Source organism: Rhinoderma darwinii, chromosome 13 (assembly GCF_050947455.1).
Source record: "Rhinoderma darwinii isolate aRhiDar2 chromosome 13, aRhiDar2.hap1, whole genome shotgun sequence".
In the NCBI taxonomy this organism is placed as follows: domain Eukaryota; kingdom Metazoa; phylum Chordata; class Amphibia; order Anura; family Rhinodermatidae; genus Rhinoderma; species Rhinoderma darwinii.
This window is the reverse complement of record NC_134699.1, coordinates 18,277,148-18,421,326: the sequence shown is the minus strand read 5'-3', so window position 1 is coordinate 18,421,326 and position 144,179 is coordinate 18,277,148. Positions and strand designations below refer to the sequence as shown.

The 144,179-nt window shown below is 43.7% G+C and overlaps 4 protein-coding genes across 12 annotated transcripts in view; 2 read left to right on the top strand and 2 right to left on the bottom strand.

The window, feature by feature from the left end:
• Positions 1–11,077, bottom strand: part of KAT7 (lysine acetyltransferase 7) — a 17,432-nt gene extending 6,355 nt beyond the window's left edge. The window contains exons 1-12 of one of the 6 annotated variants that reach the window (XM_075845964.1): positions 10,922–11,077; positions 9,009–9,156; positions 5,477–5,656; positions 5,062–5,301; positions 3,876–3,958; positions 3,635–3,742; positions 3,135–3,233; positions 1,976–2,086; positions 1,593–1,766; positions 993–1,082; positions 725–865; positions 1–21 (exon numbers count right to left, since the gene is read on the bottom strand). The exon at positions 1–21 is cut by the window's left edge and continues 73 nt beyond it. In XM_075845964.1, the coding sequence (XP_075702079.1) occupies positions 1–21; positions 725–865; positions 993–1,082; positions 1,593–1,766; positions 1,976–2,086; positions 3,135–3,233; positions 3,635–3,742; positions 3,876–3,958; positions 5,062–5,301; positions 5,477–5,656; positions 9,009–9,156; positions 10,922–10,936 (1,410 nt within the window). In that variant the 5' untranslated portion in view covers positions 10,937–11,077. Of the gene's footprint in view, positions 22–724; positions 866–992; positions 1,083–1,592; positions 1,785–1,975; positions 2,087–3,134; positions 3,234–3,634; positions 3,743–3,875; positions 3,959–5,061; positions 5,302–5,476; positions 5,657–9,008; positions 9,169–10,921 lie in introns of all 6 variants that reach the window. The other 5 variants (XM_075845963.1, XM_075845965.1, XM_075845962.1 and 2 more) reach the window with 5 other exon arrangements.
• Positions 11,078–22,184: 11,107 nt separating this feature from the next.
• Positions 22,185–43,009, top strand: SLC35B1 (solute carrier family 35 member B1). 3 transcript variants are annotated; one of them, XM_075846577.1, is made up of 10 exons: positions 22,185–22,266; positions 28,301–28,517; positions 29,622–29,725; positions 31,012–31,145; positions 32,168–32,198; positions 33,674–33,834; positions 36,211–36,337; positions 37,629–37,735; positions 38,611–38,764; positions 42,812–43,009. In XM_075846577.1, exons 1-10 carry the CDS (start codon positions 22,206–22,208, stop codon positions 42,862–42,864), a joined length of 1,149 nt encoding a protein of 382 aa, XP_075702692.1. In that variant the 5' UTR covers positions 22,185–22,205; the 3' UTR covers positions 42,865–43,009. The 3 variants fall into 3 exon arrangements, with proteins under 3 accessions (XP_075702692.1, XP_075702693.1, XP_075702691.1); XM_075846578.1 differs by having other exon boundaries at positions 22,191–22,261; positions 28,296–28,517; XM_075846576.1 differs by lacking the exon at positions 22,185–22,266 and adding an exon at positions 27,994–28,190 and having other exon boundaries at positions 28,296–28,517.
• A 35,486-nt stretch (positions 43,010–78,495) lies between these two features.
• On the top strand, positions 78,496–114,864 carry SPOP (speckle type BTB/POZ protein). 2 transcript variants are annotated; one of them, XM_075846897.1, is made up of 11 exons: positions 78,496–78,648; positions 79,786–79,868; positions 80,869–80,999; positions 81,096–81,217; positions 81,997–82,148; positions 82,239–82,366; positions 83,511–83,688; positions 100,218–100,273; positions 103,427–103,549; positions 112,282–112,424; positions 112,589–114,864. In XM_075846897.1, exons 3-11 carry the CDS (start codon positions 80,922–80,924, stop codon positions 112,731–112,733), a joined length of 1,125 nt encoding a protein of 374 aa, XP_075703012.1. In that variant the 5' UTR covers positions 78,496–78,648; positions 79,786–79,868; positions 80,869–80,921; the 3' UTR covers positions 112,734–114,864. The 2 variants fall into 2 exon arrangements, with proteins under 2 accessions (XP_075703012.1, XP_075703011.1); XM_075846896.1 differs by lacking the exon at positions 78,496–78,648 and adding an exon at positions 78,848–79,160.
• A 19,576-nt stretch (positions 114,865–134,440) lies between these two features.
• NXPH3 (neurexophilin 3) lies at positions 134,441–142,790 on the bottom strand. The gene is made up of 2 exons (XM_075845381.1): positions 142,207–142,790; positions 134,441–137,532 (listed from the first exon to the last, which is right to left on the bottom strand). Exons 1-2 carry the CDS (start codon positions 142,258–142,260, stop codon positions 136,783–136,785), a joined length of 804 nt encoding a protein of 267 aa, XP_075701496.1. The 5' UTR covers positions 142,261–142,790; the 3' UTR covers positions 134,441–136,782.
• Between the last annotated feature and the right edge of the window lie 1,389 nt (positions 142,791–144,179).

Sequence of the window (144,179 nt, the reverse complement as noted above, 5' to 3'; positions counted from 1 at the left end):
GTTCAGGAAAGAGTTCTTCTCCTGCAAAACAAGAGGGGAAATTGGATCGTTGACAGACAGACAGATTATATTATTAGCCCTGGGAACTGCAATACCAGATACAGCCCATCAACAAGAGTGGCGCTGTTTCGGGGGGGGGGGGCACTTCTTCCAAATCCCAGATAACCCCTTGAGACGTCACATCCATGTGATCACAAGACATTTGATCTTCTCGTTCATGGGTTCTTGCTCAACATATCCGCATAACCACAGCACTGGCACTTTCAGTAAGTCCCATTTGCATTAATGCAGCCAGGAATAAAACGGGCTTGTTCTTGAAAAGGGTAGAAGAGCCCCTAGTGTTTAAGGAGATTCTTGTCCATGATCGATTGATAGGATACGACCTCATCCCGTTCAAAAAGAAGGTCTGCAGCAACTGAGGTATTATGTTTTTCAGCAGCTGCGGCACAGTAGTTTAATACACTGCAACTGCTGAAGAGAGGGGGGCACTACATGTCAACCAGTGGTTGGCACAGGAACCTCCTACTAAAGTGAACAGTGACAATGTTTCTACAGAAGAGATAAGCAGCATCTATGAAGCGCCGCTCATCTCGGTCTGCCGATTTTTATACAAATATTTTTACATGCATGTCATTGGAAAACTTATGTATAATATAATAGACATGAACAGAAGAACAACCAAGTAAATGGTATGGAATTGACAACTTCCAAAGGAACATGCTACCTTTGAGAAATAGCCTATGAGATGGCAGCCGGTGTTGTCCGCCTCTGTCATGACATAAAACAGAAAAGGTTCGACATCGTAATAAAGGGTTTTGTGGTCTAAGAAAAGCTTGGCGAGGAGGCACAGGTTCTGGCAGTAAATCTGGAAGCAGAAATGTTACAGTAAGATCTTTACTGACGCGGCAGGAATGAGACTTTAGTAATACAGTCCTTAGTGACAGCGAACGTGAGGTCTTAATGATACAAAGCCGTCAAGCTTTAATGCCAACCTTGTTCTTCTTGCCGTCTACTTCAAAAACAGAGATTGATCCCTTGCGGTAGATCTCGTCTCCAGGAGGATGCTTCCACACGCATTTCGCCTGCAGAGAAAAGGAAGAGATGGAAGACTGGACTAAGAAACCCTTTTTTTCATATAAAGTTTAACTAAACTTTTAAAAATCTTGACTTTTGTTCAGTGACGTGTCAGACTTTTTGATCAGTGAGGGTCCAAGCACGGAGACCCCCACCGATCACTAAAATTAAGCAGCAGAAGTGCTTTGCCGCTTCGTTTCTGATCGGCTTTCCTTGGAAAGCTGTGCGAGCAATGTAAGGGTTCAATAGGGAGTTGGACGACCACCACCGATCAAAACTTCAGATATGTCACTATGACATGTTTCTTAAAAGTTTAGTTATCTTTTAATCAAAATGTCCCAAGCCCTTTTAATATACATACTTTACATTCAGACAGGCGATTGACCCAACAGCTACTGCTGAGAAACAGTGAATATGATTGGTCAAAGCCCTCCCTGAAGCATAATCATTCAGGGACAACCAAACTCCTGAAATACACAGGTAACGTATGATGTACAAAAGGCAGGATTGCCGCTCACCATGTGCCTGCGCAGGATCGTTTGACTCTTCATGTACTTGAGACAGAACTCGCACATATACAGCCGCCCTAGCCGGGCATACTCCTCAGGGTACGGAGAGTGATACCAGGTGTCCAGCTCGTATCGGCCAAAAATTATTGTCTTTATCATGTTGCTTCCTTCTGTGATCTGACCCTGTAACCGAAGTTTCTCCTATAAAAACATTAATGGAATACACGGAATCCATAAGAAAAAAAAAAAAAAAAAACAGTACGGGCCCATAAAAGTCTATGGCCGACGCATTAGGGATCCGGAACATGTCCATGAGTCCAGAGATTTCCTATGACAAAACGTAGGACTCCGTTTCACTGCACTTATATTTCTAAAACATGCAAGTTCCTTACCAAGTCCTCAGAAGCTCTGGCTTGGGCCCTTCGGAAAAGCTCAAGGTCATACTCGCTAGTAAGGTTCTCCAAGAGCGGTTCCCTGGTATTGTCATATGTCTGCCTGTGTTCCTGTAAAAAGAGGCACCTTGTTTGGACTGAGATAGATAGATAGATAGATAGATAGATAGATAGATAGATAGATAGATAGATAGATAGATAGATAGATAGATAGATAGATAGATAGATAGATAGATAGATAGATAGATAGATAGATAGATAGATAGATAGAGAGATATGAGAGAGAGAGAGATATGAGAGAGAGATATGAGAGAGAGAGATATGAGAGAGAGAGAGATATGAGAGAGAGAGAGATATGAGAGAGAGAGATATGAGAGAGAGATATGAGAGAGAGAGAGATATGAGAGAGATATGAGAGAGATATGAGAGAGAGATATGAGAGAGAGATATGAGAGAGAGATATGAGAGAGAGAGATATGAGAGAGATATGAGAGAGAGAGATATGAGAGAGATATGAGAGAGAGAGATATGAGAGAGATATGAGAGAGATAGATATGAGAGAGATATGAGAGAGATAGATAGATATGAGAGATAGATAGATATGAGAGATAGATAGATATGAGAGATAGATAGATATGAGAGATAGATAGATATGAGAGATAGATAGATATGAGAGATAGATAGATATGAGAGATAGATAGATATGAGAGATAGATAGATATGAGAGATAGATAGATATGAGAGATAGATAGATATGAGAGATAGATAGATATGAGAGATAGATAGATAGATAGATAGATAGATATGAGATAGATAGATAGATATGAGATAGATAGATAGATAGATAGATATGAGATAGATAGATAGATAGATAGATAGATATGAGATAGATAGATAGATAGATAGATAGATATGAGATAGATAGATAGATAGATAGATAGATAGATAGATAGATATGAGATAGATAGATAGATATGAGATAGATGATAGATAGATATGAGATAGATGATAGATAGATAGATAGATAGATAGATAGATAGATAGATAGATAGATAGATAGATAGATAGATAGATAGATAGATAGATAGATAGATAGATAGATAGATAGATAGATAGATAGATAGATATGAGAGAGATTTTTTGTATCTACTATTATTACCATGTACTTTTCCTTTTGTTCTTTGGTTAAGCCAGAGTTGCGTTTCTTTCTCATTTCGGTGACTTTCTCTTTATACCGCAGCTGCCGTTCCGTGGGAGCCTATAAAGACCAGCAAGTATAAACTTTACATCCATTAATTCTTGTACAATTCTAACAATCACACAGGATAGTTAAGGATTTGAGAAGAATCTCCAGGGAAGGATTGTAAGAAGGACTGGATAAGACTACAGGTGATCCAAATCAATGTTTAAGGAGAAGACCTATGAAGGTTAAGGGGCACAATACATCTCTCAATATGGCATGGTGCCTCAGGCGAGCACTTGCGGGCCAAATTGAATTAGGGACTAGTGACTCTGCGATCAGACGTGGAAAGCTCCGGGCTGTATGTAATGCACAAAAAAAGCACTTCGCTCACTATTATCTCCAGAAAGGATTTGAAAGTTTTATAAAGTGATTTATAAAAGACAAAAATAAATAAGTGTCAGGAATGAAGGTCTCACCTGGTGCCGCGTGGCATGCCGGTTATTCTCATCCTGCCTGTGGGACAGCATTCGATCTTCCACCTGTTTGTCGCGACTCTGCGCTCTTACCTGCAATTCATCACAATTCTGTAAACGTAAGCAATCATGGATGGGTCAGGTCAAGTTCTTCAGGAACACACACACAGAATAAAACCACGAACCCCTTCACGTCGCACGCAGCGCTGTGAGTAGTGGGTTGCTGTATTAAATAGAGGGTTACCTTGCATTCGTCCACAGAGAGATTGTGGTATAGCGGGCAGCCGGAAATTGAAAAGTGTCTTTCATGTTTCCCAGTGAGATGTCCTAAAATAGAAAAATCAGACAGAAATCACTTCTCTGTGAATAAAGATGAATCCATCGTTCTGCGACTTTCTAATCTACTTTGCGTTTCCATTCCACAAGACCTCTGCGCACGGTCAGTGAATTGGACCATTTACCCTCGGAAAAGGCCCTTCAGACCTAAAAATTGTTCTCTTCACAAATTACAAAATACAGCTTTCATTTCTTACTGTGCTCTGAAAAGAAAATGAAAGCTTAATTGTGATTGGTTGCTATAGGCAACCCGGACCGTTTTTCTGTTTGACATTAGGCCCATTGTATATTAGAACCCGGAAGGACTATTGATTATACAATAATTAAATGGGTTCTCCACTGTAGATCTAGTGATCTCTACTGGTTTTAAGGGTCCCTTGACAATAAGATCAGATGAATCCCAGCGATCAGCTGTAATGTCAGGAAACCTGGCAGCAAGTGTTCAATATCCCTGCAGTGCCATCACAGGCAACATGAAGTATTACACAGTGCCTATTTAAATCAAAAGGTTGCCTCTGTAATGCAGGACGGCGAAAGAGCCATAGATGTGTGATCGATGCGGATCCCACATCTATCTCCTAAACGGGGGTCCCATCAGTGCACAGGACGGATTTTTGGGGAACAGCCGAGCCCGCTGTGCTATGCAGTTTCTAAAATTCCCATTCACTTCTATAGGAGTCACAGAAAAGGAGTAGCTTGGCTTTTTCCGGAAACCAGTTCTGCTGTGCACTGCTGCTCTGCCTCGATGCAGCCGCCAGAGACCACCTCACCAGGCGGGACGGGATCAACATACCCCTGTTAGGGAGATAGGTGCGGGTCCCAGAGGGGAGACTCGTATCGATCAGATATTTATGGTATATCCTCTGCACGTGCCACATAACAACCCCTTTATAGCTTTTATTGACATTACACTGAAGAACCTTTTAAAACTGATTTCAGAGGGTCATAATACAGTCGCATTTTAGCATCTCTATTATGTTCGCAATAAACCCGACCCCCCCCCCCCCTACGTTAAAATACGGCAGCGATACGGACGTCTGACGCGGTCTTACAAATGGAATTAGTTTCATTGCTTCGTAAAAACAGAACATTACCTAGAGAGTTGCAGCCGGGGGTGGGGCATTTCATGTTGAAGTTGTAGCTTTCATGGAACCGTCTTCGTTTGGGTCTGTGCGACAGGTCACTCCCAGAGTCCTTCATGGACATGTCCTTTGCAATGCTCTCATCATGAGATACGTTGGGGCTTGAAATGTCTATATCAGATTCTGAGGACGGTGCGTTGCCGGTAGGAGTGCGAGGAGGGGACTCGTCATGATCCCCAGCATTTTTAGCATCTACGGCAGATGGAAGAAATGGTTTAGCACCCGTCAACAATTGCCTTTGGCAGAAAACACACAAAGAAGAGTCTACTCTACAGGGTCACAGCTAAACAGACAGCCAGCGTGCATCTACTAGGACATGAGAGAGAGCGCGTCCGGCAGTAGTTTAAGCTCGGCTGCACCCCCGTACCTCTGTCACAAAAGTCCACCGCCTGCTCGGTTTCTGATCCCGATGAGCGGGTCTGTCGGAGCGGGTATTTTTTCGGAGTCACGGGGGTGGGCTGCTGCTGCTGGCTGCGGGTCACCCTCCGAGTAGAGTAGGCCGGCTCCTCTGCACCAAACGATTGCAGATTGCCAACCGGACTGGAATCTGGTTTAATACAAACCACAATTTCACTCGCCGACACGGTCAACCTTTTTAGTGACCTGCCCTGTGATATCGGCTTCCTAACCATGGCTACATGGCAAAAGGAAACAAATCCACCTGCCCCAAGTCAAGCAAAAGAATGAGGGGCTTCGTCCAGGGATAGGCAACTTCTGGCTACAAGTCTCCAAACTAAGGCACAAGTTTATGAAGTAGCAGCAGAATGTTGCCCATGCCTGGCCCATACAAGGAGAATCACTACCAATGCTGCTGACAGCGAATACTAGCAGATCTATCTGTAGGATGGACACAGGACCAGCGACACTTCACATACAAGGTGATGCCACTAAACAGGTGTCAAAACGCATGCAAAGGAAAAGTAACTCACAGCAACCAATCAGATTTCAGCTCATTGTTAGAGGTGTTATAAAACATGAAAGATCCAATCTGATTGGTTCCTAAGAGCAAATCTCCAGTTTTGAGGAATCGCCTCCATTGTGTATCGAAAAAGCGAGGGCTAAATGAGGACTTCCATCAGATCATAAAGAGCGGCATTAAATCACCCAAACTTTAAAGTAAAAGCTGCGCAACAAGTCATCGCCCAGCCCAAGCCCCGATACCATAACAATCATTGTCTCACATACTAAAAATGGATCCCAGACACGTAAAAAGTCGTTCATAGTGAGGACATGTCACGTGACTGCGGCACCCAATCGCCAACTCTATGGTAACCATAGAGATGTCATATCACACCTATATGTGCGGCACAACTGGCAACTTCACTCACAAGCGCCTGCGCAATGTAATGGGGTGACCTGAAGCGGAGTGCTCCCGTGCCATACCAATCAGCCATATTTACATTCATGGCATTTCCTCAGGATATGTATTTGATGGCACCCCCTCATAATCAGACCCCAGTCTTCAAATCCCATTACCGGTAAATGACCCAGCGACCTGCGTGACATTTATTCTCTGTGTGTTTAGCAGCGTCACCTTTTATAGAGACAGAGGTCATCACCATTTCATTAATGAAACCATGTTGGATCTGGTCTGTATGCAGCCCCTACCTCTAACTAATACACTGACCCCAGAATACAGACCTGCACCATGTAACAGTAACAGTGAAAGCCAGAAGTGAAAAGCGCAGCTAGTAGAGCAACTGAACCAAAAGATGGCGACATGCAGTGTAGAGTAAGAACGGGAGTTCAATATCAGGGAGAGGTCAGATGTGTTACCATCCCAAGAGACTGATCGGATATAGACCGAGCAATGAGGACCATCGTATCATTCACCACAGCTTACAGCCAACTGGACGTCCATAGAAACAGCTGGACATATACAGTGCCATATTTCCACCCAAAGTGATATGATCGGGCAGAGAATGGCACCGGGCATGGGGAGCCATCATATTGTATTACAATTACAAGCCTTCCATTTTCAAGGCGGAAGGAAGGATACGTTACGCTGGTCACAATTGTCTGCGAGACATCTCACCGTGGATAGACACAATGTATAATCCTATAGTATGAGGCCCCCTCCACACGGCCGTAGCTGTAATCCCGGTCCGTGATTATGGCTACGCCCAGCCGCACCGTCATCCGCATTTGCGGGCTGTGCTCCGTATATAGGAAGGTGTGCGTCGGCCATAGAAATTAATGGGTCCGTAATTACGGATGAAATCTACGATCGTCTGCATGGGGCCTAAGTCTTCGTTGCAACAAGACAGATCTATACTGTAATCCTAGAATGAGGATTGAGGACAGATCACCTAAAAAGTCTCTGGAGCCGGTGGTAATCGTTTCATTCACCGTTATAGGGGGTTGTCCAGCGAGTACAACCCTCCTGGCATTCAGCGGTTATTGCCTACACATTTCACGTGAACGGGGGACAGGAGAGACTCCGATCTATTGTATTTTAAAAGATCATATGGATAGTGATTGTACCGAGCAGCTAGTGGAAGAGATGCCAAAAGGAGCCAATCAGGTCGCTGCTTTCATTTCTCAGAAGGGCTCTGAAAAATGAGAGGTGGCATCTGTTTGGTTGCTATTGGCAACATTCTAATTTTTCCCCTTGTACTAGTTTTAATATCACCGGTCACCACCAGGAAGCTTCACAATCTGTATACTACAATATATACTCGTCTGAACACAAGATCACAAGCCAAAAACTTCACCCTGGTCACCAAGAACCCATCTCCCAGCAAAATTCTGGCCTAGTCCATTCCCGTAAACGCCGCTAATAGCTCTTCAAGCAAAGTCCACCCCACCAGTACTTCCCATACAAGATGCTGCTTGATCTAAAGGCTCCAAACTGTCAAATCAAACCAGACCCAACGAATGACTGTCTGATATTGTGATCACATGATCCATTCACCTATGGAGATCATCTCAGGCGTTTTGATCTGAGGACATACAAGATGAATAGTCCGGTCTAAGCATTAGGCCTGACTACATTATTACCGACTAGTAATCTGACGCTACTTTCTGTTAGCTGGTAGGATTCAGTCTAAACTGCACCAGCTCCATCCCGCAGGGAGTAACTGGGGGGCTAGAAAGGAGACGCACACATCTGACGAGGGGTATTTAGGGGTGCAGTTCTCAGGGAGTGTCGTGTCATGCAAATCATGTGTGTGTATTCTACATCTACATATGGATGGGTCATCAGTATGAAAAACCGCCCCATGCACGGACAACCCCTTTAAATGGCAGGAGACAAGTTGTGTGACCGCGGCCTCCTTGCTCCCAGCAAACACATGCCCAAGAATAAGCAGAAGAAGCGAAAGGCACACAAAACAAAGCGTAAGAAGCGAGAAAGTGTACAAGAAGCTCCGGCTAAATCCTCCTCGTCTAAGAGGACGATACAGGAGGAGGCAAAGCCGAGAATTAAAAATCGATGGTGCAGATAGAACCGCTCAGCGCATCTACTCATGGACGTCGGTAATACCCTGGCTGCATCTATTCTGCAGGGTCACGACCAAGAAGAAATAGCACAAAGAATGAAATACCCTCTAACTAATTCTGGAGTTGGGCTGTGTAAGCAGCCGGGCACCTCTGCTCTGTAACTAAGGTTAAAAAAAAAAAAAAAAAAAAGAAGGTTAGCAACGCAATGTGATCAATCGGATCCTGGCAGAGCAATTATAAGGCTAGAATATACACAACATCCTACAAATACCATATAGGATATCCCTAAAGTAGTGGTCAACTCAATAAGCGAGCGTCACGGCTGCCTGCGGGATATAGACCGCGGGATTCCATTCATCCGGAATTTATTACAGCCTAGATTAAAGGGATTGTAGTGGATCGGATATCCCTGCTAGGGAGCGCGCACAACATTCAGACGTACGTGAGCGGCTGCGTACCTTGTGAGCTCTGGCTGAGCCGTGCCGTGGAGCGCGTGATGCGTGCAGGACCTCGGGAGTTTGCGTCACTTTCAGAACTGTCTGTGTGCTCCATGTCTGTAGAGAAATCGGAATCTTCTGTCCCGTCCGGACTGCTTCCAGCATTCCTCTATGGAACAGGCTGTGATTAGGATTGTCAGTCGTACCGCTCATACTGAAGTGAACGGCCCATACAATGTATATACAGCAGAAGGACACATCAAGGTCTCCCCCGTCACCTTCCAATGAAGGCCGGAGCGGGGGACATTCCCATCTTATAAGGGGTGGCATGTTGGTAGGTTATGCCCTTACTTTATGATCGGCAGGGGGTCCGACCTCTGGGATTTCAACCCATTCTTCGTCGGCTTCTAAGTGTTCCCTGCACAGCGGCACCTTGGCGACTGTGCAGGATACTGAAGCCGGCCCCGGTCACGTAAATAGGGCTGTGTTGCAGTTTCCCGCACAGCCAAGTAGCGGCGGATAACAGTAAAGGTGCCCTCAGTGGCTGGAGGCCCACCAATCATTAAAGTGTAACTAAAAACTTTTGACATGCCATAGTGATATGTCACAAGTTTTGATCGGTGGGGGGTCCGAGAACGGAGACCCCCGCTGATTGCTAAAACAAAGCTGCAGAAATGCCCGGGTGAGCGCTGAGCCGCTTAATTTCTGATCGACTTTCCTCGGAGCGGTGTACGGGCTCAATAGAAAGTCTATGGCTCTGTATACTGCTCACAAGGAGAGCTGATCAGAAACAAAATCGGCTCAGCGCTCAGTCGTTTCATTTGATCAATCGGTGGGGGTCTCAGTGCTCGGACCCCCACCGATCAAAACTTCTGACATGTCACTATGGCCTGTCATTTATTTTTTTTGGTTTAACGTTTAGTTACCCTTTAAGCGTTTGCGGATTCTAGCAATACGCCATCACTTTATAAGATGAGAATACCCCTTTAATGTCAATGAAAGAAAGAAAACCCCATCTGAGACGCCCGCCTAACAGGAGTCCTGTGACCCCCGATATACAGTCAAAACAACAAAGAAACAGAGGCCAGTGCACTCTAACAGAGGAAGCAGACAGAACCGGTGACCCTGATAAAGGGACATCCGACATTTATGAATACCCCATAAACGTTCCTTGCACTGTGGCGCTGAGTCCCAGCATCCGGACCCCAACCAAACAAGCGATGGACCATTACTTTAAGATATGGTAATACCCCTTTAAGACATGTAATATAGAATTGTGTACTGTGTTCTGATTGGTCACTTTATTTTTTATACAATTGTTGAATTTATAAATACAGCTCTCTCTCTCTCTCTCAACCGAGCATGTGACGTTCTGATATTGTCACGACCACGGTTTGTTATGACCACGCCTACGGCAGTCGCTACTGGCTAAGAGATAACCGAGGGCGGGGACAGGCCAATCATGATACAAGAGGGTGTGCCAGACAATTGACAGACAGCAAGACCAACCTATGACAGAGTGAGGACTAACACACCAACCAATCAGACCGCAGAAGATACGTGATTGGCGCTACAGCGTTTCAATGAGCTCAAAACCACACGCAAGGCGCCAGCAGTGACTGACAACGTCGCCATCCAATCTCCAATCGAGTCATTAGAACATCAACCAATCAACATGCTTTTTCGCTGCCCTACACCCAATTAGCACAGATCATGAGAAAAACCGACCCAGGCCTTGTTTTGACTGCATTTCTCACGCTTTGAGTCCCCGCACCCTAAACCGAGGTTGCCCTCATTCGAGTCTGACTACCAGAAACCCACGTACAGCGTCTCCGCACAGAGACATGCGCCTGGCGGCCATGGGGATCACAGCCCTTCTCGTATTCTCAATGCTGACGCCTACAAGCCTATGTCTTATGTCACCTATCTCTTACCTTCCTCTGGGGCATCGCTCGGCCCTCCCGTTAGACGCGACGCTGGGCTCCCGTTTACGCGGTTAACCTCAGTACTGGAATCCGTTCGGTGCCGTCTCCGGGTAACGGGAGAATGGGGCGCATGCGCGTCCACGCCCACCTATTCGCACAAAACCCCGCCCATGACAAATCAGTATTTCGAGAGCGGCAACTGCGACTCCGCCCTAGGCTAGATCAGGAAGAGCGCCCTCTAGAGGCCAGGAATGAACAGACATCTAATATACATTGGAGAGGGATTAACGCTTTCATAGCTGGTTGCGAGTAAAATGTCACTTTTTTTTCAATGCTGAAATTCGATTTTTATTTATTTCTCGGTCTACCCAACAATTTGTTTGGATTTGTCTTATTTATTGAAAAATGTCAACAGTAAAAAAAAAAAAAAAAAAGTAGGACCCCCCCCCAGTCGTAGCTTGAGAATCCTAGAAAAGGTCTACCCAGAATGCAATGGGCCCTTCAACCCCTGTGGTACTGATGCCAGCCCTGTATGAAGGACAGTACGCGGCCGGCCTTATGTTGGGGGTTGCCCTGTGCGGTACCTGTGCCGCCCTTCCCTCATGTATTACAGATCCGTATTATTAATTAATTTCGTTTCATTTTCATTGAAAAGACGTTGCCAATACAATTCAAGATTTTTGTCACATTTACGTTTTTCTATGCACCTGCGTTTTTTTTTCAATACACCGCGTATTCCGACAGATCCATATCGGTACCGGTTTTATCCCATTAAAACTTAACGGGTTGAATTTAAAAACGCGTGTTACGTTTTTGCTTACATCTACGTATTCGTTCCGTTTTTTAATATCCGTACTTCTCCAACATGACACAACCTTACAAAAACAGCAAAAAATATCGTTAAAGGGGCTTTACCACGATCAATATTTCTCACCTATCCACAGGAAATTTGATAAATATCTGATCGGCGGGGGTCCGACCACCGATCCCGAGAACGGGCTCACCGCGCCGTCCCTATGAGCCCCATATGAGTGGAGCGGTACTGCGCATGCTCGGCCGCTCCATTCTTTTCTATGAGGCTGCCGAAGATAGCGGATGACACAACTCACCGTACGGAACCAAAATGTATACAACGCAGAAACAAAAACGGAACAAATTATAAACCAAAAAAAATCTGCATTACACATCCGTATTTTCATACGCAAGTGTGAATGCGCCCTAATGTGTGGAGGGCGTTCAGGTACGTCATACTTCTTACCTCATCGCCTTTTCCCTAATATTATCTGGCGTCGTACGATGGCGGAGAGCGAGTTTCTGCATCTGGTCTGTTTCCTAATTAGCTGGCAGGTTCCAGGAATCCCCCGGGACGTCTGCTGTGCACTGAGGCCACTCTTTTGAATACAGAATGACTTTGCCGTGTACATAGAGGCCTCTGGGAGCAAAAAAAATTCAATTGAAACAGTAATACAAGCTCATGATCTGTGTCTAGCTCAGCGTCCCAGAGAAATACTGCCGTGATACCCACAATGTCGCGGCTGACGCATATTAACTGTTACCAGCATGGATCTCCGTAGTTAATGTTATTTCTCATTAGTCGGCCATGATCTTTGCGCTCTTCAATGTGACCAAATTGATTTTACTAAAGCAGGGGTTACCCGACGGCATGTGGTTGTGTGCGAATCGCGAAGGTACTACAACGGAATCTCAATGTTTCCCTACAGGAGAACATTTACGTCGCATTTCGTTAATCTCGCGACCAAAAGTTACGGTATAGGCCCTTCATAATAAAAAAAATTAGATTATTTTAAATTACTGTCAAGCTGGCCATAGTCCATGTGATAAAGAGATGAGCCTATCATGTATATGGATGTCATGGAGGGGGGTTTCCGCACTCGGGACCTCCCTCTACAGTCTAGAGCAGAGAACCACTCGCGCCAATTATTTGAAATTGGCGTCACGTAATATTACGTTATCCCTGCAGCATACGCCACTTCCTTCGGTGAGTTAAACTGATGGCCGGTGGTTTTAGAAGCCAGATCTATTTTTATGACAACCCCTTTAAAGTGTATGTCCTTCATTTTACAATTTACATATGATAATAATAACGATTATAGCGCCAACATATTCCACAGCGCTTTAAATATATAAAATGGCAAGTGAAAAGCACAAGTAAATATCAAGAAACGATAAAACAAATGGTGGGAGGTCCCTGCCCGTAAGAGCTTGTAACCTAAAGGATATATATACACTACCGTTCAAAAGTTTGGGGTCACCCAGACAATTTTGTGTTTTCCATGAAAACTCACACTTATATTTATCAAATGAGTTGCAAGACATTGACAAGGTTAGAAATAATGATTTTTATTTGAAATAATAATTTTCTCCTTCAGACTTTGCTTTAGTCTTGGAATGCTCCATTTGCAGCAATTCCAGCATTGCAGACCTTTGGCATTCTAGCTGTTAATTTGCTGAGGTAATCGGGAGAAATTTCCCCCCATGCTTCCAGAAGCCCCTCCCACAAGTTGGATTGGCTTGATGGGCACTTCTTGCGTACCATACGGTCAAGCTGCTCCCACAACAGCTCTATGGGGTTGAGATCTGGTGACTGCGCTGGCCACTCCATTACAGATAGAATACCAGCTGCCTGCTTCTTCCCTAAATAGTTCTTGAATAGTTTGGAGGTGTGCTTTGGGTCATTGTCCTGTTGTAGGATGAAATTGGCTCCAATCAAGCGCTGTCCACAGGGTATGGCATGGCGTTGCAAAATGGAGTGATAGCCTTCCTTATTCAAAATCCCTTTTACCTTGTACAAATCTCCCACTTTACCAGCACCAAAGCAACCCCAGACCATCACATTACCTCCACCATGCTTGACAGATGGCGTCAGGCACTCTTCCAGCATCTCTTCAGTTGTTCTGCGTCTCACAAATGTTCTTCTGTGTGATCCAAACACCTCAAACTTCGATTCGTCTGTCCATAACACTTTTTTCCAATCTTCCTCTGTCCAATGTCTGTGTGCTTTTGCCCATATTAATCTTTTCCTTTTATTAGCCAGTCTCAGATATGGCTTTTTCTTTGCCACTCTGCCCTGAAGGCCAGCATCCCGGAGTCGCCTCTTCACTGTAGACATTGACACTGGCGTTTTGCGGGTACTATTTAATGAAGCTGCCAGTTGAGAACCTGTGAGGCATCTATTTCTCAAACCAGAGACCCTAATGTACTTGTCTTGTTCAGTGGCGTAACTACCGCGGTAGCAGCAGTAGCGGCTGCTACGGGGCCCGGGGCTTGAGGGGGCCCGGTGGCGCCGCTAGCAGCCGTTATGGCTACTACAGCGGTAGCGTCGCTACTGTGGGGCCCGCGACGCCGAGCCTTACACAGGCCATCTCATGCCTGTAGGTGTCGCTAGCACCGGAGGGGGCCCCAGTGCTAGCGGCAGCCAAATACATGAATGGCCGGGCATGTTCCGTGCCTGACCATCCAGTGCCTTACAATGACACTGATTGGCTAGCGGCGCGATGACATCATCGCGCCGCTTCCATGCTTGGAAGGTGCTGATTGGCGGGGCAAGTCATTCTGCCCCGCCAATCAGCGTCATTGGAGGACGCTCGTTCAACTCCTGCAGACATGCTCAGAAGAGAGCATGTCTGCATCGCCAGTGAACAGCGTGGGAACCGGAGAATGTGAGTATGTCAAGTTTTTGTTTTTTTTCCCCTCATAAAAATGTGAATGCCATTATCTATGGGGGGGGGGTCATCTTTATGTGGGCTATTATATATAGGGGGTCTATATGTGGGGCAGTAGCTACAGGGGGGGTCTATATGTGGGGGTGTGGGCCATTATATACAGGGGGCTCTATATGTGGGCCATTATATACAGGGGGGTCTATATGTGGGGGTGTGGGCCACTATATACAGGGGGCTCTATATGTGGGCCATTATATACAGGGGGCTCTATATGTGGGCCACTATATACAGGGGGGGTCCATATGTGGGCCACTATATACAGGGGGGTCTATATGTGGGCCACTATATACAGGGGGGTCTATATGTGAGACACTATATACAGAGGTGGGCTATACGTGGAGCACTAACTATAGGGGAAGCTATATGTAGGGCAGCACGGTGGCTCAGTGGTTAGCACTATTGCCTTGCAGCTCTGGAGTCCATATGTGGGCACTATCTACAGGGGCTTCTATGTAGGTCACTATCTACAGGGGACATGTTGTGTGTTTGTGACAGTTATATTTAGATGTGTTGAGAATTTTAACTTCGTTTTATAGGTGCAGAAATGTTTTAAAAGTGAGAAGCTGAAGACATCTAAACGGAAAACTGCAGAAATGGGTCATGGCCGGGAGAAATCCATCATAGATGTCTGAACCGGAGGGAGAAGAAAAGAACTAGAATCTGAGACGTCACCGGTGAGTCACTTAATGTAAATGTTTATTCTGCCTCTAATCAGTATTGTAGTCACTGTATGATCTGCAGCGAGATGATGGTGATAGGATTTTTTTTGTGAAACCGCATCTCCCAGCATATCCTTACCATTGTTCCGGCCATGCTGGGAGCTGTAGTTTTACGCCGTACAAACTTATACGCAGTGGCGTAACTACCGCTATAGCAGCCGTAGTGACTTCTACAGGGCCTGCAGCATGAGGGGGCCCGTGCCACCCGCCGGCACGGCCCCCTCCCATGGCCGCAGGCTCCGCTAGCAGCCGCTATGGCTGCTACAGCGCGACGCCACTGAAGGGGTTGTTCCTACATAAGACATGTATCCCCTATCCACAGGATAGGGGATACATGTGTGATCGCTGGCAGCGATGAGGAGAACGGGGGACCGAAAGTCCCCCCTAAGTTCTCCATGACAAACCTCGGACTTCCGGGGTCTGTGTCGGCAGCTCCGTAGAAATGAATGGAGCGCCGGTCGCGCTTGTGCGCATGCGTGACCAGCGCTCCTTTCATTTTTATTGAACTGCGCAGACGCCGGAAGTCCGAGGTTAGTCATGGAGAACTTCGGGGGACTTTCGGTCCCCCGTTCTCCTTATCGCTGCCAGTGATCACACATGTATCCCCTATCCTGTGGATAGGGGATGCATGTCTTTTGTAGGACAAACTATAGGACGTTTTTTTTTGGGGGGGGGGCTATATAGCGTTATCTACAGGGGGGGCTGTATGGCGTTATCTACAGGGGGGCTGTATGGCGTTATCTACAGGGGGGCTGTATGGCGTTATCTACAGAGGGAGTCTGTATGGCGTTATCTACAGGGGGGCTGTATGGCGTTATCTGCAGGGGCTGTGTATGGTGCTATCTATAGGGGGGCGCTGTGTGGTGGAATCTATAGGGAGGCACTATCTACAAGGGGGGGGGGGGGGGGTTGTGTGATACCCAGCAGAGGGGGGGCCCCAGTCAAAAGTTTGCTATGGGGCCCAGTCTTTCCTAGTTACGCCCCTGGTCTTGTTGCTCAGCTGTGCAGCGGGGCCTCCCACTTCTCTTTCTACTCTGGTTAGAGCCTGTGTGTGCTGTCCTCTGAAGGGAGTAGTACACACCGTTGTAGGAAATCTTCAGTTTCTTGGCAATTTCTCACATGGAATAGCCTTCATTTCTAAGAACAAGAATAGACTGTCGAGTTTCACATGAAAGCTCTCTTTTTCTAGCCATTTGGAGAGTTTAATCGAACCCACAAATGTAATGCTCCAGATTCTCAACTAGCTCAAAGGAAGGTCAGTTTTATAGCTCCTCTAAACAGCAAAACTGTTTAGACCGGTGCTAACATAACTGCACAAGGGTTTTCAAGTGTTTTCTAATCATCCATTAGCCTTCTAACACAGTTAGCAAACACAATGTACCATTAGAACACTGGAGTGATGGTTGCTGGAAATGGGCCTCTATACACCTATGTAGATATTGCATTAAAAACCAGAGGTTTGCATCTAGAATAGTCATTTAGCACATTAACAATGTATAGAGTGTATTTCTGATTAATTTAATGTTATCTTCATTGAAAAAAACTGCTTTTCTTTCAAAAATAAGGAAATTTCTAAGTGACCCTAAACTTTTGAACGGTAGTGTATATATATCGACATAGGCCTCATTTATAAAAACTATCTAACAGAAAACTGTTTGTTGCCCATAACAACCAATCAGAGCTCAGCTTTCATTTTTCCAGAGCAATTTATGAAATGAAAGCTGTGCTCTGATTGGTTGCCATGCATAAGGACAGTTCTACTGTTAGACAGTTTTGATCAATGAAGCCCACAATCTACATAAAAAGTGGTCACCGTACATACATTACATTACTTATCCTGTATTATACTCCAGAGCTGCACTCACTATTCTGCTGGTGAATTCACTTTGTACATATATTACATTACTTATCCTGTACTGATCCTGAGTTACATCCTGTATTATATTCCAGAGCTGCACTCACTATTCTGCTGGTGGAGTCACTGTGTACATACATTACATTACTTATCCTGTACTGATCCTGAGTTACATCCTGTATTATATTCCAGAGCTGCACTCACTATTCTGCTGGTGGAGTCACTGTGTACATACATTACATTACTTATCCTGTACCGATCCTGAGTTACATCCTGTATTATATTCCAGAGCTGCACTCACTATTCTGCTGGTGAATTCACTTTGTACATATATTACATTACTTATCCTGTACTGATCCTGAGTTACATCCTGTATTATATTCCAGAGCTGCACTCACTATTCTGCTGGTGGAGTCACTGTGTACATACATTACATTACTTATCCTGTACCGATCCTGAGTTACATCCTGTATTATATTCCAGAGCTGTACTCACTATTATGCAGGTTTCTCCCAGTGTTCCCTGCTTGTTCAGTGTCAGATTTTTCTTTGGTGATTTGCTTTCTACGAAGTGTCCTCATTACATCCGTTACTGTACAGTAATCTAATGTAGTAAACACTAACTGCCCCCCTCCCAGCATGAGCTTAGCTGAGAGCGGTGTGTCCGTCGACAAGCATGTTGACTGTTTCCAATAGCAACCAGCAAAGTCGAGAATTCAGCTCTGTAGTATAATACAGGATCAGTAGAAGAAGTATTATAGTGTGTATTTATGTAGATTCATTCTACTTGTAAACTTTTTCAGTGTGCAGCTACCCGAGGCTGTATGTAGGGAACACGACCGCAATGATGTGACATCACATCCAGTAGTCACATGATCACATCCTCTAATGGCAATAGCTCTGGCTCTAGATACAGTCACGTGACTGCGCGGTAATGCATCAATGTGAATAACACGTCACTGCGGTTGTTTTGTTGAAATACGGATAAGGAACCTGGGCAACATTTTGGCACCTGGAGAAACCCTGGTATACAAAAAAAATCCAGTAAATATCAGGAATGGACCTGATAAAAGCAGTCAAGATAAATTTGTCCTTTATCAGTGGGGTCAGGTTGACCCCTGTGTGTGGGGGGGAGGGCACACGGGGGGACACTGAGCAGCTCCTGGAATATTGTCTGTGAACTGAAACATTGTAACGTCGCTGCAAATCCAGCGAGTATAGAACGAAGACACTCCCTGTGATATACTGCTCAGGTAAGGCAGGAGGGAGATTTCACAGGGGGACAACACGGTTATTATAGGCAGGAGTAAGGCCTCATGCACACAACCGTAGCCGTCCGCAATTCCGCAATCAAAGTCTATGGGTGAGTCTGTGCCGCAAATGCGGACAGGAATAGGACATGTTATATATTTTGCGGATCATTTCTACACACATCCGTGGCCAATAGAAAAGAATGGGTCCGCAATTGCATCTGTAATTACAAATGAAAACTACGGTCGTGTATCCCATACAGACGCTTGCAATATTTATTCCGTCAAAAAAACGGAAACCTGCCGAAATGGTGACAAACGGAAACCATTAGCAATGTTTCCGTCACCATTGATAACAATGGTGATGCAAACGGAAGCTAAGGTTTCCGTTTGCCTTTCCGTTGAAGGGTTAACCCGACGGAAACCTCCGATGGAACCGCTCAACGGAAAGCCAACGCTGATGTGAACAGGCCGTAAGCGACGTTGATTTAAAGGGGCACAGCATCCAATGTCCTGCAGCTTTTATATGTATCTGGGTATTCTCAGAAGGTGGGATCAGGGGGGCAGATATCTTTCTAGAATTCCTCTCCAGCTTAATATGACTGATAACAGGGAGCAATAGACTATAGTATTCAACTGCACAAAAAATGTAGATAAGCTAGACTTTAGGTTCTATGTCCTTAGGGTCCATAGGGTCCTAAATATTCGGCCATGCACATTGATGGCCGAAAGTTGTTTCGACTTATTAATTTCCGTAGGAGAGACGGGTGTTACTGGCTGAAGTATCTAAAGACCCTCCCCCAACGTCTACTATTGGGGGAACGAAGATTGGGCAAGTTGGATTCTAACAGGCCTGACTAATCCTTTGTTCCGCTAGGAGATAAGCAGTGTTAGACCTGTATGCTCGGCCGATCCAATTGTGTATTTTTTTTATGGGAGTTGCGTACGGTCAGCTTTTGGATGGGAACTTTTTTTTAGGCAAGATTAATGTCAATTTCTTCTCCAGTTATGTCTAAAGCTAAACCCTTCTGGTTTCCTGTTACCAGAGAACAGTGCATTGTGGGTGTACAAATGACAGTTACACATCACACAGTAAGAGTTTTGCTGTTAGGTCACATGACTGGCAGCAGAGTGGAGATAAACTGTTGTCTGTTACCGAGGGCAACCAGCAGAAAGGAAAAAAAACAACAGCTATAGATATTAATAGAGAAGAAAAAAGTTGGAAAAGTTGTTAAAGCAGAAGTGTGACAGTCACCTCAGATATATCAGGGCTGAAAATAGATATTTTTTTTTCCCCTTAGGTTTGCGCTAGCCACTGTTATCCGCTACAGAAATATTTTTCATAGTCATGCCTTCATATGTTACTATGACTTTCAGGCTACCGCTTCCCTCCAGTGTAATATGGGGGCAAGCGGTAGGCTATGAATTAGTCTGTAATAAATGTCTATGTGAATGAAACGGGCGGGCACAGCTGGTGACGTCATTCACCTAGTAAAAACAGTGGCATAGTGGGCAATGAAAAGAGCAAAAATAACTGCTGTGGGCACCATTTTCCAAAAATGCATGGAAATGAATGAATGGGTGGGTTTTCTGCCCAGACTAGGCTTGAATCCTGCACATGGTCCAAACAAGAACCATGGTGCCCTATTTATACCAGTCTGCTTATTGTATCCATATACAGTGAAGGAAATAAGTATTTGATCCCTTGCTGATTTTGTAAGTTTGCCCACTGTCAAAGTCATGAACAGTCTAGAATTTTTAGGCTAGGTTAATTTTACCAGTGAGAGATAGATTATATAAAAAAAAAACAGAAAAACACATAGTCAAAATTACATATATTTATTTGCATTGTGCACAGAGAAATAAGTATTTGATCCCTTTGGCAAACAAGACAATACTTGGTGGCAAAACCCTTGTTGGCAAACACAGCAGTCAGACGTTTTTTGTAGTTGATGATGAGGTTTGCACACATGTTAGATGGAATTTTGGCCCACTCCTCTTTGCAGATCATCTGTAAATCATTAAGATTTCGTGGTTGTCGCTTGGCAACTCGGATCTTCAGCTCCCTCCATAAGTTTTCGATGGGATTAAGGTCTGGAGACTGGCTAGACCACTCCATGACCTTAATGTGCTTCTTTTTGAGCCACTCCTTTGTTACCTTGGCTGTATGTTTCGGGTCATTGTCGTGCTGGAAGACCCAGCCACGAGCCATTTTTAATGTCCTGGTGGAGGGAAGGAGGTTGTCCCTCAGGATTTGACGGTACATGGCTCCATCCATTCTCCCATTGATGCGGTGATGTAGTCCTGTGCCCTTAGCAGAGAAACACCCCCAAAACATAATGTTTCCATCTCCATGCTTGACAGTGGGGACGGTGTTCTTTGGGTCATAGGCAGCATTTCTCTTCCTCCAAACACGGCGAGTTGAGTTAATGCCAAAGAGCTCAATTTTAGTCTCATCTGACCACAGCACCTTCTCCCAATCACTCTCAGAATCATCCAGATGTTCATTTGCAAACTTCAGATGGGCCTGTACATGTGCCTTCTTGAGCAGGGGGACCTTGCGGGCACTGCAGGATTTTAATCCATTACGGCGTAATGTGTTACCAATGGTTTTCTTGGTGACTGTGGTCCCAGCTGCCTTGAGATCATTAACAAGTTCCTCCCGTGTAGTTTTCGGCTGAGCTCTCACCTTCCTCAGGATCAAGGATACCCCACGAGGTGAGATTTTGCATGGAGCCCCAGATCGATGTCGATTGACAGTCATTTTGTATGTCTTCCATTTTCTTACTATTGCACCAACAGTTGTCTCCTTCTCACCCAGCGTCTTACTTATGGTTTTGTAGCCCATTCCAGCCTTGTGCAGGTCTATGATCTTGTCCCTGACATCCTTAGAAAGCTCTTTGGTCTTGCCCATGTTGTAGAGGTTAGAGTCAGACTGATTGAGTCTGTGGACAGGAGTCTTTTATACAGGTGACCATGTAAGAGCTGTCTATAATGCAGGCACCAAGTTGATTTGGAGCGTGTAACTGGTCTGGAGGAGGCTGAACTCTTAATGGTTGGTAGGGGATCAGATACTTATTTCTCTGTGCACAATGCAAATAAATATATATAATTTTGACTATGTTATTTTTTTATTTTTTTTTTATATAATCTATCTCTCACTGGTAAAATTAACCTAGCCTAAAAATTCTAGACTGTTCATGACTTTGACAGTGGGCAAACTTACAAAATCAGCAAGGGATCAAATACTTATTTCCTTCACTGTATGAGGTTTTCTTAGGGTGGATTCGCCAGTTCATGGTTCACTTTACGTCTCCATTGCTCAGTGCAGTGACACAGACGTCTTTAGTGCCAGTTTGTGTGTACATAGACTTCCAATTTATCCCCGCAGCTTGCTGTTTGCTATTATCTGGTTGGCAGGATCTTCTCGAACCCTCTGTAAACAGGAACGACACTTGCCAAAGAATGTTACTCAAGAGTTCCGCTGTGGATTCCGCACTATATTCAGTTATATAAAGGTTGGATTACTAACAGAAGCCAAACGTGCGCCCCCACCCAAGGACACGGTTTATTTATCTATGACTTTGCGCAAACTTTGCTGGCAAGCAACTAGTTAATTGGAGAGTGTATAGAATCCCTGTAATTATGATATATAGCGAATGACGGTCTATTCTCAGGCAGCGGTTGTGGACTTCCTGTTCAACGCGGCAGACACATTTTGGAAGGAATGGATGGCAAAGATGTCGATTTGGAAGTCTTGGATCTAACTATTGGTGATGAGCGGTCAGGTGGGTGAGCGGTTTTACAGCATGCTGGAAAATGCTGTTGCTTGTTGTCCACACTTATGACTCCGCCCTACTTGAAATGCTGAGTAGCTTGGTAAATACTTTGCTTGCACTTATATTGATTTACATAATGTTTTCTGCTCCAGTCATATTTAAAGCTAAATACAGAATTCTACTGGTTTGCGGTTACCAGAGAGAAGTGCATTGTGGGAGCTTGGCTAAGGATTACACATGCAATCAATAATGATCTTCTAAAATGTCATAAATACATGGGAGAAGATTACATTAATAAAGTCTGTGATCTTGGACCACCACTGATTTCCAGAATGATAGGGCTCTATTGAGGGCTGGACTTCCCCTTTAAGCCAGATTTTGGGCTCCTCTGACAAAATCATGTCTATGGTGACGGGGTTGCCACCAAGATGAGCAGCACCATAGGTGTCTGACCGATTAGCCCTACCCCCACCATAGAATTGCACGCCTGTTTTGCTGACCTGAAAAGACATGCTTATGGTGGCCGATACATCTCGATAGCGCTGTTCCGTTATTCCCATAGAATTTGAATGGCGACCACAGCTCCATTCAATGTTTTCCTCACTCTGGACTCGGCTGTATACGTCAGTCCCATAGACTTGGCATAGAGCAGCACTGCACATGCTCAACCACCGCTCCATTTGAGCTCCTCACTGCGGTTGGCAGTGAGTAACGGGGTTCGGAACCCCCATTATCTCTATCGATAGGGGTCCCAGCGGTAGGACCTCTAGCGATCAGAAAAGGATCGCCTATCCTGTACATAGGTGATACTTTTTTATTCTAATACAACCCCTTTAATTGTTTAGGATTAGGAAAACATGGCTGCTGTCTTCCAAAAACAGTGCCATACCTGTGTATGGGTTGGCTGTGTTATTGCAGCTCTGCTCCAATGAAGTGAATGGGTCTGAGCTGCAACACCACATGTAACCTGTGGACAGGTGTGGTGCTGTTTTTAGAAATCAGCCCTGTTTTTCTAAACCTGGACAACCCCTTTAAGCTGTTAGGTTACATGCCTGACAGCAAAGTCATGCTTATCCGCTGTCTATTTTCTTTGGCAACCAGCATAATTTTTAGGGCAACTGTATACATGAATGGAGCGAAAGACATAAAATAACTCTGTAACTGTAAAGCAAAGTATTTAAAAAGTACTTGAACTTTTTATGTAGGTTTAAAGAGGGATTTTACATTGATGGCCTCTCGTGGTGGTGCCATCCCTGGGACCCCTTCCAATATGCTGAATGAAGGGGCAGCGGTGCTTGCTGGAGTACCAACACAGTTCACTTGAATGGACTGAGATGTATTATCAGACAACCGTATCTGCATGGACATCGATGTGTCAGATACTGCTGATCAGTTGGGGTCCCTGGGGGTTGGACCCCCGCCAATCACACATTGATGGCCTATCCTGCGGCAGTTAATGTAAAATCCTAGAAAACCCTTTTAAACTGAGAAATGTTGTTTAAAGAGGGAGCTCCCCACTTGGACCATATTGTCAACTCCTTTTGGGCCTGGTGGACCAGAATCTGATAGTAAAAGTCTCAGTCTCTGGATTCGGGACGGTCCATACGATTGATTCCCATAATAACATTATATTTAGGCTGGATTCACACGAACATGGCGTTTTTGCGGACGCAAAAACGCTGCGTTTTGCGCGCGCAAAAACCACTTGACAGCTCCGTGTGTCATCAGTGTATGATGCGCGGCTGTGTGATTTTCGCGCAGCCACCATCATAGAGATGAGGCTAGTCGACGTCAGTCACTGTCCAGGGTGCTGAAAGAGTTAACTGATCGGCAGTAACTCTTTCAGCACCCTCGACAGTGAATGCCGATCACAATATCGAGCAACCTGTTAAAAAAAAAAAACGTTTGTACTTACCGAGAACTTCCGTCCCGGCCGTTGCCTTGGTGACGCGTCCTTTGTGACGCGCCTCTCTTGACATCTGGCCCCACCTCCCTGGATGACGCGGCAGTCCATGTGACCGCTGCAGCCTGTGCTTGGCCTGTGATTGGCTGGAGCTGTCACTTGGACTGAATTGTCATCCCGGGAGGTCAGACTGGAGGAAGAAGCCGGGAGTTATCGGTAAGTCAGAACTTCTTTTGTTTTTACAGGTTCATGTATATTGGGATCGGAAGTCACTGTCCAGGGTGCTGAAACAGTTTAACTCTTTCAGCACCCTGGACAGTGACTATCTCCTGACGTCGCGTACCGTAAAATTTTTTGCCTGGTTCGGTCAAAACGAGTTCGGCCGAACCCGGTGAAGTTCGGTTCGGTTGTCCGGGTTCGCTCATCTCAAAGACACTCCGTTTGGATGTTTTTAAACAGAAAAGCACGTGGTGCTTTTCTGTTTTCATTCATCCTTTTGACAGCTCTTGCGCGAATCACGCAGTTCGCACGGAAGTGCTTCCGTGCAGCAGGCGTGGTTTTCACGCACCCATTGACTTCAATGGGTGCGTGATGCGCGAAAAACGCCGAAAGAACGGACATGTCGTGACTTTTTTTCAGCGGACTCACGCTGAGTAAAAATCGCGCACATGTCCGCACGGCCCCATAGACTAATATAGGTCCGTGCAACGCGCGTGCAAATCACGCGCGTTGCACGGACGTTTTTCCCGTTCGTCTGAATAAAGCCTAAGGAATCACTAGTTATACAATTACCTAATATAATATTTAACGGGGCTCCAAGGTGGAGTTCCCTCTTATCTTCCTTATATGGGCACCATCTTCTAATCTAGGATATAAGCAATGAATTATTCTACTACGACATTACATCCAGCCATTATTTCACACTGCCTTTCATCTCGTCTCATCCTCCTTCCTTTTGTTTATGATAATGGTCGCTGTTCTCCATCCACCTCTTATCTATGTCATCGGATACTATTTTTTCCCTTTTAATTATATTTAATTATATCCATTCACCTTGCCATCACAACGCGCCCTGCCCACCGTACCCTTGCCAGCCCCGTGTCTCGTCTCTACCTGAGGTGCCTGATTTATCCATGCAACCCACAAAGACGCAAATCAATTCTCCGGTCTGTGAAATTATATCTGCGTGATCCCGCTTTCTTAGGATTTGTATTACAGTTTCAATTAGATGGCTCCATAATTGTTCCTCCCATGAAATCTCCTGGTTTATCCGCAGGCGGCACAGCGCTGGCTGTTTAAATACAATGGACTGAAAATTGGTTGAGGTGACGAAACTAGAATCCTTTCGGATTAAAATCTTATTATTTTATTCCAGCGGTGTAGCTGTAGGCAGAAGTTGCAGTCACACCTAGTGACCAATAGGGGGCACATCTGCCACATAAGATAACAGGTGTGATGGCATATCATGAACATTGCAACATAATGTTACAAAGAGCCATCTTTACCATAAATACTCCAGTTTCATAATCTACATAGATCTTTGTGTTCACATCAGTGTTGTCTTTCCGTTGAGGGGTTTCGTCAGACATTTCCGGCGGGGGAACCCCTCAACGGAAGGGCAAACGGAAACCATTAGCAAAGTATCCGTCACCATTGAGATCAATGGTGATGCAAACGGAAGATACGGTTTCGGTTTGCCTTTCCATTTAGGGGTTCCCCCGCCGAAAATTTCTGACGGAACCCCTCAACGGAAAGATAACGCTGATGTGAAAAGGCCCTTACTCAAATCAATAGGTATTACAGTAAGAAGATCTCAGAGGTAAAAGTTGCAGGAGGGCGGTGTATGGATTCTATGGGGTCCCAGCTCAGAAACCTCCACCGTGGAATGTCAAAAGATTTCTAAAGATGTAAGAGAAATGAGAGCTGCAATTTGATTGGTTGCTATGAACAACTACTCCAATTTTCTCTTGTACTACTCTCTCATTATTGGGATTTTAGACAAAAAAGAAAAAAAAAAATCCCCAAAATGAGAAAACAATAAAATTCTCAATATACCGTACTCACCTCCAGAATTCTTTGCTGTTGCTTTGGGTCCCATCACTGCATCTGTTTGCAATCTTGCGTGATAACGTGTCACATAAAAAGGCTCGCCAATCACGGCCCACCAAAGTAATGTATCCACCATAGTGGCATCTGTACTGTGGGTCATGACTTGCTAGCTAGTCACATGACGTACATCTATGGACATCGCGTCATCACTCAGGCGTGTAAGCAGAAATGAGGCAAAGGGCTTGAAAATCAGTTGCGAGGAGACGGTGAATTTGGTGGCGATTTTTTTCTATTGTAAGACATGTCTATTTTCTGCTGTTTTTTATGTCCTAACGAGAAACCTTATGGGGAAAAGAGGAAAAAAATATACCTAGAGCATGCTGTGTTTTGAAAAAAAACGCCACTGACCCAAAAAGCGCACCAAAAAAAAAAGAAAACGGCACAAAACAAAAAAAATATTGGAATGCGCTTCATATTTCACTATTGACTTTCAGCTAATAGCTGGCTGCAGAGTTGTGGCCCTCAAAACACGTAAGACATAATGCCAAGAGAGACGCCACATGTGATGTGTTTTTCCTACGTATGAAACCGGTTGAAGTGACACTCAAGAAGAATGATCACGGTCGGAGAGGCACCGGGACAGACCTGTTGCTAAGACAACCGGACGGTGCCCAAAGCCGCTCCAGCATAGGGCAGAGCGGTTGCCTCAGCAACTGTACCACGCCTGAAGTTGCTCCTGCAGAGCGCTGTGATGTGTCGTACTATGATGCCCTATGTAAGGGTGGCATAGTATGGGGGCAGGTCCGCTAACTGAACCTAATAAAGAATACTCATAGTTAGGAGTTCATTGTATTCATGAGGAGAAAACTCCCCTCACCATCCTCGCCCCTCTCACCAGTGACTGACATCCACGGTGCATCTCTATGTATAGCGCGTCAATCACTGGTGAGGAGAGCGGGAGTAGCACACCTGTGGTCACATGCAATCATTCACATTGTTTAAGCTGTCTATACACATTAGATGAACATAGGGCAAACCTTGTGTGGCCGACTAGTGTGTATGGGGGTCTCCCAACTATTCCGACAGTAGATTAATCAAAAAGAAGTTTTCAACATATTGGATTTCAACAAGCCTGATCCTTTGCTCCCGCGGGAGATAAGCCAGTGCTACCAGCAACAGAAATGTGTACGGCCAGGATTATATATAGGGGTGCAATGTGCTGCGTTATGTATGTAATTTTTAAAGAAACTTTATCCAACCTAACTTAAACGATTTTTCTTTGAAAACCATTCTATAAAAATATGCAGTACGATTCAACATTTGCAATCACTTTATGAGAAATGACCAGCCAGCAAAAATAAAAATGGTAATGAGTGTGTGATAACTTTACTGATTTCTACAGGGTGTACATGCTAATTTTGTTAGATAATTTAAAAAAAACCTCATAGGCAGCAGAGAATAGGGTAAAAAAAAAAGCCAATAAATATCTACTACAAAATGGCTCCTGCAAAAGAGACAGAAAAGAAAGCACTTCGGCCTCTAGTGAATGATTTCTATTCTCCGTTCACTTAGGAGCTGCTGGGGCAGTTGGGGTTTTACACGTGTAACCAGCAGCCAATAAGAGCTCTCCACATGGGCCTACGTCACTACACGTCTCCACAGTAGCGTCATGGGGCCTAATGGAAGGTGTCGATACATATGCCTGATTACAATATACCGGACTGTATCCAAATTATTGTCTGTATGCAAATTCAACTCAATTACACAGAACAGTCACGTATTATCATTAAGCTAATACTAATTTAATGATTACATAAAAGCTGGTTCACCATATTAGGGTTTGTGGCGTATACATTATGTACTTTTGCCTAAACTTCTCAACTGCTGAGAGTAGCAACATAGCTGTCAAAAGCTTCATCAGGGTAGTTTTGTTACTGGAGTCCCAACATGGCTGCCATGATCTGCTTGCTCTTTTCCTGAGGTAATGATTTACCTGCCATTGTCACGTGTAATTAGTAAGAGTGGTATTATGTGAACTGGACTTTCTCTCATTGATGTCATCTTCGCGTGTGTACTTATCCGGCAGTGCAGCGGGCAGCCCTAGCCTGGGGCCTTCCGTGGTCTGGGCACGCTGTGGGTGTATGAGGTCTCCGGCGGCAGAAAGAGATGTGCGGCTGGAGGTGCCGGTGACAGCTGGAGGAGACATGGACGGAGGGGGAGTACTTGGCCATGGGGGGCTGAGGCTCCTGGCCTGTTTCTTGGGGGTGTTTGTCTGTTACTTCTACTACGGGATCCTGCAGGAGACAATGTAAGTGATTGAGTGTAATATGTAATAACTGTGCAGGGTCCTGATTACATTACTTATCTTGTACTGGTCCTGAGTTATACTGCAGAGCTGCATTCACAATTCTGCATGCTTCAGAGCTGAAATCTCTCAACATTGCCTGCTGGCTCTATATCTGCATAAAGCTTGCTCTACAATAGCGTTTCCCAGAGGTTTTCTGTGCAGCTTTTAGTCTTTCTCTAAACCGCGATACAGATTGGCGCAATGTTGCCATCACGCCAGTCTATATCCGGAGCACCACGCAGAAGGCCTTCAATACGAATCCACAATGAATGGCGGCAGAGAGGCGTAGACCAGTGTTTATCCGGCAGATCCAGACGCTGGATGTTTAAGTTCCCATGCCGCCTATTGTACCAGGTGCACCCGCAAAGCTCAGCTAAGTCATTAAATGGGGGCACCCGGGCACTCAACAGAATTAAAGGGGTAATATTTCAGTGCCCATTTGATGTTTATTGCATTTCTAGTGCCTTTCTGTGACAGAAGGGTGCTAAAAGCGCAATCCATGGCAAATGGGCATGAAGAAGGCACTGAATTCTGTGCCCATTTGCCATTTAGTGCCCTACCGTTTAGTGCCTAGTTTCCGCTCAAGTGAAATTGAATGCCTCTTTAGTGCCCTTCTGTGAACGAAGCGTGAAAAATGGGCACTAAAGGGAAAATGGAAGCATTAACCCTTGAAGAGCAGTTATTTTCTGCACAAAAAAAAAAAGTGGTGGAAAACTTTTGTAAGTCAGCCATGCCCACAAAAAATGATTTGATTATTAGTAGGGGTTCCTCCGGAATTGTTTTCCAGGGGTTGCCTAAAGCTAAAGAGGTTTGTGAATCGCTGCAGTGCAGTCATCTGATGTAAGAAAAACTAACAGCCCCCCCATAGGTTATAGGAGCTCAGCTAAGTTGTTATGAATCTGTCTGCCAACAAACTTGTTGACTGTTTCCAGTTGAAAACAGCAGAATTGTGAATACAGCTCTGGGGTATAATACAGGCTGTAATTCTGGATCGGTAATGTCATGTACAGTGTTCTTCTAGATTAAATTGATGAATGGTGAACATGCGCCTTAAACTTTTTGCAGAACACGAGGGACGTACGGTGAAGGGGACAACAAGGAAACGTTTCGTTATGCGCTGTCGCTGGTTTTTGTTCAGTGTGTGGTTAATGCCATGTTCGCTAAGTTATGTGAGTATCATTCGCTGCCTGATAACGGGCTCGTCTATGCCCACCACCATTTGCTTTAGTGTATAGACTGACGATTTATTACAGTCCGGGGGTGGGGGGGGACCTGTGACTATGAGGTATTATGCTGCATGGTGATTGTGGTACTACATAGACTGGGTATGTATGAGATTAGAAAAAAGAAAAATAATCTTTTTCTTCCCCACAGTAACAGCGCCACCGTTACCCGTGGGCTGTGTCTGGTACTGCAGCACTTGCGTTCACCTGAACTGACACGACATTTGTTATTCCCTAGGAGACGTTAAGTGACGTATGAAGTGTGAATTAGTAAATCTTTGTATTCACCATAAAATAAAAAATATTTTCTTAGAACTGCATATTGCTGTTCCTCTGTTATTCCTCCTGGAAATGAATAAATTAACTGGGTGTACCTGCAGTCTCCTATTGTCCAAACAAGACTGACCGTGTCCGTGTGTAGGGACACACCATATGGACAAGGAGACTGTTAACACCCAGTTCTCAATTTAGTCATACGTTTTCAGGAGGAATAACAGAGGAATGGCACAATTTTGTGAGGAATACAAGTATTTACTAAAACGGTCATGATTGGAAATGTTCCTCTGTAAGGAAAAATAGCAGTTGTGTTGTGATTGCAACTTTTAGCTGGCGTGTAGCCCCCCCCCCCCCCCGCCTTAGGATTGTCACTCTCTGACATGGGCGTCTGTGGAGAAGCAGAGCTGCTAGCTGAGGTACTAAACGGGTTGTCCAGTATTAGGAAAACACGGCTGCTTTCTTACAAAAACAGCGCCACACCTGTCCATGGGTTGTGTCTGGTATTGCAGTTCATCTCTGAAGTGAATGGGACTGATCTGCAATACCACACACAACCTGTAGACAGGTGTGGCGCTGTGTTTTACAACACTTTCAGCATTTAATGCTGCGCTGAGTTATCGCTTTGTAATAGGGCTTGAATTTAGCATTTTGGGGTTAGTTCTGTGCTAAGGGGGGGCCTCCGACTATTGCTCAGTAGTCATGTCTGCACGTAGCTGATAGCGTAAGACTGGCCATACATATTAGAGGTCATCAGAATGCTGGTTGGACTGACCGCTATTCCCCCCCCCCCCCCATACACCTTCATTCTTGGCCCGATCCTTCTCTCCCCGGATGACTCTGTGCAGATCGGGCTGGGATCATTTGAATGTGTATGGTCCCCTTTAGGTCCCTGTCATTCAGACGCTACACATGGAATCTGTGTCCTGTACATTGACCTCCATTGTTCTTCTTTGCAGTGATCCAGTTCTTTGACTCTAAGGCTAAGCCTGACCGCACGCAGAGCTGGCTCTATGCGGCCTGTTCCCTGTCCTACTTGGGGGCCATGGTGTCCAGTAATTCAGCACTCCAGTATGTGAACTACCCCACACAGGTCAGTCAGGACATGTTCTATCCTTCATGCCTTAAAGGGATTGTCCTATAGTAACAACCCCTCTTATGAAACCTGCCCTGGCCGTCATACCGGGTCCCGGCTACAGGTCTCCAGAGGAAACTGCGGGTGGTCACACATTGTCACTGGTGGCGCTGCAGGAGAACTGTAGTCCTACGTGGCCCAGTGTAAATGAATGGGCGACCTATGATTAGTACAGAGTAAGAGACAGTCTTTCCAGTGGCTCTCTGCTCAGGCTAATAGAGGGTGTCAAGCATGGGGACCCCGCTATAACATTATTGTTCTATTAAAGGGGTAGGTGATAAATGTCTGATCGCTGGGTGTCCCACGATCACTAGAATGGGGTTCCCGAGCCCCCCGTTTCTTGCCGCTGCAGTGAGGAGGAGCTTAAATGGAGCAGTTGAGCATACGTAGCTCTGCTCCATAGTCTTGTAATGGAACAGCACTACGCATGCTCGACGGCCACTCTAGTTAAGGTCCTCCTCACTGCGGGGGGTGCAGCGGCAAGAAACGGGGGGCTCAAGAGCCCCATTCTAGTGATTGTGGGAACCCCAGCGATCAGACGTTTATCCCCTATCTTGTGGACGGGTGGTGAATGGTGGTCTTGGGGTATCCCCTCTAAGCAGCGATGGGCGTATCTGCTCTTATGGGTATGTATTCCGTTTTTAGTGTGTGGCAAGATTTGCCGGGGAGGACGACGATCTGGAAGAAAACCCCCATTTCTAGAAGGCTATTGATCATCTTAAAGGGGTTGTCTTATGAAGATAAACCCAATAGAGGCCATATTGCTTGTCACCCAGCTTCCCAGGAGTTGTGCAGAGGCCACTCTCTAATCCCCATAATAAAGGACATCTCTCTAGGACCACTGGTAGTCTCCTATGGACCCCATACGATGGATACATCACGCTTTGGACAATCCCTTTAAATGATGAAGAATTTATATTTATTGATGTTTTTTTTTTTATATATATATAATTGTTTTAAATCTCTGCTTGGTTTTGTAGGTGTTGGGGAAATCCTGTAAGCCTATCCCAGGTAAGATGATCTGCTGTGCAGGATAACCTTCAGTCTGCGGAGCCGCGGTGCTGACGAGCTGCCCTTTTGGGGATATACATGGTGTAACCCAACACCCGCTTCTTTCCTGTCATGTTAAAGTCAATACATTCGCTTTGACCTTTGCTGGCACAAGTGTCTCTACCAAATTAAGCCTCCCTTGTACGTGAGCCCGCTGCTATAAACTGCTCCCGGTTATATATGCGGCTGTCTCAATATTATATACAGACGCGGCATTCCTGCGATGGTACGCGGCCAATGATTTTGTTACAGCGGTTTGTACATTACTAATTCCTAAAGAGGACCTGGCGCCTCTCCTGACATGTCTATTTTATTAAATAATTGTATTCCTAAAGAAATAACAATTCTGCAACATGTTTTCTTGTGCCGTTCCCCTGTTATTCCTCCTAGAAATGTATGAATGAATTGACTACTAGGTGTTACCATTGCCCTTGTCAAGGGGGCGTGTCCCTAAATAGTCTAAGTGAGCACTGATTGGACATTATCAGTCTGGGTAGGGACACAGCCCCTACTGGTAATGCCCTATGCGTACGTTTCTAGGAGGAAAAACGGAGGAACGGCACAATGTAGAGTTGTAATAAAAGCTGCTGCAGAATTGTTCTACTAGTCACACTTTTATTGTAGGTTTGTTGGGATCACAAGCTCTTTTGAAAGATCTGGTTTATTCATTCCCCATAAAATAACAATTCTGGGTCATTCTTAGAGTTCTGGATTGTGCCGTTCCTCTGTTATTCCTCCTGGAAATGTATGGTTTAATAGACAATTGGATGTTACTATCCCCCTTGTCAATCAGGTGTGTGTTAGGGCACGTTCACGTGGGAAAATACGACGTGTGAATGTGTCAAATACGCTTGCGGTTTTTAAAATGTAGGCGTTTTTGACACGATCTTTTTGACTATGGGTACATTTGGCGCACTTTACTTGCTAAAGAATTGACCTGACTTTTTTTTTTTTTTTTTTGTTGTATGCGCTGCGTTTTCGTAAATACGCTTGTGTAAAAAAAAAAAAACGTATGTACTAACCGCGCACTTTCTCAATGAATGGAAAGGTTAATCGTGCGGTTTTTCTACGTGTATTTCGGCATGTAAAACAAGCCAAAATGTACGTCAAATACACTCTTTACACTGTCCGCACTGCTTGGTCATTGTGTAGACACACTACATTGACATCAGTAACGGTAATGCCCATTTGTCAATGTATTCATACTTTACCAGGAGGCGTAACAGAGGAACGGCACAATGCAGAATTTTTAAAAGATGCTCCAGAATGGTTATTATATGGGGAATGACAAAAACAGATATATCAGGAGAGCTGATGCTATATTCAGATCAATAAGGCCCCCCCCCCCCCCCCCACCCCTCTGATTTCAAGAGCTTTGTTAGAGAAGGGGCATATGAATCCTAAGCTTTTTATAACGGCGATGTGTCTTCCTCCAGTAATGCTCTTAGGAGTCACCGTCCTCCGGAAGAAGTATCCGCTGACCAAGTACTTGTGTGTGCTGCTCATAGTGCTGGGAGTAGCCATGTTCATGTATAAGCCCAATAAAAGCGGCCCCAGCGGTGATGAGCGGTTGTTCGGCTATGGAGAACTACTGCTGGTACGTGTCTGATTTATGGAGATTTTGGGGCATTGACCTAGAAGAATATGGGATGTGACTGTGACCCGGCTTCTGGATGTGGTTCAGTCACTGGTCTTGGGTAAAGTGGTCTTGTCACGTTCGGCCCATCTTCTCAATTATGTGCTGTTGGGGATGTCACTCTATAAGTTTGAGTATTCGGCATCATGCACATGGCAGTGTGACCGTCATCCAGTGTACCTCCATATGCTGCTGAAATCATACACCGACATACGGAGGTTTTACGGCATGTTGATGGCATACATTTCTTCTAGGAGAGAATAACCCCGTATTACACCACCGTACATCCTCCTGCCGTGGATCCATCGCTTTAGTGTCCCCTCAATGTTGTCCCAACATGGCTGCAGCGCTTCTTAGATCACGAGGCTGAGACACTCCCCACATGAGCAGTTCTGGCCAATCCGAGAACAATGGGATTGTCTTAGACTCAGTCTGTGAAGTGCTGTGGCTATTTTGGGACAACACAAAGGGGCTGTACTTGCCAAATGTGAGGTTAGGCCCCCTGCACACGAACGTGCCCGTAATCACAGTCCGTGATTACGGCACGACCGGCCACTGACGGCCGCGGACAGTGACCCGCATTTGTGAGCCGTGCTCCCATATAAAGTATGGGCGCACGGTCCGTAAAAAGCAAAATATAGGACATGTCCTATCTTTTACGGAGCCTTTCTACGGCCCGGACACCTTCCTATAAATATACGGGAAGGCGTCCGTTGGACATAGAAACAAAATCTACAGCCTTACTCTCTCTCGTCACTCTGGGCGGTGTAATGTTTTCTGTATGTCACTGTCCAATCCGCTCATACGGTTCTCCTCTTCACAGCCCAGCAACACAGCCTGATCATATAGTACACAGCTTCCATTCCTGACAGTGTTTTCAACTGGTGATGCCTTCAGTTGTTTCCAGGGGCGTAACTAAAGGCTCATGGGCCCGGGTGCAAGAATTCAGCTTGAGCCCCCCTAACTCTCCCAAACACCACCATCATCAAACCCCTGCGCGCGCCCAGATGCCTTGCCCAACAGCCCCCATAGTATAATGCCCCATAACTTATAATGCTCCCCATATCGGCCCCCACAGTATAATACCCCACATAGCTGCCCCCCATACATTAGTGTCCCCATACAGTATAATGCCCCCATATCAGCCCCCCATATGTGCATAATGGAAAAATAGCATACTTACTTACCTAACCCCGTTCCCACGCCGGGTGCAGGATCCTTCGCCTCCTCCGGTCTGTGCTATGAGGGACTCGGCGCAGACAGGCGTGATGATGTCGCTACGTCCCGCCTACCTGCCTCGAGCCGCTCAGGGCACAGTGAATGCTGGATCAAGGAGACGTCCGCTCCTTGCTCCAGCATTGAATGGAATCGGGACCTCGGTGAGTGACTCGCGACACCCCCCCCCCCCCCCTGAAGTCTTCACACGAATCCCCAGGGGGACGAGACCCAGTGTGTAATGTATTGTGCAGTTTGCGGTGGAGAGAGGAGGGGGGGTGTAATTTAACGCCCCCCCCCCCCCTCTACACCGCAAACGGCACAATACAATACATTATAAGGTACCACAATACATTACAATACAGACTCTGCAGCTCACCTGGAGTCCTCCGCACCGGCTCTTCCACTGCACTGGCTGGAAGACGTCACATGACAACACGGGCACATGGTACACTAAGTGTACCATGTGACCGTAACCAGGAAGTGCCGGCTTCATGGCACAGAAGATTTATTTAACAAGCATGTGGTATGGCAACGGGGGCCTGTGGGCCCCCCAGGCTTAGGGGCCCGGTCGTAACTGCGACCCCTATAGCTACGCCACTGGTTGTTTCACACTAGAATTAGAATCTCCCCTTTCATATGCCACCAGAACCGCTGTTCTAGGTGGTCCACAGCCAGAGATATGGCTATTTGAAGTGATCCCCCTTCCCTCCAGCCTCGGTCTCTCACACTGTGTGAAGCAGCTTCATGCTGATAGGACAGCGTCAGAGGCTGTGAGGAGGCTCCACCTCCGGAGAATCGCTGCTGTTACCACCCACTTTTCTAGTATAGCCTCATTTACATATTTAGAAAAAAGCTCATAACTTTAAAAATAATAAACCTTTTGGGGAACAATTTTCACTGGCATTATCAGTGTGGCAGCGCCTATTAGATTAGCCAGGAGATAGGGCATTCCTAAACTAGTGGCAGATCCATGCATATCTACCTCAAGGTTTGGGGGAATGGGAAATAATTGGGCTTGGTCATCATAGCAAACCCTATTGCACCCCCTCCCCTTATACGAATAGTTCCTGGTTATATCCTAAAGTTCTTCTTTTCTTCCTATACCTCTTTTTTTCTTAGTTGCTCTCTCTAACGTTGGACGGACTGACGGGCGTGTCTCAGGATCACATGCGGGCGCATTACCAGACTGGATCCAACCAAATGATGCTTCATATCAACCTCTGGTCTAGCTGTATTCTAGGAGCAGGTAACTGAGTGCATCACCCTAAAATCAATGGGGCAGGGCTGGAGGTGGCCCATCACGCCTACAAATGTGCTTCTGGCTCCTCATTTTTTCAGCTCGTCTTGCGCTACCACCTGCGGGAGTCACGGAAAGAGCTGAACAAGCCGCACTCTACTCTTTCCTGATCTCAATGGTAAAGCGGCCGTCACTTTGAAAAGGCAAACCGTGGTGACAGGAACCCCCCCCCCCCCCCTGTTCTCCTGAGGTGTCAGTATTACCTCTGGGACCCTCACTGATGAGGCATTTATGGCGTGTTCTCTGCGCAATTACAATTATTTGCAGATCTTCATAGTTGTTGGGTTATCGCTCAACGAGAATCCGATAGAAAGTGCCCTGCGGGTTCATCCCCATTTTAGTCTGTATTCTTCATCAGGCTGCACTTCATTGCGTTTCTTCTAGCTGGCAGGTGCCCACATAGATGGAAGTCTGGGTCCAAGAGCAGGTGACTGAGCACAAGCAGGTAAATTGAGGCTAAGCTGCAGTACCTCAAACAGCCTAAGGTCAAGAGTGGCGCTGATCTTTGAAGACGTCAGCCATGTTTTTCTAGTCTGCTATAACGTCATTAAAACATATAGGCATCTTCAATGTACAAGTCCTTCTGCATCGCCGTGCTGGCTGATGTAACATTTTATTCTAATCATGCTTTTGTGGTTATTTAATCTACATGACCGTTATGTAGAAGCTTCACGTCATGAACTCGCTTACATCAGCGTAAATAAAATGTATTCTTGGACATTCCAGGTATACAAAAACAAAATAGCTTGCTGTAAATCTATGCAGCCAGAAGGTGGCGCTAGCACACACACTTTTTGTTTTGGCGATTCTACTTTTTGAAAACCCACGAAGAACATTGTACTTTTACAATGAATTTACCGATGGAAAATCGGTAATAGGTTCAGAGAAATACTTTATTATATTCTTGGACTCGGCTTCCAAATCACTTGATTTGTCAGCAGGATATAAAACGTCCATGTGACGACCTGTTGCCTGCTGATAAATAGTCGGAGCAGAAAATGTGAAATTCCCCTATCTCTTATCCCAAGTGTCCCCAACCTATGGCTCTCCAGCTGTGCGGACTCCCAGGACTTGTAGTTTTGCAACAGGTTTGGGCTCAGTTTAGCAGATGAGATCAGTAAATAAAAAGTGTGTGTGTGTGTATATATATATATATATATATATATATATATATATATATATATACACACTGTGCAGCTACATATTAGCAGATGCTGTAATGGGTGTTTCTCCGCCGCAGGTATTGTGTTCACTGGAGAAGTCTGGGAGTTCATTAGCTTCACTGAACGATATCCAAGTATCATCTACAACATTCTGCTCTTCAGTTTGACCAGCGCCTTAGGACAGGTAAGTGCATTCTGCGTATGCCATACAAGTGTGGGAACTCTTCCAGGGGTTCAAAGTCTTTCTTGGCACCCGCCTGACCACCACAAAAAGGGAGGGTGGTCTCGTATGCCAGGGACGGCAGCCGTCTTCCCAAGTGAGCTGCTTACGGTGAAAGTGCCAGCATTTCTGAAAACGGCGCCACTCTTGTCCATGGGCGTTGTCTAGTATTGCAGCTCAGCCCCAATTACCTTAATGAGTATGAGCTGCCATACCAGACACATCCTTGGAATCGGAGTGGCGCTGCTTTTGGGAAGAAAAGCCGACCTATTTTGCTACCACCCTTTACCACTGCACCAGAGGGCATTTTTATTAACATTATCAACATTGAAGCATAAAGGTGACCTATGACCTCATACTTGTTGTGGTCGTGACCCCAGATCCATCCATTAACGTGCACGTTCGACATAACTGCGCGTTATTTCTATGACGAAAGTAGGGGAGAGCCATAGATTTCCCATACCATATAGGATGGGTTATCAAAATAACGGCCTGTCCTACTGAAAATGCCAGGCCCCATGCACACGGCCGTAATTTTGATCCTGAATTACGGGCCGTAACTGCGGATCAAAGTACGGACACATTCATTTCTATCGCCCACGGACAATATCCCGTATATATACGGGAAGGTGTCCGGGCCGTAGAAAGGCTCTGCAGAAAATAGGACATGTCCTATTTTTTTTATTTACGGACCCTGCTCCCATACTTTATAATGGGAGCACGGCCCGCAAATGCGGGGGACTGTCTGTAGCCGTAATCACGGACCAGGATTACGGGCACGGCTGTGTGCAGGGGGCCTGAGTACTAAAAGATAACATGAACTTTGCTCCCTTCTCTAGACCTTCATCTTCATGACCGTGGTCTACTTTGGTCCTCTCACCTGCTCCATCATCACCACCACCCGGAAGTTCTTCACCATCTTGGCCTCTGTAATTCTCTTCGCTAATGTAATCAGCGGCTTGCAGTGGGCCGGAACCCTCTTAGTATTTTTAGGTAAGTACCTGAGATCTGACCAGTGGACTGGCTGTATAACGCAGGGTCAAGTCTTCCACACTGTTCAGTGCCGGGACTAGAATATTCATTATATCCATAGCTCCAACTGAACTACATCTGGTTAGAGATCACAAACTTATGTTAGATCTCATGATCTGTAATTCTCTAAGTCGACACTAGTTGGCAGACAAGAGCAGAGGATCTGTCAAGAAAGCCAGGTCCGTAGCCCGTGGTCCATGGTTTTATTGATGGGCTCCGAGGGAAACCCAAAAATAAGTTTTCACTCTCCTGCTTCAGCTCATGGATATATCAGAGATTCAGATAACGCTCTTCACCATTTGATATCTAGAATTAATATAACTTTGTCAATCTATTACATTACATGTCTTGTAATGTCCCTGGATAACGGCCTGTATTATATTCCAGAGCTGTAATCTAGGGTTATCACAATACCATCATTTGGGCTTCGATACCGATACTTTGTGCAGTATTGCGATTCTCTATACCAAAACAATACTTAACCCCTTCCTCCTGCTTGCATTCTGCGCCCTAATGACCAAGCCATTTTCAAAATTTTTCCATTGTCACATTCGAAGATCTATAACTTTTTTTATTTTTGCGTCGGCATAGCTGTATAAGGTCTTGTTTTTTGCGGGACGACTTGTCGTTTTTATTGGTACCATTTGAGAGTAGATGCGACTTTTTGATCACTGTTAATCCGGACTGTGATAAAAAGTGAACAGCAATTCTTCCATAGTTTTTTATTTTATTTTTTACGGCGTTCACGATGCGGGTTAAATAATGTAATAGATTTATAGTCGGGGTTGTTACGGACGCGGCGATACCAAATATGTGCAACTTATTTGCTTTATTGTGTTGTTTTTTTTTTAATAGTAAAGCATTTTGTAAGGGGAAAAAGTGGGTTTTTCATTTTATTAATTTTTTTCACATTTTTTTTTAAATTAACTTTATTCAACTTTTTTTTACCTTTATGCTAGTCCCACTAGGGGACTTCACTATGCGATCCTCCGATCGCTATTATAATACACTGCAATACTTTTGTATTTCAGTGTATTACTGCCTGTCCGTTTTAAAACGGACAGGCGTCTGTTAAGCCATGCCTCCGGCATGATCTAGCAGGCATTTGCTCCAGGCAGACCTGGGGGCCTTTATTAGGCCCCCGGCTGCCATCGGAGACACACACTCAGCGATCTTATCGCCGGGTGTCGGTGGGGGAGAGAGGGAGCTCCCTCCCTCTCTCCAAAACCACTCAGATGCGGCGCACGCTATTGAGCACCGCATCTGAGCGGTTAAACGGGTGAGATTGATACTAATATTGATCTCACCCGGCAGAGCAGGGACGCCCCCAGCCCTCAGCTACCTCTGGCAGCTTAGAGCAGGGAGATTTCACGGCTCCCTGCTCTGTTTACTTATTCTAATGCAGCACCGTAGAATGGCGGCACTGTAGAATAAAGCCCATTAATGACCGCCGTGAAAAGGCTTATCGGCGGTCATTAAGGGATTAAGGACAGAATACTTTTTTTTTTTTTTTCCTCGACGTAGCTCTATGAGACTTGTTTTTTTTTTGCGGGAGGAGTTGTACTTTATGTAGGTGTCGTTTTCTGGTACTGATAATACACAGGCAGTTGTTAGGGCACACCTAAGTATTCCCCAAGAGGAAATATGGTGAGACAGCCCTAGGGTCCTTCAATGGACCATGGGTTGTCTGTCCATGTAAGGTATGTCCCTCGATGCGATCAAAGGAGGGTTCCCCTTTCTTATTTTCCATCTTGAACGCTGCGGTCCGCTTTGATCGTGGCATTCAAGGGAGTAGCGGCGGTGATCAGACTTTTCTCTGATCTCCACCATTAGAGCAGGGCTGCAGCTGTGTATTACAGCCATTGCCCCACTCCTGACAACAAGCGTGTGCGGGCGGTCATCATGACGTGATGTGTGCACGTCCTCGGTCTTCAGGGCCGGCGCTGATGCTCATTGGTGTGGCGCTGGCACATCACATCATGCCAGTGACTACATTCATGTATTACAATAGTAAGCTCTGTGCCCGCGCAGCTTGGTATCAAAATACATGAATTCACGGTATTGCACGGTATCGAAATATTTGCATGTGTCGTGCAACCCTACTGCAATCACAATTCTGCCTGTAGTTTTTGGAAACTGTCAACCAGCATGTCATCAGATACATGTCTTAACGGTTTTGCTGAACCCCTATAATGTAGCCGGACAGTCGTTTTGCCCCACATCAGACGACGATACAGTGCCTAATGTGAAGACGATACTACCCAGGATGCAAATCACCAGACAAGCATCCAGAACACTGAAATTCCTGTAATCCAGAATCTGATAACACAGACATTTTGACAATCCATCATTTGTTTCTAGTACAGAATTGATAACGAACACTTTTAATATTACCAGTTTGGAACCAGAAGGCTCAGGGCCTGTCCACATCGCCGCTGCCCTTCTGTTGAGGTGTTCCGTCAGGTTAACCCCTCAGCGGAAAGGCAAACTGAAACCTCCGCTTCCGTTTCCCTCACCATTGAACTCAATGGTGACGGAAACCTAGCTAATGGTTTCCGTCTGTCACCGTTGTGACAGAGCTCCGTCGTTTTGACAGAATCAATAGCTGTCGACTGCGCTATCGATCCCGTCCGATATGTCGGAACCCTGTCACAATAGTTTCGTCCGCATTTGATTATGATCGGTCTTACACACGGTTCTCTATCCTTAAAGGGGGGGGGGGGTTACAGCAAATACACCTTTTAGACTCCTTTTAATATGTAAATTAGCATTACCTAAATATAGAGGGACCTCCCTCGCTCATTCACGTGATCCTGTACGTTCTTTCTTTACGGGGCCAATGAAATGGGCTGGTCATGTAAGTCGCACTCCACCCGAAACCTCCCTCTCCTCCTCCTCCTCCTCCACCTCCTCCTCCATCTCCATCATGCCACCTAAACCCTTCCCTCTGCTCCTGTGATGAGGCGGCGGGATACAACTTCAATTCACTGCGGAGGCAAAGGAGGAGGACAGTGCGCGGCTGGATAGATTTTGATTACATATCTGGATGAGGCGCCGACCACTTGGCGCATATTTAGGTGCGGCGGCAGTCGTGGTCGTTACCGCTGAAAACCAATAAGGAGGTGTGGCAGACGTTATCACGTGACTGCCGGCGGAACGGTTTATCTGACCCCAGAAGCGACCCTCTATATGGAAGTAACACTAATTTAGATATTAAACAAGCTAAAAAGTGGTATTTGCCCGGAAAACCCTTTTTTTTTATTTTTTTTGTGTGTGTTTGATATACTCTTCTATCAATGTCTGATAATCCAGAATATTTGATGATCTGGCATCCTTCAGGTCTCGTTAAAGGGTTTGTATGTAACTTTCTTCCAGAAACTGCGCCACTATTAAAAAAAGGTTGTAAGAGTTAAAAGAAAAACACCCGATTGCCATCTTCCATAAACTGCGCCACTCTTGTCCATAGGCTGTGTCTGGTATTACAGCTCAATCAGCTGCAATACCAGACACTGCCTATGGACAAGAGTGGCGCTGTTTATGGAAGATGGCAATCGGGTGGTTGTTTTTCTAACTCTTACAACCTTTTTTTTTAAATCCCGGATTAAAGGAATTTTACTGTTTATGAATCACATGGGAAGTGTGCAGCCTTTGTTCTATGGAATAGGTTAGAATTTTTTTTTTCCCATCATGATCTGTAGCAAGCTGCAATTCTACGGCAGCTGGTGAGCGATGCCATGCCAAGGCCCGAATTGACCTAATCCCACTGAGGTTACGGGTCACTTAACAAGGCAGCAGGACCGTCCATGTGCATTCATCATAGCATTGCTGCTTAGTAATACGGAGGGTGGAGAGGGGGGGGGGGGGTTAGGAATGTGTTGCCAGCCGGACTTGGCACACGCTGTCCTACAATGAGCCACAGGCACATACTCATGCTATATGACAGTATAGCTCACGCTCTGTGCCCACTCGCTTCCTGCCACACTCACCGCTCTGTTTTGTTTTCCACAGGTTTAGGACTGGATGCGAAATTTGGTAAAGGATCCAAAAAGCCGTCCCACTGATACCCTTGAAATGACGTATTCAGACCTCACTCACTCTTCGACTATATAATTATATATGTTTTTGTTACATGTAACTATTTTATTAATGACGGAAAGGCTGGAATTTTAAGCTGAGAGTGGGAGTATTAAATGCGGGAAGATGGAACGCGTCTCGTTGCCTTTACTTTTGCTACATTTAACTATTGTGAGGCAGATCCCATGCCCAAACATTGCCCAGCTATAGTCTCCAATCTGGGACCATAGCCCCTTTTAATAAAAGATCTAATAAATATTACAATACAGAGATGCCGAGCTCGCAGGCCTCAGCTTGGCTCTGAATTGTACCATTTGCATAAAGTTGGAGAATCGGACCCTCCATAGACTTCTCCCATTACACATAAAAGCAGGGGCAGCAGCTGTGTATAGTTTCCCATCTGGTGCCAACAGCCTTCCTCCATATCCCAGCCCCTGGATCTCATTAATACCCAGGATTGGCACAACTAGGCCGGGGACCAATCTGGATGGTGGCGGTGGAACGCGACCAAGGACAAGAGAGAATTAGAAGAAACAAGAGAGGAATAATAATAATAGACTGGTGGGTGGAGCGGGTACGTTCATTGCATTGGGCTGCATTAATTAAAACTGTCTTAACAGTAAAACTGGCCTGGTTGCCCATAGCAACCAATCCGAGCTCAGCTTTCATTTTTCCTGAGCAGTTTGGAAATTGAAAGCTGAGCTCCGATTGGTCATTATGGGCAACAAGGCCAGTTTTACGGATAGCCAGTTTTGATTAATGACTTTGTTGGCGTGAATGATGGGCATGTAAGGATTAAGATGCGGACTTGTAGGCGAGTTCTCATAGTATTATATAGATACAGCACACTATTGGCTGTGGTCCTGCAGCTGTAGCATGGCGTTACCGCCTTGTATTTGCACTGAAAATGGGCGTAATAGACGGTACAAGTGACAGGCGATATGAGTTTAAAAAAAACTGGGGACGTTGAAGGCGGGTGGATAAACTGGTTTATATAATTTATGGACTGGCAACATTTCTTGGCGCAAAATACTACTGTATACGTACAACAGCCACGTGGTGGCATAAGTGTGCCCTGAGTTGTGCCAAATGTGTTATTCTATGTACACCATTTGTATAGATGGGCACAATAAGACTGAGGATGTGTTATCAAAACTGGTGCAAAATACAAATGGAGCAGTTGCCCATAGCAACCAATCCGGATCCAATTATTATTTATTAGAGGCCTGTTTGAAAATGAAAGCTGCAATCTGGTTGCTATGGGCAATTGCTCTATTTTTCTTTTGCACTAGTTTTAATCAATCTCCCTCCAGGCACCTAAACGGAACTGGGTGAAAACGAGCCCTCCCCCCATAATGTAGTGCCACCTGCTCTGTTTAGATGACCGAAACCATATACTGTATCCCAATGGAAGGTTTTGTCAGATGACGGTGACCTGATTTAATGTCGTCTATGAAGGGCTACCCTTATGGGAGAAAAACATTTATACAACCCCACAGGGTCTTCAGACTTGCAGCCGACTGAATGAGACCCAAGAACCCGAACCCACCACGGAAATAATTGATATTAATACAACTGACGATAAATTAACTCATACTTTATAATAAAACATGGAGCAGTAACGTTGTTCTCTTGTGTATAATTTCTTTAGCATGTTTGAGTGGTCCAGCACCATGTATAAACTTAGTCATAAGACCCGGGGAACAAGTGTCCAAACTCTCCTACCGCACGGTGAAAGTCTGCTGAGCAACAATGAAATGATACCCCCCAAAAATGACTGAGTCTTGTGTCTGAAGTCCTAAAAATATTCAAAAATGTACAGTGTGCATCAGGCCTACGGAGGAGCTCATGAATTGGCCTTCACACATCTAGTGCAAGGTACTTTTGAGCAATATCTTGCCTTTCTTCCCCAAGCCTTGATTCCATATGTCTTGAGGCCTTCTTTTCATCCATCCGTAGATGTAGCACCTTCTTCTGTGTTGCCCCACAGATATTGAAAATTGTCATACAGTACTTTCTCCATACGACAACCCATCTAAGTCCTGCTTCTAGGAAGTTCTTCTTCTAAGTCTTTCTTGGTTCTCATATGACTTATTAGACTGGGTTGAAGATCTTGCACCCCATCTTCCTCCACATTTATTGTCCATTCTTCTGTACCATATGTACCTAGTGGATTTTTATCATGGTGACGGACACCCCCTTGTGGTAATTCCCTGCTCTCATCCATGCATTGATTTCAGGGGTTGTCTAGTTTTTATCAACTGTTGGAGATACCAGAACTGGTTGATCCATTGAGATGTTCCTCCTGGCCTGGGTCTAGCTGCCTGATGTCCTCTTCTCTACGTCCTCTTATCTTGCGTAGTGGTCAAATCGATGTCCTATCGGTTGGCATGCTCCTTCCACTTCTAATTTAAATAGATTTTGTCTCCGTAAACCAAATAGATAAAATATCTGCAGAAGAAGAGAGATCCACCACTATTTGTTTTTACATTATCTTTTTTGAGACCCATTAAAGAGACGACCGCAGATTTGGTTTACAAAACCCATTTTAAGAAAGCCGATTTGTGGTTTCTTAGTAAATTGGGAGGAGTGACTAATCTGGGACCTCCACCAAATAGCTAAAGTGGATAGTGGCTACAAAAGAGCGTCTCACTCTCTGGAGGACCCAACATGTTTGTGAATTACTCAGACAGGCCATTGATTTTAATGGGCACCATGTAATGCTTTATCTCCCCTGTTGTGGCACTGCAGGGAAATTGAACACTTGCTGCCAGCTTTCTCTATATATTACAGCTAAGTGCTGGAGGTCTCAGCAGCGGGAAACGCTGTGATCGGCCTATTTTAAGGAGTTCCTTAGAGCAAATAGGGATTGACCAAATCAGACAACCCTTTTAAATGTCTCGTTCAATATCTACGGGTGTGTTTGTAATGGAAAACTACTTTCCTGTATCTTCGAGGTAATGTGCCAGTCTGTTGCCACAGTTTTTATTTAAGGGTTAGGATCTCCTGCAGATGGTGTTTCCGTCTTTCTGCTTATGCTAATGAAACGCACCTTGTTCTACACTAGATTTCAGTACGACTGTTACAGACCTCTGCAAGGCAAGCACCTCTGTGCACACAGCCCTCCCGAGGAGCCGCCTTTCCAAAACAGATGCTGAGATGGTATATGCTGAGGAGCGAGGGAGTATTAATAATTGCCAGTACGCAGGTGCTGCCTGTGGGCATCCCTTACATGGCTCATAAGTGCTGATCTAATATGGATTTGATTTATAGGCAATCATGGGCAGAGGTGGCAGACCTATCCTGCTCAGGGAAACCTTTCGAATGCATGTGGAAGCGGGGGGTATTAATACTCATTAGAAGCTGCCAACAAGACCCCGATCCGCCATGTGATGTTACTTCTCATTAGTTTTCCAATTGCAGTAACCTGGGTTGAACTAATTAATTGATGCTGAAGGTAACCCATGTTCATTAACCAGCCGAAGGTTATTGGGATTAGGAAAATCAATTTGGGGAGGGGGATGCAGTAGGAGTATCGGAAGGCTGAAAACGGTTGTTTGTAGCTTTTTGTTACTAGGTACCTTCTCCCAGGGAGAAATATTTGTGCAACATTCCTGCATTAGGCTGGGTTCACACGACCTATTTTCAGGCGTAAACGAGGCGTATTATGCCTCGTTTTACGCCTGAAAATAGGGCTACAATACGTCGGCAAACATCTGCCCATTCATTTGAATGGGTTTGCCGACGTACTGTGCCGACGACCTGTCATTTACTCGTCGTCGTTTGACAGCTGTCAAACGACGACGCGTAAATGGACTGCCTCGCCAAAGAAGTGCAGGGCACTTCTTTGCCACGTAATTTGAGCTGTTCTTCATTGAACTCAATGAAGCACAGCTCAAGATTTACGAGCATCTCAGAGCGTCTCAGACGCCTCGTAAATTACGAGGAGGAGCATTAACGTGTGAAACGAGGCAGCTGTAAACAGTCTGTCTTTTCACACGTAAATGCCTCTCATCGTGTGAACATACCCTTATAGTTTTTGGTGGCCCCAAAGTACTTGCCAGCCATAGATGCCCCCATAGCTCATCCACAGGGGTGCATCAGCCACAAGCATACCCATTTCATTGCCTACCCTACGTGCCCCTCCCAACAGCCCCAATTGAGTGCTTAGATGTCAGCTGGGAGAGCTGCCATTGGACAGCTGGACGGGCATAAACTCTGCTTCCGTCATGTGACCCCAGTCTTATAAATAGAGGTCACATGACAGGTTGTCTATGCAGTCTGTTGATGCTACCATGGCAACCTCAGGGCAAGCGGTAATGTAAAGAATTTTTACTTAACTGTAGCAGTAAGAAAATCAGAAAAAAGGAAAGAAAAAGCATGACGTATGTTCGAAGTTGTCATTTTTTCAATGCAAACACTTTTCTATGCTTTTTCTAGGACTTATTCCAGATTATCTGCTTTAGAAACGACTTATTTTTGTTAGAAAGATCCTGGTGTCCTGCTTCTGGAACCTCTAGTGATCAGCTGTGATCTGTGGAGGAACCCTTCAGCAAGTGTTCATTTCCCTGCAGCGCCGTCACAGGTGAAGTGAAGCATTACATGGTGCCCATTGAAATCAATCCATTGTCCGTGTAACACAGGGTCCTCCGGAGAGAGAGAGACGCTCTTTGTAGCCACTCCGGCTAGTAGGTGAGCTACAGTATTAGAAATTGCTTTTCTAAACCAGACAAGATATAGAAATTTAGGACCAGCCAATAAATGATAGAATTATAAAAGTCACTGTATAACTATTTCCCAAAAAGGAAAACCTGATTTATGAAGCAGCACCGAGATCCCGTTGATCCAGGAACATATGACCTTCATTACAGCAAATGGACCCAGTTCTTCATTGACTTCGAGCCCCCACCCGTAAAATAAGCGTGACCCAGTGGGCAATGAACTCTCTTGCCCCTGTAAACCTCATAGAGATAGAATAGACTGAATAATAAATCTATTATCCTATAGAATTGTATCCAGGAGTCCTTGATCATCGCCGTGATATATAATATTTACATCATGCTTTCACTCCATCATCTCTCACTTGCTGTCTGCCCCTCCCCCACTCCTCCCTGCCCCAGTCTCAGCCGTCTGTGCTGCTGTTTAATATCTTTTCCTCTGGAGTCAGCGGCTGCTGATCGGATTTCTGTTCCCTTGTAAAGGTCGTGTGATTAATAGCCGCCGCCGGCGCTGCCCCTGTATCAGCTCCTTCTTAGATTGCTGAGTGTTAATCTGCCAAACCGGCAGCTGCCTCCCAAGAGGGGACACAGGGGAAGACGGGCAGATCTGTGCACCTTGTAACCCGTAATATGTCGTACAGGGTCTCCGCTGACCTGACACGTCGCCAGTAGGCCGATTCGTATCTGCCCCGGGGTGACCGGCGCTTACGTATTACATATCTTGTCTCGTTGACCCTCGGAAAAAAATCAATTACTATAAGGATTGAACTTGAGCATTTTATTTATGTAGCGCCAACATTCGGACGCGCCGTACAGAGATGGTCATCACTCACATCGGTCACTGTCCCCATTGTGGCTCACAGTCTAAACTCACACGGGGTAATTTGGAGACTGTATAAAAACAATGCATAGTAACCATCCAAAACGCGCATTTTTTTTCTCTAACCGAACACGTGTATTTGACGCGTTTTTAGAGCCATTATTTGCCGCTCTTTAAATTTGAAGTGATACACGACGTGTAAAACGTGCCAAGAATCGACATGACACTTATTTTTTTGCACCACACGTGCTGGATATACAGAGATGCAAAAATAAAAATGCACTGTATGCACGAACGATGCAAATTCCCGCTTAATCCATGCGGTTTTCATATATATCGCGGTGGGTAAAACGCGTCAAGTGTACGCCGTGTGAACAAGGCCTAAATTTCTAATTAACCATGAAATCAACACAAACACTGGGACAACATGCAAACTCTAGATGGGTCAATTGAGACTGGTTGCTATGGATACACTGCCTAACAACGACAACATTTTATATGGTATTGACACGTGTCCATAGCAACCAGTCTCTCGTATTCTCCACTAAGCTGAGGGTACGGATGAGGCAAGAATGCTGAGCAACACTCAAACCTCCACCTCTTCGTGCCGGATTAATAGCGACAGAACTTAGTGACTCTAATGGGTTCTGTCGGGTTTTCGTCAGGGTGTAGGTGGTTTTTCTGATACAGAGCTCCAAATCCTCTGCAGAGGCAATTTGAATACTAATACTAGATCACGTAGATTTCACTATGTGCCTCAGGGACAACCGGCATTCGCCTCTTCATAAATTTTTCGGATTTTATTCCAGCAGGCTTCATTCTAAGACTAGTGTATGAAACGCCAGTCGTAATAAAATCCCCCTATATCTACGGAGAGTGACGACCGCTATAAAGATATATTATCTGCACAGAATGTCCGACATGATGATAAAAGGTGGACATGAACTTTAAGGCTGGGTTCACACAGTGCAGATTTGCTGCAGATTTTGCAAGCCAAAACCAGAATTGGATCCAGGAGAACAGACCTAGAACACTTTTCCTTTATATATTTCTTCTATTTAGGTTCCGTTCCTGGTTTTGACTTAAAAAACGCATGCAAAATCTGCAGCAAATCTGCACTGTGTGAACCCAGCCTACAGGAGACTTCTCCACTCTCCTGACATGTCTGTTTTAGCAAATAGGTGTATTCCCCCTAGAAATGACAACTGGGCGTTACATTTCTCCTTGTCAATTGGGCGTGTCGCTACACTTACAGCACTGATTGGTCGGTGTCGGGACACACACATTGACGACCGTAATGTTAAGGGTATGTTCACACGCGTTTTACGCCTCGAATTACGCCTGAAATAACGGCTCCATTACGCCTACAAACATCTGCCCATTGCCTGCAATGGGCTTTACGATGTTCTGTTCCCACGAGCCTTTATTTTAAGCGTCGATGTCAAAATACGGCGCGTAAAATGACGGCTCGTCAAAAGAAGTGCAGGACACTTCTTGGGACGTTTTTGGAGGCGTTTTTCATTGACTCCATTGAAAAACAGCTCCAAAAACGGCCGTAAAAAAACGCTGCGAAAAACGCAAGTTGCTACAAAAACGTCTGAAAATCAGGAGCTGTTTTCGCCTGAAAACAGTTCCGAATTTTCAGACGTTTTTGGTCACAGCGTGTGAACATACCCTTACACTCCTGTCATGGTGCTCCAATTGGTTGTCAACCAGCTTTCCTAGAAACAGATCAAGCAACAACAAAAAAAAAGGGCTAAATAGAATTTTTTCTTTTTGATATCCAAGGTCTGGACACCTTTTTTGCATTGTGATGGACCCCTAGGTATAAACTAATGTTACGTGAATGTTATCGCTGATTAAATACTCTGTCCGTTACAGTGACGTTAAAGATTAGATGAATGAAGTTTGAAACTTTTTTTTTTAAGAAACAGCGCCACACTTCTCTATAGGCTGTGTCTGGTAGTGCAGCTCATCCCTATTCAAATGGATAGGGAAGAACTGCAATACCAGACACAGCTTATAGACAAGAGCGGTGCTTTTTCTTGGGGGGGGAGGGGGAGTTGACTCTTTTTTTTCTATTACTGTGACTGGTGGGTAGTTAGCACGTGGCAGATATATTATTTTGAAAAAGTGGTGCGACTAAGAAGAGTTGTGACATGGTGCAAATGTACTCCAACCATGAGGTGGCGTAAGGAAGAAAAATGTGTCTAAGATGCACCAATTATATAATGCCATGTGCGCCATCTTCATACATTTGGCATAATTTCGGCCACTATTGACAAATATGACGTATAATACATATTATATAGGGACTGCTTGATATTTATGTATTGGGGATATATTAATACACTACCTAATTGGTTGGTAGCGTATAAATACATGATGCAGGATTAATACCGCAGTTATGTCATGACTTCATTGTGCTCCAGGATTAGGGCCTGTTCACATCACCGTCCGTGTTCCGTTCAGGGTTTCCGTGAGGTTAACCCCTCAACAGAAAGGCAAACAGAAACCTCAGCTTCTGTTTCCCTCACCATTGATATCAATGGTGACGGAAACCTAGCTAATGGCTTCCGCGTGTCACCGTTGTGACAGGGCTCCGTCGTTCTTGACGGAACCAATAGCGCAGTCGACTGCGCTATTGATTCCCGTCAAAATGACGGAAAGTTGTCACAACGATGACAGGCTCATCGCCCCCTCTGCTGAGGGGTTAACCCGACGGAAACCTAGGACGGAAGCCCTGAACGGAACACAGACGGTGATGTGAACACAGCCTTAATTATTGAGTTTTTTGGCTTAGCGTTGCCTTGTGTTAATATGGCCACTAGGGGCAGCATGCTACCAGCGTCCAGAGATGATATATTGATTACTTAGAATATAATAATATAACAACACCCTCCTACTAATACAGTCATGATGAGAAAAAAAGTTTATATGTGAATAAAATTATTTTCTGCATACTAGAAACGGATATTTATAAATCCAATTTAGGTTTTTCGTGCCACTAAGAACATTTAGATGACTATGGGGTGTTCATAGTGTTGAAGACCAAAAAGAAAGGATTCCTATTGTAGAACTATAGCTTGAAGGGGTTGTCCAGGATTAGAAAAACATGGCTGCTTTCCTACAGTAACAGCACCACACCTGTCCATAGGTAGTTTCTGGTATTGCAACTCAGCTACATTGAAGTGAATGGGGCTGAGGTGCAATACCATACACAACCTGTGGACAGGTGTGGCACTGTCTCCGGAAGAAAGCAGCCATGCGTTTTTAAATCCTGGAAACCCCTTTAAGAGCAATATTATGCACTAATGGATTAGGTGTGAGCTGGGGCATGACGATCTATTGAGACCCTTGTACGGGGTTAACGTGTTGCAGGATTGCATTTTATTCACTACAGAAGTTTTTCTATTCTGTATACCTGACAACTATTACTCTGGCCTTTAGAGTGGTGCCTGAGTCGTAAATGAGCGTAATGGAGAGTAATACTGTACCTAGCGCCTAAAATGCCACCATTCAGTGCCACATAACCGTCTCATAAAATACCCACATAATATTCCCATATAAAGCCATATTGTGAACACATAACAGCATCAAATAGTGTTATGTAGGGCTAACTATCTGGTTCCTACATATTACCACAGCAGGTGCCAAGATTTACGTTCAGACCATGGTAGAGGAAAGGTGGTGGACGCCTGGGGCAATTGCCCTGTTGGGCCATGCTATAGTCTAGCCCTGACAGAGATATGAACTGCAAAACATTGTATATGTCCCTGTGGCCTATTTACAGCCAAAACATCTAATTTTACCAGTCCAGGATCTCAAATCCCCAAGGGACCATTCCCAAAAAAAGTGTGGGTTTATCAGGATGGATGGCTTTAGGTGAAGCTTAGCTTTCAACAACACAGTCCAACTTCGATGTACTAATGTTGGCCATACATATTCGATAAATGTTGGCCAAACCCAACGACTTTGGCAGGATCGCCTGGCAATCTAATGTGTCCTGACTCCACCAATGTTGTGAGAATGAAGGATCGAGAATTGGATTTAACCGTGCCCTATCCTTTGTTCCCCTGGAGATAACCCTTACCAGAGGTGCCTGGCAGCAGCTTACCTCCCTCTCCCGATTAAAATGTTTATGGGGGAGTCGGGGGACAATGTTGTCCTCATACTGAACCCAGAGATGCCAATTGGAAGATGTTGGCCCTATACAGTTAAATGATTGGGGCCTCTTGGATCGTCCCTCTTCTCCGATCCTCCATATGTACCCTACTGTCTACATTTGATGGGCACCTGGAGCAGTGCTGGTTGACAGGAGAGTTTGAGCCCCTTTTTTAGACTCATTTTCCTGGGCCCCTGACTGCAGTACGAACTGTTGTGCCCAGCTTCCGGACACCATAGTCTTCCCAACGTAACCCTAGCCAACGTTGGTGTCACTTTACATACAAGCAACTACCAAGGCTGAAAACCCACTAACTGCATGATCCCAGTACGGGTGGTTTAATAATGAAGCCTATTGAGATAGAAGTCAAGAAAAGTGAGATTTAATAGGAAGCGAATTGTAGAGAATCAATAGAGGAATCTTGCAGAAATTGGTTTTATTATTGATGTCTTTGTCTCGGCTTTAGAGCCAGCGATGAATAAAGTATTATTTTCCTGCAGCCTCTCATAAGGATACATTCACAACGATGGCCTCCCTTAAGATTCGCTTCTCATCTGAGCTATTGTCATACTATTTACGTGTAGAAAATCAGCTAAAAACGCTTCGAACGTCGTTTCTACGAGGGTTTCATAAGCTAAAAGCCACAATATTTACTTGAACCCTTCCATGACCAGAGGCCTCTTCAGGATCTATCAATCTTTCTTATTCTACCACTTGGTACGGAGTGTTTTCTATTTTCTTAAAGAGGTTTTCCCCATGACGAATATCTGTGGCAAGTTGATATGCCATAAACAGGAAGCAACGGTTGCAGACAACACCGGGCCCTGGAGCCAAAGTGGGCTCAAAAAGTCCCTCTGCCCCATGAGAAGGCCCATACTATAAATTACACGTGATAGTTGTGGGGTCTATTACATATTTAGTATTGGAGCACAGGAGCTTTTGTATTGTTGATGGGTGATCCATCCCAATCCAAAGGGGTGATCAGTGGAGGTCTCGGTGTTCGAAACCTCACCAATCTGACATTTATAGCACAAAACATAACATGTATGTTTGTCATAGGAGAACTCCCTTAGGTCTTTTCTAGGGAACTTTTTCCTTATTTTGCTTTGTGCTCTGGGTTGGTTAAACCCATAAAATGTACTGCCAACATAAACCCTCTAATAATGCCATACAAAGCAATACCAAAAATGCATTCTTTACCCAACACAGTCCACCAACCTGAAATTGTATGTGGCATATGTGTAGGGGGTTAAAGAGAATTTCCGCTAAACCTGGGCTTTCTAAAACATTTTCTCTCAGGGCATGACATTCATCTGTTCTTGTGTTAGAAGAAACATTTATCACGTCAGTTGAACATGATCATTTGACATACAGAAGCCCGGGACCCCCACCAATCCAATTGGTCTTTTTCTGTAGAAAGGGGCATGATCAAGCATCTCCTATTCTCTTCAATACAGAGTGCCCATACATGTCACCTCTCGACTGAGAACAGTACACTTTAAGGGTGTACATACCATAAAGGCAAACCATGTAGCTGCTATGGGACCCTTGGAGAGTTGGGGCCCATCCTTGGTTGTATCCCCGCTTAATTAGTTGTAGGACTTCTCTCTTCAGAGGAACTGCATTTTTTGGGATGGGAAATTGTCCCAATGGGAGTGGAGGAGGAAACAAACATTAGACCCTTCTGTCTTGGGTGGCAAAACTGGGCACTATAATGGGCGCTCATTTTGTTACCATTGTTATGGGGGGTTTCCAGCTGCCAGATCCCCCGATGTCTTATTTAAAGGTTATAAAACCACTACCGTAGAAATCATTCATATGCTAGTAAAAAAGCAATAAAAGGATTTATCTTTGTTGACTGGAAACATACCTACGGAGCTAGGTCTTTCCATAGCATTTCATCGAATTTTCATGAAAATACAGCACTTGCCCCTGACCCACATTCACAAAGTAATGCATTGTGACTGGCGGTTATGAAAGGGAATCAAACATAATTACATGTTAATATGTTGTCTATGCACAGGAGGACGGTCGTGTAGTCTTGCAGTTGATGAAATTTTAGCTATCCTGGCTGGAGGTGCTTAAAAGATTAATAGAACACGCCGTACGCAGAGATTAGTCACAATTGTTCTGCATATGGTCAGGCGGGTGGACGGCAAGATCGCACAACAATAAGATACAAAAAAACATATTAAAATTCGGATTTAACCTTGGTGTAAAGATCCGCCTGGAACGAAAGGAAATTGCATATAAATAATGGAAAACCCCCGAAAATAAGTGCTGTTCACATCAGTCTCTGAATTACTGCAAGGAAAGAATAGAAAGAATTGAGCTCAGTGTGAACTTAAAAATTCATGGTTGGAATTTTTCACTCGGATGGTTTGGTGCTACTAGTTATAAAGATGAAATTAAAGGGATTTTTGGGGAAAACACATTAATGGCCTATCCGCCGATCGACAGAATGAAGGGGCCCCGTAAGTAACAGCCACAGCAATGTACAACCCATTGGCCCTGTATGAAGTAATACATGTACGATTCAGGAGCCTATAGGCCTTACCTATTCATGAAGCCACACCAAAAACCATACTAGATTATTGGACAAATGTCAAAGTATCGAATAGAGACTACTGCGCTAGATCCCACTGCAAGAACTATAATCCATCCCAGACCCTAAGGAAGTATTTCCCAACCGGGGGGCGCGGCGCCCTAGAGTGCTGTGAGAACCCTCCAGTTGTGCCGCGATACTCCGCTAATCCACTGCCACAGCAAGGAAATAAGAAAAACCTCCTCCCTCTCGCGGCTGCTTTCCATGCTTGCAGCAGACATGACGCAGGCACGTACAACCGCCCTCGACATTTCCCGCCAGAACTCGCTGATGGAGATGAGTGTTGGCGCCATTAACTCTGCGTTTCTGGGATGCGTATGTATGTGTTTCCTTCCCCCCGCAGTAAGAACACTTTTTGTACCGTTACCATCACATCTCTATGCTGATGGTCATTTTACTGTGGGGCTAATGGCCATTTTAGTGTAGGGACTGATAGTCATTTTACTGGGGGGCTGGTCATTTTACTGTGGGGGGCTGAAGGTCATTTTACTGTGGGGGCCTGATGGTCATTTTACCGGGGGGCTGAAGGTCATTTTACGGGGTGGCTGAAGGTCATTTTACAGGGGGGCTGAAGGTCATTTTACTGTGGGGGGCCGATGGTCATTTTACAGGGGGGCTGAAGGTAATTTTACTGTGTGGGGCTGATGGTTATTTTACTGGGGGGCGGATGGTCATTCTACTGTGGGGGCTTATAAACATTTTACTGGGGGGCTGAAGGTCATTTTACTGTGGGGGACTAATGGTAATTTTACTTGGGGGATGATGGTCATTTTACTGGGACGTGGGGGGATGGTCATTTTACTATGAGTGGGGAGGGGCTGATGGTTATTTTACTGGGGGGGGGGGCTTATGGTCATTATACACTGTGGGGCTCATGGACATTTTACAGTAGGGGGGCTGAGGGTCATTTTATTTTGAGGGGGGACTGAGAGTCATTTTACTGTGAGTGGGGATAGTTTTACTTTTTGACCAAGTGGGCGTTGTAAAGAGAAGTGTATGACAGTGACCAATCAGCGTCATACACTTCTCTCCATTCATTTACTCTGCACATCATGATCTAGAAAGATCACGATGTGCTGTCACTTACTCACACATTAACGTTACTGAAGTGTCTTGAGAGTGAATAGACATCACTTCTAGCCAGGACGCGATGTCTATTCACAATCCCGACACTTGGTAACGTTTGTGTGGAATTTACACCACAGCAAGCGTAATCTCCCGAGATTACGCTGTAAATGACACACTCAGCTCTCCATAAAAGACAGCCACAATCATAGAGACATAGGTGTAGTGTACCCTGTAGGCCCAATCTTCTACCAGTGATCAATATCTACCATCTTAAAAATAAAGGGCACTTGCAAAGTCAGAGCTTTGCTGAGTTTGTTCTTCTTGGCTTCCATATTTTATGTATTTCAGATACAAAACTATGAAATGATGTAATATTTCGGGAAGCTAGGATGAGTCTACAGCTGCACATAACTCAAGCCAACATATCCTTCCATATTTGTAATGGTGTGATTTTTCTTTGAAGTCTGGGCATGGAGAAATAGCATTTTGTAATTATGGGTAGAGTTTTACACCATCTCATTTATGTAAATCCTGCCGCCTCTGGAAATTGTACTCAATTGCAATTATAATCCATAAATCCCAACTGTCCAATGGTTCTTTTTGGTGCTGATAAACAGATCTGCATAGATAAACTATAGTGGATAATTACGTGTCTGTTTGGCGCCAACATCCGTAATGGTTTTCCACTTTGTATTATTGTACATTTTTGTACATGGATTGAACAGTTTTGCTTTGCATGACTCCTATTTATTTCAGCGGAGAATACCCCTATATGCATTGCCACCTTTCCATACAAGACATGGAACAGGACCCCTTGTCTGTCAGATTTACATATTGGCCTTAACCTCTCATCACTAGCCTCACAGTGTCAAGGGCGTACGTACCATAGAAGCAGCCAATAAAAAAACAGAAAATGTCTCAGTCACCCCCCAAAATATCAGTAATAAAATATACAGTAAATAGAATATCGGGAGGAGGGGGATGCAGCTGCAGTATCTCCCCCTTATTTTGTGTAAGTCACTGCATGCTGTAAGAGGAAACGGGGTAGCAGGGGAAGACATTTGATTGGCTCAGAGCTCACAGGTTTTACATGATGCCATCATTTTTGTAATTATGAACCAGAATAATTGTCAGTGCCATATCATGTGTGTGTGTGTGTGTGTGTGTGTGTGTGTGTGTGTGAGATTCTGTGCAAAATTAGGAAAAAACAGTCCGCTTGGTATTGTACGTAGCTCATGTCCATTCAAGTAATTGGGGGCAAAGTTGCAATACCAAATGGAGCCACTGGACAAGAGTGGCGCTGTTTTTGGGGAAAAGAAAGCAGTCCCCTTCTTTCTTATCTCACACTACCCCTTTAAGAGCTGCGAAAATAAAATCCTAAGCATAAAACGAAAGACCGATCGTTGCAAGTCTCATTAGAAACAGAATCCTAGGTTTAATACAAAGTCAGAAAGACAGATCTACGTTGTTTTACTCTGTGCCGATAATGGACCCAAGGGCTGAGGTATATTTCTGGTGTCCAGGCTCCTCCGAGATTCTTGAGCTGGATAATAAGTCACCTCTGTCGGCCGGCTTGACCTCTTTATGCCACAGGTTGTAAAGCTGTCTCCAGCAATGAAAGGGTTATCTATCACTTTCTTGGCCCAGCTGAGGTGTAACGCGGGGATCATTCGGGTTTCCCAGTGTGGATGTCTCTTGGTGACGTCAGCCACTTATAATTAAAACCCATATGGGAATATTCCAATTTATTTTCAATAAAGCGTCGGCGCCTCTCAGCAGAATATCTTTCAATCCCCCGTTCCTTTCAGATAATACTTTCCTTGTGGAAATCCCTCCATCTCCTTCTCTAATCCTGTAATGTCTGGTCTCCTGTGATGCTGACAGACAAATTAAAATATTCTTTACTTCTGAAATATCCTCATTTTAGAAGATTTGGCCATAATGATAGTATTGTGGAATTGCTCACACTGCGGAACATTTGGAATTAGAGGTATGACCTTGTTAATACGGCAAAGAAAAGTTAAATAGTTTTGTTTCTATTGTTGATATGGTTTATTGGATCCGCGTGGATGGCGGTGCCAACCTCAAAAGACCAACGGGCACCATAGGAACCGATATACACAATACTGACAGTACAAGGGTATTGGTTGAGCTCGCTTTAGATGGTTTTTCATTTAGAATAGGCCTGAAGAGTTACAGTATTGACAAGTGTCTTACATATCGCTTCCTGCTATGCTGGTGCGGGCACGAGTTGAGTGCGGATTTGTTATTGTTTAACTTATTGGTTGCACTTTATCTGGAGGGTGCTCACAGGCTAGCGCACTGTGTATGGGGGAACTTTCTGGCTGGGGCACTGTGTATGGCGGAACTCTCTGGCTGGGGCACTGTGTATGGGGGAACTCTCTGGCTGGGGCACTGTGTATGGGGGAACTCTCTGGCTGGGGCGCTTTGTATGGGGGCGCTATCTGGCTGGTGCAGTGTGTATGGGGGCGCTCTCTGGCTGGTGCATTGTGTATGAGGGCGCTCTCTGGCTGGGGCACTGTGTATGAGGGCGCTCTCTTGCTGGGGCACTGTGTATGAGGGCGCTCTATTCCTGGGGCACTGTGTATGAGGGCGCTCTCTGGCTGGTGCATTGTGTATGAGGGCGCTCTCTGGCTGGTGCACTGTGTATGAGGGCGCTCTCAGGCTGGGGCACTGTATATGAGGGCGCTCTCTGGCTGGTGCATTGTGTATGAGGGCGCTCTCTGGCTGGTGCATTGCGTATGAGGGCGCTCTCTGGCTGGTGCATTGCGTATGAGGGCGCTCTCTGGCTGGTGCATTGTGTATGAGGGCGCTCTCTGGCTGGGGCACTGTGTATGAGGGCCGTCTCTGGCTGGGGCACTGTGTATGAGGGAGCTCTCTGGCTGGGGCACTGTGTATGAGGGCGCTCTCTGGCTGGTGCATTGTGTATGAGGGCGCTCTCTGGCTGGTGCATTGTGTATGAGGGCGCTCTCTGGCTGGTGCATTGTGTATGAGGGCGCTCTCTGGCTGGTGCATTGTGTATGAGGGCGCTCTCTGGCTGGTGCATTGTGTATGAGGGCGCTCTCTGGCTGGTGCATTGTGTATGAGGGCGCTCTCTGGCTGGTGCATTGTGTATGAGGGCGCTCTCTGGCTGGTGCATTGTGTATGAGGGCGCTCTCTGGCTGGGGCACTGTGTATGAGGGCCGTCTCTGGCTGGGGCACTGTGTATGAGGGCGCTCTCTGGCTGGGGCACTGTGTATGAGGGCGCTCTCTGGCTGGGGCATTGTGTATGAGGGCGCTCTCTGGCTGGTGCATTGTGTATGAGGGCGCTCTCTGGCTGGTGCATTGTGTATGAGGGCGCTCTCTGACTGGTGCATTGTGTATGAGGGCGCTCTCTGGCTGGTGCACTGTGTATGAGGGCGCTCTCTGGCTGGTGCATTGTGTATGAGGGCGCTCTCTGGCTGGTGCACTGTGTATGAGGGCGCTCTCTGGCTGGTGCACTGTGTATGAGGGCGCTCTCTGGCTGGTGCACTGTGTATGAGGGCGCTCTCTGGCTGGGGCACTGTATATGAGGGCGCTCTCTGGCTGGTGCATTGTGTATGAGGGCGCTCTCTGGCTGGTGCATTGTGTATGAGGGCGCTCTCTGGCTGGTGCATTGTGTATGAGGGCGCTCTCTGGCTGGGGCACTGTGTATGAGAGCCGTCTCTGGCTGGGGCACTGTGTATGAGGGCGCTCTCTGGCTGGGGCACTGTGTATGAGGGCCGTCTCTGGCTGGGGCACTGTGTATGAGGGCGCTCTCTGGCTGGGGCACTGTGTATGAGGGCGCTCTCTGGCTGGGGCACTGTGTATGAGGGCGCTCTCTGGCTGGTGCATTGTGTATGAGGGCGCTCTCTGGCTGGTGCATTGTGTATGAGGGCGCTCTCTGGCTGGTGCATTGTGTATGGGGGCGCTCTCTGGCTGGTGCATTGTGTATGAGGGCGCTCTCTGGCTGGTGCATTGTGTATGAGGGCGCTCTCTGGCTGGTGCATTGTGTATGAGGGCGCTCTCTGGCTGGTGCATTGTGTATGAGGGCGCTCTCTGGCTGGGGCATTGTGTATGAGGGCGCTCTCTGGCTGGTGCATTGTGTATGAGGGCGCTCTCTGGCTGGTGCATTGTGTATGAGGGCGCTCTCTGGCTGGTGCATTGTGTATGAGGGCGCTCTCTGGCTGGTGCATTGTGTATGAGGGTGCTCTCTGGCTGGTGCATTGTGTATGAGGACGTTCTCTGGCTGGTGCATTGTGTAGGAGGGCGCTCTCTGGCGGGCACTGTGGGGTACGTTCTGGCTGGGCACTGTGTGTGTGGCGGCGCTCTCTGGCTGTATCGGAGTGCTTTCTGGCTAGGGAGCTCCCTAAACCTAGGGCACTATATATAGTGACTCTCTGGCTGACACTGTGTGTATTGCACTTTTGATGGAACCACTGGCTGCCAATGTTATTGCAGGTATTCTAGCATTGTTAACAGCCTGGCCGCAGTATGGGGGTACGTGCGGTATTTGAGGGGGCTTATATCAAAAATTGCATTTAGGATCTCACTGAAATGTGGCAATGAAAGGCACAGGTCTTGCTTGCCTCCAACCGCTTATAGGAGAGAATGGTGGTAGCTCTCCCTCCCATGTTTGAAGCGCGGTTGGCGAGTGGTAACTCTGCACAAGTTGACATACCGGCCATGTGGTAGTGGGTGGGTACAGATTGGGCAGAGCTCCCTTCTATTGGTTCCCATAGCAGCTGGAAGGTCTTACTTTATGCCATTATGCCCTTATCTACTGAGTGGATGAAGAGAGAAAAATAATGCAGGTTATTAATGATGTAGCATGAGAGGTAGACAGAACGACGAGATGTTACATTCTGACAGAAAAGATGACGATATGACCTGACAGAAAACCGATAACAACTGATAGAGGAAAATAAGGAGACAGCGGAGCCGCAGATTCCCTCTTACATTAAGGCATCTCCCAGATCTCCGATCAATGTTGAACTAATAGCCTAATGTCACCCAACATGCAGCAGCCTGAAGTGCCACTTAGTGGGCACAACTGTCGTCTTCAAGGAGATGCTCGCATGGTGTTTGTCACTCAGCTCTCCTAGAGTCCTGAAAGGCCAATGTGTTTATTTTGTAGTGATACCCTCCACTGTATAAAAAAAGATTTGCCATTAAGGACTTTAGGACAGCTTTGCGACAGTATCTGTTATGGTGGCCATATAGATTGTCACCCATCGACCAGAAACGGATATCTAAGAAATGACTGTAACGACTCAAGGATTATTATTTTTTTCATTTTAAATGGGGAAGGAGACAATCTTCGATTCAAAGTGGCATCTCCACAGCGCACGACTCTTTTCGTAACTCCCATAGACCAACATCTAAATGTTTAGGATGGGATTTGGATTTGCATTCCGACAGCCATAACTTTTTTTATTGGCAGTAGGATTTATTTTGAGCTGCTGGGTCGCTCCCCTGTGGGTGCTGTGTTGTGGTGGCATTGGTTGCCATGCAATGCTGCACCCAATAGAGTAGGGACCCACGTAAAATACGTTTTTGGGAAATGGAAAGTTGGCATATACAGTTTGCTCAAAATACTTTGATGCTCCTGTTAATTTTTACATTTTTGCTTAGCAACCAGCGGCGTAGCTATAGGGGTCGCAGCAGCGATGTAGTTACGTCATCGCGCCTGTCTGCGCCGAGTCACTCAGCACAGTGCAGAGGAGGAGAAGGATCCTCCACCCGTGGAAACCGGGATCGGTAAGTAATTATGTTATTATTTTTCTATTGGGTACATACATATGGGGGCATTATACTGGGTATGGGGGGGGCTCATATGGCAGCTGCTGAGGGGGCATTATACTGTATGGGGGAGATTGTACTGTATGGGACAGCTAAGGGGGCATTATACTTTATGGGGTGCATTATACTGTATGGGGGCATTATACTCTATGGGACAGCTATGGGGGGCATTATTCTGTATGGGGCAGCTACAGGTGGCAATATACTGTGGGGGCAGCTATAATGGCATTATATTGTGGGGGCATTATACTGTGGTAGGGGGCAGCAATGTGGCCATTATACTGTGGGGGCAGCTATAATGGCATTATATTGTGGGGGCAGCTATGGGGGCATTATACTGTGGTGGGGCGGCAGCAATGGGGCCATTATACTGTGGGGGCAGCTTTGCGGGCATTATACCATGGTGGTCAGCTATGGGGGCATTATACTGTGTGGGAGCATTATACTGTTTGGGGGCAGCTAAGGGGGGCATTATACTGTGTGGCTGGCAGCTATGGGGGGCATTATACTGTGGTGGTCAGCTATGGGGGGGCATTATATTGTGGGGGGGCAGCTATGGGGGCATTATACTGTGTGGCTGGCAGCTATGGGGGGCATTATACTGTGGTGGTCAGCTATGGGGGGGCATTATATTGTGGGGGGGGCAGCTATGGGGGGCATTATACTGTGTGGCTGGCAGCTATGGGGGGCATTATACTGTGTGGGGGCAGCTATGGGGGGCATTATACTGTGGGGACAACTATGGGGGGGCATTATACTGTGGGGGCATTCATGAGGTCTGTCGGGCAAGGCAGCTGGGCATAGTCGTGCGCATGTGTCTGGTGGTGTTGGGGAGGGGTTGGGGGGCCCAAGCTGAATTCTTGCACCAGTGCCCATGGGCCTTTAGCTGCGCCCCTGTAAGCAATAGATCCCTGTAAAAATTGGATCTGCTGACCTTATATATATATTTTTTTTTATTTGTTTTGCTGCTTAATTTTTTGTTGACGTAGCTTCATCATCTTGTTTTTTGCTGGACAAGTTGTATTTTGAATATCCCAAAAAATAAAGAAAAAGATTTGTTCTATTATTGTTAGGCCCTGCTTCAATAATAACCCATCGGTACCCTGCGATTGGAGTACCAAGAAAGCCCCCTTCCTTTATTTACATCTATAGGTGTTGCCTGTGGCATCTAAAGGGTTGAATAGCCGGTATATGAGTTAGCTCAGATCCCAGATGTGGCATTGGGATCTTGGCTGTCAGTTACACTGGTGATGGCGTGGCATATCTCCCGTGTCTGCGGCATCAACGTTCCAAAATAGTATGGCAGTACTTCGGAATGACCCACTTGCTATTTACTGCAGATTCCTATAAGTGGGTAGAAAGGGACTAATGGGTTGCTACATAGGGACAACCAGTTTCCGTATACCCTATTAGGGTTAATAGACATTATAGAGCGGGGGTTCCCACTCGGGACATTCCTCTATGAGCCAGAGTGGAGAGCTTCTAATATACAGCGGCACTTGCTCTGGCGGACTCAAGCCCCCCCCATGCATTACATGGGACCCCATTAATATCCTGTAGTGAAAATGTGTAGACGACAGCAACTTTCGCCAGAAAAATCAGCTGGACCCGCAAAGGGAGCCTTTCATTTGTATAAAATGAATAATATATATTAAAAAAATGGCCCTTTCCTACGGGATAGAGCTCGGTGACCTTTTCTGAACACATATAATAAAACTCCAAATACCCATGAAAAAGAGCCTCGTCAAGGGAAATTATACATATTTTAGAGTTTATTAAGCCCAACTTATATTCCGGCCCATACTTCCTGTAAAAGTATTATGAATAAGTAATGCTAATGAAAGCGAAGTATTACAACATACAGTGGATTTCGAGTAAGTATTAATCATGCATCGAAATTCTAGTAATATGACATTAACAGTGTTTTATTAGCTTTATTGAGGTCAGGGATTTGGAGCGCTTTATTTGCATAAGTTCAGCGACTTCAGAGAATGAAGATTTCGGGAGTCCCAAACACGGCTAAGCCGCAGCCATGTTTACCGATGTGTTTGTACAAGCAAATTAGACGTAGCTTCTTATGTAAATACGAAACTTAAGACGCATAGAAATGTCTTATCCTCAAACCTTCCCGCTGCGATAATGATTTCCAATAAGCACAAGACAACAAAGTTATCCTGCGGGGAGGGGGGCACGGTTTTATGAAGATCGAATACAAGTAACTTTTGGTTTAATCCATATCTTATAAAAATGTACATTGCTTTCAATGAATGCGCCCGAGACAAAGCCACCTAACTCAAGGACATCCATAAAATTCCCATACACAAGGTCAGACTGGCCCACCAGAGTACTGGAGAATCCCCCACTGGGCCCAGACTCTGATACAGTAAGGGCCATTTTACACCGGCCGATAAGTGGCCGGTGCAGCGAGTGCCGATCAACGAGACATCGTTGATCGGCGCTCGTTTGCTCCTGTCAGAAGGAGCTATGGATGGGGACGAGCGGTTGTTACTCCGATCGCTCGTCCCCATACATTATTATCATGTCGGCAGTGCGTCTCCCTGTTTACACAGAGAGACGCGCTGCCGACAACGAAAATATTTCCCTTTATTAGAACGATACGAACAGCAGATGATCGAGCGTTTGCTCGTTCATCTGCTGATCGCTGCCCTGTTTACACGGGGCAATCATTGGCAATGAGCGTTCTATGAATGCTTGTCTGCCCGATAATCGCCCAGTGTAAACCCCCTTAAGGAGCCCGGGGGGTTGTACAATACACTTGATGTTCATCAAAAAAGTTGGTTGGATAGAGGATTCTAAGGAGAGCTCTGGCTTTTAGCTGTGATCCTGATTGGTCAAGAAAAGATGACAGACAAGGCTGCCCTCAGAAAACTCCACCCATGTGTCCTTTTCACCGGGGTGTGGGTAGTCTTGGACTCCTGGGGTATGCGCTTGGATATTCTACACAAAACCCTTGCCCATACGTCTCAAGCATTCTGTGGACAGCCAAGCAGCCCATGTCAACAATGGCCAAACTACGTACCATCTTCACCATAGCCGGAGCTCGGCGGCATTGCGGGGGCAAGGACTGAGGCAAAGGAGGGGTCTTGTCATGAAACGCCCAACGCCAAAGCTCCAACTTCAGAGAGGAGTTGGGGGGGGGGTAGTTTTGTCCTGGACCTTATAACAGAATTATACCCTGCCTTTGTGGTCATTTTCCATGTCCGGCATTTCATGGTAGCGGTAATACCCTGAGATCAGATCAGATTGAAGAGATTATTCAGGGTATGTTCACATGGCAGCCTCCGTTATGGCTGAAATTACGGAACTGTTTTCAGGCGAAAACAGCTCCTGAATTTCAGACGTAATGGCATGTGCAGGCATTTTTCGCTGCGTCCATTACGGATGTAATTGGAGCTGTTTTTCTATGGAGTCAATAGAAAACGGCTCCAATTACGTCCCAAGAAGTGACATGCACTTCTTTGATTCGGGCGTCTTTTGACAGCGGCGCGTAAAAAAAATGACCGTCTGCACAGAACATCGTAAAGCCCATTCAAATGAATGGGCAGATGTTTGCCGACGCTTTGAAGCAGTATTTTCGGCCGTAATTCCAGGCGTAAAACGCCTGGAATTACGTTCATAAATAGTGCGTGTGAACATACCCCCAGTCAGTCATGTGATTTTCCTGCGACATTCACATGTGTTTGGCGGCTATACAATGCACCATGTTATAGAAGGTCTGTGGTACAAGGCCATGCGGGGTGCTGATTATGGAGGCTTTATTTGTCTTGTATTATGTAACTTCTTCTTTTCAGGTTCTTGTTATATCTGGAATGGGATTTCAAGGAATTGTTCTCTGCGGAGGAGTTTAACCTCTTCTCATTGTAATGATTTTATTTTGCTTGGAGAAGATGCCAGCTTGAATAATCACAAGTATAGGGTGATAACGCAAGGGATATACTGACTGTGAATCACAATTGAGCTGACCGCATGCTCATGTCCCTTAACCTGATACCTCCATCTCCAGTTTTTACCATCAGTAAGTGGACTAAGTGCTGTTGACAGATCTTAGTATATTTTGTTCCAATAACTTGCACAGCCATACGTGCTAATGGCCTTTTTTTTGTAAATTGAAATATTAATTGTATTTTAAGTCTATGTCCAGCTTTAGACGCAAGGTCATTTACTAATATGGTCTATTGTAAATACAGCTTTTCACTTTGGTGACCATAGATGATGGTCTTATGTAGGAACATTTATAGGATATCTGTTTGTCCTGTTGGATCTCCTCCATGTATGTTGTGTAAGGTAAATTTTCCTCCTCCTCTTCGCTTGTATAGGATCTCCTCTCCCACCACATGTGTCCTACCCACCATCACCCATGTTTTTTTTTTGCCTCTTTAACCGTGTCATTTTTGTCTGCGTTTTCATATATTCCCATCCTTCTGGTTCCCTTTCTCCTTTTAATTCAGTTTTCTGTTTCTTCTTCCATGTAATCTGTATTCAATATGTTCTCAAGTCTCAGATAATTCGGCTGATACGACCATGAACGAGGATTTGGGTCCTAGAATCGGATCTAACCAAGGGCAACATCCGCATGGAGTTTGTTTGTTCTTAATGTCTTTGTATGGGATCCTTCTGGGTTCTCCGCTTTCCTCTCACACTCCTGAAACATACTAATAGGTTAAAGGGGTTATCCGAAGATTAACTGTTATCCTCTAACCACAGGATTGGTGATAACAGGCTGATTGATGGAGGTTCGACCACTGGGAGCCCACCAATCACAAGAATGGGGGACCCGTTCCTCCAAATGAATGGAGCGGCAGGTCATGTATGCGCAATGCCGCTCCATTCACTGTCTATGGGACTGCCAGAGATATCTGAGTACAGTGTTCGGCTATCTTCAGCAGTGCCATAGAGTGAATGGAGCAGCAGGGCACATGCGCAATGCAAATTAATCAAATAAATCAACGAGATTTTGCGCAGGAAACTTCTGTGTCCATTGTATTTATATGTTTGATGGAAATCTGGCATGGTTTGGAAAATGTCTTGGACATGTAGGATAACTTTCCTCGGAATGTATCTGTTGATATGTCTTATTATGTAGATGTCCCTGTTGGGTGTCTATGCCTGCCTCAAAAATTCTCAAACCATAGGGTCACCATGCTTGATGATTTAATTCACAGGGTGACCCTCTGAGATGTCTACAAATCCACTGGTGCTTCATTGTCAACCCTGTATCGGAAATTTCGAGGGATAGCAATGCAAAATGGGAATGGGGATGCAATTTCAGAAGATAAGATTATGTAGAATTCTCCTTTAAATTCTTTTTAAGTCTTTTTTTCTGCTTGCTCAGCTCTGAAGCTCTAGAATTTCTCAAACTCATTTGGGTTTCCTGATGTTCATTCCTCACAGGTTTTCTTACTGGGAAATGTGGATAAGCTGATTGCTGGGAAACATGAATGGATTCTTTTAATCGCTTTTTTTAATGGTGCAGTCTAACTGCCTGTAAATGAAAATTGCCTATTACTCCTACTGTAACTGAATGGCGAAAGGGTATTAACTCTGTTTTACCATTAGGATAACATATATAAATAGCCATCGTTTTGCAAAATTTAGGTTGGTTCAATTACCATCAATTTCTTTAACCCTCGAATGTTTTGGAGAGTAGACATAGACTATACGTATAATTGATATGGTCACTGCTATGGGGCGCAAGCGATCAATCACACATATTCCTCCATTAGCCTTCCCATTTGGGGTCTTCATTCATTGCATTTCAATCTAGCACTGATCTAGGCTTCCTATCCTCTCCAAGTAGTTATATTGGGTTTCTAGTGGCATGTGGACTCTTTAAATCTCGACATCTCCATGGTCTGAGTACCATAGGTTTTATGGATCTTTGTTTTAAGGTCTGTAGCACATTCGGATTCCAGTTTCTGAAACTCTGGTAAGAGGGTGATAATAGCAAGGGTAATCAAGTAACAATCCAGGTTCCCTACACTGATAAGCGGCAATAGGTCGTAGCGTGAGGCAGAGATGTGGTCAAAAACATTCAAGGTTCGGTACACAGATAAGCACCACCAGGTTGTAGCATGAGGCAGGAAACAATCCAGGTTTGGTACACAAATGAGCAGAAAGTTTGTAGAGTAAGGCAGAAAGAGTGAGACTAATCAGGCAATCAAAACAAGGAGTCTAGAGAGGCAAAAGTCAGGAGAAACTAGACAACAGATTCAGCAGTGGAGCTGTCCAACATCCCAGATAGCTCAATGAGAAGAGCTACTACCAAGGACACAGGGGTTTCTAGGTACAAATCCCTCTGGCATGGTTCTGACTTCCCTCTGTGTCGTCTGTGATGCTTCTGGGATGGTCCTTTTCTAAGAACACTTGACTCTGGTTCTCATTCCTGGCTCCAACTCCAAATTTTATCTCTTGGGACTGATCATGGTTATTCCTGGTCTGATAACTGACTCTAGGTTTGTCCTGATTTGACATCTGTCTTGTTAGCCTGGTGTTCCTGTGCCTCCTTGTACAGCTCCCACAGATCTGAGAGCCGTGACCTGGCAAGCCTTCTACACCAATGTCCTCCAACAGTGCCAAAGTGCTACTTATAATGACATTATTTTGGCGAATCAATATAGTCTGGAAATTGTGTAAAATGTTGAATTTTATTAGTTTTTCATTATAAAATTATCTTAGACTGATATGGTCATGGAAGAGAAGGTGCATCTCCATTATAATCAAAGATCTGCTTTGACAGACCCTAAGAGAGAATTCTTATGTACTTGGTTTTCTTCAAGTTTGTAGTTTGACAACACCTAATGGGGGTTGGTCAAGAGTCACAAGCAAACAGATGATCATTACCCAGAAGAGGCCAAGGTCAAAACTCATGCTCAGAACAATACACGGTGAAGGTAAATCGGCAAATCACTTAAGTCAGAAACAAATCAGGGTCACAGACAAAAAGAAAATCATTGCTAGAAGCAAGTCAAGGTTGAGAAGATAAATCGAGAAACAATCTAGAAAGCTATAACTAGAGCAAGGTTCAGACACAAAATACTCAACCAGCGCATTGGCCTCACTGCTGCCCTTCTAAGGTTACCGATACAAAGCTACTGTGGGCATAGAAATGGCACAGTCTTTAACCACCATATTCTTCACCTATAAGATGTGCAAACCCCAGGGCTAAACTTATAACAGTGGGTTCATTGAAGGTAAAGATCAGTCCAAAGATCAACCTATCCAGCAGGCTGCCATGCCTTCACTTCCTAAATGGACATTTTGACGACCTTGGTTACTTGGAGTTTCACCTTTAGACCCTGGCACAATTCCCAATTAGAATGGATTTGCAATTTATTTTTTTCATTTGTCAATGCCAGATCATTAATTTCCGTGACCATCAAGTGTCGGATTACAGGAATTGTGGAGTATAGATGGCCCTTTAAATACATTTTTACAAAAAAAGTGATATTTCCCCTTTAATTCCACATTTTTCCTTACATGCTATTTGGAACTTGCATTGAACTGCAGTCCACGCACAACATTTCCTGTAGCATTTCTAAAATCATCAATCATCTTGTTTCCTCGCTTTGAAAATGTCAATCCTTTTACAGATTTTTGTAGTATCTGCAGAAAAAAAAAGTTATACCTCTCAGAAACAGCCAGAAATCCAGAACGGTGGCTGTCTCATCAATTCTAAACCATAGACATTCACCACATGACTTCTCTCTAGACCGGCTACACGATGCCTAGAAATAAGCGTATTGCATATTAAAATTAGCGCATTACATTCAGGATTGCTAAGGAAAAACACACCCAGTGGAGGCAGCAACCAATATTCCTCTTACTGTCCGGCCGCGGCTTCCGGTCCACATGAAAATGGCGCCAGATGTCGCTCTGCCGAAGACCTTCCTTTTGGACTGTGTGGTAGCGGCGCATGCGCCGTTCCCACACAGACGGCGTACGCTATAGTGAATGGAATGGCTCCCGTTCGCATTCTCTATGGGGATGTATGTGCTGTATTCCATCTCCGTATGTGTCGTTAATCGACACATACAGAGATGAAAAAAAAAATGGCAGCCCTCATAGAGAAGTAAAAGAAAGAAAAAAGTACAACACAAAAACACAAATAAATAAAATGTTAATGACATACTAAAAGCAATAATATATATAAAAAAAAAATTCGTGACACCTTCCCTTTAACAATCAGCAGTAATCAAAGAAGGAACCAGCCATACATTTTCCCTGCAGCGGCCACTACAGGAGAAAAGTAGTATTACATGCCAGCCATTCAAATGGACAGCAAGGTGACTTGGTGGTACTATTGCCCTACAGCACTGGTGTCCTGGATTCAAATATGACCAAGGGCAACATCTGGGTGGAGTTTGTACTTTATGTTCTCCCTGTGTTTGCATGTGTTTCCTCCGGGTACTCTGGTTTCCTCCCACACTCCAAAAAAAGTCATGCAGATAGGGAATGATGACAGCTTCTGTATAGTGTTGTGGAATATATTGGCAGTGTATAAGCAACAGAAATAAACGAATAATGTCCCTTTTGTAGGATCTCCATGTGCCCTAATAGGGAATGTAGAAAGAGGTTGTCTTATGAAGACAATCCTACTAAGTAAAATGTATAGGCTGTGTTCTATTGGATATTGGTTTCGGTCATGAAATAGACGCCTCTAGTGCATTTTAATTTCTCCTGTATCTGAAAAAAATAACACAGTAACCAGAAGTTTAATCCCGAGGTGGCAACGTTTCTACTTTGATGGAGAAAATAAAAGAAAATCTACCTACCATGGGCATTGGGAATCTAAAATCTGCAATTGAACTAGAAACAGATTTTCGTGATTACCTTTCTACCACCCCGGTCTCGAGAGAAATAAAAAAAAGGAGAGATCAGTTTATAGCTCGGAATAAATAAAAACATCAAAATCTCTCTGCTGTTTCTTTTCAACGTTTACAACACGGAAAAACTAATTAAATAGGATTTTGTGTCTCTCTCGTCCCTCCCTAACGGCTGGGGATTCTTTAATTAGCGCTGGTTGAAGCTGTGCCTATTTTTCTGGAGAGATGGATGTAATTATAAGAATCTCTCGCTCTCTCTAAACTACCATTTTAATAACTGTTCAGCTTCTAATTACGCTCCTAGGTTTAGCGAATTGAAAAGGCAGAAGGAAAAAAAAAAAGGAAAGAAAAAGGAGAAAGAAAATAATTAGAAGGTGGAGAAGATGTAGAATATTAACGAGCTACGTTGAAAGGGCCAGTCCCACTTAGCGAAGGAAGGGGAAAGAAATGATTTTCTTCAACGGTTTACAGAGATAATTGGCAACCGGATTAATGAACTGTGAGCGGTTCGCTTGTGTGTGTCCTGTGAAAAATAAGCGTATTTTATCCATCAAAAGCCAAGCAGTGAATCTCTCAGATCAGTTGCTAAGTGTCCTCCTTCCCAGGCGATGGATCGTACGTGAGGCATTTCTGGGAATAAGACATGGAAGAACAAGAGAACGGCGGTGGGTTTGTTGTTTATTAGATTGAAATGACAAGTGAAATTCAACATAAGTCTTGTTCGTTTCTAGTAACGTACAGTTTATGTTGTTTATACAGTAGCCATTGTGCTTTGGTTTTTACCTCCGTTACGGTCTTTCTCGAAGCACAAAGCAAAATAATCAGGCTAGGGCGCCTCGGTGACGTTTGGTCACACGTTAGTTATCGCGACCTCTACTGAGTTGTCCAGGAGTTGAGAAACACGGCTGCTTTCGTCCAAAAACAGCACCACACCTGTCCACAGGTTGTGTGTGGTATTGCAGTTCAGTCCCATTCACTTCAGTGGGGATCAGCTGCAATACCAGACACAACCCATGGTGTATAATTCAGATTTTTGCAAATTTTTCCAAAATTTCTAGTATGCCTTTGACCAATTTTTTTTCAATTGAATTGAATTTATTAATCCGCTTACTGGTCACAACCTGCTGCGTTGATGTGAGCACTGCATGTCTGACGAAAAGAGAAGCCCAGTCTGTCACGGCGGGTAACCTCAGGATGGGTTCTAAAGGACATCTGTGGCGGGCACTATAGGGGTGTCTGTGGCTGGCACTCTGGAGGTAATATGTTGCAGAAACACTGAGGGGGCCCCTTAGGATGGAACACTGGGAGCCATCTGTGGCTGGCGCTTTGGGAGGCATCTGAGGCTGGCACTCTGAGGGGCATCTGTGGAAAGCACACTCGGGTATCTGTGGCTGGCACTCTGGGAGGATTCTGGGGCTGGCACTCTGGGGGGCATCTGTGGCAAGTACACTCAGGGGCATTGGTGGCTGGCATTGTGTAGGGCATCTAAGGATGGTTGAGGACCCTCTTGGCAGGCACTGTAGAGAACACCTAAGGATGCACTCTGGAGGGTATCTGTGGCAGGCCCACTGAGTGGCATCTGTGGATGGCAGACATAAATAGCAAATTTTGCTTATTTCTTGAATTTACTTGTGTATATACTGTATGTACATCCAAGGATAAGAATATACACACAGGTAGATATAAATATTTTCATACGCTGCTCTTCTCAGCTGTGTACGGACTTGCCGCCAATTTCATATATATGAGATATGTCAGTGATTTGAGCCCTGCTGGAAACCGCCTCATCAAATGAGCACCACCACATTCCCATAGCCCTGCGGCCCTGTGGATGATGAATTAAATAATTTAACCCATAAACTCACATTTACCTCTGGGACTCCCATAATAGCCTTCAAATATTGCTCTTATTTTTCTTCAGGAGATTAGACTGTTGTCTACAAAGAAGAAAAGCGGTTATCCTGCGCCTGTTTAAACACGCTGATGGCCCAAATCCGGGAGAAAGTGTTATATGAACAAATAGACTTAGAGGGGTGATGACTGCGCCACAATTTACGGGTTAGTCGGAACCACTGGAGAATAGGCTGGCATGTTTAGTAGATTAAAGGATAATTCTCACCAGGGAATTGTAGGATCTAATAACACTGACATGTTTAATTAAAGGTCAGCTCCTTGTAGGAACAATTTAACTGGTGACAGTGACATAGATAATTGGCCAAAACTAGCGCGGTGTACTGGCAAAAATGCTTAATATAAGGTGGACCTGCTTCAGGTACTGTGAAAATGAGAGATTGGGACCAGGATGGAACAAAAGCAAGGTATTGGTAATGAAATTAAAAGTGTATTCCAACCATAGACATATAGGATATGTCATCAATGTCTGAAAGATAGGGATCCCCCAACTATCAGGAGACAGGGGTTCCCTAGACCGCTGTTTCTCATTAGAAGAAGTGCAGCAGAGGAGAGCTGGCCATGACTCTCGCCATTATTGGCTATGGATGTTACTGAAACAGCCCAGCATGCTTACCAACATACCAACCCCAAATTGCGGCACATTTTAAGCCCTACCCGGTTCTGCCGGGAACACCCACAAAACGACCTGCATTTTCCCATTTTGCAAATTGCATAAACCCAAACTTCTCATGGTCCAGTTAACAGAGTGGTCCCCAATCACCAGGCTGCGGACCAATACCAGGCTGTGGATCATTTGGTACTGGGCCACGGGTGGATACGCTGCGTAAAGTTACACTGCGTATCCGCCCCGGTGGACGCAGGGAATTCAGGGTGAAAAACCGCACCAATCTGTGGTGCAGTTTTTCGCTCAGAATGTGATTGGCTGCAGCGGCGGTCACATGGGATGAAATGTCATAATAGGAGGCCGGCCCTCTGACGTCATCCAGGCCTGCCACCTGGGATGACGTTTCATCCCATGTGACCGCCACTGCAGCCTGTGATTGGTTGCAAGCGGTCACATGGGATGAAACGTCATCCCAGGAGGCCGGCCTGGAGGAAGAAACACAGACTTTATTGCGGCGATTCCGCTGTATAAACGCAACAACTGCTAATTGTTGCGGATTTTACTTCCCGTTCCATGGGGAAAACCCCCAAAAATTAAGCATTTACGCAAATACAATTGACTTGCTGCGGAATAAAACTCCTTACTGAAGGTCAATTTCTGAGCGGTTTTTCTGCTCATTATTTACGCAGCGTGTGAACTGACCCTAAAAAACGTTTTCATTTTATTTCCATTTAATTGCGGTCTGCAGGGTTGTTTTGTAATGCGCGTGACCCTCCCTCCCCGCGCCACCGGTCCGTGGAAAAATTGCCTTGCATGAAACTGGTCCTTGGTGCAAAAAAGTTTGGGGACCGTTGAGTTAACGGGACAGTCCTGCAGAAATTATCTTTATTTCAAGATTTGTGGAGCCCATTTTTGCTAGAGTGACTACAGGAAGTGCAACCATATTGGTTGTCACCCTTGAAATTCGCTTCTTAGAAACGTATGTTGTCATTCTGTCAACAAGTTCTATCAATGACAAACAGACAGTTCTCCATTCGTTTCTGAGAAGCTAATTCAAGGCTGACAACCAATATGGCTGCACTTCCTGTTGTCACTTTTGCAGGTGAAATGTATTTGTTTATTGTTTAAAATGACTTAAAGAGGACCCGCCTGCTCTCCTGACACGTCTGTTCTAAGCAAATAAAATACTTATATTTCCCATGAAATAACAATTCCTTTCCTCTGTTATTCCTCCTGGAAATGTATGAATAAATTGACAACTGGGTGTTACCTTTTGTCTAGCCAGTAGGGTGTGTCCCTACCGTCAGCACTTATTGGACAGCGTCAGACTGTATAGTGACATATCCCATATTGACAAGTGGAATATTAACCAGTTGCCAACTAATTCATCCATTTCCAGGAGGGATAACAGAGGGACAACACAATGCAGAGTTCCAGAATTGTTATTTCTTGGGGAATGAAAGTATTTACTGAAACTGACTTGTCAAGAAAGATGACAGGTCCTCTTTAATATATTTGCAGAGAAGAATCTGCCACAAAAGTAGAACTGAGGCAGCATGGCTCACGTGCCTCCGGGTTTATGGCTGACAGAGAGAACTGGTCCAACTTGATCCTTATGATTACAAAAAAAAAAAAATTCAGGTTTTTCGCGCTTTGAGAATAATACAGTAAACTTCAGATAATCCGGGGATAGGGGTACGCAGGTGACCATATAATCTGTGTTGGCACCGCCACCTGCACATGGCTGTAGCAGTGTGCACGGTCCGTGATGACAGGCACGGCCGGCCGCGGACAGTCATCCGCATTTGCGGGCCACGCTAAAAAAAAACAGACATGTCCCATTTTCTTACGAATGCTTTCTATGGCCCGGAGACCTTCTCGTAAATATACAGGAATGTGTCCGTTGTCCATAGAAATGAATGGATCAGTATTTTGATCAGCAGTTACGGTCTTTTTTACGTGCGCAAAACGGACACGCTCGTGTGAATAAGGCCTAAACATGTGGCCTGGCCTCTACTTTCTTATCACCGGGGGATACCACAGCTAAACCCGCTGCAAATATCAATGGAGGGGTGTAATCAGAACGGGGGTTATCCGCTTTCATTTTTAGAGCTTGATTTTAAAGGGGCAGCACACTTTTATTTTGTATTAACACACCATAAACTCGATAGATTTAGGGACCATGTTGTCCCTCTCTGACGGCGTCTCTGACAGGGGAACGTCGTGCCCTAATGACAGCGACTTGTTAAATGTTTCCTTTCAAGCCGGAGCGCAGTGACCTAATGACAGGAAGATTGTTCTCATCTCTCTTGTGAATATGACATACAGGACCGCAGAGAAATCACGGTGAGGTAGTCATGAAGACTCGCTGTTTGTTCGGAATCAGTCGAGGAAATGGCTATTTATCTTTATTTATCTCCACTAACCAATGGGCTGGCCACATATTGATGCCGCTTCGGGGGACTGTAATTGACCCTGGGGGCAACGTCTCTTAGATCAATGTGAGAGATGACTGGTGAAATGCCATTTGAATACCATTATCTAGACTACAGGACGATATGGACTACTCAAGGGACTGGGGGGGGCTAGGTAAGAAGCTGGATTTATGGATTTACTTAAGACAAATACATAAATGTTAGATGCGGTATGGAAGACAAGGAGTTAAAAATTTTGTCTACATTAGAAAAAGGGTCTGCTAATCCCTCCCCCCCCCCAGAAATAGCGCCACTATCGTTATAGGCTATGCCCGGTATTGCAGCTCATCTCCTTTCAAATAAATAGAGCAAAGCTGCAATACCAGACAAGGCCTATAAACAAAAGTGGCACTGTTTCCGGAGGAAAAAAAAAACCCCAGACGATCCTTGATTCTAATCACGGCCGACCCCTTTTAAAATAGCGATGTTATTTTATAATAGATATAGATAGAGGTAATTAATGAGAACTGATAACGAATGGAAAAAACATGGGATTTATTTCATTTGGGACCTTAATCTGTCCAGAAGATGTTTGATAGTAGTTATTTGATTTAGCTTTCACCCCCTATTCCTCTATTAATGTTCACCTTTGCCTTGTGCAGGTCACATGCAACTTTTTAGATGATTCTGGACACCTTGAAGGAGTTGTGCAAGAATCTAGTTGTATTCCAGAAACAGCGCCACTCTTGTCCATGGGCCGTGTCTGGTATTGCAGCTCATCTCCATTTAGGTAAATGCTACAATACTAGATACAACCCACAAAAGCCATATGGTGGCAATGAGCAATGCTCCAGATTACGACTTGCAATAGAACAACGCATCTTTTTATGTCTTGGTTTCTTCCAGAATTCGTAAGAAGATCCGTACCAAAAGGATCCATAATATGGTCATGTGTATAAGCCCTTACTCGTAGGGTTTGGAACACTGGCCATACAGATAAGATAACTGTCAACCGATAGTGATTTTCTTCAGCCTCCCTAGGAGCATGCATGCTTGGCCCGACTGAGCTTGCATGTTAATTTCAATGGGGAGAGAGAGACAAGCAGCTGCCAGGCATCACCTTATCTCCTAGCACAACAAAGCATTGGGCATGTTAAAATCCAACATCCCCAATCCTTGTTTTCAATGCCATCTGCCATCAGGGGACAGTTGGAAACCCCCATGCACATTAGATTGTTGGTGGGCATCTGCCAACATTGAAAGGGTTGTCAATCAGTGACCATGCTGCCCCTGGAAAAAACCAAGGGGACCGATCAGAAGACAAAGTGGCACAGTGCTTTCCTAACCGCTGCCACTTTGTTGTAGAGATCGGTAAAGTTTATAGCAGTGGGACCCCACCAATCAGACCTGGATGGCATATGCCAGCGATATGCCATCCATGTCTGTATATAATAAAACGGTATCATTTCCATCATGTATCCATTATACATCTGTTTCCTTGGTCGTTATTATTTTGATTTTCTTGATCATGTTTAATTTTGTTAATTTATTTTTATGGACATTTGGTATCCAACTTTTTCATGTGCAGGAGAGACAACCCCTGTGTCTTCCCAGCCTTCACACAACAACATATCAAAGAAAGGGAAGGGTCACCTTTGTCTGAATATTAGGGAATTTCATATACAGTATTAATGTAATATACTATTACCCTATTACCCCAAACTAACCCCTGTGCCAGCAAGAAAATACAATTTGCCGTGGATTCTATCCATAGTGAATCCAACTGCCGCAAATGGTGACTGTATTCCGGCAATGGGGCTGGGGACAATTCCTGCATACAAAGGGATCAATTTGCGTGCGCCTCACTAGACACTTGTAAAAAAAAAAAAAAAAGTTTCCAAAAAGGGGTGGGGCTTAATGGGAAAGTGGGCGTGGCATACACTGCGCCATATTGCACCACATGAAAGCTAAGCCAACCAAAAATTGGCATAAGGAATAGAAAAATGTCTAGCAAGACGCACCGCAGTGAGTAATATGCCCCACACCGCCGTAAGTGAATTCTTTCAGATAAAATATTAAGTAATTGCATTATGAGCGATTGGGCAGCCAACCGGAATAGAGATGCCAAATAAATGCCCATTGAGCCTATCAACAATATGCAGATGGTCGGTTATAGCGGACGAAATAAGAAGCAGGGAACTTCCAAGGTAGCGGACATTCTCTATATCTCTTGCTGCAACGGTTAATAACAATATATTACAAAATCACCAATAATGCAATTCCTTACTATTTGATCTCATAGAACTTCAAGCTCCTTTTCATAATAATCGATAATTCTATACATTTCTATGTTTTTATTAATTTCCCATATTTATTTTAGGTGACGTATTAGTGACTTGCACTTAAAGGGTTAAAACGAATTGTTTTTTTATACTCCATTATTGTGTAGCTACCTTCTAATGACTGCTACTTCCCCTTATAAATCATCAGTTCTCCAGTTGGGTCTCACTAACTATGATCAAATATTTGCAACACGTGGACGAGGTCATCAGTGACTACTGGAAGTGGTAGTTTCAGGAAAAACTGGGGAAAGTTACAGCGCATGCGCACTTCTCATTGGGGGCTCGACTAGAGTGCGCGATGACGTCACCAGCGATCTACGTACGTTCTATTATGTGTGGCGTCCAATACTGGCTGTGCGGAAAATGTTTGTTTCCGCGGTAAGGAAGCGCCTCCTATTGTGGACGCTCGCGTTAATTTTGACAAAACCCGGAATTTCGATCCACTAACTTGGCAACCGGTAGGTGTCTCTTGACGAGCTTGTATTGCGCATGTGCCGTTTATCCCTTCCTATAGCGTTACGCATGCCCTTTCATCGCGTGTACTGCGCAGGCGCGCTTTCCCCTCCTCCTAAGCTTGTACTGCGCCTGCGTAGCGTCTACTAGTCCCCCATATGGAGGAAACGGCGATAATCATCTGCGCAAGCGCTTTACCGCCTATCAGCTTACGCATGCGTTGTGGAGCTCTGCAGGGTTTCTCTCTTGCCAGATAGTGAGCATTCCTTGCTCCCCATATGCTGCCACATTATGAGCTACCCTGCTTGTTGAGGTTCTAGGGGACCTTTAGCAGTGGTCACTAGGGGGTGCTGTCGATTACCCGAGTATTGGTACCGCGCAGCTCGAAGAGGGGCCCCTGGGAACCTGAGGGGGAGGGGCTGCGAACCAGGAACTGACAGCTGATTAATACTTGGAATGAACACTTCCTGTGCTTGTGGGGTGATCAGTATTCTGTAATAATACTGTCAGATCAGAGGTATAGTGTGTTGTGTTGTGTTTTGTCTGTATCTAGTTACATTGTTTCACATTATATTCCCAGAGTAACTGATGTTTGGATGGGCGATGGCGAATAGCGCCATAGAGATTGGCTGCTGGCGTGTAAATTTAGAGATCGTGGCATGTTGACAATTATAGGTGATCAGCCGTAAGTGGCGCCACGTATATCTTCATAGCAGCGCCCGAAAGAAGCGTAAAAATACAGCGGACGCAGCGTTATCTGTCCCCAAATGTTACTTTCCGTTGCTTCTTATTTTTCCTTTTTTATTATTATTCTGATTTCTGTAACGTTTTTCTAGTCGCACTTTGGCACTGGCGTCTTTTATATCGCTTCACTCTGTATTAATAGATGTTTCCGTTCTTTATCGTAACTCCCAGAATTTAGATCAAAGCTTTTATGTGACGTGTTGCACCACATTCTGCTCATTTGCTCCATCTGTACAGCCACATGGGCAGATGTTTTGCGGTCGCCGGTAATGATGTCACTTTTTGCCTTCATGGCCACGCTGATAATGAATGGATAGGTTGTATAGTGAGCGAGCGATCAGCTGCATAACCGGCGCGTCTATAATACATCTCGATAACGTCTCTGTTTCTTGCCGTAGTTGGGATCGCAAGTTGGAATTTAGTCGTCGGTGGGACAACTGCTTATACGGTGGCTGCTCTGAGATTTCTACAGTATTGAAAGGTGAGTAGTAAAGGGGTTAAACACGTGAATCACAAGAGACTGACATCCTATAGGACGAGCCCCAAAACGTGTTCCCTGCCGATGTGTAATTGCTAAATTCGGGAATTTACCTCGAGCAATCGGCAACTCAGAAGGTCTAATGTGGGGTCTCCAGGCGCTGAGACCCCACTTGGTTCCTGACTGCTGTCTTCTCCTCTCCCTAGAGAAGCTGACCTGCAGAGCATCGCGACCCCATCATCAGCCACCGATAAGAACTCTATGACATGTCAGGGGTCTTTATACCTAAGGGGTAAGCTTTAAAGGAAAACGGTCAGGACATTTTATGCCCCCTGAACCGCCACCACTGCCTTGTACTGTAGGGGATTATGTTTCTAAACACGTCCCTATGTCCATTCTTTATTGAACACTGCACGGACTCCATGCAAATTACTGGTAAAGAGTCATGGAGGCGGTCCCGCTCACCTGCAGAGTCACACTGGCCGGGATAAGTTATTACAAGCCAGCTCTGGCGCATGCACGGGGCCAGGACACTTCCCTTCACTGCGCTGGATGCCACCGCAGCTGGCTTGTAGTGACACATCCCAGCCAGCGTGACTTTTCAGGTGAGCGGGACCACCTCCGTGACTCTTTACCAGTAATTTGCCTGCGGTCCGTGCTGTTTTCAACAAAAAAAATGGATGTAGGGACACGTTTCGATACCTAATCTCTTACAGTATAAGGCAGTGGTGGTGGTTTAGGTTCGTAAAATGTCCTGACCGGGTCCCTGTACGGCCGCACACGGAGTCCCTGTGGGTCTGTATTATGGAGCTGTAGGCGCTCCGCCATATTCTTAATAATGTGGCACGCGATAGAACATTCTAGTACGGATTCCGTAGGATATTGGGGGCATATAGGAGGTACAGTATGGGCCCGTAGATTTCTATGAGCGCTGTATTAACGATGAATGCAACACAGATTTATATATAATGGAGTCTAAAGGTTATATATTATTTGTCATCAGGAGAAGGCCCTTTGGGCTCCTTCCTCCGCTCTACAAACGCTTCCAAGCTGGCGATGTCGCGAGTTCCAAGTCCCCCTCCCCCGGCTGAGATGTCTAGTGGTCCTGTGGCTGAAAGCTGGTGTTATACTCAGGTGAGATTTTTTTTCTACTAAAGGTAAAGCGTCACAGACTTACGGGTGCAGCGGAAAGTCACAATCCAGAGACCTCTCTTGTATTTCTCACCACAGATAAAAGTCGTGAAGTTTTCATACATGTGGACGATCAATAATTTCAGCTTCTGCCGTGAGGAAATGGGCGAGGTGATAAAAAGCTCCACGTTCTCATCAGGAGCCAACGATAAACTGAAATGGTAAGCGGCAATCACGACCGTATATGGGAGACGTGCATAAATAGCAATTCCCTCATTCGTATCTGATTCGCCACCATCGGGGTAGGAGGAGCTTTCTGATCACATGGACGTCAAGTTGTGGATTCTGTGCCAGCCCTTCAGTGAGCACAGGCTGTTTTACGACCGCCTGCGGTTTACAGAGTACAGGCTGCCTTAAAGGGGGTTTCCTACCAATACCAATAATAGAATATAGATAAGATACGGGAAAGACCGTTTAAATTCCCAAAGCCGCATCATAGTGTAAAGCCAACACTTTCATTGGGACACGATCGGTGCCAGATTATCAGATATTCTGGATTATTGGACTGTCACTTGTAAGGGTAAAGAACCGGGCGGAAGAAAACCCAACCACGAAGTCTGCTGCTACAGTATATTGTTCCTGGCCTTGTTAAGATCCACATGACATGACATTGCAGTCCTGTGCCGGATTATCAGACTTTCTGGATTGTCAAATGCCGTGTTAAAAAAGTTTCATTGTATTACCAAACGGAAGTTTGTGCCGATCCCTACATTAGTATAGGTTCACATTACAACATAGGCCTTAACGTAGTCTTCTGGGAATTAGCACAGATCTATCATAAGACTACGCCAACCCGCGTGCCCCCTCGATCAGCAGAAGGAGGCGCCACTTGTCATGAAATGTAGAAGTTTTTGTTTTTTATCCTTTCTTTCTAGCATTAAGAAGTAAATTCCTTTTTTATAAGGATGATCTCATGTCTTGCTCCCCCCTGTATCTGCAGGTGCCTACGAGTTAACCCTAAAGGTTTGGATGAAGAGAGTAAGGACTATTTGTCCCTCTACCTGCTGCTCGTGAGTTGCCCAAAGAGCGAGGTGCGCGCCAAATTTAAATTTTCCATCCTCAATGCCAAGGGAGAAGAGACCAAGGCGATGGGTATGCGCTCTATTTCTTCCTCTCTCTCTCTTTTATCTGTCGTTTGCTCCCGGCCTCGATGTCCTCATGTTGTCTCGTGTTCTCTTGCAGAGAGTCAGCGGGCGTACCGCTTCGTTCAAGGGAAGGATTGGGGTTTTAAGAAGTTCATTCGTAGGGATTTCCTGCTTGACGAAGCCAATGGTTTGCTCCCGGATGACAAGCTGACTCTATTTTGTGAGGTATGGAATTGCTTTTAGTTAAAGGGGTACGAACTTTATTGTAGGGTTTTTATAGTGTGAGCTTATAAAGTGCAATACTTCATCTTCCCTAAGGTGGCACTGCAGGGGAATTATACATTGGGGTCCTCCGAGGATTACAGCTAGTTGGGGGTCTCGACATCGGGAATACCTATGATCGGCTCATTGTTAAATGGTTACTGAACTTTTAAAAAACGTTTGACATGTCAGAAGTTTTATTCGGTGGGGTCCGAGCACTGAGACCGCCTCCGATCGCTAAAACGAAGCCGCAGAAGCACTCGGGTGAGCGCTGTGCCGCTTCGTTTCTAATCGTAGCGGTGTATGGGCTCAATAGAAAAGTCTGTGTCCGTACACCGCTCCATAGGCTTTACGAGGAGGCTGATCATAAACTATGCGGGACAGCGCACACCTGAGCACTTCTGCCGCTTCGTTTTAGCAATCAAAACTTCTGATAGGTCTCTACGACATGTCAAACGGTTTTTAAAAGTTTAGTTCCCTATTAAGGGACCCTTTTAACAAAAAAAGGGATTGTCCAGTCGTTGTTCAGTTTTATGTAAATAAAGTTTCATTATTGTAAAATTAAGTTCCTCAACTTTCTAATATACTTTACTTTATTCAACCCCTTCTCATTTTCAAGATCTCTACTTGCTGTCAGTGAATAGGAACATCCTTGCAAACATCCACCAAAAGCTAAAAATCTGTACAGGCCTAATACTTCTCACCGTTGAAGGTTTGCTCCAATTGGATCCAGTCTAGACAATCCTTTTGTGAGCTATCGGCAGTACAAATCTCTCCGCTGTCCTGATAGTTTGCGACATCAGTATCAGTGAAGGTAAAACATGTTAACATGAAGTCCACAGTGTTATCTCACAGATGATTGCCTAGACTGGATAGAATTGTATTTAACCCTCAGCTGTGGGAAATATGATCTCTGAACAGTTTTCAGTTTCTGGATGTAACCAGAAGGATTACATTCACTGACAGCAAGCAGAAATTTTGAACGTATATTCGGAAGCTAGGTAACGTTTGCATTATACAGTGGACAAGCGCTTTACATAGTTATCGGCTCCTCTATAGCTTCCGGATGTGATCAGTTGGTGATCTAACCTGTGTACTTTCTCCGTAGGTCAGCGTCGTACAGGATTCTGTAAACATTTCCGGTCAGAACACCATGAACATGGTGAAAGTACCAGAATGTCGCCTAGCTGATGAGCTCGGAGGATTATGGGAGAACTCTCGCTTTACGGACTGCTGCCTGTGTGTGGCCGGTCAGGAATTTCAGGCGCACAAAGCCATCCTCGCAGGTCAGTCCAATGCAAACGCCACAAAGGGATTTCCTGACGTAAACCTCTGCGTATTCCATTGTACAGGCATACAGTGACATACTTTGACCATTGGCTCCCATTTAAAAAAAAAAAAAAAAGTATACCGTGCGGTTTGCGTTTTTCTACTAGATGTCTCTGTATGGTATACTGACCCAATGAGTGCCAAAAGCATGCATACGCTGAATGTAACTGCAAACATAGTGTGAATAGACCCTAATAGAAACCCATAAGAAGCCCTAAAAGGGTAAATGCACTGTGTAGTCTCATTTTGGAAATCGGTGATGGTCCGAGATCATAGACTTTTGATCTCCCATGTATCTATGACCTATTAGAGCAGGAGTCAGCAACCTTATTGTGAAACTACAATTCCCAGCATTCCCTAACCGCCAAAGGCTTTATTATTCCTGCCAAAGTCTGTCAAGGCATGCTGGGAAATGTAGTTTGACAACCGCTGGAGTGCCAAAGGTTGCTGAGCAATGTATTAGAGGATCGTTTGCACTGAATTTTTCCTTTTAAGCTGGTCATAGCCATGAGATGATCTCCCGACAGTCTTATGTCTCTAAAGATTGCCCATAGACAGCCAACTTAGCTTCTCCCAGATAAGCGTCATCAGCTGTATCCACCAGCTGCTTATCTCCTCTCTCCATAGGAGTAACGTTCCATTCCCGAACAGACAAGTTAATAAGAGTTTAGAAGGGGCTGCCAGCTGACAACTCGCATGTTTATGGTCAAATTTAGACTTTGCTGCCTTCCTGTTTTGCATAGTTTATCTTACTCATAGTGGGGGGCCTATTGGGTCATACGACCATGAAAGTGGTAACACTGTCCACATTTATTCCCCGAGTACTGATCTGGAAGTATTGCTGAACAGGGGACGGAGCAGATTACTGAAAAGTATGCACTGAGCCCAGTCCTTATAGCCGCTCGTACAGACCCTGCACGTCCAGCCAAATTCCTTTCATTTGGCGTCCGATAATCTGGCAGTTATTCCCAGCACAGAACGGCCACATCATTTGAGATTGCAGAAGACGAATCAGAGAGAAACAAATAGGGAATTTCTTTGAATAAAAACCCCTGGTGAGATCCGCAGACTTTATGATTTGGTTTTACTGAAGGATCTCTATTCTTACAAGCAAGTTTTATAAACGTTTCGGAAATCCGGCATCTATCAGGACCCTTTGATTCCAGATTTAACCCATTAGTGACCGGAAATGCGCCTTTTCACGGCGGCCACTAATGGGCTTTATTCCGATGCATAAGCCTTTTCACGGCGCTGCATCAGAATAAATAAACAGTGTCTGCTCTCAGCTGCTAGAGATAAGATCGCCGAGTGTCTGTGTCTCCGATGGCAGCCGGGGGGCCTAATAAAAGCCCCCAGGTCTGCCTGTAGTGAATGCTTGCTAGGATATGCCAAAGGTATGGCCTAGCAGATGCCTGTCCGTTTTAAACGGACAGGCAGTAATACACTGCAATACAAAAGTATTGCAGTGTATTATAATAGCGATCGGAGAATCGCATATTATAGTCCTCTAGTGGGACTAGTAAAAAAAAAAAAAAATGAAACACCCACTTTTTCCCCTTACAAAATGCTTTACTATTAAAAAAACAAAATAAAGCAAAAAAGTTACACATATTTGGTATCGCCGCATCCGTAACGACCCCGACTATACATCTATTACATTATTTAACCCGCACGGTGAATGCCGTAAAAAAACAATGGAAAAATTGCTGTTTTCTGTGAATCCTGACGTAAAAAAAAATGTGATTAAAAAGTTGTCAAAAAGTCGTATATACTCCAAAATGGTACCGATAAAAACTACAGGTCATCCCCCCAAAAAAAGCCCTCATACAACCGCATCGGCGAAAAATGTTACGGCTCTTCAAATATGGAGACATAAAAACAAATTTTGAAAAAAAAAGCGTTTTTACTGTGTAAAAGTAGTAAAACATACAAAATCTATACAAATTTGGTATCGTTGCAATCGTAACAACCCGCTGAATAAAGTTATTGTGTTAATTATACCACACGGTAAACGGCGTAGATTTAAGACGCGAAAGAGTGGCGAAATTTCAGGTTTTTTTTCTATTTCCTCCCCCCCCCCCAAAAAAAAAGTTAATAAAAGTTAATCAATAAACAATATGTACCGCAAAACGGTGCTATTAAAAAATACAACTTGTCCTGCAAAAAGCAAGTCCGTATACAGCTATGTCGGCGCAAAAAAAAAAGTTATAGATCTTGGAATGCGACGATGGAAAACAGTATAAAATACCTTGGTCATTAAGGTTTAAAATAGGCTGGTCATTAAGGGGTTAAGGAATCTTATTGTATATAAACACTGCCCCTTCCGGCTATCGCCTCCTAGACCTGTTATAGGGTAGATGTCCTGTAAATCACGTGAAGGTTATAGGGAGGGGTCCCAATTGATCTTAGTGGGTGCTATCCCAAACGTCACTTTTATTGCAATGCAAATTAGCATTTAGCCAGGTTACAGGGCGGTCCCTGCAGCAGGAACCCCCCCCCCCCCCCCAGGGACCTATACCATTGGATGGGGCATGTCCCTTTAAGTCCTGTGTTCAGGTTTCTAGTACAGTCTGTATAACCCAGATCCTCGGCAGAAAGGAGAGTGTTCTGAATACAGAGTCTCGCTGGTCTCTTGGGAAAAGTTTCACAAAGTCCCGTATCCCCAACCCCCCCAACTCAGTTCCTGGTGTCTGATTGGCTGGCGTCCGATTTCCTTACTTAAATCCACGCAGTGTTAAATTATTCCATGATTGTAAAGAGAAATAAGTGTTAGATGAACTGATAGAAGCGGCAGCGAGGCTTCAGATCCTTCACTTTGTTCTATACAATCCAAATATCCGAATGTCGGCCATTGTTTATTGCAGGTGATTCATTAGACGTCTGGTGCGGATTTTATACAGGAGGGGGAATAAAAATTAAATCTGACAAAGTGACAACCATTTATGGCAGACCAATGCATAGATCTGCAGTGTTATACGGAGTTACATTCTAGAACTAGGCAGATGTATGCCATTCAGAGTCCTCGGAAAGCTGGGTGACAAACCTTTATGGGTAATGGAACGGCTTAGGTAAAGAGGATATGTGCGTTTACTACCGACCTCCCACACAAACAGACTGGGGCCGGTTCCAAGGGAAGCCGTCTGACCTACAAGCATTTTTCAAACAGGGTGGAAGTGTCAGAGCCCGAGGGAGCAATAAACAAACTCCACGCAGATGGTGATGATCGAGTGCAACTCCGTGATTTCCATATCACGATCAACCCACGAATTGATTTACCCTTCCAGGTGAAGGTCATTGTTTTTTTTAACTTGGAATTGTAATGTCCCTTTGATAACACTGCTTGCCTATGCTTTGGCCATTCAGTCTTGTCATAGGGACATTCTATGGATTGAAATCTCTATGTACATTAATATCCACACGCTCTAGCTGACTTGAATAGGACGTGGATGGAGATTTTGACCCTATGATGAGACTGGGCAACCAGGGATTGAAGGGGTTGTCTAGGATTAGAAAAACAAGGCTGTTTGGGTTGTATCTGGTATTGCAGGTCAGCTATATTGAAATGAATGGGGATTAGCTGCAATACCACAAACAACCTGTGGACAGGTGTGGCGCTGTTTTTGGAATAAAATAGCCATGTTTTTTTTTAATACTTTCAGTGTTGTCATGGGGACACACAAGCTCTTCTAACTTCTATCACTAATAACTCCGATAGGAATGTTTTGTTTTTTTTAACTTAAGGGGCTTTTATGTAGAACTGAGATTGTCAACGGGGAGACCCGAGAGGGTGAATGTTCATTACAGGAAGCGCGACGGGAACATTTCTGGGTTTCCTTGTCGTGTCCGTCTTAAATGAAGTCTGTGTGTTCAGATGTTTTAGTATGGACCTATCATCCAGATCTGGTTTCTGAAAACTGAGTGGCAACCAATATGGCGGCCATGACCAGTCCCTCTGGGGGTTGTCACCCAGCTTTCCTAGTCCCCTGAATGACAAATATACCTAGTTATGTGGTGATACACCCTCACTCCCCTATCCCTGTATAACAGAGTAGATTTGCCTTTCACGTCTCATATAGAAGACCTTGGTGTTTGCTTAGTTACCAGTTTACACCTATTGTAATAGGAGGAGATTTTAATTTTGTGAATGTTTGTGTTTTCTCAGTTTTTCTCTTGGGTTTCAATCCAGGGGGAATAACGATGCAAAGAAAGTGTTGGCAATTTGGTTTCACCACCTGTGTCAAACCTTCTGCGTTAAAGAAAAAGAATAGTTGCTAAAAGGGATTGTCTGAGATTTTTTTTCTAGAAAGAGCGCCACTCAAGGGTCCATGGGCTGTGTCTGGTATTGCAGCTCATCCCATTTTAAGTTAGAGGACCTGTCAACTTTCCTGACATGTCCTGTTTTAGTGAATTCTTGTATTCCCCATATAAAATAACAATTCTGGAACATTTTCTTAAAACTCTTGTTCCATTCCTCTTGTTATTCCTCCTAGAAATGTATGAATAAATTGGCAACTGGGTGTTACCGTTCCCCCTTGTGAAAGAGGTGTGTCCCTACAGTCTCACTCTATCAGCACTGATTGGACAATGTCTGTGTAGTGAACTTATAACACCCAGCTCTCCATTTATTCATACATTTCTAGGAGGAATAACAGAGGAACGGCACAATGCAGAGTTCTATAATAATATGCTCCAGAATTGTTCTTTTATGGGGAATTCAATTATTTACTAAAACAGACATGTCAGGGGACTGAACTGCAATATCAGACACATCCAATGGAAAACTGGTGCTCTTTCTGGGGGTAAACAAAGAACAGACCATTTTTTTTCTAGTCCTAGACAACCCCCTTAAAACGGGTATTTGCTTGAATGATTCTGGTCTTCCTCTAGGCACATGATTTACTTTGTACCCCTAATATGTCTGCAGACAATCCTCTCAGTACTCTGTCTCTTACTAAAGGTGGTTTTATGCGGGTAGATCTTATATCTGCGTTTTACCACCTTTTCAACAAGCGCCAATCATCAGTACAGCTTGTCGATTGGCGCTCGTTCATCGGATGAACTTTGCCTTGTTCACACAGGCTAATGATTGGGAACGAGCGTTCGTATGGACGCTTATTTACCCATTCCGTCAGAGCTTTCCGTCGAAACGGGACCCTGACTGACACCGATTTCAATGGTGACGGATCCAGTGCCAATCGTTTCCGTTTGTCTCAGTTGTTCAAGGGTTCCGTTGTTTTGACGGCATGAAAAGCGTAGTCGACTGCGCTATTGATTCCGTCAAAACTACGGAACCCCTGCACATCGGAGACAAACGGAAACGATTGGCACTGGATCCGTCACCATTGAAATCGGTGTCAGTCAGGGTCCCGTTTCGACGGAAAGCTCAGACGGAACGGGACCCTAGCGCAGATGTGAACGAAGTCGAAGTCCGAAAAATCCTATTTAGTGTTGTTCCTGGAATCTGGATAATATTGCACCTGAGTATCGGCGCTTTATGCCTTAAAAATATCAGTTTCATTGAATTCGCCAGCAGTTTGCAGCTGGTGCTTTAGTGATTTTATGGAGAGAACTGTCACGAAATGTGTGGGAATAGCAGATTACATAAGACATATCCTCAGCGTTAGAGGCCTATTGTCTTCATTCTGGAGAAGGTAGATGTAGTATCCTCCTATATACAGTGCTAGGCCCCATGCGTATTTTCATTTATCTGTAAATATGGTCCGTAGTGCATCCGTATATACAGATCCGTAAAAAACGAGAGGCTGCAAATGATATCACCAACATGCTGCACATCAACGCTTCCATAAATACGTACGATTTACAGATGCACATCCGTAGCCGTCCGTATTTGCGGAGCACCCATAGGCTTCTATGGGAGAGTCTGTGACGTAATTACAGACAAGCCCAGGACAGGTTTTTTTTAAATTTTTTCAGAACTGACACCCATCCGTAAAAATACTGAAAGGTGTCCGATAGAAATTAATGGGTCCGTAATTACGTATGAAATATACAGTCGTGTGCATGGGGCCTGGGGCCCCATGCACACGACCATAACATCGCCCGTAATTACGGGCCGTTATTGCGGTCCGTGATTATGGACCGCTGTTGCGGTCCTTAATTACCGACCCATTCATCACTATGGCGACTGACACCTTCCCGTATACCTACGGGAAGGTGTCGTGTCGGAGAAACTTTCCCCCAAAAAATAGGACGTCCTAATTTTTTTATTTTACGGAATGTGCACCCATACTTTATAATGGGAGCATGGCCTGTAATTGCAGATGGCTGTCCGTGGCCGGCCGGGCCCGTAATTACGGGTACGGTCGTGTACATGGTGCCTAAGGGAGATTGATCAAGACTAATGCAAGGCAAAAGTGGAGCAGTTGCCCAGAGCAACCAATCAAATTCCACCTTTCATTTTGCAAAGGACCTTTGAAAAATGAATGGAGGAGTCTGATTGGTTGCTATGGGCCCACTACTCCACATTTCCTTTGCACCAGTTTTGATAGTCCTCCCATATCTTATGTCAACCATCATTCCAATCTTATAGGATATGCTATAAATGTTTGATAGGTGTGGGCCCCACATATCTGGATTACAGGGTCCCATGACCCATCTTCTGCTAGGCGACATGACTACATCCATCCCCAGAATGAATGGAGAGGTGGCCATGCACGTGCTTGTCTGAAAGTAACTCCTCTCAGTCCGTGACTCTTCACCTGGTCGGACGGAAGTCGGGGACCCCCATTCTCCCTAGAGCGGGGTCCCAGAGGTAACCCCCCCCCCCCCCACCTATCCAATGTTTATAGCATATTTTGTGCATAGGCCATAAATGTCTGAGGTAAAACTGAAGGTGGTAGACTTCAAGATGGCATGTGGGCAGGGTAACATATGTCATAGGTACAGGTACACCTATCAATCGGATGCTGAATGGCAATAATGACGTTGAATTTCCTCTAATCCAGCATCAATTATATTCGGACATTCTAGATTATCAGATGATGATAGAAGGGGAGAGAATCTTCAAGACAAAATCTGCAAAGTCTGCACCAGTTTTGATAAATTTTCCCCAATATTCTTAATAGTAGCAAAGGAAAAGTGGAGTAGATGTCCAAAGCAACCAATCAGATTCCACCTTTCATTTGTCAGAGGTCCTTTGGAAAATGAAAGCAGATTTTTAATTCGCAGCATTTCTGGAGGCTTTTTTTTTTTCTGCGTTTTTTTGCAGTTGAATTCAATTGAAAAGCTGCGGGCAAAAAAATGCTCAGAACAAGCGCCGCAGATTTTTTTCTGGGTCAAAATCGGCACCAGAAAACTGTGAACTGACCCTAATGGTTCTCTCTGCTCAGAATGCAGTTCTGTGCTGGATTATCGGATGCAGATTAAAGGAATTTCACTATATATCAATTTTTTAGTAGGATGATTATTGATCTCTGTCTTCCATGTACTGGCAGCAGCTATGTCACACCACGCACAGATCTCTACTGTGTGGTATTCACTTCAATGGAGCTGAGCTGCAATACCAGACACAACCTGAGCACAGGTGTGGCGCTGTTTCTGGAAGAAAGCTGTCAAGCTTTTCTAATAATGAACAAGCCCTTTAAAATGCTTTGGGACTAGTTGCAATGGGCAGATATTATATCTGCCTTTACCACCTTTTCAACAAGCGCCAATCGTCAATACAGCTTGTCGATTTGGTGCTCGTTCATCGATTAAACTCTGCCTTGTTTACACAGGCTAATGATTGGGAACGAGCGTTCGTATGGACACTCGTTTACCCGGTCATCGGACCGTATAAAAGGACCATAAGACTTTTTAAAATTGACGATATTTTAATACCGTGGAATGGTTCACAAGCTAAATTCAATGAATTTGTACAGATATTGAAGGTCAATGACCTTGGTTTTATTTTTTACCTCAGAAATACACGCGGACAAGATTACATTCTTAGATCTGCTAATAAGCGAGTCCGTGTCAGGAAGGGTCAATCCACAAATTCATAGAACACCGACAGCCACTAATACCTTACTGAGGTGGGATAGCTGGCGCCCAAAACCCCTGAAGAAAGGAATTCCAAAGGGTCATTATTTGTGAGCCCGTAGAAATTGTACAAGTCTATCAGACTGCGGCCTCGGACTTCAAAACGAGGTTTGGTCGAAGGGGATACCCAGATTGGGTACTCAAAAATGCACCAACATTCCCTATCAGTGGATAGGAATGAGGGGGACCGACCTTAGAATCATAAGGACCTATGAATCACAACACACACAAGTGAGAGAAGTCATTCAGACATTTTGGGGTATTGTAAAAGCTGACCCGGATGTGGGGAGACTTGAGGACGTAACTTAAAGGAAAGACTGGTCCAGAGCCACATGAAACCAGTTACTCATTCAACATGGCTGTCTAAGTCCCCAATGGGTACATACATCTGTGGTGCCTGTAGGTCGATCTCAATAAGTAAATCAGTGTGAGTACCACATCAGGGTGTTCTTACAAAAATTCTGATTTCATCAACCGTAAGGCTATGTTCACACACAAACTCAAAAACGTCTGAAAATACAGAGCTGTTTTCAAGGGAAAACAGCTCCTGATTTTCAGACGTTTTTCAAGCCACTTGCGATTTTCGCTGCGTTTTTCGTGGCCCTTTTTGGAGCTTTTTTCCATAGTCAATGAAAACAGTCTCCAAAAACGTCCCAAGAAGTGGCCTGCACTTCTTTTTCGCGGCCGTTTTTCCCATTGCAATCAATGGGCAGATGTTTGGAAGCGCTCTGATTCCGATTTTTCGGCCATTTACGGCCCAAAAAACGTCCCAAAATAAGCTGTCTGAACATACCCTAAGACCCAAGGTGTGATCTATCTGATGGCGTGCAGCTGGGGTATCCAATATGTAGGTAAAACCATTTGCGCGTTTCGCAGACTAATTAGGGACCACATTAATGATACTGAAAAACGAGCTGATTCCCACGATCTCACGCCACATTTGGGAGCGACATCAGGGGAACACTGATCATTTTGAGATTTCTAGGCATTGAGAGTTTGCGTCCTCATCCCAGAGGTGGTGACTGGGATAAACGTATTCTTCAGCGGGATTCACGATGGATATTTCGGCTACAGGCGGCTAAACCTGGGGGCTCGAATGAAAACCTCTCGTCTACATGTTTTTTATGAGGGACTTGTGTTTATATGGTGGGACCAGTCTTGTCCCGTTTATAATACTTTGTCCTATGGCTTATTGATAGGGATTTCCATATGTTCGCCGACGGCTCCTGATCTACTGTATGGTGGCTCGTTCTGTGTATCTGTCTAATGTTTAATGCTTTATTCCTATATGACCGCTCGCCGATGTTCGTATACATTGTTTCCCTTTTATATAGTACGCCTCTATTTAGGTTTGCAGCCGCTCGGAGGTTCCCATGGTAACGTGACCCTAGGCGTCGTTGAATATGCCCAGGGAGGATAGATCTGGATGAGCTCCTGAGAGGGCGGAGCGTCTGATGACTTGGCACCCTCTGATTGGGGGTTTGAGGTAATCGTCCAGCCTCTGGATGGGCACGCGTTCCGTCGCGTGCGCTGCGGTCAGATACCAGAACCGTGCTGTTAGAGTAAAGTTCTAGCAGGCACAGGGCGGCCTAATAATATTGAGCGGGAAATCGATGCGCTAATCTGCCCTGTCTCGCTGTACACCCCTGAAGAAACGTCCTATAAAAACTAAGGACGCAGAAACGCATTAGGGGTTTAAAATTGTTCAGTGTGAATTCACACTACTGCTATAGGTGCTGCGCTGTTATCTATAAGCGTGAATGCACACTATCCCTACGTATCCAATCTTTGAGTGTGAATGCACGCTCTGCTAGGTATCCGATCTGTATATAGTGTGAATGCACGCTCTGCTAGGTATCCGATCGTTATATAGTGTGAATGCACGCTCTGCTAGGTATCCGATCTGTATATAGTGTGAATGCACGCTCTGCTAGGTATCCGATCTGTATATAGTGTGAATGCACGCTCTGCTAGGTATCCGATCTGTATATAGTGTGAATGCACGCTCTGCTAGGTATCCGATCTGTATATAGTGTGAATGCACGCTCTGCTAGGTATCCGATCTGTATATAGTGTGAATGCACGCTCTGCTAGGTATCCGATCTTTATATAGTGTGAATGCACGCTCTGCTAGGTATCCGATCTGTATATAGTGTGAATGCACGCTCTGCTAGGTATCCGATCTGTATATAGTGTGGATGCACGCTCTGCTAGGTATCCGATCTGTATATAGTGTGAATGCACGCTCTGCTAGGTATCCGATCTGTATATAGTGTGAATGCACGCTCTGCTAGGTATCCGATCTGTATATAGTGTGAATGCACGCTCTGCTAGGTATCCGATCTGTATATAGTGTGAATGCACGCTCTGCTAGGTATCTGATCTGTATATAGTGTGAATGCACGCTCTGCTAGGTATCCGATCTTTATATAGTGTGAATGCACGCTCTGCTAGGTATCCGATCTTTATATAGTGTGAATGCATGCTCTGCTAGGTATCCGATCTTTATATAGTGTGAATGCACGCTCTGCTAGGTATCCGATCTGTATATAGTGTGAATGCACACTATCCCTACGTATCCGATCTTTATATAGTGTGAATGCATGCTCTGCTAGGTATCCGATCTTTATATAGTGTGAATGCATGCTCTGCTAGGTATCCGATCTTTATATAGTGTGAATGCATGCTCTGCTAGGTATCCGATCTTTATATAGTGTGAATGCATGCTCTGCTAGGTATCCGATCTTTATATAGTGTGAATGCACGCTCTGCTAGGTATCCGATCTGTATATAGTGTGGATGCACGCTCTGCTAGGTATCCGATCTGTATATAGTGTGAATGCACGCTCTGCTAGGTATCCGATCTGTATATAGTGTGGATGCACGCTCTGCTAGGTATCCGATCTGTATATAGTGTGAATGCACGCTCTGCTAGGTATCCGATCTTTATATAGTGTGAATGCACGCTCTGCTAGGTATCCGATCTGTATATAGTGTGAATGTACGCTCTGCTAGGTATCCGATCTGTATATAGTGTGAATGTACGCTCTGCTAGGTATCCGATCTTTATATAGTGTGAATGCATGCTCTGCTAGGTATCCGATCTTTATATAGTGTGAATGCACGCTCTGCTAGGTATCCGATCTTTATATAGTGTGAATGCACGCTCTGCTAGGTATCCGATCTGTATATAGTGAATGCACGCTCTGCTAGGTATCCGATCTGTATATAGTGTGGATGCACGCTCTGCTAGGTATCCGATCTGTATATAGTGTGGATGCACGCTCTGCTAGGTATCCGATCTGTATATAGTGTGAATGCACGCTCTACTAGGTATCCGATCTGTATATAGTGTGAATGCACGCTCTGCTAGGTATCCGATCTGTATATAGTGGGAATGCACGCTCTTCTAGGTATCCGATCTGTATATAGTGTGAATGCACGCTCTGCTAGGTATCCGATCTGTATATAGTGGGAATGCACGCTCTGCTAGGTATCCGATCTGTATATAGTGTGAATGCACGCTCTGCTAGGTATCCGATCTGTATATAGTGTGAATGCACGCTCTGCTAGGTATCCGATCTGTATATAGTGTGGATGCACGCTCTGCTAGGTATCCGATCTGTATATAGTGGGAATGCACGCTCTGCTAGGTATCCGATCTGTATATAGTGGGAATGCACGCTCTTCTAGGTATCCGATCTGTATATAGTGTGAATGCACGCTCTGCTAGTTATCCGATCTGTATATAGTGTGAATGCACGCTCTGCTAGGTATCCGATCGTTATATAGTGTGAATGCACGCTCTGCTAGGTATCCGATCTGTATATAGTGTGAATGCACGCTCTGCTAGGTATCCGATCTGTATATAGTGTGAATGCACGCTCTGCTAGGTATCCGATCTGTATATAGTGTGAATGCACGCTCTGCTAGGTATCCGATCTGTATATAGTGTGAATGCACGCTCTGCTAGGTATCCGATCTGTATATAGTGTGAATGCACGCTCTGCTAGGTATCCGATCTGTATATAGTGTGAATGCACGCTCTGCTAGGTATCCGATCTGTATATAGTGTGAATGCACGCTCTGCTAGGTATCCGATCTGTATATAGTGTGAATGCATGCTCTGCTAGGTATCCGATCTGTATATAGTGTGAATGCACGCTCTGCTAGGTATCCGATCTGTATATAGTGGGAATGCACGCTCTGCTAGGTATCCGATCTGTATATAGTGGGAATGCACGCTCTGCTAGGTATCCGATCTGTATATAGTGGGAATGCACGCTCTGCTAGGTATCCGATCTGTATATAGTGGGAATGCACGCTCTGCTAGGTATCCGATCTGTATATAGTGGGAATGCACGCTCTGCTAGGTATCCGATCTGTATATAGTGGGAATGCACGCTCTTCTAGGTATCCGATCTGTATATAGTGTGAATGCACGCTCTGCTAGGTATCCGATCTTTATATAGTGTGAATGCACGCTCTGCTAGGTATCCGATCGTTATATAGTGTGAATGCACGCTCTGCTAGGTATCCGATCTGTATATAGTGTGAATGCACGCTCTGCTAGGTATCCGATCTGTATATAGTGTGAATGCACGCTCTGCTAGGTATCCGATCTGTATATAGTGTGAATGCACGCTCTGCTAGGTATCCGATCTGTATATAGTGTGAATGCACGCTCTGCTAGGTATCCGATCTGTATATAGTGTGAATGCACGCTCTGCTAGGTATCCGATCTGTATATAGTGTGAATGCACGCTCTGCTAGGTATCCGATCTGTATATAGTGTGAATGCACGCTCTACTAGGTATCCGATCTGTATATAGTGTGAATGCACGCTCTGCTAGGTATCCGATCTGTATATAGTGTGAATGCACGCTCTGCTAGGTATCCGATCTGTATATAGTGTGAATGCACGCTCTGCTAGGTATCCGATCTGTATATAGTGTGAATGCACGCTCTGCTAGGTATCCGATCTGTATATAGTGTGAATGCACGCTCTGCTATTTAGTCCAGGTAGGGACAGGTGTTATCTAGCTAAAAATATATATTTGGGGGAATGCTACAATATTTGAAACTTAGGTGGATCATGACTCATCATTGGTACCCTTATCTAGTCCTTACCTACCTGTATCTTTAGGAATATATTGGCTAGTCTAGCCCGTTTTAAGGGTTTAACGTTAAAATTGTCTTGTAGGCGTTCTTTTCTAGGCGGATTTATCTACTTTAGTTATTTGAACGCAAAAATTCTAATCTCTATTTCTGTATAAATATTCTCCAAATTGGCTCCATACTAGAGATTCATTGTAAATCCTCCATGTGCCTGTACCTTTAAGACTACGAGCAGGCAGCAGTTCTGTATTCGCTTTATTACAAGCTGTCGGGTTACTTTTGCTCTAAGAAAATTCCCGACCTGTTTTTTAATCCCGGTTCGTGGTATCACACAGTTTACTAATGAGTCATCGTAGGCGCTGAGCCGGTTTCTGATGTCGGCCGTAACCGTGTTCTATTCACTGCTGCATGTGACGACCCTGAAACGCCTTACATTGCGAACGCCATTGTAGTATTGATCTCAACTGCGAGTTCAATGTCATAGCGAACGTACGCCTTAAGGACTACAAATACTCCCAACCTTGACTTAATACCCCGTGACAAAAACAGGCGCGATACAAGAGTGTTCCGTTTTTATGCTAATAATGTGGAGGTTGTAGCCGCTGCCGATCCTCGGAAAGTGCAATGATTCACAGGTAAAGAGGCGGCCGCTCGGAGTTCAGCGATCTACCTTAAAAGCCTTCTTGTCAAGTTTCATGAGCTCTCGTGAGTGCTCCGCTGTCCAGCAGGAGGTTGTCACCCAGCTTTCCCAGGCTCCTGAATGACCAGCTGTTATAATTGTCGTCATACAGATCTAGTGGTGGAATAGGATTTTTGAAAATCTACTAGAAAATAATTTTAAAGGGGAAGTGAACTATATGGACGGTTGCGGACGTCCGTAACGCGGCTGCAATACTTGACCTTATATGGTTATACTGAACCTAATTTCTATCTCGGACTATGTTCGGTTCACTACAACCCCAGGGGGTCCGGGTATGAGGCCGCTCTATGGCCGTGTGGTTTTGGTGATGAAACGAAATGTTTGCATATGAATAATTTGGCGTTGCTATGTGTGTGTGGACGGCCAATTATGATTGGTTGAACTTGGCAATGCCTAAAGAAGACCTCTCACCTCTCCTGACATGTCTGGTTTAGTAAATACTTGTATTCCCCATAAAAGCACAATTCTGAAGCACCCCTTCTTTTTCTTAGAACTCTGCGATGTGCTGTTCCTCTGCTATTCCTCCTAGAAATGTATGAATAAATTGACGACTGGGTGTTACCGTTCCACTTGTTAAAAGGGCGTGTCTCTACACAGTCTGAGAATGTGAACACTGATTGGACAGTGTCAGACTCTGTGTCAGACACGCCCCCAACTGGTAAAACCCAGTTGTCAATTTATACATCAATTTGTATGAGGAATAGCAGAGGAACGGTACAACATAGAGTTTTAAGAAAATATGCTCTAGAATTGTGATTTTATGGGGATTACAAATAAATTCTAACCCGATGTGAGGCGTGAAAACAAGCGCCGATCAACAAGGCAGCTCGTTAATCGGCGCTCATTACACAAGGAGCTATGATCAGTAATGTATGGGGACGAGCGACCTCCTTCCGTCCTGCAGCCACGTTTCCTGAGACTTTGGTGGACATCTATGCTTGACAAATAGGATCAGAACTAGAAATGTTGCTGGGAAACCAGACCATGTATAGAAATATATTCCTTTAATAGATCAATAGAACTTAATAGGTACCGGATTATCAGTTATTCCGGATTATCAGTTATTCTGGACTATGGGGCAGATTGTATAAAAGTTTCTTGTAAAGAGCCCAGAATAAATTAACACTAAAAATACTTCTATGACCAGAGGGATCTCCGTGTATAATGAAAGTGATGTCCACATTAATAATTTATTGTCCAGCCATTTAAACGGTGACTTATTATAACCTTGTCTAGGTCATGACCTTTATTACACGCACATTATTTAGTCTGCTACATAGGTGAGATCCACGAGGGTAAAATGAATTCTACCTTTTTCCGCCAACAGCCACATCTTAAATGAATGACCAATTGTTCTACTGTGTTGTGGTGGTTGCAGGGCCTAAGGGGGCGGAGCATGACACAAGATTTCTTTCCTTGGTTTTCTTTGAACCTGTTTTGTGTGCCGCCACCGTTATGCCCTCTAACAGGCACTTTTTATGTGTACTATTGGCTAATCCTAGCCCTGTGTTGTTTTATATTGCTTAGCAACATGTATTGCAGCAAGTGGGTGACTACTTATGGTCTTAGTGCTCCTTTGAGAACTGCTGTTGTCACGCTCCTACACTGCGGAAGCCGTTGCTTAGCAACAGGCACCATGGCCAGTTGGTGACCACACAGGCTCTCCGTGCTCCTGTCCAGGTTGATTTTCTTACTCTTTACATTGCTTAGCAACAGGCACTGCAACTAGTCGGTGACTACATAAGGTCTCCGCACTCCTGTAGAGATTGGTGTTGTCACTTTCTATACGGCAGAACCCATTGCTTAGCAACAGGCACCACAGCCAGTCGGTGACTATCTATGGCCTCCACTCCTGTAGTCACTCTCTATACTTCAGAATACATTGCTTAGCAACAGTCACCGCAGCCAATCGGTGAATACATAGTGTTCCAGTGATGCTGGGTAAATCAATGTTCTCTAGGAAAGAAGATGCTTCCCCATGAATTCAGGCTGGATTACTTGGGGTGAACCCTCCCCCCCCCCCCCCCCTTCCCGTCGGTGATTTTTTTAAAAATTTTTATTTTAACCCTTCAGATGTTTTTGATATATTTTAGAATACTTCCCTACTCCCAACATTACATATTGGTGACCACTTGTAGTAGAAAGGATGTTACATTTTGCCGACCATAGATTTTATGGTGATATTTTTTATTTTTTTGAGGCCTTGGTCTTTTAAATCTACAAGGGATCATGATATTCACTCCTTAAACTTTTTATTTATATGATGCAGAAAGCAAACTCGTAAAAAGCGGCGTAATTCTGGTGTGGGTGTGTATGAAAGAGACGGTAGCCAGCGATCTGATTATGGCTGCCGCTTCCAAACGAGGGAACCAATAATTCAGCTGCCTTGGATCGCAGCCACTGAAAATCCTCAGTCTGGCTTCACACGGGCAACTAATAAGAATCATCAATTTGGCTTCGGGCGAAGCATCAGCCTTCTGTTTTCTTAATATAGATATACACAGACATGCTTGGCCAAGTAGAACTGCACCTATGTTAATTAGCTTAGTCAGTGCATTCAATGTGTAATGGATGATGATGAGCTGAAGATCATTTTGTATACTTTTTTTTTTTTCTTTTCTCTTGTAGCCCGGTCTCCGGTGTTCAGCGCTATGTTTGAGCATGAGATGGAGGAGAGTAAGAAGGTACAGTATTGTCATTTAAGATCTGTCATTCACATTCCTATAAACTAGTCCAGTGGAATTGTTAGTTGTTACCATTCGCTGAAGTTATAGGCTGTGTTCCTATAAACTAGTCCAGTGGAATTGTTACCATTCTTCCCTGAAGTTACAGGCTGTGTTCCTATAGACTTGTCCAGTGGAATTGTTAGTTGTTACCATTCGCTGAAGTTATAGGCTGTGTTCCTATAAACTAGTCTTTTTAGTTCTTCCCATTCTTCCCTGAAGTTATAGGCTGTGTTCTCATTGCTATCTATAAAGTCCACATAAAAGTCTGCCTGAAGTTTTATATGGGGGGTCATTTTAAAGCGGAAAGAGCAGTGAAAATGTTATGTTTTATATTTATTTTTTTACGTGATTCTTTTTAATAAGGCTGCTATGTCTGCCCGGGGGAAACTACGTCACTGGAGTTTCCTTGAGGTAGCCCCAGTGACGTAACTGGACATGACTTCAAAAAGCAGCCCAGGACTCCGACTGAGAAGGTCTTAAAGGGGATAGGGCTGCAGTTCAGAAGCGGGAAGCAGCAGCCATAACTGTTTATATATGGACAGTTACATTACTAGAGCTTGACAACGCATACGTTTAACCCGTTAGTGACCGGCCCATCGTGTTTCTACGTCGGTCACTAACGGGCCTTATTCCGATGCCATAGACTTTTTACGTCGCGGCATCGGAATAAGTAAACAGAGCAGGGAGCTGTCAGATCTCCCTGCTCTCAGCTGCCAGAGGCAGCTGAGGGCTGGGAGCGTCCCTGCTCTGCCGTGTGAGATCGATATCAGTATCGATCTCACCCGTTTAACCCCTCAGATGTGGTGCTCAATAGCGAGCACCACATCTGAGTGGTTTTGGAGAGAGGGAAGGAGCTCCCTCTCTCTCCCACCGACACCCGGCGATATGATCGCCGAGTGTCTGTGTCTCTAATTGCAGCCGGGGGTCCAATGAAGGCCCCCAGGTCTGCCTGGAGCGAATGCCTGCTAGATCATGCCGCAGGCATGACCTAGCAGATGCCTGTCCGTGTTAAACGGACAGGCAGTAATACACTGCAATAAAAAAGTATTGCAGTGTATTATAAATGCGATCGCAGAATCGCATATTATAGTCCCCTAATGGGACTAGTAAAAAAGTGAAAAAAAAGTTTAATAAAGTTAATTAAAAAAAAATGTGAAAAAAAATGAAAAACCCAGCTTTTCCCCTTACAAAATGCTTTACTATTAAAAAAACAAAATAAAGTTAAAAAGTTACACATATTTGGTATCGCCGCGTCCGTAACGACCCCGACTATAAATCTATTACATTATTTAACCCGCACGGTGAACGCCGTAAAAAAATTAATAAACTATGGAAAAATTGCTGTTTTCTGTGAATCCTGACTTTAAAAAAATGTGATAAAAAGTGATCAAAAAGTCGCATCTACTCCAAAATGGTACCAATAAAAACTACAAGTCGTCCTGCAAAAAAAAAGCCCTCATACAACCGCATCGGCGAAAAAATAAAAACGTTACGGCTCTTCAAATATGGAGACACAAAAACAAAGAATTTTGAAAAAAAAGCGTTTTTACTGTGTAAAAGTAGTAAAACATACAAAAACTATACAAATTTCGTATCGTTGCAATCGTAACAACCCGCTGAATAAAGTTATTGTGTTATTTATACCAAACGGTAAACGGCGTAGATTTAGGACGCAAAAAAGAGTGGCGAAATGTCAGATTTTTTTTCTATTCCCCCCCCCAAAAAAAAGTTAATAAAAGTTAATCAATAAATAATATGTACCTAAAAATGGTGCTATTAAAAAATACAACTTGTCCCGCAAAAAACAAGACCTTATAGAGCTATGTCGACGCAAAAATAAGAAGGTTATAGCTCTTGGAATGCGACGATTGAAAAACGTAAAAAATAGCTTGGTCATTAAGGTCCAAAATAGGCTGGTCATTAAGGGGTTAATGGAGGCCTGTGGCAGATGAAATACTGGGGCATCCGTTACTCAAAGGCCTCCACACCATGCAGTATAAGTTTTTTCATTTGTTGGGATCTGGCGGGATGGAAATGCGTGGTCTACTACGCCTCATAAGATAAGTATACTGCTGTCTACCATCACAACAGAGGCCAAAATTACACTCTTTTGGCCTCCGTCGGGCTATGGAGCTTTTCCGACGTACACGTTAAACGTAGGGCTAAGTGTGAAAGGGGGGGCCTAAATGGTCAGCCTTTTTAAAAAAAAAAAAAAAAAAAAAAAAAAAAGTTTATGCTAGCTTGCAGTACCAGTTTTCACCACTGAGGTAAATAACCCCATAGATCTCCGTGCAAACGCACCATCATTTGTGACCTTAGGCAAAACCTTTTTGTTTTATTTTTTTAGGATGGAGGACTCCAGAAATAGCATTAGTCCCATAGGTTAAAGGGGCTGTCTAGTAAGAATATATATTTTGAAATGCTACCCATGTTAGGGCATATAGATGTCGTTGAGAGGGGATCCCCTCGGAGCCTCCACTAATAGGCAAAGAATGCTTCTTGCTCCGGAGGATGCGGCACATTGCAATATATGGACACCCATTGATTTTGATGGGCACCATGTATTGTTTTACTGCTTCATCTACATAGAACAACTGATCAGTAGGACCAAGGGGCCCACTAAACTGAATAACCCCCTTTTTTTTTTTTTTTTTTTAAAGTGAAAGTCCCATCTAGGTGCCACTGGATATTATATTTAGAATAAGATGGCTCTTCCTCCCCAACGCTGAGGCCTGGGTTTCTTGGTATTTGTTTTTTTACTTTCTGTGCTATGAATTATAGGGCTATTGGTCTCTGTTATCAGCCATTTGTTCTACTAAGTGCAGCAACGTTTATATAAATACTGGTACATTTTATTGCTGTATTAGGTTTAGCGCCCCTTTAATGGGGTTTCAGCAGTGATAATATAAGCCGGCAGTTATCCTATATATCTGGCCAGCCTGACAGCTATGCACTGCCTGCTCCATGTAAATCATGCCGGCCAAGTACTGTCGATTTTGCGGTTTCGGTCTATTATTTTGATATACAGTATTTTTTCTATCCACTTGGACGTGAGGGATGATTCTACATGAATACGATTTGGAATATTTACCATGTGTTTTTCACACCTAGAATCGTGTGGAGATTAAAGATGTGGAGCCAGATGTCTTCAAGGAAATGATGTGTTTTATATACACCGGGAAGGCGTCCAACCTCGACAAGATGGCTGATGATCTTCTGGCTGCTGCAGACAAGGTATGATTATCGCCCGCACTAGCAGACTTATTAATGAAGAATAATTATCAGGACTAAGAGGCTATACAGGGACCAAAGACGAGGAATGAAACAATACAAAGTGTATTGTTAAAGGAGATCTCCGGCATCAAGACCCCCGCCAGATCCACCCCAAGAATGACATTAGTAATTAGTAGTGACGTCATCACTGCAAAGTGTTGACCATCTTGTAGAGACACTGCGCAGAGGAAGGATATGGAGGGGGGGGGGGGGGATGTTTAAGTATACACTGTTATTGGGGTCACCCTGGATGGTGCCGTTCATGGTCGGCACCATGGATGGCGCTGTTCGTGGACAGTACCCTTGATGGTGCTGTTCATGCCACCCAGGCTGGTAGTGCTCATGAGAAGTCAACCGTGATGGCATTGCTCAAAATCAGGGTGTCGTCTGGGATATAAGGTGGTTACCCATGATGGCACTGCTAAAGGGGATGAGAGCACCAAGGATGGCAATGCTCATGGGAAGAGACACCCTTGATGACACCTCTCATGGGGGAATGGAACTGTGGATGGCTCAGCTGGGGGAGGCATGCCCTGGTTCACATTGTTCATGAGGGGGCATGCCGACTGTCATATATAAGGGTCTGGTAAGTTATTTAGTCTACTTGAACTTCTTTGCCGTATAGATGAGGGGCAGAGCAGCAGTGGGTGGCGGTGAGGTTAAGAATAGGAGAACAATAGACAATCCTTAAAGGGGTCATGCCACCAGTCCAGCATCTAAAATCCCATTGCCGGAGGAGCTGCAGATTTCCCTTCAGGGAAATTCTACTATTACGTAGGCGCCCATTCAAATCTTGTAGTGTATACCCCTTTATTGAGCAACGTCCCCCATAGTGACTAATATCCGGGCACACCTCGGGTCAGGGGCAGATTATCCCAGCTGTTCTGCTTTTTACTGGTTATGCATTCAATCACACGGTTAAATCCTGGCCGGAATAAACGAGCCCCGTCCCAGCCTGTGACCAGCTAGAAGCACAAATCTTCACTCACAAGACCAAGTACCAGGTTTTTTTATTTTGCCTTGTGAATCTTCCACCTTGTAAACATTTTATAAGTCCAGCCGAAGAAACGTTCTTCATACTCTCCCTGCTCGTAATCTCCGCAGTGAGGAAGAACAGACAGCCGGTCTCAGGGGTACAGCTGGTGATATCTGACAATGCGTTATTGTTTGATTTGCTACATAGACCTCTCATTTATTGAGTCTCTGAAAGCTAAGGCGGCAGCGCTGGGCTGGTAGGAACGGGCTCCCTACTCCCTTACCCATAATACAATGGGACACCCAGACGTCCTGAGCCAGAGTGGAGAGACGTTAACAAGCAGCACCTCATATTCTGGCGGTCTCGGGTAGTCCCTGCATTACGTGAATCGCCATTCACATACTTAACGCGGTTTTCCTATAATCAATATTTATCAACTATCCACAGGATAGGTGATAAATATCTGATTGGTGGGGGTCCGACCACTGGTAATAGCATTTGGCAGCCCGATAGAAAATTAAAGGAGCCGTGGCAGAGCATTTTCAGCACTGCTCCATATGGGGCGCACAGGGACGGCCAGGTAAGCCCGTTCTCTGCATCAGTGGGGGTCACAGTGGACCGACCCCCACCGATCAGATATTTGTCAGCTGTCCGGTGTATAGGTGACTAAATATTGATTATGGGAAAACCCCCTTTAGTCCCAATCCCCATTCTGCCCAGGAAGGACACCAAATGGCCAGAACACCCCATTTTGAAGCAAATCGGCATACACCTCACCCCTTCAAACTCGGTTTGCGGGATAGTCCCCAGAAATTAGGACAAATATGTAGTCATCTTAATGACCGCCATGTAACGCTACCTCTTACGGCCGCCGCAGGGGAATTGTCTGGCTGGCCGTGATACCCTCAGCAAAATCCGCTGTTGACCAGAAGTCTTTGGAGCTGGGCCCCTGGCGATGAGCTGATTGCGGCGGGTACCATATTAAAGGGGTTGTCTGTGGTGATCAAGACTTCCAGTCACCTTGTCAGCTTTTATTAACAAAAAGCCATTAACCGTCGCACCTTGTCAGCGTCCCACGTCAATGCTCCACAGTAAACAGGCGGAAGGAACGGGCAGCCTCTAAGTGGCGTTTGCTCCTCACGATATTGGCGTTTATGCCTCACCTGGTGAGTAGTTGATTGATCCTGGAGCACAGGGTAATAAAGCGAGAGGCGTTTGTCTGTGGTGCCACAGGGGTATAAATAAGAGGAGGGGTCGTTAAAGGGAATATACTTCAGCTACTGACGGGTTTAGCTGCCATGTCAATAATACAACCAAGTTGTAGTAATTACAGCTCTTTGAGGAGAAGACTTCTAGCCGTCTTTAGAAAGCCGCAGGGACAAGGCGTAAACACCGTAAAGTAGAAATATACGAAGAGACAGCGGTTCAATTGATCGAGACAAACATTCTTCTTGTGCTCGTCGGCTGTGAATGTGTGAAGCAACGCTCTAGAGGAACGCTTGCCACGTCTTCTGCTATCTCCAGCCCTGAAATATGGGTCATCCCCTGGTGAATCTACCCTGATCTATAAGGAAATTGCATATCTAACAATTCCCTAATATATGTCTGGGATCAGAGTGCGAGTCTCGTAACGGATCAGCGAAGCCATGATTTCCGTGCCAGACCATCGGCAGACGCGGATATTTACAATGGATTGTGCTTCTCCTTGGACAAAATTAAAGGGGTTTTCCAGTTTTAGGTAAACTTTCTAATAGACTTTGACTTTCTCGCAGCTTTCAATATATCTGCTTGCTGTTAGTGAATGGGAAAAACAGTCATAATACTTCCCATAGCTGAGGGGTTGCTACTGTTGTATCCATTCACTGACCGCAAACAGATCTTGGCCAGTGCTACGATTACAGTGATGCAGCTTGATAATAGAAGTATATTAGAGAATCGCTGTTCTGTAACGTGTACGCTCACCAAAGAGGGGCAGAATCTAATAGTTGCACCAGTTTTTCTTCTTTCTTCTTCTTTCTTCTTTCTTCTCCTCCTCCGTTTATAAATTGAACTCCATAAAATAAACCGTATGCAATAAGCTCCCCCTAGTGGTGCCTGCAGGAGGCATCAATATGATCATTTAACTCGGGTCTCAAACTCGGCCGGGTAAATAGGCCGCACATAGAAATAATGTGAAGTTGACGGGCCGCATTGCTTTTAAATTTGATAAAATACAAAATTATTGTTAATCGATTCGTCATTTGAACTACTATAACAATACTACGTTACTATAACAATACCACATTACTATAATAATACATTACTATAACAATCCTACATTACTATAATAATACATTACTATAATAATACTACATTACTATAACAATACTACATTACTATAACAATACTACATTACTATAACAATACTACATTACTATAACAATACTACATTACTATAACAATACCACATTACTATAATAATACTACATTACTATAATACTACATTACTATAATACTACATTACTATAATAATACTACATTACTATAATACTACATTACTATAATAATACTACACTACTATACTAATACTACATTACTATAATAATACTACATTACTATAATACTACATTACCATAATAATACTACATTACTATAATACTACATTACCATAATAATACTACATTACTTTGAAAATACTACATTACTATAACAATACTACATTACTATAACAATACTACATTACTATAATACTACATTACTATAATACTACATTACTATACTAATACTACATTACTATAATAATACTACATTACTATAATAATACTACATTACTATAATACTACATTACTATACTAATACTACATTACTATAACAATACTACATTACTATAATACTACATTACTATAACAATACTACATTACTATAATACCACATTACTATAACAATACTACATTACTATAACAATACTACATTACTATAATAATACTACATTACTATAATAATACTACATTACTATAATAATACTATATTACTATAATACATTACTATAACAATACTACATTACTATAATAATACTACATTACTATAATACCACATTACTATAACAATACTACATTACTATAATACCACATTACTATAACAATACTACATTACTATAATAATACCACATTACTATAACAATACTACATTACTATAATACTACATTACTATACTAATACTACATTACTATAATACTACATTACTATAACAATACATTACTATAACAATACTACATTACTATACTAATACTACATTACTATAACAATACTACATTACTATAACAATACTACATTACTATAACAATACATTACTATAACAATACATTACTATAACAATACATTACTATAACACTACTACATTACTATAATAATACTACATTACTATAATAATACTACATTACTATACTAATACTACATTACTATAACACTACTACATTACTATAATAATACTACATTACTATAACAATACTACATTACTATACTAATACTACATTACTATAATAATACTACATTACTATAACAATACTACATTACTATAACAATACTACATTACTATAATACTACATTACTATAACAATACATTACTATAACAATACATTACTATAACACTACTACATTACTATAATACTACATTACTATAACAATACTACATTACTATAACAATACTACATTACTATAATACCACATTACTATAACAATACTACATTACTATAATAATACTACATTACTATAACAATACTACATTACTATAACAATACATTACTATAACAATACATTACTATAACAATACATTACTATAACACTACTACATTACTATAATAATACTACATTACTATACTAATACTACATTACTATAACACTACTACATTACTATAATAATACTACATTACTATAACAATACTACATTACTATACTAATACTACATTACTATAACAATACTACATTACTATAACAATACTACATTACTATAATACTACATTACTATAACAATACATTACTATAACAATACATTACTATAACACTACTACATTACTATAATACTACATTACTATAACAATACTACATTACTATAACAATACTACATTACTATAATACCACATTACTATAACAATACTACATTACTATAACAATACTACATTACTATAATAATACTACATTACTATAATACCACATTACTATAACAATACTACATTACTATAACAATAATACATTACTATAATAATACTACATTACTATAATAATACATTACTATAACAATACTACATTACTATAATACCACATTATTATAACAATACTACATTACTATAACAATACTACATTACTATAATAATACTACATTACTATAATACCACATTACTATAACAATACTACATTACTATAATAATACTACATTACTATAATACCACATTACTATAACAATACTACATTACTATAATACTACATTACTATAATACTACATTACTATACTAATACTACATTACTATAATACTACATTACTATAATACTACATTACTATAATACTACATTGCTATAACAATACATTACTATAACAATACATTACTATAACACTACTACATTACTATAATACTACATTACTATAATAATACTATATTACTATAATAATACATTACTATAACAATACTACATTACTATAATAATACTACATTACTATAATACCACATTACTATAACAATACTACATTACTATAACAATACTACATTACTATAATACCACATTACTATAACAATACTACATTACTATAACAATACCACATTACTATAACAATACTACATTACTATAATACCACATTACTATAATAATACTACATTACTATAATAATACTACATTACTATAATACTACATTACTATAACAATACTACATTACTATAATAATACTACATTACTATAATACCACATTACTATAACAATACTACATTACTATAACAATAATACATTACTATAATACTACATTACTATAATAATACATTACTATAACAATACTACATTACTATAATACCACATTATTATAACAATACTACATTACTATAACAATACTACATTACTATAATAATAATACATTACTATAATACTACATTACTATAATACCACATTACTATAACAATACTACATTACTATAATAATACTACATTACTAAATACCACATTACTATAACAATACTACATTACTATAATACTACATTACTATACTAATACTACATTACTATAATACTACATTACTATACTAATACTACATTACTATAATAATACTACATTACTATAATACTACATTACTATAACAATACATTACTATAACAATACATTACTATAACACTACTACATTACTATAATAATACTACATTACTATAACAATACTACATTACTATACTAATACTACAACAATACTACATTACTATAACAATACTACATTACTATAATACTACATTACTATAATACTACATTACTATAATAATACTACATTACTTTGAAAATACTACATTACTATAATAATACTACATTACTATAATAATACTACATTACATTACTATAATAATACTACATTACTATAATACTACATTACTATAACAATACATTACTATAACAATACTACATTACTATAACAATACTACATTACTATAACAATACTACATTACTATAATAATACTACATTACTATACTAATACTACATTACTATAATAATATTACATTACTTTGAAAATACTACATTACTATAATAATACTACATTACTATAATAATACTACATTACTATAACAATAATACTACATTACTATAATACTACATTACTATAACAATACTACATTACTATAATAATACTACATTACTATAATACTACATTACTATACTAATACTACATTACTATAACAATACTACATTACTATAACAATACTACATTACTATAATACTACATTACTATACTAATACTACATTACTATAATACTACATTACTATACTAATACTACATTACTATAACAATACTACATTACTATAACAATACTACATTACTATAACAATAATACTACATTACTATAATAATACATTACTATAACAATACTACATTACTATAATACAACATTACTATAACAATACTACATTACTATAATATTACTATAATACTACATTACTATAATAATACTACATTACTATAACACTACTACATTACTATAACAATAATACTACATTATTATAATACTACATTACTATAATACTACATTACTATAACAATACTACATTACTATAATAATACTACATTACTATACTAATACTACATTACTTTGAAAATACTACATTACTATAATAATACTACATTACTATAACAATACTACATTACTATAACAATACTACATTACTATAACAATACTACATTATTATAACAATACTACATTACTATAATAATACTACATTACTATAACAATACATTACTATAACAATACTACATTATTATAACAATACTACATTACTATAATAACACTACATTACTATAACAATACCACATTACTATAACAATACTACATTACTATAATAATACTACATTACTATAATACTACATTACTATAACAATACTACATTACTAGAATTCTATATTCACATATTATTACTACATTATTAGAACAATACTACATTACTATAACAATACATTACTATAATAATACTACATTACTATAACAATACTACATTACTATAATAATACTACATTACTATAACTACTACATTACTATATCAATACTACATTACTATAATAATACCACTAAGTTTGCGAGTTTACTCCACGTGCTTATCTTAACAATCCAGTTTTCTAGTTTAAGTGTCGCTAAATGCAGTCTGGCTGCTCAGTTGGCAGCGTTTGGCAGACGCAAGAATTTCAAGATTGAGCAGCCCCTTAATGCCACAGTGCCCTCTGTAGATAATGCCACCCCCCCCCTATAGATCGCTCCATTGGGGCTCCTTCTAGGAGTGGAATCCCCAGCCAGATCGTTGCCGATGCTCTGGCTGGGGATTCCTCTCCTGGATGAGCCCCAGACGTCACTGTTCATATATAGACAGTGACCTCCGATGATCCTCCAGGAGAGGAATTCCTTGCCAGAGTGTTGGCAATGATCTGGCTGGGGATTCCACTCCTAAATTGAACAGCGTAGGGGGGTGTAGCGCTGTTGATAGGGTGGGGTGTGTGGCGTACTATCTACACCCGCATTCCAGAAGCGCGGGTAAGGGACTGCGATCCTGCCTGTCGTCATGAAACGCCGGCGCGCTCCTTCGGCCTGCTATGTCCTCTCCCGAGGGAGCTTCGGTACCCCAGATGACAATCTCAGATGCAGCCCGCGGGCCACGTGTTTGAGACCCCTGATTTAACTGATCACTTACTGCAGGGGGTTTGGAGTTCTGGTACAGAAAAACAGAGCTTTGGTTTGAAAAACGACCTGGTATTTTGAGGGTGCATTACACAGGGAAGATTTTGTTGCAGAAATTTCTAGGACTGGAAATAAGTTGCATTTATCTAGATGGAACTTGCAGTAATCCATGCACCTGCTGCAGACATTACCACATTTAGATGAGGGGAACAGATTTTCCTCCTCCAGAAATTTCTGCAACAAAATGTGATGCGTGTGACTGCACCCTAAAGGTGGACATTTACTCTGATCCTTCCGATGCTACAAGGCTAAGCCGATCCTGACTTCTGTCCACAGTATGCCCTGGAACGCCTGAAGGTGATGTGCGAGGAAGCTCTGTGCAGCAATCTGTCCGTGGAGAACGCCGCCGAAATTCTGATTTTGGCCGACTTACACAGTGCCGACCAGCTCAAGACTCAGGCCGTGGACTTCATCAACTAGTGAGTGGTTTTATTTATTTTTCCTTCACATTTACTCTATGGTCGTCCAAAAAATATGAAGTAGTTGCCCACCAGAGTCGTATTTTCAGGGTGGTGATGTGTTCCCGACCACTCGTGACTATAAGCCGTCTGTCTCATGTATTTCTCCTTCTCTTTCCCTGCAGCCATGCGTCTGATGTCATGGAGACTTCTGGATGGAAGTCCATGGTCGTCTCTCACCCACACCTGGTGGCGGAAGCATACCGTTCCTTGGCCTCGGCTCAGTGCCCTTTCCTGGGCCCTCCTCGCAAGCGCCTGAAGCAATCCTAATTAAAAGTTCTTGTACAGATAATCCCTGCTTTATTTGGAGCCGCTCTCTCCTCTTCCTCATCGCATGAGTGACACTGGTGGGGGAGGGGGTGAGAGAGGAGGTTTTTATCTTTACCTCCCCGACATTGTGTGTGTTGCCACCCTACTCTCCTTTGCCACGTGGCCAGACTGAGCCTTCTGTCTCCCGTATCCTGTGAGGAGCAGGGAGCATAAATAGACTTGCCCTCCCTGCGGGTGTGTTTCCCTGCTGGAACTTTACCTTAATTTATAGGGCCGGAGAGAAATTTCCGATCTCCATGGAGGACTTTTGGAGTTCAGACGTTCAAGGGCTGAGACTGCGAGCTTTCCACAGCTGCCCTCCGACCCCAGGTTGTTGTTTTTCCCGGACAGTGCGGGGGCTAAACTTGTGATTATATTCTCTGGGATGCATTTTAATTTCTTCTATTTTTTCTTTTGCCCGTTATTTCCATTACTAGCGTTTTGTTTTGTTTTTGTTTTTTTTTACGCTTCTTAATTTTGCTTTTAATACCGTTCCATAACATTAGAGCATCTCCTCACTATAAACTTGCATCTTCCAAGTTGAGTTTCACTGACCGGTTAGTCTGTGGTGGTGTTGCTGGACAGAGCCTCCTCTTTGGGTCCTCATTTCATGAACTCTATTGCCCCCTCCCGTAAGCTCACAGCTTATGACACTGACATGTTATTAAACAAAAATAGGTCCGGTATAAAATTCTTAACCTGAGTGAATAGGTAAGGTATATGCAGTTTTTGGTAAAATGAATTTAGACTGTGACCAGAAACATTGGACTGTGCTGACCTTTATGGGAAGACATCTGGCATTGAGATGCTGAATCCAGCAGTCACAACCACAGACTGTTTGACATGACTGTGATGTGACCTTTTTGACTCAAAAATTTCAATTTTTGCTTTGACCTTGGCCTCTCGTACTTGCAGGAGCTACTTTGTTATATTGTGAGGCTCAGCCACTGATGCTTCATAGTCAGTAGAATCCGTTTTGTTTTTGGAGACCATAAATAATTCTGATTTTGTATCGTGCATCACTGTCCTTTTTAAACGCATTCCATCTTAAGAGAGTACTGTCGAATTAAATATACCCGTCGTGAGGCTATTCTCTCTATGGGATGAGTGGTGGGGGATGAAGAGCAGCGTAACTTGTGGGTTTAGCTTTAAAGAATGGATTACCTTCTTCATAAATGTGGTCTGTTCCTACTCATGCGCAAAGATTATACCATCCTTGTGAATTTACATTCATAGTTATGTATGCCATGCTGGTACCTTGCTCTAGATTACGTACCGCTACAAAATCTCACCACCTTAAAGATTGAGAATGAAGATTGTGGTATTTAATGCAGGAGATTGCGATGTCTACATGAATATTTTACATATAGTTGACACACATGACGTTTTTATGTCCTAGCGACTTAAAGGGGTTGTCCCAAGATTAAATGTTCTCCCCTATCCACAGGATAGGTGATCACATGCTGATCGGTGCGGGTCTGACCACTGGGACCAGCACCGATCACGATAACGGGAGTCCCGTTCCTCAGAATGAACGGAGCGGCAGGTCGCTTCCTTTACACAGTCATAGGCCCACATTTAATAAGCCTACTGCTTAACAGTTATACGTTCAACCCAATAATAAAACTGTATGCGGTAAGCTCCCTCTAGTGGTGACAACAGCCATCAGAATTTTATTATTTAACTCCTTTCTATGCAGGAAATTTGGAGCTTTTTTTTTTTTTTTTCAGAAAAACATTGCTGACCGTTAAAAAGATATATTCAAAAATGTATTCGCACAGAGTTTTGGACATAAAAACAAAATGGTATTCTAAAGTGGACATTCACTTTAAATCTATTTTTTTAAAGGAAAGTTGGTGGAACCTCCCTGTCATACATTGACCGTCGCAAAGGCTGCAACTTCAGCCTATAAACCCATAGGACCTGTGACGTATATACTTTCTAAGGGCTCGTGACTGCCACCCTCCATTGTGTGACACCTTTTTGCTGCACTGAGCGGAACATGACAAAAGTAATTTGTTCCATATACATTTTATTTCTGAACTATATGTAACTCATTGCATTAAAGGCAGTCTTCAGATTTCACCCTAAATGGGTAGTTTTGTATAGAATAACTCTTTGCCAGTAGTACGGGCACATTCACTCTCTTCTGATGAATCCAGAGCACTCTTGGTGTATTTTTAGGAGTCACTTAGTGTAAGCGGAACGCCTAAACAATCCATTTATTCAGCCTTGTTAATAGCCCTGGAACTCGAGGCCATAGTATTCTCTAGTCCACCCCTTCACTCTACGCAATGTGCGGAGTGTTTAATGGTTTGGGCTGTGGATGACATTGGTTTAATTTGCTTTTCAAAGAACATTCTTGAAATTTTAGATTTCAATTATATTCGTTTTGGATAAAATCTGTGTGTGTTGCCTGCGTCAGGGTCTATGACAGTGAAATGCGGCATATGGAAGGGTGTGTGGTAGGGGAGGTCTAATACTAATGTCTTCCATCCTATAACTATAAAGCTGGCCATACACCAGAGAGAAAAGTTGGCTAATCCTGGCAATTCGGGTGGGATCAGCCAATGTTCTGATGTGGGCATGGGTCTCCCGACTGTTCCTGATATCGGGGAAATAGAGATTTCAACATGCCTGATCCTTTGCTCCCGCGGAAGACCAGCTTAGGGCCGGATTCAGAAGGACAAGTGCGAACTTGGATGGTCAGGGTGTGGGGGGAGTTTGCCGGTGCATGCGGAAAGATAAGATCCACAGGTATGTCGCCCCTCGCCACATAGTGATAACTAGCCACCGAGAGTGAGTGGTGAGTTGCGTGTGTTTCTTTTTACTCAACACACCCCGGTCTGTAGTACATCAGCGCGGGGTGCCAAGAGAAGGCGAGAACCCCTGGCTGTGGAAGTATGGTGTATTGCTTGGAGGTCGATGTCCGTATGGTATGTAGTCCACCGGAACTCAGCGCTGCTCACTGATGCTGTGATCCGGTTTGTTCCAGCGCACTGTTCGGGCAGGTTAGGTGAGACCACAGTCACATAACCCGGTGCCGGATCATGGAGGATTAAAATAAAACCCGAAGGACCAGGAAAAGAATGTAATTAAATCCAGTCTGCAGCATTTTTTGTATATTCGGATGTTTTGGAGACACCGTTAGTAGTGTAACCTGTGTCGTTTCCAACCCTGATACAACCTAAAAGTGATCCTACTGAAGACTGAAAACATGATTGACTTAAAAACTTGATAGTTGTGGGTCCCATCTCTGGAACCCTCTCACCTCTCGGGCATTTCTGGACATCTCCGAGCCATCAGTGGAAATCTTCTGTAGGACTCGTGCAATGTCACCTGAAACCCCATGACTTCTGGAATTCATGGAGATCAAGTCATTGTTGGTGGAGCTGCTATAGCTGGAGACTACATTCTATTGTGGTACTTTTGCCTCCAAAGTAATTGTTTAACATTCCTCCGCACCCTTTTTCCTCTGCTATTTTTGTAAGGAACCTTGGGTGGGTAAGTAAGAGCAAGTAGTAAAAAATAGACAAACATTTCACATACTTCTTCGAACTGTCTTAACCTTAGGGCTGCGTATTGGATGTACAAAGTTCCAAATGGGGGAAAGAATACAATATTTCTTGTCTTGACTACAGAAGAATCGGGTGTTGGTGTCACTTTATGGTAATGTAGTGCTACGTTCATGTTTTTCGCAAAAATCACATAAGCAACTTTGTGCTTACTCTAGTTAGATTCTTCAACTGTCCTGTCCTGTAGATCTTGTGGGTAGTCTGGGTTTCCAGAACAGACATTATAGGGAACCCGTCACGTTGAACATGCTGTCCTATTTGCGAGCAGTATGTCATAGAGCAAGAGGAGCTGAGCAGATTGATATATCATTTGGGATATCCTCAAACGATTCAGGATATCCTGTAATTTATTCATTTAAATCTCAGCACACTGTGGAGTCCAGTGGGTGGTCTCAACCATTGATTGACAGCCTTTCCTATATGAATATCTAAATTACTGCCAATCACTGAGCAGGTCCGCCCATTGGACTCCTTCCCAGTGTTAGCAGGGATTTAAATGGATTTATTACAGGTTATCCTTTATCTTTTCTTACAAAACTAGATATCAATCTGCTCAGCTCCTCCTGGTCTATAACATGCTGCTCACAGATCGGACTGCATGTTTGATGTGACAGGTGCCCTTTAAGACTCAAGTGATACTGCTATAAACAGTCAGATGCATCTGGCACGTTCAGCTCTACATGAGATAACGCACGCAAATCTGGCACTATCTACTAGGAGTGGAGGCAGCCGTTTATCTGAATCAGTTCATTCGCTCGCCTTCTATCAATTTACGATGAACCAGTATCTCATGATTATTAGTCATAAAATGCCGAGCTGATGTTAATAGTCGATGGAGAATAAGTAGACCGCTTCCTCATGAATATCGCTTCAGGGAATAAACCTTGCTGCGGCCCTAAAACTAGTGAGTCACTGGTCTGTATTTCTATTTCTTATGGCCAATGGAATCTTTCTTGCCAAAGTTAAAGAGTCCTCACCATTATCTCCGTTCATTAATTCATGCCCTTAAAGGGGTGTTCCCACAATTGGGTTTTATGTCATGTCAATAGTAGTCAGACCGCTCTGATCCCGAAAACGGGGGTTGCTTTTGTTCCTGGAGGCCAAGCCCTGCATGACTACGCGCTCTCTGATGAAACAAATGAAAGTTGCAGAACGCACTATGTTTTCCATTAATTTCCATGTGGTTCAGAACAAAACTGGCCCATTTTCAAGCTTGTTGGGGGTCCCACCAGTAGGATCACCATTAATAGTGTTCTTTAATCTTTTTCCCATTTGGTGCTTATTCAAAATGGTTTTCCTGGATTAAAAAAATTGATCGCCTATCCTTAGAATAGGCCATCAATGTTTGTTCAGGTAGGGTCCGACCCCTGGGACCCCTGCTGATCTACAGAACTAGCGAGCGCCACACCCTCTTAAAAACGTATATCCAAGGACGGCCAGTTTCTCCATTTGTAGTGAGTAGTGAAAAAGAGTGTCTGTCTAGAGGACCAAACACATTTGTGCATTACAAGGACAGCCGATTGATTTCAATGGACACCATGTAATGTTTCATTTCCCCTGTGGTGGCGCTGCAGGGGAATTGTGAACTTGGGAATGGTTCGCTTTGGCGCCCATGAGTGAACCACCTTGTGATCAGCTTATTTATGAGGATTCTTCTAACAAAAAGTAATTGTACAAAGCAGAGAACCCCTTTAAGGCTGTATTCAGACAGGTGTAATATGGCTCAGTGCAGGAGTTGTATGTTTAGTACCATGAAGGGGATTGGACCCTGTTATGTATTATCAGGACACTCTTTCCCAAAAATAAAAGCTGAGCACATACTATGTCCCATTTGAGTGCTGCATGTGTACAATATGGGGTTCACAACTTCATGTAAATAGGGTACAATTTCTTCTAAACAATGGAAGCTCAATAAGCAGGTAGCTAGACTGGCGTCCGACTTGGTCAATTCCCACTTGATAAAAGTGTCCCCCTGCTGTGATCGCAAGTGATCAGCTGTAATCTGTGGGAAATCTGCAAACATTCGTCCATCATCTGATTTGTATCGTTTATGCAGCAGAAAATATTATTGTTGCCGGCAGCACATCTCCCTGAGGAAACCGGGAGACGCGCTGCCGACGTGATAGAAAAGTATGGTGACGAAAGATCAAAGTAACAAGCGCTCGTCCCCATACTAGCCCCTTGTGAGAGAAACAAACGAGCGCCGATCAATGGGCTGTCGCGTTGATCGCTGCTCGTTGTTATGGCCAAATTGGGCTGGTGTAAAAGGACCCTAAGTGTTCAGTTCCTCTGCAGCGCCACCACAGGGGAAATTAAGCATTACACTGTGCCTATTGAAGTAAATGTTCTGTCTGTGTAATGCAGGACAGGACAAGTCCTCCAGAGTTAGAGACGCTCTTTGTAGCCACCCTATACTCTGAAAATGGATTTTCTAAAACTCGACAACCCCTTTAAATTTGTGTCGGAGAACATAACTTCCTGTCTCTACAAATATCCTCTTGTTTATTTTGTGTGCACCAAAGACTTCTGGGTAGAATGTGAAACTTTCATAGTTGGTAGCTCTTCTTGGCTTGTTTCCTGGCGATGTGATGTTTTTGCAGGAAGTAGTTCGGAAACGGAGGCCAGGACTGCTGCAGTCTGTCATAACAGTACACCCCGCTCTTCGCACGTTGCTGCTATACGCGTGTTTGCACCATCTGCTCTGGAGAACAGCCGTTTGGTACGAGCTGCCCGCGCCCTTCCCTGCATCAAACATATGAGATGCCAGCTCAGCTCTTGTGTGCGGTGGGAAGTAGATGGATTTTTGCTGTTTCAGGTTTTTTTTTTTTGCCTCATTTAGAACGTTCTCTTTCGTTCTCTGCTTTTTCTGAGGTGATTAGAGATGAAATACATCAGATCGCTGCTTTCATTTCACGTTCACACAAACGGGGGCATATGTTACTTTAGGTATTGAAGCTCATCTGTGGGTTTCAATCGACCATTACTTTTTGAGACATTTCGGTACAGCTCGCCAGTCCAGTGTTGATAATCTACATGGCCAAAAGTATGTGGACACCTGAACGTCACATTTATACGATGATCATCTCTTTTGGGCCTTTCCAATAGATTTTGGGACATTGGTGCAGGGATCTGCATCTAACGTTGGATGGTGATATTAGGCTGTAAGGCCTGGCCCACCGTCATGCCGGTTCATACCAAATCTTGTCCGTGGTCAGGGTCCTGCGTAGACCAGTCAGGTTCTCCCATACTAAACTTTGCGAACCAGTTTACTTTTTTTTATTATAGACCTATTAACCTGGTAAGCACCACAACCCCCCACTGGTGCAATAAAGTTAGAAGAACTCAAGTCCCTAGAATGTCCTCCTATGTTGTAGCATTAAAGGGGTTATCCACTTTGGACAATCTTCTTTTTTTTTTTATTAAAAAGGGTCCTGAAAAGATAAGCTGACCACAGAGGGTTCTGCAGCTGAGCTGTAAACTGCTGGGGAACCTGGCAGTAAGTATTCAATTCCCTGGCAGCGCCACCACAGGGGAAATTAAGTATTACACCATAATCATTGAAATCAATGGGCTGTTTGGGTGATACACAAATGTGCCGGGTCCTCCAAAGCGAGAGACGCTCTTTCTAGCTGCTCTCTTCTGTCTATCAACTCAGAATAACAGAATAGGGTTTTCTTTTTTCTAAACCAGAAAAAAACATTTAAAATTTCTAACGAAGGAGTCCAGAAAAATTCATGATCGACATCCCCAGCCCGTTGATTCTTGAATACAAAACTTCACTGCTGTAAGACGGGGTGTTCTCCTGCCATTTGTGACTACCAGATGCTGAAGCGATGGTCATTTCTCCAGAGAACCCATTTCCACTGCTCCATATTCAGATGGTGTCCAGTACACCACTCCACATGCCCGGAAATGTTCCTGAAGGTCTTAGACTTGTGCGCGGTGCCTTCACCAATCCATGAAGCTGCCAAAGAACAGAAACTGTGATAGACCGTTTGGAACTCAATATTAAGTGTTGCGACAAAGGAAAGATTTTTTTTTCTTATACTTTTTTCACAACCTTCTGCTTTCAGTCCCATTTTAAGGCCTTGTGTGGTTTACCAATTGGTGGCTGCTTTACTGTAACTTTACAGCACGCCCAACATTTTACAAACTGCCTTGTAAGGTGGCATTCTACGATCGTGCCATGACTATATTCTTATATACTCCATGGCACATAACCTGGTGTTTGTGTTATAGTCACTGGAAGCCTTCATTTAAGTGATTGTCCAAGTTTTTTTTGTCCCCCAGAAACCGCGCCCCTTTTGTGCATAGGCTGTGTCAGGTATTGCAGCTCATCCTCCCTCAAGTAAATGGGGCTGAGCAGCAATATCTGACATGTCCCAAGGACAAGCTTCCTTGACAAGAGATCCATCAGAACATAGGATCTGGGAGCAGAGCTTAATTGGAGGCCATCTAAATATATTGCATTATACACATGTACAGACTATTAAACACGTGACTATGAATTGATCCTTTGACAGATATTGATAAGGGTCTCGAGTCATTTCCATCTCTCTCGGCTCTTGCCCGTAGCCAGCAGTGATGTCTCTGTCACATAATATTTTAATTAGTTCAGCAGAATTCCTATTTGGTGAAATAGTTTATTTTCTCATTGTGCTACCTTAGCAAATCAATGGAGCCGAGCATGATTTGTGCCGTGTGTACCTACTCCCTGGCACCATGGTAACCAGTGTTTGCCAGTAACCACCAGTACGCCTGTGAGATGCTGGAGGTAGCAGAGATAACAAATAAGGAATGTTGTTAAATTAAAGAAAGGGCATAAGATTTAAAAATCTAAGTTGAATAAATTCTTAATCACGCCCTTTAAGGGATGGTCCATTTTAGAAATGTCCTTTTTTTGTTAGAAGGGTCTTCCGATGATAAGCTGATCACCGTGCATAATCCTTGGGGAAACCGGCAGTAAACTCATTTTCAAATACCATATTATGACATTCTGAGTTAATTGCGGGGAGTCCCTCATTCGGGACTTTTTGTCAGAGAGAAGAGTGGCTGCAAAAATACATCATTGGAGGACCCAACTTGTACTTGCATTACATGGCCAAGCCATTGATTTTAGTTGGAACTGTGTAATTCTTTATTTCCCCTGTAGAAGCGCTGCAGGAAACGTAAGCACATGCTGCCAGTACAGTTGATCGCTTGGGGTCCCAGCAGTGAGACAACCTGTGATCAGCTTATTTTCTGGAGAATATTCTAACTAAAAGGTATTGTAAAAAGTGGAAAACCCATTTAAGGGAAAATTTCAGTTATATCATTTTACAGTGATGATCCCCCTTCCTTCTATGAATAGGACACAGGGATAGGGCTCAACGTTTACTATTTTTGACACCTTGGGAGGAGCTTAGTTTTGTGCACCCGATATCTGACGAAGGCCGGATACACACGAGCGTGTTCGGTCCGTATGTCGGCCGCATTTCCCGGACCGAACACAATGCAGGGAGCCGGGCTCCTAGCGTCATAGTTATCTATGACGCTAGGTGTCCCTGCCTCTCCGGGGAACTACTGTCCCGAACTGAAAACATGATTACAGTACGGGACAGTTGTCCCCCAGCGAGGCAAGGACACCTAGTGTCATAGATAACTATGATGCTAGGAGCCCGGCTCCCTGCAGTGTGTTCGGTCCGGGAAATGCGGTCGACATACGAACCGTAAATCACGGACCAAACCCGCTCGTGTGAATACGGCCTTATGTATATGGAGAGGTAATGTGCATACGATTAACAGAAATCCTGGCCAGGTTACGATTTTGTGGAAGAAATAAAATAAAACGACAGACAAAGCCCTAACTGTGTAAAGATAAGGAACATAAAGAAACACTATCTTATATTTCCTTTTACAGACAAGCAGTAGAAGACTGACTAAGGGCTGAGCATTTCATTGAATTCAGTCTTCTACTGCTTGTCTGTATGTTCATTACCCTGCACATAAACCAATCACGTTCTCCGAATATTCACAGCGCAACCAATCTGAAAGTTTACAGTGCTTGGGAATAAGTGACTGGGGCAGAAGAGGATGGAGGCGCAGCCTTATATAGTGGATCGAGCGGGTTCCCCAGCAGCATTTAAAAAAAACAGGATCCTGACCTGTCCACAGAGTTTAAGGCAGCACAGAGTATTTCAGGAGATGAGCGTGCGGATCTTGTGCGGGGTGGTGACTTGCCAATCATGTGAAGGTGTTATTGAGGACAGGAGTGGAGGAGAGGTAACAGACTGAGAGCTACGTAATGGTAAGAGCAGAGTTCACAGCAGCACAGAATATTTCAGGAGAGGAGCGTGCAGATGTTGAGGAGTGTATGACTGGTCACTGATTGGTCAGCGTCATACACATAAACACGCCCAGTTAAAAACACAATACACGCCCAGTTGGACATAACGAAAAAAAAAACGCCCAGTTGTCCATTTCAAAGCTCATTTGCATATATATATATAAAATAGCTCATAACTTGGCCAAAAATGAACGTTTTTAAAAAAAACAAAAAACGTTACTGTAATCTACATTGCAGCGCCGATCACATGCAATAGGAGATAGGGGTTTGAGAATCTGGTGACAGAGCCCCTTTAACTGTTCCATTAATGGAGTTCTTCTTGGCAAGCTCCATTCAACGTCTGATCAGAGATGGTTTGACCACTGGAAACCTAACCGATCCTTTTGGCTTTTTTGCCTGAAACAGTGCCACTCCTGACCAGGGCCTATGTAGAAACTGTAAGGGTATGTTCACAGGGCCTATTTTCGGCCGTTTTCCGGGCCGTAAACGCCCGAGAAATCGGAAGCAGACTGAGCGTTTTTCACTGCGTTTTTTTACGCGTAAAAAAACGGCTGCAAAAAAGAAGTGAAGGACACTTCTTGGGATGTTTTTGGAGCAGTTTTCCATAGACTCTATTGAAAAAAAAAGCTCCAAAAACGCTGCGAAAATCGCGAGTGGCACAAAAAACGTCTGAAAATCAGGAGCTGTTTTCTCTTGAAACAGCTCCGTATTTTCAGACGTTTTTAGTCTAGTTTGTGATCATACCCTCACACGTTCACTGGTCAACACGTGATGTCATATGAGAACAAATTGATGGAGCCATGGTACGTATCTTCATTCTTGGGATCAGTGGGGTCTCATCAGTCGAGCCCTCAATGATCTACCATTAGTGTCTCTGGTGGTAAAAAAAAAAACCCTTTAATGGCGTCGTCTAATCACAGGAACCCTTTAATAATGAAACTGATAAAGGTTGAGGACCACTGGAAATGTAGTATTACATGTTATAGATGGATGTCTTGAGTCTGTCAGTGCAGGAGCTGATCTTACAGTGTGACTCCCGGCTCATAGAGAGGTGTCCTAGGCGGGGTACCCCACGCTATGACATACCTATGCCCCAATAGGGCATAAGTACAGGGGTGGTCGTGATGAGACAACCTCTTTAAGTTCTGTGAAGGGAAGCATCAACCCCTTTGGCTATTATGTGGGCTACATTCAGACTGTATTATCTCCACACCATTTTTGAGACACATTGGGCTTTCTTCTTAAAAAGAACCGTGGCGCCCCATCCCTGATACTAAAATGAATTTGCTCCACCAACCGCCGATGGCGTTTGATTTTGAGCTTTGCTCTGTGTGCGTTTGGTATGGTGACACATATTTATAATGCTTAACTCTCGACATACAGCTAGTAAGATCTGCCTACACAATGATTATAGATGAGCTCATGTTTAATGCACGACCATATTTTTTAGTTATGTAATTTCTATTTAAGGTTTTCTATCTTCCATACGATGAATATATATATATCTCTATTTTCAGTCACTTGGCTCATTGGACGTCATCTCAATTCAGAACCTATACAGAGCTACAGGTATGTTCACATCATGCATCGGAGGAGCTACCAAATGTGCCTTCTACCATGTAAAAAGTTGGAAAAAAGAGAAAGAATGGAGAAACTCAATGGGAAAACCATCTTGGATTTTTTTGGATCTTTGTGGCTCTTCCATTTGAGTAGTCTCTTCCATTGTTGGTTTGGTCCATGACTTTGGGATATTGAGGGACAATAAACCGTCTGCTAGTTATAACTTTCTGATTTCTACAGGCCAGTTAACATTTTTGGAAAACAAAAATACAAAAAATGGGCACATCCCAAAAACTTGAGAAATAAACTGAGTTGAGGGCTGGTTTGGATGGACCGATGGTTTATTACATACCTCCATTCTGGGGCTAGAAAGGGGAGGGCTCTGGATTGAGGCTGATAACAGTGAACTAAATGCAGGCTGATAAAGAGCTGATTGCAGGCTGATAACAGAGTGCAGGATCTAGGCTGATAACAGAGAGCTAAACACAGGCTGATAACAGAGAGCTGGATGAAGGCTGATAACAGATACGGACAGGAATCAAGATGCAATAGGAATCTTTGCAGGACACAATTAGGTTGCACCAAAGTATCTCAGGCTGGGTGTGTCCAGTGAAGCAAACTAAGACACCTGGTGATTGGCTGGGGAAGGATTTGGGTGTGTGCACTGGCCCTTTAAGATGCAGGAAGTGAGCGCGCGCCATCCTTATAGGCAGACCTAGCAACATCAGCAGCAGAAGGGAGTGCACGCGCATGGCAGTGTGGAGATGGGCAAAGGTAACCTGGCAGCTGTCTGCTGGGAGTGTTAGTACTTCGCCGGCATACACTCATGAGTATGGTATATTGTACCCGTGTTTAAGGGTCCATATTCTGAACGTGACACCCCCTGTAGCTCTACTGAACCAAACTTACAGCATTAAAGATCCCTATGGTGCTGTAAGTTCGGCTCTGTAGAACCACGGTGGCCCCAGAGTTACATTTGGAATATGGCCTCTTAAACACGAAGACAATATGTCTGTCTGAATAAGGCCTAACCATGACATTGGTGATTCCATATTTATGTTTTACTAACCCTAAGGGGTCATGCACATGGTCGTATTATGGCTGTTTTGTACAGAACTTTACCTCTAAAGGCCTCTGATTTTCATACATAAAAAATGGTGGCATTGGGTGCCTGAGCGACCTTTAAGGTGAAAATATCTCCATACATTCGATACCCTATAACCTGTATGGCAGCACATGAAGGCCGTACGGCTATGTACTAGGGAACCGTATGACTTCTGTGCACAAGGCTCATAATTAAAATTTTTGTACAAAATTCTAGGTTGTAAAATCTGGGGCCAAAAAAAAATCATCCAACGCGCACACCCGAGCCACATACGTACTGGCAGAGATTCCCTTATTACCACATAGGCCAATGCCTATATATGAGGGGCACCATTGCCTGGCGCACTAGCGCCTTTATTTCCATTCGCAGTGTGATTTCCTAATGATTGAACGGAAGGCCGTGTACGATTAATTGTACATTTGCTTCTTGCTAAGTTACCATTTGTCAGGAGACCTGTTCACTTATGCTAATAGCTTCTCGCCACTTAGCACAACAAGCAGAGAATGACTCTCCGAGATGCTATAAAAAAGAGCAATGTCCTACAGTCGATTGTTTTTTTTACAGAAGACCTTGTAATTTATTTATTTTTGCCCAATGGCGATGTTTTTATACTTGATGTTCGCAAAACTACTCCCCCCGTCCACCACAATGATGATAAAGCAGTGGTAGCCAAGCCATAAAAATGTGGCTTACTGGTAACACACTATTATTTAAAGGGCGGTTATGTTTTATTTCTAAGCAACAGGGCTTAATGACATAGGACGTGTATCGGGTCACGTTACCCATGCAGGTCATGTGGCCAGCGCCATGTTTATTTTTATCCAGTTTACCCATGGATGTATTGACCCAGCACATGCCCTAGGCCATATAATCCTATTTCTAACTGAACCCTGGGGCGGTCACATGATGCATGGGAGTCACGTGACCAATGCCATGTTTAGTCCGATTCAGTTACCCCATGAATGCGTAACACAGGACACATCCATGACCTATACCATGAGTATATGGTAGGGACGGCTCCGTCACATGATGGACACCAATGGCGCCTCACGTAACCCTATGACTTTTTGACAGGTTTTTCTGCATGCTGTCCAGGATTATTAGCGTAATCTGCGACGGAGGCTCCTAGCGGATGGTAACATTAGTCGTGATGAAGGATAGATGAGAATTTCCAGCCAGCTGCATAAATGCTGCTCCGTACAGAAACTGTTCTAGTCTGCGGAAGTGTTTGTCCAGCAGTAATTACTTTGCTCTAATTAGATATTTTCGATCCGTCCTGGGACACCCATTAGATTCTGCTGTACATTCGCCGAGTTTGTTTTCTTGTAACGACTTTCAGTTTAATATAATCACCTTAGATTACAGTCGTGTGACCTCGACGCATTGTCCTTACTGTGAAGATTGTAGGCAAAAGGCAGAAAATTGTGTCTAATCACCGGGGAACCTACAGACATCACTAGAACGTGCCATGTTTTACGTGTGGTTTTGCTAAAAAAAAAGGCTGGAAAGGGACTAAAGCCCAAAAACCGCCCCCTCACTCAGCAAATGGGACTTCTAAATAATACCAATGGGTCTTGGTTTTGAGGATTGTTCAGCTAGGATGATCACCCACCTTCACAAAAAAATACCGGCCAGGGAAAAGGGGGAGTGGATTAACACTGTGTGATTTCACACTTCAAGTATACCTCCAGTTATAAAACTGGCCCCCACACAGTATAATGCCCCCATAGTGCCCCCACATAGTATAATGCCCCCATAGTGCCCCCACATAGTATAATGCCCCCATAGTGTGCCCACACAGTATAATGGCTCTGTAGCTGCCCCCACACACTATAATGCCCCCATAGTGGGCCCTCACACAGTATAATGCCCCCATAGTGGGCCCTCACACAGTATAATGCCCCCATAGTGGGCCCTCACACAGTATAATGCCCCCATAGTGCCCCCACACAGTATAATGCCCCCATAGTGCCCCCACATAGTGTAATGCCCCCATAGTGGGCCCCCACACAGTATAATGCCCCCATAGTGCGCCCACACAGTATAATAGCTCTGTAGCTGCCCCCACACACTATAATGCCCCCATAGTGGGCCCTCACACAGTATAATGCTCCCATAGTGGGCCCTCACACAGTATAATGCTCCCATAGTGGCCCCTCACAGTATAATGCCCCCATAGTGGGCCCACACAGTATAATGCCCCTGTAGCTGCCCCCACACTGTATAATACCCCATAGTACCCGCTTCACAGTATAATGCCCCATAGTACCCCCTTCACAGTATAATGCCCCTGTAACTGCCCCCACACAGTATAATGCCCCATAGTGCCCCCTTCACAGAATAATGCCCCCACTCTGGATAATGCCCCTGTAACTGCCCACACACAATATAATGGCCCTATAGTGCCTCCCCACACAGTATAATGCCCCTATAGTGCCTCCCCACACAGTATAATGCCCGCATAGCTGCCCCCACATAGGATAATGCCCGTATAGTGTCTCCCACACACACAGTATTATGCCCCATAGTGCCCTCTTCACAGTATAATGCCCCAACTCAGAATAATGCCCCTGTAACTGCCCACACACAGTATAATGGCCCTATAGTGCCTCCCCACACAGTATAATGCCCCTGCAGCTGCCCCCACATAGGATAATGCCCATATAGTGTGTCCCACACACAGTATAATGCGCCATAGTGCCCCCTTCACAGGATAATGCCTCCACACAGGATAATGCCCCTAAAGTACCTCCCCCGACCGTATAATGCCCTCATAGCTGCCTTCACACCATAAAATGCCCCCAAAGCTACCCCTACACCGTATCATGCCCCCATAGCTGCCCCCACACAGTACAATGCTCCCATAGCTGCACGCACACAGTATAATGCCCCCATGGCTACCCCCACACAGTATAATTCCCCTATAACTGCCCGCGCACCATATAATGCCCCAATAGCTGCCCCGACATAGTATAGTGTCCCCATAGCTGCCCTCCACACCCGGTATAAGGCTTTTTTTTTGTGCCTAATAAAAATTATAAAATAAATACTCAACCCCATTCCCACGATGATTCGAGGAGATCCCTCTGCTCCTCCCCCCTGTGAAGTGTGTGGCTTGGTGCAGACAGGCGCGATAACGTCACTGCATCGCGCCTCTCTGCGCAAAGCCGCTCACTGCTGTGACACATTGTGAATGGTGGAGCAGGGAACTGATGACTCTATGCTCCACTGTTGGATTCAACTGTATCTAGGTCCTGGGGAGACCAATAGAGTTTAAACAGGGACATGCCACTGTCCGGCCTAGACAGTGGTACCCCGCCCGGAATCTGGGGCTGTCCCGCTGGATCCAGGATGGTTGGGAGGGTATGACAAACTAAAAAAAAAAAAATGCCGGCACCTGCCTGACAATAAAATTACCGGTCAGGCCAGTAGAATACTGGCCGGGTGGCAACCTTATGTCCAGCATATTATAAGTTAGTGATGGACAACTAGCAACATAATGGAGGCCACTTGACCATCACAGGATTAAATGTCACGTTCAGCCATGGGCCGTACAGTGAGCAAATGGAGGCCGTATGCAGTCTGTGTGCTGCTTGTTGCCCATCTCTATATCTCAGGTACAAACTATAGACAACCATAAGCTGCACAGAAACCTGTGACATTCTGATATAATCTCAGGGGCTGCTGCGAGGAATTTAGAATTCCATGGCGGCCCGAATTCGAAGGGCCCAATTTAGCAAAACTGTCTAACATTACAGGCCTTATTGCCCACCGCAACCAATCAGAGCGCAGCTTTAATTTTTTTAAACTGCTCAGGAAAAAAGAAAAACTGTGCTCTGATTGGTTGCTATGGGCAACAAAGACAATTCTGATTAATGAGGCAGCATGCTCTCATTACCTAAATGACAATAAGTGATGGAATCGCTAGTGTAACAATAAACTGTAGGTACCCTGTAGAAACCCAATGATATCACCATCCAGTGGAATTGAAAATGTTGTGGGACAACTAGTCCCATTTCCCACATAGTGTCACCCATCATTTCCAGACATTTTAATGGTTAAACAGCTGCAAGATGGGTGTGATATATGTGTAATAGGCAGATTTGCCTGACTGGGCAACTATGGCAGCCATGTTGGTTGTAACCCAGCTTTATCAAAAAACATTACGAACCTGGCAGAAGGTAATACCTTAGATTTATTCGGGATTTTTGTATTGTTAGAAGTAAATGCTCTTTATAGTGCGTTGTCGGGTTTAGAAAACTCATTTTCCTAAATAAACGTAGGGGAATCTTTAATTTGGGACCTCCATCAAATAGAGAGGTGAGCGGCTTCAAAGAGCATCTCCTTTTTCTGGAGGACCCGGCATTACACAAACAGCTCATTTATTTCCATGGTCACATGTAATGCTTTAATTACCCTGTGGTGGCGCTGCAGGGAAATTGAACACCTGCGTCCAGGTTTTGCCACAAATCAAAGCTGATTGCTCGGCGATCCCGAGGGGGATTTTTGATGGACCTTTTAAACAGAAAATTCTTGTCGAAAGTGGACAACCCCTTTAAGGTTGAAAGTTTGATTATTTGAGTCTTAATGTGAGGATGAATCACTACTGAGGGTGTTCCTGTGACTTGAGTGCAGTGTAAGGGTCACATATTATGAATGCTGAGCATTATTCGATCTACAGAGGAGATAATTCCGCTACTTTGGATCTCGGTACCCAGCGACTTTGCATTAAATTAATTTCCTTACATTCGCTGATCTTGTGTCTTTACGGTCTGATTATAGATATAATAAGCACTGAGTGGTGTATTAGGGGGGATGGTTGCTGAAATCGTCATTTTCGGTCCTATTATGAGTAGCTTATGTACCTCCGTTCCCTATTGACTATGTTTACTGGATTTCTGTACTGTGGATATGCTCACATGTTGAATGATTGGACAACTGCTTCGCACCACATCTTCAGATCTGTTTGCTGAATTTAATGACCGTGTTCTTTCTTTATTCTCTCTGTGTTATAAGTTTATCAAGTTGAGCCTTCACATTAGTGTTCAGGAGCAGCGCTCGTCCAGTCTCCATGACTACCAAGAAGCTTCGAGACTGATGGAGAGAAGTCGTCACTAGGACTTTACTGAAATTGTTGTCCACTTTTGGAAACCTCTTGTCAAAGGCTATTTTAGGACCTCTGGCCTATTAGCTAAGGACAAGATCAAGTGGAATGTGTTGTCCAAAAAGCTCCATTATTTGGCCATGCATGGACTGCTGTGTTATTGCTGATGCTGAAGGGGCGCTATTCGAAAAGTCAATGGGCGAAGCTATGGAAGCAATAGGGAGCTGCTGAGATGTGGTAGTTGGGGGACTCTCCTATCATAGAAAGACATCCTTGATTTGGGAATCACTTGATATGAAGTCAACCAACCAAGGCCATGTTGAGTTCATACCCATACGCAAGTACTGGCTAAATGCACACAATGGTGATAGTCCAAGGTTAGGTATCGTATTGTAAGGAACAATGTTAGGAATTTTGAAAGACTCAATATCTAAAAATCCCTACCTATTAAAGAGGACCTGTGAGGTCTCCAAATAAAGCAAAATCGCCGCCATACCTTTATTCCTGCCTTCCCCCGATTGACGAGACTTTTCATTTATCTCTCCATATGCCTCCGTTTCCCCGTTGTCAGCTCTGTTCATTTCAGCTGTCACAGAGCGGCTTAGGTTTACGCCCGGCTGATGTTGGGCGGTAAAGACCGCCCAGTTGTCAATTTATTCATGTATTCGCATATAAACCGACGAAACGGCGGGGGAACGGAATCACGTAAAGAAATAGAAAAAAGTCTTGTCAATCTGGGGAAAGACGGGACTAAAGGAATGGTGGCAACTTATCTTGTTTGGGATATAACTATAATTAAAAAAGGAGGACCTAGGTCCCGTTCCAATTAGTTAAATAGAAAATATCCTACCGCCGCATGCCATTGAACCTGCCATGTACTACACAAAACAGCCATGTGTAAGAAAGGTCCCATGATTGTAAGATGAAAACAGAGTGTCCTGATACTGGGACCCCCAGCTGTAGTGTGTGGTAGAACCTGGCAGCAAGTGTTCAATTATCCTGCAGCGCCGCCACAGGGGAAACAAAGCATTACACAGTTCCCATTGATATCAATAGGCTGTCTATGTAATGCACGGACTTGCCAGGTCCTAAGTGCATATGGTGCAATATTTAGTACAGAGGTTTGCTGAAGTCCTTGTGCCACTTGTATACATTCTAGTGTAAGGAAAAAGTGGGGCAATTATCCACAGCAACCAAATGGTTAACAACCATCACTTTTCTAACATACGTTGGAAAATGAAGTGATAAGATTGGTTGTTTTAGACAACTACGCCAATTTTCCTTCGTTATAGTTTTTAAGACTGAGGCCATTCCGTTCAAAAAAGGAGAAACCATGTCACTTAGGCGCTGTTCACACTAAATATCTAGAGAAATGTTTTAATAGCCTCGTTGGTTTTAATAGGATTTTACTGATGTAATTCCTAGAAGAATGTTGTTGTCCGTAGCCACCAATTAGATTACACCACGAATTTTGAGGTTAAAGTAAAGTAATTAGTGGTTAGTAAATATTTTCTAAATCTTGCCACTGCTTGTTAAAAAACTATATAAAAAAAGTGACAGCAGTTGCAGTACCACTAATGGCTACAAGGTGGCGTTAGATAAACCTAAAAACCATAAATACATAATTCAATCTTTTGGTCTTTGATTTTTATTTACAATGTTTTTGTTTTTTTTGGGCTAAGACTAGATTTTGGGGGATATAAAAATTGACCGACGTGTGCCTGTCAACGTGGTGCGCAATCACACCGCCATTGTGCCATTATTACCAGCATGTTGCACGATTCTCTATAAATGGGGCTTAGCAAGAAATTTTTGGGCAAAAAAAAAAGCAGGATTTTTTAGATTTCCCACGAAAACCTTATTCTATTATCAGTCACCGCATATGGAACCCCTTCCCTAGTGTGAGTTATGTCCCAATGTACAACCTGAGTATCTAAAATACCACTTCCGTAAGGCGGCTTCACAATTAGAAAGCATAGGTAAAGACAGAGGCGTAACTTGAAGCTTCGGGACCCCAGTGCAAAATCTGTAATAGGGCCACTCACCTACCATGTGCCAATTTTAATACTGGTGTCTTCTTATGTGGCAGAAGGTCCTTTGGGGCACCTCAGGCACCAGGGCCCGGGTACAACTTCTACCTCTGCAGGGCATGCTGGGACTCCAGAGTGAGGGATGCTCTTTGCTTTGGCTAGTTAATAGAGGTCCAAAATGAGACCCCCCTATAAACTCAGAATCCCCTAATAAGGTGTTTGAAAATGGGTTTTCTTAACCAGGCGATCCCTTTAAGGTCTGATTCACACGAACGCTGTGCATCTCGGACGTGAAAAATTCACTTCTGAGGTGCAACCGTGCTTAGCGCTGCGGGACGCGATGTCACGCATCCCCCATAGTTGAGAGTCTATGGAGGGATGCGTGAAAAGATAGGACATGTACTAAACTTATGGGAAGAATCGTTAGGGAGTTAGGGATTTTTTCTCTTAAAAAATTAATTGTGATCCTAACTTTGCCTGGAGTGGACCAACTAGGAGTAGTTAAAATGTGGCATATTTGCTGCCAACGTGTAGTCCCGGACATACCCTCTAGGAAGTCTGACCTCCTGATAAACCATCTGAAGACAAAAAAAAGTTGAAGAACATGCTTTTTGTTACCACAGATTATTGGTGTATACACTTATAAATGTATGATGCATGGCCTTATGGGTGATTTGGCTATTTTTAGAAAAAAAAGTTTAAAGGGGAAATCTGAGTTAATGGATTTCCCCTTTTATTTCCTCACATATTGACATTGGAAAAAGTCCCTTCCCATCTCTGTTCTTCGAGTTGATCCTGGGCCTTTGGCTTTTTCCGTAAGCATATATGAGAGGGGCAGGCTGATTTTCTGGAGTATAATAGCGAATATAATTGTATAATTAGTAAATCTCTGAGGGTACTGGGAAAGGAACTCTGACCAGCTTTTATATTCATTAGCACTTGCTTCCTTAAAAATGTGTTCTGCCTAGTGCAGAGCCTGAGGGGGCGGAGCATGACACAGATTCTCTCTATGATGTTTTTTAAATCCCTGTCATGCTCCGCCCCCTCAGGCCCTGCACTAAGTATAACACAGTATGAGTTTGGCCTGTAACACTCCTTTAAAAACAAAAAGAAAAATTAACCAAAGGATAAAAAATAAGAATACGTACGAGATATTATTACCTCCAGACGTCTCGATACCTTTGTCCTGGAATCCCGTATGTCAGCGTCCCGTTGTCCTAAAGATGAACTAATTCTGTGCCCTCACTCCAATCCTTACCTACAGCTCAGGTGTAACTTAATAATATATGTCCATGCCACCCGGAGTCTCAATAACCAGATCTATCCCCGGTCTGGCCACGCCATCATCATGCGCTTCTCAGGCCGGTCTATCCGTCACATTGCACTCTTGTCACCCTACGTAGAGTGTCAGGTCAGAGGCGACTGCCAGATAAATTTTATCTCGTGCTTGAGCGATGACACCGCTTCCTGGTGAAGTGATAGTCTACGAGGGGGGGGGGGGGTGTTATTAATATTGGCTTATTAGCAAAATGGCTGCCCGTTGTGTGTAGGTATCGGGTACACTTTAAGCAAGGATAAAGGTAGCGGTAGCGGTGGGGATGGTGTAAGAGATGGAAAGAAGGGAGACGTTAGGAGGAGAGGGGAGTGTGAGGGGGGGGAAGATGGATGTTGTGTTACTGCCGAACAGCTGCTGTTGGGATCTGTACAGAAAGATGCTGAGCCGGGGACGTGCGGACTGGTAATTAGTGATTAATAGGCGCAGCTACTGGGATCACACACACCGTTCTGCCTATGTGTCTGTATGTTTGTAGTACATATGGACACGTGTATATATATATGCATATATATATATATATATACACACACTTCTCTGAATTTCTCACCTTGTGTCTTTCCTAGCTCTAATTATACTGATCTACAGCACCGAGGAAGATGAAGAGAGCAAAAAAAACTTTCATACACAAACACACAGCGTCGGCATATTGTTTATTTATCACAGACAGAATTTTTCGTTTTCCCATTAAAGTACAGAGATATTTTCCATATTGCACAGAGCCCCAATAATGATATAACCAACATCCCCCCACCCCCTTACATATGGTATAGTCGTAAAACACCGAGGTTAACAGAAGACTCTCCCAGGCCCTTTGCAGATATTGTAGACTGATCTGGCAAAGAAGGGGTTAATGACGTAGGTCTTCCCGTGAAGAGTGATGCAATGACACGTCCCATGAGAGAGAAAATGACAGTGATTTTTTTTTAAAGTGTTAAAACAGATGCGTCACCGTTGACCCCAGAGAGGAGGGAAACCTTCCTGCGACTTTGTTTTTTTTCCCCTAATGCGCTCTTATACGATATTATATACTCTTCATCTGGAAAATAAAGTCTCAACTACAGTATATAATACACATCATACATTATATCAATAATAATGGACTATCGCAACCCGTGAAGTCATAGCTTTAGGTTGTGATAATTCTGTAGCCCCGTTTTTTTTTAAATACGTTTGTGTGAGAAAAGCTCCTCACTATCTAATATACCAGTTTATTCACATTTTATATTGCCATAAAGTCCGCTTTGGTGATAAAAATAATTAGTATCGTTTTTTTCCATTATGTCTGTCCTCCTAAGGGCCGATCATTGACAATACGACCTTCAATGAATGAATCAGCCCTTAATACAATTTCAGTCTGATGTGCCTTGGTCAATGTACAATTTAAGGGGTAACCTCATCTACGGATAGTGGAGGCCACCCTTAAAAGGCTCAATAAGCATACATAGCGAATGGGTTTCAACTAGTAATATTTCTAAGGCATTTCTTTTTGGAGATGTCCCCATGTCGGATAGGTTGTCCAATCAACAGTCTCGTTTTAAAGTTGAGAGATGGTTCAAAATTCAGTTCCTGGTCTAGACTGGGCCAAAATATGCTTTATTTTCATGGCAGGTGGCGCTACATTAAAGCAATAACAAATAACGCAAACCTGAACCCACAATGAGTCATTTAATGGTTACCCAGTAGAGCAACCACCCAATTATTGACTACATAAAGGCAACACAACAATTCAAAAGGGCATTTTTAGAAGCGGGCAATTCAATGAGAATGCATCTAATGAAGTCCAATGCCCTCAGAGATGTCATTGGTTCCAAGTATATCTGCCCTCTGCTGGAGTAGACCACAACGTATATCCCCCACTGTATGCAATATACACTTAACCATGGTAATTCATTCTTCCCGTGGAGAGAAGTCATTTAGGTTGTAGGAGAGTAGTAAGAGAGTAATTGACATATCGATTATTACATGACTGGTCGAATTACCTTACAATATGAATGATGTCTATATGAAGTCTGACAGGTGGGTGGATAGACAGATGTAAGTGACATTTACTGTATAATATAGAAAAATGAATACAAATTAATATCCGAATTGTTGGATCAGCTGAGCTCCAAATAACGTACAAGAGGTGTTAAGCCTAAATATATTCTTCTTGGCCTATCTTCCAGGAGACATTTCTTTCTAAAGTAATATATACGCTTCTATTGACTCCCAGATTTGATTGGCTTGCTCCAACAACCTATATTTCATGTCAACCACTTGATTTTTTGACCCCAGGTTGAATGTGGACCTTCAAGTCTTTGTTCCCCCATACATTTCTAGAGTCTTCATAGTCTTTTTTTTTTTGTAGGATCGGAGTTGTTTTCTTACCACACAATCACAACTTTATTACATGTAGGTGGCCCTCACGATGTAGATACATGGACAATACTAATCTACAGGACGGTCAGATGATGGTGGACATAATGATTTCAAATGACTCGTGCGCTATAGTGAATGATGAGATAAGTGTCACAAGTGACTTAAGGACTGGCAAGGTCACACACAAGGTACAAGATGTTTGCTATGTATGATGGACAAGATGACTTGGAGTCAGCCCATTGACTTGACTCTAGACTGATCTTCAAAACTTCTGGATTATTTTGGTGTTACACTGTATTTGTCTAGTGGGGTTTTCAGAAGAAGACAGATACATTTATCTGTAGACAGTGCGGGACTCCAGACTTTTACTGTTTTGGGCATCGGAGAGAAACTATCAGTTTGTTTCATGGGGAGATAACAATATAGCATTAGTGTATATTGAAGTGCTTTACATTTTACATCCAACACATCACTTACACAGCTTTCTGTCCACTGTCTCCACAAATACACACACCACAATGGACCAGACCAAGGCACAGGAAGTCCATGAAAGATAGACCCAAAGCTAGCCAAATTTAGGCTATTCCACAGCCGTGAGCTCATACTTCCTTTTTTCTTTAGCCCGAGGGTGAGTACGGAGAACTGCTGTGATAGTTATAGTCAGGGCAGACTTTTTGCACTAGTCTATAATCTGTTGTGTAAAATGAGACATAAACACAAACAATCTTGAATGGGTGTGAGCATGTCCATGAGACTTTGCTACGAGTTTGCTGTTGGTGGCAGGTCTTTGATGGGTCGTGAGGACATAAACCTGTCTTAATTGCTTTATCTACTTTTTCAAATTCCACTCGACAATTGAAAATTTTTGATTCCTTGGCTTCTGCATACATCTGCTGCTCCAAGTCAAAGTCAAGGACTTTGGATGGTGGGACAAGACTGACAGAAACATTCCCCTGGCCTGTAGAATTGTGGAGGAAGTAGACGCTGAAGGACCCATTCCCATGGTCCACCACTTTTCCTGTAATAAGAAGGTTGAGCTTAACGGTCTTGATATTGGAATAGAAGTCCCCCCAACCAAAGACTTTCTTTGCTCTTCCAGTTGACCTTAGTACAGACTGACGTCGAATTCTAGCTGGAATTGGGGGTTCCGAATTATGACCCAACTCTGAAAGACTGTTCAAGACATCCCAGAATTCAGGAGAGTTGGAGAGAAGTTGAAGGACAGTGGAGTTCAAGGGGCTTGAACTGCGAGACCGGGATGGAGAAGGAGACCTTCTCCTAGGGATTCGAGGCCTGGAATGGGGCTTTGTATCTGACTGGTCTTCATCATCTGGATCACCAGAAGAGTCTTCCTGGCCACAGATCACCTGAAGATAAAAAAAAAAAGAACAATGACCTTCAAATTGGGGCTCAACAACCAATTAGTATTCCTTGATCTATTCTCTACCCTCTTTTTCTGAACTCATCCTTTGTTTCTTCTTCAATTCCTTCTACTCTAATCTCTCTCCGTTCCTTTATTGATAGGCTCTCACCTGAAATCCCCAGCAGTAACAGATGCTACAGCTGATAATTAGTGATACTGAGTACTAATCAGTGTAACCAGTTTAATGAGAGCTGAGTAATGTGCATCCACCTGACCTACACCCCCTGGGTATCACAATGTCAAAGAGGTACTTGAAAAAAAGAGACCACTACACAACTCACAGACGCTCTGTGGTAACTGCAGATGTCACGAGAATGAGCTTTTAGCTACAGGGCACAGACTCTCAACATAACCCCATCACACAGTTGGCACCTTCATGACAAAATATCATTTTTCAGTTCCCACTTGTAGCATAAAATATGGCCACCTGTTGCGATATATACACAGTGTACTTATATAATGTACAAAATGTATCACGAAAAGCTCCAAGGCATCAAGAAAATATTCTAAAATAAAAGCGCACAAACTAATATATGCTTTTTTGAACCATAAATTATTTTTCAGTGCCAAAGCTATGCATCAAGTCACCTTGGTAGAAATTACTCCTTAATGGTATTCTAGTATTTTATTTAAAGGGCATAAATAATACCCCTTAAAGGGCCCATACCAATACAAGTTACAGTTGGGTTCTTTCAAACCAATGTTGGAGACCATGGCTCCAGGAGGGAGGGGATGGTTGATTATTTGCATGGACTTGTCCAAAAATAATTATTTTTGAAAGCCAAGGCTATGCATCAAATGACCTTAGTGGAAATGATTCCCTAATGGGATTCTAGTATTTTATTCAAAGGGCTTAAGTAATAGTCAACATGAGGGGCCCATACTAATATAAGTTGCAGTTGGGTTCCTTTGAACCAATATTGAAGACCATGGCTCCAGGATGAAGGGGATGGTTGAATATTTGGATGACACTTGTCTATATAGTCATAGGTTCAGTTTGCCCTGTATCTGAATACCCTAACCAAGGTAGAATGGCTTTTTGGCAACCCCTCTCGGCATTCCGATGCCCCCCCCCCCAGCTATCTCCATGCACATAGTAAGCTCTTAGTTCATGCTAAACTAAACCCATAGAAATACCTCTTAGATAAACAGTCCTCCCTGTCCTTAGATATGGTAGGTACCTATTAATATCACAACCCCTTTAAAGCAAGACATCTATATGACTCCTTAAGTGCACTGTCTACATGGTGTCTGGGTTATATGTTGCCATACAGGTAAAAAATAAATAAATATATATATATATATATTTTTTTTTTTATAGCAAATACAGAATTTTTGGGGGAATATTGGAAAACGAAAAAAATCTTAATTGTGATATGATTGATACTATATTTTTTTGCTATTTAGATGGTCTCCTAAAAACACTACATCTGCCGGCAGGTATGTCAAGGATTTTCCAGCCATATAAACTACAGAGTGTCAGCTCTGTGGATGGGCTGGTTAATTATATCCATGGCTGAAATAGTTAATTTTTTACAAAAGGGGGATAACCATGGTGACAGATAGGTGGGGGCAGCTGGTAAATGAGCTAAGTCCATAGGGAGTTGTGTTGTCTGAATGCAACACACAAGAGTGAATCTTGATACAAAATAACACAGGGATATGGATTCTTTAAGATCACATAGAAGTCTAAAGAGCAGAGACCGGCATGGTAAATCCCACCAGACGGCAATAATAAAATACAATAGTCCTCCCGCAAAGATGACAGTCCACAGTGACCACAGTACAGCGCCTGGCATACATTAATGCATGCTCACAAAATAATACAGATGTACAACCGAGCCTATGAATGCATAATCTAGCAGATACATGAATGAGTTCAGCCCAACACATGATCGTAAAACATAAATTCTAATATGCAATTAATTGCTACATCAAAATAGGCTCAGAACTGTAGATCAATGCTGAAAAGCTGAAAATATAAAATAATGAGGCTCGCGCTGCTTCCTGACGCCAATGGGTAATTAGTGACAATAGAAAAATTGCCAGATATTGAATTGCCTAATCTCACAAGACAATAGCGGCCTAGAAAGTTTAATGAAAGCGTTGAATGTTTCATTGTGTTCCGGGCTATTTTAGTATTTTACACGATGGCGAGCCCAATAGAGATTAACAAACTATCACCTCGGACTTCTATTGACTCGCCCAGTGACAAGTTCTCATGTATGGAAACATGTCCTATAGAGTGCATCACAATGATGAGATGTAGATCAAGATCCTTCAACTCAAAAGACCAATTATATAATATCATGAGGGAAGTCCAGGAAAAAAAAGAACACACATCTACAAAATGGCAGTTACCGGAGAAGGGAGCATCTGCTAAATGAGCCCACAAACCCATGGAGACCTACAAATGTTATACACAGCCACACAATAACACGATTAGATAGGAAAGTCAGCTCTGAATGAGCCTGTCCTGTATACTGGAGATCTGTCTTAGGAGGAACTTAAGACTGTCTGGACCAGTTCAGCCTAAGGTCATTGAAGATTAAGGAGAAACCTTGAAAGATCCTTAAAATTGTCTCATCTTGTCTACATTAGAAACCACATCATTCTCAAGCCCGTCCTGATAGCCTACAGTCAATAGGTTACTTGATATAGAAAGCCACAACCTGTACCTCTGTCTCTCGAAGGCCATCACCTACAATCAATAGGTCATGGTATGGTAGAACTTCCCAAAACTGTCCTCATCCTCTAGATTAGAGGGTTGAACCACCATATCCATGTCAATGGACACACTCATAACATAGATAGATGTCCTGATTTGTAAATAAGCCTCTCAATAGTCCATTTGGCTTCCTATTGGGACAATTATTTTACCCTAGAGGCCAGGTCAATATTGATAGATTATTGAAGGCCCATTGCTATTGACAGGTATTTACTAGATCTAGGCTACGTTCATATCTGACAATACGAGCTAATTATTCCAGTGAGGAGTCATTCATAATAGATAACGTTTGTTAATGGCCCCTAGCCCTACAAGGTACTAAGCGTTTGACCTTTGTGTAATATTACGAGGTCAAGACATGTAATAATTAATTAATGATGGTAACAAGACCGTGAACCACAAGCAGCGTTATATGGAAATGACCCAAAAATCATCATCCTGATTAAAACGAACTAAAGTTTTTGAAAAATTTTGGGTTGGTAAATACCCTTCTGGCCATTTAAACATATATATAGGATATTAATAATTTGGTATTTTTAGATTTCTATAAACAATCAATTTGATCGAGATGATAGACACATTTCTTCATATATGATTGATCCATCAAACAATTGGACATCGTTGTCATTAGGTCTCATCGGTTTCTCGAGGAGCTATCATTTAACCTAGGAAAATACGGCTGCAAACCTCTTCTCCCGCACAATCTTCTTTAACCCATTAAATGTCTGTCTCAATTACATCTCACTGATCATAGATAATACTGCCCCTTTAACTAGTCAGCACCATGTCCATGGTTGTAGATCACCCGCTTCTATTCAGGATGACCTATAGACCCCTTAAACATTCCCCACTCATGTATGAGATTTAAGTCCAGGTCCTACTCCTTAACTTCAGCTTTTAACACTCTCAATAGATGACTATCCATAGATCTCATTCATAGCATTGGCATTATAACCCTTAAAAGAACCTGGCCAGGTCTGTAGACCTCTACGTCTACACCAGAATGACATTTTAGCCTAATAAACATCTACAATCATATAGGACATCCTCTGATAAACCCATATACAGGACCTCGATTCCATACTAGTCACAATTTAACCCATGAAATGTCTGATACATGGCACTGTCTCTTTAACCCCTCAAATAATGTCCTGGTGTGTAAACCACCACTCCTATACCAGACCTTGTCATTACATCTCCCAGACTATACATAGAATTTTCCTTTTAACCCCTGAATACCACATCCAATTGTGTAGAGCGACATGATAATGACCCTTTATCCCATTCATCACGTCCTTGTATCGTGGTATATTATTCAGCCTGTTTAACCTATTAAACAAGCTCCAGTCTGCAGCTCAATCTGCTCATCTACGAGACAGACTCTTTAACCCTTGAAGCATCTCACTGACACCAGACCCCACTTGATCCCTCCGCTCCATTCCCCAACCCCGATTCTTCTAACCGCAGCTGAATAATCCTATAAGAAAATCTAGCCTATCCCACGTTCGATGTATACTATTCAGAGCGTACATCGAGATCCTCCAAACACACGTCCAATCCCCTATTTCCCACACGCCCCCTATATACTACCATATGTGTATATACTATCATATTACGTGACTTTAACCAGCAACCGGTAGACCAGAAATGTTAACATAAGCCCCCCCCCCTGCCGATGGACCCCCTATCAATATCCATCCATCCAGACACACGGTACGAGCTGAAATGCCCATGATATACGGACCGGTAGGGCAGCAGGTGTGACAGCATACATACAGTACGGAGCGGGGGCACAAGACAGGGCACATAGGACGGAGGGTATGAGACACACCATATGAATAGGGTGGCACAGACACAGCCGGGGAGAGATGAGCTGGATATACTACTTACCAGATAGATGCTGCCTTGAACCAGGAATATAAAACAGCATTGTGTGAGCTGCATGTTGCCCAGTGGCTGAGTCTTGAGGCGTACACTCACCTGCGTTCAGCATCCATGTGTATACTGTGAATACACAGCTAGAGATATACACAGCCTGGATGCTCCCTGACCACCTCACTTCTGCTACTCCCACCGCACTTCTCTAGTCTCCCCTCACCTACATAGGTGGCTGCGCTCTTCTGCTCTCCACTTCTTTACTCTCTTTGACCATCCCCTCGGTTCTCTCTACTCTTTTCCTTGCCTCTGTCCTGGTCTTGGCACTTGCTCTGTCTGTGCTGCCTCCTTCCACCTGCTCGCCTCTCTCAAAGCTTGCCTGACTGTCGCACACCTTTCTCTTCTTCTCCAGCGCTCTCATTGGTTCATCCCTTCTCTGCTGGTCCCCTCTCTTTCTCACTCATCTCTCTCCTGCCAGGTCTAAGTATCTCTCTCTTCCTCAGGGTCTGTCACCCGCTCCTGACTATCCCTCCCTCTTTTCTGGTCTTTCTCCCTCTCTCTCTCTATCTGACCTTCTATCTCCCTCCCTTTTTCTCTCCTCCCCTCAGACACTCTCCGACTGTCTGCCTGTCTCATTTTTAATCCTTCCTCTATACAAGTTACCCCCAATACGCCAGCCCACCTCTATACCTTTCCCTGTAGTGCACACCCCTTCTCTTTTATCTCCTGCGCTTTCACCTACTACCCCCCCCCCCCGCCAACCTTGTTCTATTTTGCTTATCCAGTCTCTTTTCTTAACACTCGGAGTGGTACCCACAGGCTCTCACCCAGAGTTGGCGTCCTGCAATTAAATCTACCTGGTCAACCTACATAATGCCCCTATAAAAACTGGAAGTGAACAGTATTTCGCTCATTTTTGCAAACTGGTGCAAGGTTACCAATCCTGCATCCCCACCTCTCCCCCCTCCCTCGCCCCCTGTCTAACACTCTCCTGCTCTTTCTGTCTCCTGATTATCCATGTCTCTCTTCCCCCCCCTGTCTCTCCCGCATGCACTAGGTCAATATGCCAGGTTAGAGACAAGGCTTTTCCAATTAAATTGATGTTTAGACAGACATTTTCATTCTCTGCGTGTTAGTGCCAGGGAATAGAGGGGGGCACCGGCCGCTACTCCGGGCTCTACGTTCATTTGTAATTTACAAAGAACAAACTGTATGGTGCGATAGCAGTTCCAATAAAGAATGAGGGGAAGGGCGAGCAATACGTTGTATCCTATTTAAGGGGAAAATGGTTGAAATGATTTTTAGGATAATTTATAAAGTGTATAAATTTAAGATATTATATGGAGTAATAGAAGGAGATATAGGAGAGGTTATATGGAGTAATATGAGGAGATATAGGAGAGGTTATATGGAGTAATATGAGGAGATATAGGGAGAGGTTATATGGAGTAATAGGAGGAGATACAGGAGAGATTATATGGAGTAATAGGAGAAGATATAGGAGAGGTTATATGGAGTAATAGGAGGAGATATAGGGAGAGGTTATATGGAGTAATAGGAGGAGATATAGGGAGAGGTTATATGGAGTAATAGGAGGAGATATAGGAGAGGTTATATGGAGTAATAGGAGGAGATATAGCGAGAGGTTATATGGAGTAATAGGAGGAGATCTAGGAGAGGGTATATGGAGTAATAGGAGATATAGGAGAGGTTATATGGAGTAATAGGAGGAGATCTAGGAGAGGGTATATGGAGTAATAGGAGATATAGGAGAGGTTATATGGAGATATAGGAGAGTTTATATGTAGTAATAGGAGGAGATATAAGAGAGGTTATATGGAGTAATAGGAGGAGATATAGGAGAGATTATATGGAGTAATAGGAGGAGATATAGGGAGAGGTTATAAGGAGTAATAGGAGGAGATATAGGGGGAGGTTATATGGAGTAATATGAGGAGATATAGGAGAGGTTATATGGAGTAATATGA

What these genes read in the sequence shown, in the direction of transcription:
- NXPH3 (XM_075845381.1), bottom strand. Translation starts at nt 142,260, where the DNA reads ATGCAGCTCACACAATGCTGTTTTATATTCCTGGTTCAAGGCAGCATC. An exon ending in TTCAAGGCAGCATCTATCTG is followed by an intron (nt 137,533 to 142,206) that starts GTAAGTAGTATA and finishes TTTTATCTTCAG; the next exon opens with GTGATCTGTGGCCAGGAAGA.
- SLC35B1 (XM_075846576.1), top strand. Translation starts at nt 28,066, where the DNA reads ATGTACTTTTGCCTAAACTTCTCAACTGCTGAGAGTAGCAACATAGCT. An exon ending in TAGCTGTATTCTAGGAGCAG is followed by an intron (nt 36,338 to 37,628) that starts GTAACTGAGTGC and finishes TCTCCGCCGCAG; the next exon opens with GTATTGTGTTCACTGGAGAA. An exon ending in AACCCTCTTAGTATTTTTAG is followed by an intron (nt 38,765 to 42,811) that starts GTAAGTACCTGA and finishes TGTTTTCCACAG; the next exon opens with GTTTAGGACTGGATGCGAAA.
- SPOP (XM_075846897.1), top strand. Translation starts at nt 80,922, where the DNA reads ATGTCGCGAGTTCCAAGTCCCCCTCCCCCGGCTGAGATGTCTAGTGGT. An exon ending in GCCAACGATAAACTGAAATG is followed by an intron (nt 81,218 to 81,996) that starts GTAAGCGGCAAT and finishes CTGTATCTGCAG; the next exon opens with GTGCCTACGAGTTAACCCTA. An exon ending in AGATGGAGGAGAGTAAGAAG is followed by an intron (nt 100,274 to 103,426) that starts GTACAGTATTGT and finishes TTTCACACCTAG; the next exon opens with AATCGTGTGGAGATTAAAGA.